A 121,896-nucleotide genomic window follows, 5' to 3' on the forward strand; every position below is an offset into this window, starting at 1 on the left:
GTGCAGTGTATGCATATATATGAGCCTGTATGAGTAAGTTACGGCATCGGACCCCAACCCCCGGGCCTCGGACCGGTACCGGTCCGTGAGTCGTTTGGTACCGGGCCGCGAGAGTTGAGGCTCAGGTGTGAAACGTATGGTTTTCAGGATTTTTATCAGTTTTCAGCGTTATTTTGTTATTGTTTTTATCGTTAACTCGGTTTCCTGGGTCTTTTCACATGTGTTATGAATAAATCTTCTTTTTTTCGGTACCGGTAGTAGTTTTATTTTGTTGTATTTATCCGCGACACCTTAAAGGCCGGTCCGTGAAAATATTGTCGGGCATAAACCGGTCCGTGGCGCAAAAAAGGTTGGAGACCGCTGAGTTACGGTAGCTCTGAGAGGCCAAACGGACTGCAACTTAAGAAAACATCAGCAATAAGAAAAACGCTGCAAAAGCACACAAAACTGAAATAGGAAAAACAAAAACTGAAATAAAAAAGAAAAGAAAAGAGAAATAGGGAAAACAAAAACGGAAATAGGAAAAACGGAAACAGAAATAGGAAAAAAAATGATTTCCAAAAGCACAAGGGAAGTGTTTCTGGGGAGACAATAACCCAACGGACCAGTTGCAGGAACCAAAATATGCTAGGTAAGTGTGTTTTAATCTCATGGTTCATATAATACTGATGACGAATTTTTAGGCTAATAGTTAGGCTAACACACTTACCTCTCATCTTTTCTTTCCTCACAAAACCGATAGATCCTCCACTTCTTTCAAGTGTCTCCCAGCGCAATTCTTAGCATATTTTGGTTCCTGCAACTGGTCCGTCAGGTTATTGTCTCCCCAGAAACACTTCCCTTGTGCATTTTGAAATCTGTTTTTTCCTATTTCTGTTTTCGTTTTTCCTACTTCTGTAGTGTTTTTGGGTGCTTTTGCAGCGTTTTTCTTATTACTGGTTTTTTCTTAAGTTGAAGTCCATTAGGCATCTCAGGGCCACAGTAGTATGTCTAAATTTATGTAAAAGTCTAAAATTACCATGAAATTCATGCCCATGATGAGTGTATTTAAATCTGACCACAATTGCATGTGTGCATTTCCGATAGCAGTTACTTATCAGTGTGTCAGGGAAATAATTCAGTTTAGAGGACAAACACGGGGACAGAAGGCGATATGAAGAAAATAAGGAGAGAAAAAGACACCACCATTTCTCTTCTTTCTGTACAAACATTCATTCTTTGGTTAGCATGGATATGCACGGGCCATCTGTGCATCTCTACACATGTTACAGCTAACACAGCTAAAAAACCCACCAGCCTGTCTTTGTGCATGCTCGTATTACAAATTGTTGGCACAGACATGTCATCAAGACTGGCTCACAAAAAGATGAAAAAGATTTACTTTACAGTACCGCGCTACAGTTTTTGTTTTTATTTTGAGGCTGTGCATCTGTAGCTACATTTGTGTTGTCAGTGTTTGAGAGTGACAAGCTCTTTGCTAATGAGAGTGAATTTCAATTTGTGGTGCACAGCGGAACAGAATGAAATAAGGGCTCTGTGCGTGCGAACAGGTAAACACAGTTAGCTCCCTTAGCCAATGAATAATGCCTTATTACGGTCTGTAACCATAGTAACATTTAGTACAGACAATACATGGCTTGTACCTCACCAAATAACCAGAGGTGTGTATTTGTCCACTACATTAGGTGACAAACTGATGCCAGTAAAAAGCTTGTGAGAGCAGTGGTCGGATTTTCATGTGGAACCGCAGAAAGCTGATAGAAAACGTGACACAGTTGTTGCACATTTGTCGTTACCGGCAACTTAAAGGTCTCTCCAGTCCAATCATTGCAGATACCAACCACATGCACAGTGTTTTTCAGCTGGATTTAGTTTAACGCTGATGTGTGAGAGCTGTATTAAGCTGTGGTGTGAATATGCTGCAGTCTATCATTATCCACTGTAAATGTGGAAAGAAACGGCACGGGTATGGATGACTAGAGTAGATATAAAGGCTTTTTTTTTTCAAAGGCAGACTATATTTTTGTTTTCTCCAAGTAACATTACCGCAAATCATGGTTGTTTTTTTCTCTTGCTCAAAGGTAATATTTCCTTTTAATAGGAAACAGAATACTTATCCAATTTGTGCCACTTTTTCATAATCCAAATCATGCTATTGTCACATAATCCAATTTTTGGAGTGGGAATGCAATATAGCCATTACTCGAGTCCAGAGCACACAATCTGCATTTTCAGTTTTATAAGAATATATTGCAACATGTGGGCTCTCTGCCACATGGGCTTTCTCTAATAGTTTCTCCATTTCTGTTTGTTTAGTCTTTGAGAGAGAGAGAGAAAATAAACATTAACCTTTAATAAAGGCAGGACAAGAAACCAGCATGGGATAAAAACATATTATTAAAAAAATGGGGAAGAGGTAGTCAACAGGCTTCAGCTCCCACAACGTCAAGGAAATCCCAAGAGGAAAAGACAAGGAAGGGAGCTAAGTCCAGGAAGGCCCGTAGGGAGGGCAAGAATACATTACTGTCAACGATGGCACAGTTCCCCACACTCACAGAGCTACAGATTAGTGTTTAGGGCAAAGGGACCGAAGAACACAACCAATTTTTACAAACTACAAAGACAAAGAGTCCTAAATGTTAATGAAGCTGTGAATGATGGGTTTTATAGCAGTATGCATATTTGAATGTAGTAATCCTTGTACTGTATGGACATTAATCACCTGGCATTTATTTCTGAAGCTTTTTACAAAGGTTTGCTTTTTATAGATGTACAGTAAACCATAGATTTGCGTACTTGAATCTGGAAAGGGCTGTTTTTTGTTCTGCAGTTGCTCCTAAACAATGAAACCCTTGCTTTTTTTCTCCTATGGCACTTTGGAGAAAATTTCTACTACAGAATATAGACAATTTCACAGAAACCACACCCTCAGTCCTCACCATTGCATGATTGCAAATTGTGCTGGAGGGGACATCATAAGTGAAATGCAAAGAAAAATAGCGGTGGTTGGCAAACAAAATAATCCCTAGCCAGTTGGCTCTTCCATTGATCCTGGTCTTCTATCATCCTTTGCCAAGAGCTTCAGCTGTCTTTGTGTTCACATTATAATAACATAACAACCTGCCATTTAACATGATTGACAAGAAGTCAGAATTTAAGCCTGTATAAGAGAAAATTACAGTCTCTTAGCAGCACTGTTTTATTCCTCATGTGTTAGACTGAAGTTGTTGTTACAGTATATTAGCTATATTAGAACTGTTTAGCATGCTTACCTCAATAGACATCACAGTAACAAATACACTCACTGGCCAGTTCACTAGTTACACCTTGCTAGCACCAGGTTGGAACCCCTTTGACTTCCAAACTGCTTTAATTCTTTGTGGCATAGATTCAACAAGGTGCTGGAAACATTCATCAGAGATTTTGGTCCATATTGACATGATACCAGCACACCGTTGCTGCAGAACATCCATAACGTGAATCTCGCATTTCACCACATCCCAAAAGTGCTTTGTGAATTGAGATCTGGTGACTGTGGAGGCCATTTGAGTACAGTGAACTCATTTTCATGCTCAGGAAGGCAGTTTGAGATGCTTTATGACAGGGCAAATTATCCCGATACCATCAGAAGATGGGTATGCTGTCGTAACAAAGGGGCTGAAATCGTGCCAAGAAAATATTCCCCACACCATTAGACCGGTTCAGCAGCCTAAACTGTTTGTATAAGGTACTTTATTAGGCACACCTGTTCCTATAATTATTAGCACACATATTTAATCAAGCAATCACTTGGCAACAACACGATGCATTTCAGCATTTAATGGTGGAACAGGAGATTCTCATCATGGATGTGCACCTGGAAATCTGCAGCGACTCTGTGACACTATCATGTCACACGGACCAAAATCTCTGAGGAATGTTTGTAGGACCGTGTTGAATCTGTGCCATGAAGAATTAAGACAGCTCTGAAAGCAAAAGGGGGTCCGACCCAATACTGGCAAGGTGTACTTGATAAAGTGTCTGGTGAGTCTATGTACTGTCTTTTGGCCTTTATATGTGAAGTGGATGCAGTCTGGAAGTCTGACCACAGCCATTTAGGTACCACATCGACTGTGTGGTTTTGGAGCTGCAGTTTTAGCTGTTGGGGTTCAAACCATTTTCCAGCAGGAACACATCACCGCTGTCTCTAAAGACTCACATTTATGTGCAGTTTAATAGCATTTTTCTAGGATAACTCTTTGGACTGCTACTATTTTGTTTAGCATCATATCAAAAGCAGCGGCCATCTGTTTACCTGCAGCACAAAGTTTTCCACACAACAGTAGAAAAAAACAGCTTGCTTTAAAAAAAAAAACCCCTGTGCATTTATTTTCTAACAGCTGCAGTTACAGCTAACCTGAGAGATGAATACATTGCATCTGTTCAGCAGTGAAACGTACTCTTTGTTTCAGCAGTTCAAAACCTTAAATGATAAGCCGCTGCGTAGAGCTGGGCGATAGAACGATAACGATATGTATCGCGATATAACTTTTACTCGATAGAGAAATTAAGCTATCGCGATAGACCTCGCCGCTCTTGTCCTCTTTAAAAAAAAAAAAAAAAAAAAAAAAGGTCAGCCGATCCAAATTCAGTAGCGCAGAGCCGAACCAATCACAGCCGCAGCGTCACGTCGCGTGACTTGTTACGTACAGCACAAGTGCCAAGCCACACGTGTGTTTGTTTGGGAAGCAGCCAGCGGGTAATGGAGCCAGCGCATAATGGAGGAAATGAGTGTGCCGACTAGAAAAATCAACCGAGCGTGACCGAAGAGAAAACAGATGAAGGTTCCAATGCCGGAGAGATTGTCGAACGGAAGAGCCATAGAAGTTCCGTAGTGTGAAGGTATTTCAAGTCTGACAAAAAACAGAGTAGCGTGCACTGTAAATTGTGCCGAAAGCAAGTCTGGAAATACAATAAACTGGTGCATGCGTCACACTGTGCGCCACGTTATTGTTTCGGTGAAATGAATTTCTACAATACTGTTACTGTTAATTCTACTCTCTGCAGTGTTTAAATGCTTACATATACACACAGTTACTGTCCGTCCACACATACGACTCGGTTCTGCTTCTATGCCCCAGCTTTGTTTACTTTTTCCCACCGAGGCTTCTAGACTTCTGATTGGCCAACATTTCTGCACGGTTAGGAATCTAGCGCCACCTGCTGCTTTGGCATGTTCATAGCAGCGTTTTCCTTCATTTCTGCCTTTATGTGTGGACGGGATTATTTTTTAAAACGAAAACGGAAAATCTCCGTTTTCAAAAACACCCGTGTACGTGTGGACGTAGCCTCAGTCTCTGACTGGAAGCGCTAATTCGTCATTCGGCTTTTGTCAGACTAAAGTAACTGTTACAACTGTTTGAAAAGCTCAGCTATACAACAAGGAGAGATTGAGAATTTCCTTTTAGTTCTCAGTTTATTTGATATTGACAAAAGTTAGTCAGTTTTGTCTGTTCTTCTGTAAAACAAACTAAGATTTATTTTTAGAATTAATACTTTATTTCTAAGTGGAATTGACAATTTAGTCTGTTTCATTTGTTCTATTTTGAAACTTAAACGCTTTAGCGGCTGCCTTTTGTGTAGTTTGCAATATTTGCCTTTATTTAGCTGAAAAAGTCTCATGTTCCTTAAGTACATCTACCCTGTTGAACTTATTATGGGAAATAAATATTTAAAAACAAGCTGCTGATTATTTCACATTTTACTTGTGAGCAACGGCACATTTAAATCTTACAAATATAGTTATTTGGCTTATATCGTGATAGATATCGTTATCGCCTGAAATGAAAAAAAAACATATCGTGATATGAAAAAAATCTCATATCGCCCAGCTCTACCGCTGCGGTAGGAAATATTAGTGGTGATTAATTACAGCTCTGATATGAAACTTATCAGTGAGATAAAATTACAAACAGTAATGTATTATTTGCATGCACTGTTTCTTTTTCACAAATATCAACTGCAATAATGAGAGATAATTATAGAATATGAATACATTAGCAAAATATGGCTCAGATTTCTTGAAAATCTTTAAGATATCATCGTACCTGTTGAAGCTCAACAGCACATAGTTAAATGTACTTATCAGTTCAGCTTCTGTGGATTAAAGTGCCCGGCTTCTAATCTTCAAGAATTCCTCTGAGCTGGTATTTAAGGTATAATGTGTATAATTTCATAGCAAACTAAAGGTATGAAAGAGACAAGCCTACTAAGGCACTCACATGTCCTTCTGCTGCTATTATTAACCCAGGAAAAAAATTTAATATAGAACTTAAAACGAATGAGATCAGTTTCTTGATGTTGCTCATTTCAAACATTAGCTAGATACGACAGTCCCTGCCCTCTCCAGGTTATTAAATTGCCCATTGAGGGCATCTATCTCCTTTGATAATTAGGAGCTGCCGGGAAGCTCTTCCTTTTATTTAACAATTACATGTCTATGAGACAGTCTAAGTGTAAAGATATATTTTCTCCCGCCTATGCTTCATTCTTTCTGGCCCAGTTTTGTGCTGCCATCTCTTCCTAGATCTAAAAAGCTCCAACGAGAGCGTGAAACTGTGAAGTTTGTGAGAAACTCTGAATCTGAACGTTTAAAGAAGCAGGGAGCTATAGGAGGAAGCGTTTAAGGAGGATGTAGGGGGATAATGTAAAAAAGTGTAGAAGAATTTTTTAAAAGGATAGAGAGAGGACTATAGAAATAGAGATAGGCCAAAATTCAGAGTGTGTCCATCGGAGACAGAAGGAGGTGAGGATTTGTTCGTTCAGCACAGTCAGGGTGCAGTGACTGTGAAACTTCTTAAACAAACACTGCATGAGAGTCAGAAGGGGTGGAGGGAGGGGGAGAAACTTAGAAATTTGTCCCCTTTCAAGGAGACAGAAAAAGGAAGAGAAGAAAGCGTAAAGGAAAAGAACAGAGCCTTTAAGGAGTTAGGCACGAGGGTAAAGAAAGCGAGGTAGATGGTGTGTGTCACCAAAAAAAGAGAGATAAAGAGGCAGATTATGAACCAGACCGTGGAATTGAACTCAGAGGTGGGGCGTTGTAAAAGATGGAAGCAATGAAGGTGAAATGCGGTTGGCAAAATAAAGGGAAAGATAGTGAGTGAGTGAGGAAAGCGAACTGATGGAAAGAGATGACTGCCAGAGGGGGGAAAAATGCCTCAGGGACCGTTTCAACCTTAACTCACATAACGCGGCTGTGACAGAAAACCCTTTACCTCCAATCCTGGTAATTTCCATTTTCAATTCAGCCAGTGTTGGCACAGTCTGTTATGTGAGGAGCCAGAGTCATGACTCTACAGGGATTATACAGCCTGTTTAAACCAACTGACATTTGCAAAAACAAATGGATATTTAACAGAAAGTGCTGGAGTTAAGATCTGAGCTTTTTATCCATCGGGTGTCCTGTCTTTTTTCCAGCACTGCGAGTGTACTTTTGCCAAAGGCAGAAAATAATTTTGTAGGAACAGGCATATAATTACTGTACACTACGCATGGGTGATTCAAAATACATCTCAAATGGCATTATGTTTGGAATTTCTTGTATGTTTGACTTTTATTATCGTCACTCTTTCTAGTTTTACAAATTGCATTTTTTATATTATTTTTGGCATTTTTGCCTTTTATTTAATTGGACAGTGAAGGTTTTCCTGACAGAAAAGGGGAAGGTCATGGAGCAAAGGGCTCTGCAGTGGAAAAGAACCCACGCTGCTGAGTCAGATGGTTGAGCAGATGAGTTAAACTGGCACCCTCTAAATTGTATTTCTGACTTGTTTAGGCATTTCTGGCATCTGATGTTTATCGTTTATTGATATGACCGATCAGAAATCAGTAATCTTGCAACATAGCTAATTAGTGACTACATGTGTGAAAAGGGGTAATCAGGGTCATGGTGGGGCTGGAGATGGACAAATGTGATATCCAAGTTCTTATCTGACCACAGTTAATAATAGTCCACTCAAGGATTAATATCAGGTCTTAGACTAGTGTTATACTTTATGTGTATCCTGAGTCTTAGACCAGGATTTTACATTCTTGTTTATTATTTATTGGCAGTTTGAATCTTAGTTTGCTTACTGTTCTTTAGTTTTTAGTTCCAGTTACTGTTTGTATGAACGGTTATTCTAACTGTCTAGTTCACGTGTGTTTGGTGTTATTATTTCCACTGAGGAGGTTATGTTCATAAACATAGGTTATGCTATGTTTTCATAGCATTTGCATGCATGTCACCATTCTGTCTGTTAACACAATAGCTCAAAAAGAGTGATGTCTTATTAGCAATCCATTAAAACTTAGCATAGATTCACCAAGGTCTTTAAGATCAACTTAATAATTCATTGGTCAAAAATTGACAGAAAGCCTTATAACTTGTATTGTATTGTCACAATATATAAAGTACTGCATAAGGATTTAAAATATCAAATATCATTTGACATCTGACCTGTCCTTCAAGGTCAATAGATTGATGCAAGGTCAAAGTGAAAATAATACCACATAGAGCTTTTTAAACTGACAACCAATTTTCAGACTGATTATTTTTAACATGACTGTGTTATGTGCATTAGAGTAACAGGTTATAACCATTTACATTCACAACAATTTGAATACATGAATACATCTTTGTAAATAAGAAAATATTATTTTTAGAAAACTGGATAAAATTTGTTTTCACTTGATATTAATTACTAGTCATTCATATTACTTTTACTAAACATGAAATGAATGTACTACACACATGTACTACATGCATGGTAAATAAAATTATGTCAAGTATCTTATTTAAATCTAAATGAGTTTAAAGGGGAAAATGGCTAAATTTGTATTTTAAACTTGCTTTTATGCAACTACGGAAATTCTGAAAGTATGAAAAAAAAAAAATCAAAATGAATATGTAAAAAATACAACATGAATCCCTTAAAAGTAAATACTGCCCAGAGGGTGAGGTGCCCTGGCGGAGATTTGCGTTCTCTGAGTGCTTCTTGTTGATTTTATAAAGTTCTCATCTCTGCATCTTCCTGTTCCAGTGATTACTTCTCACTTCCTTGTAGTATTTTGTTAAGTCATTTGTCTCCTGTGTCTTGCATTCATTTTGAGTTCTTGTGTGTCATTACCTTGATTAGTTTCAGCTGTGTCTCATTATCCTCCTGTTTCCACTTCCCTCATTACCTTGTGTATTTATAGCCCGAGTGTCGCTGCGTCTTCTGTTGTGTCATACTGGGTTTCTGCCCTGTAGTTCTTAATGTGGTCCCTGCATGTATCCCTGCATATTTCTTCTTATAATTTTGGTTGTTCTGAGCTTACTTTGGATTTTGGACTTTCTTTCACTGCTCTATTAAGGTGCACTGTTTTTCTGTCAAATTTGTCTAAGAAGTCTGCATTTGGGTCAGCGACTTTCACACACTTCCACCTTATGGCACCTGCAGTTTGTGTCAGTTTGTTCACACAGACACTACAATACAATGAATCATTTCCACATCCTCTGGACTTCAAGTGGACTTGAAAAAAGTGCAGTTGTCCATAACTGCCTATACACATCCCAAAGCTGCTGTAGTCTTTGCATTATTGACAAATTATTGACATAATGGGTGTGTACATATGAAATGTGAAAACGGATTAGATTTGTTACGGGTTGCCCCAATAACTGTTCTCTTACAGGTTATTTTAGAAGGTAAAGAAAATAATCATCCATAAAGAATATTTTATTTACATATGAGGTGAGTTGGTTTTTTTAAAAAATTTGCTTCTCGTCAGTTTCCTTGAACATATAAAATAAAGCACATGCAGCACATGCTCTGGTAAAGCTTCTCGTGAAGTTCAGTGATTTCCACCCGTGAGACTTAAATTTAATATCTGGCTTTTAGACTTTAGTTTATGTTTTGGCAAGGAAAAACATCTCTGACATTTGAATCCACTGAAGATAATAAATGATTTCTTCAAAATGTTGGACTGTTCCTTTAAAGTTCTGCAGATAAAGCCAAATAATAGTTTTTCTGCTTGTTGGGGGAAGAATTACTTTTTTTTTCTCGATAATAAAAAAAATTCAACAAATGTTTATTTTTTTGTTATTATAGCGAGGTTATGTCCTTTAACAAGGTATCATAAGAAAATGTGAACTTTCTGAATTGATGGATATTCTGCACAGGCCTAGTTTATCCACTGAGGAAGACCTCACATATAATTCTATGTATCCTCATTTCAACACTACACAAGTAAAGCTGACAGTGTTGTTATTGTTTTTGGGGAAGAGGTTTGCAACATCAGATTAGTTTGGAATGTTATTACTCTCATATATCATATTCTCATACACATTTCTATTTTGTACTACATCGTGATACCTTATGCGTTTCTCCAAACTCATCCAAAGCAAAAGTGTGTGTTTCATCTTTCTGGCTGTGTTTGTATATGTATGGCCTACCCATGTGTGCATGGGCACTGCTGCTCCAGCTGCCACCTTCTGTCTGTCGTCTCCGGACCAAAGGTCAGCAGCTCAACTGTCACATTTTGTCCGTCACAGGATCTGCTCTGTCCTACAACAATGGTGTGCAGTTCAAGCTCCGCTGACGACATTCGACCCTCCAGTGCGGGCTGCATGTGAGCCGGGACGAGAGTGACAGGGACGGGTTGAGAAATGGCAGTCGACACAGGGGTCATGGAGCCAAAGGGCCATGAAGACAGTCGCAGGGATGACGAAAACACAGCCAGGGTGATGGAGGATAACCAGAAGAAAGGACAACTTCACCAGGTAGCATGTGGGTCTCTCACATGCTCCCATGCTCCATCTTCCTATATTTCATTCTTCCACACCTGACTCGGCCTCCCTCTGCCCCCGCACCCTTTCTTTTCTGTTCTGCACTTTCTCTCTTCCTTTCTCTCCCTCTCCTTTGCTCGCTCTACTGCTCCGTTGGCTTCAGGCGATGCTGTCCGTTCCCCCCGCTCACTCTGTGATGGAGGGATGGTTTGTGGAGTGAAGGCGCGATGAAGCGATGGAGGCCTTCGGCACAAGGAAAAACTTCCTTCCACTTGCAGCTATTACGCTCCCTAAATATCAGTTTTAATAATTCTTAACTGGATGAAAGTAAGACTTGTAAGAACACAACAGCCACATTTATGTTAAAATAAAGGGCCAGCTAACATTTTCTCTCATACCTGTAGCCATGGAGTTTTAGCTGTGCAGATCAATCTGTTGAATTTTATTTTTAGCTGGCTGGAAACTCTTGACAAAGAATTGTCATGGTACAGACAATCCAGAGAAACAATTGTGGGTCGTAACGATGCCTTTCTTTATTAAAGAAGAAATTGTTCCCTGGCAACAAAGTGCTATATCCCCGTTCTTATATCCTTATTCTAATGGACAGTGGTTGTGGAAAGTACCGGGCTCCCTGCCGGGTGTGCATATTGAGCGTTGCACATACTACATTAGTATAAGAGTTGACTTTTCTAAAACTCAATGAGAATTTCTGCCTCAAGTTAAAAGAAAAAAAGTGCCTTTTGAGTTTTTTAATATCCCCTAATCCGTTCTTTAATTTGTTTCTTGACGTAACCAAAAAAGGATGGAGCATTTTTTTAGCTATAATTAGAGGATGGTGCATTTTAAAGCTGGATGTGGTTGAGAAACATTTAAATAACTGCCATGAGATTTTTACTGATTTTGCTTTAATGATGTTTCCTGTTTCCTAATTATGTTAATGAAAAATAATCTTAGACATAAAGCATTATGTCTGTCCCAAAGGTCTAGGCTATTGATTATAGCCGTCAACCTATAGTTATACGCGTTTTACAGCGTAAATAAATGTGCCAATAATGCATTAATATAAATACCTAAACGTACACATAGGAGGAAGGAAACACGCTGTGAAATTAGGCAACAGAGGGTAGCATAATAGACACATCCAAATTATTTAGGCATGATTTTAATTAACAGGTACCCATTCTGTTACAGGATACCGCGTGATCATTACCAAACAACAAAGATGGAAGTTTAGAAGATATGGTAATGAGTCCTGTGGCACCTAATAAACCTGCTCTAATTTACTTGCAAATTACCATAAACAACTACAGACAGTAGATTGGAACAGATGTTAAGAAAAAGGGTGTAACTAAACTATAAATGCCTCTCTTTTTTTTTACATTTGGGGTATCAACTGAATCACTACAAGGCAGATTTGTGTTTTTACACTGCATCAAAGAGTGCAGAAAAAAAGTTTGAATTGATTTTGTAGTTTGAAGACAGTCTTGTTTTTATTACAGTTTATCCCTCGTCATTATCTAGCTTCACATCTTGTTCCCTTATAACAATGCTTCTCAAACTTTTTGTCTGGCACCAAGCTCTTGTTTATTCGCCCCAATAAAACTGTTTTTGTTCAACTTTATTTCACCAGTATTGTTTTTCATGCCTCTCTTTGTACTGACACGTTATTAATACATAAAAATGATACTTTTCCATTATTGTGCTATATGTGTTACATGCCATAATTTAGCATTAAGTTTACTTTCTAGGAGACAGGATTGGGCTGCATATGGTCTGTTGGTTGGGTAGAAATTGGGTGGAAACAATCTTCAGAGATACAAGTTACAAGAACCTGGAAGAATATAACAGAATACATGCATGTCCAGGTAGTTAATGGGAAAAATGGGTATTTGCAATTTGGTTAAAATGACCCTTTAACAAAACTCATTATGCGCATTGAGCTGTGCCCTTAACGATCTCAATTATTGGAAGCATGTGCTCCAAGTGTGTGCTTATTGAGCTGACACAGACGCCTGCATAAATGTGTCCATATAATGCCATGTGTGAATTGACTCTGCTTGGGATTTGCATGCGTTGACTTCACATTTTTTCTTTAACTTTGCACTATCCTTCGTTATCTCCTTGCACACCTTAATGATCCAGTTATTCACGATTGGACCAATTAGTCTCAGTAACCTGGTCAATTTAGCCTCTCTGCCGTCTCTCACTGCTCTCCTGTTCGATGCCTTAGCACTGAATTGAATGGTACTGGAGGAAAGAGGCATGTTATATATTTGGCTTGCGCGGAGGTCAGTGGGGGTGGTGGCGGGAGGAAGGTGGAAGCTATCGGCAGTTCAATATCATAATGGTGCATTACGGCTCGGAAAGCTCCCAGAGCGCCTCTGCTAGTTGCGTGCGAGGTCAGAGAGAGTATCATTTAGCTGTGATAGAAGCATCTGTGCTTTGAGCGGCAGCCTCTCTCTAGTTTTCTCTCCCAAAGGCATTATCGTTTAATTGCAGGTGTAGCGGGTACACAGGGTTAGCAGGGGTTATCCTTAATGTGAGGCAGTGTGGCTCTAACCATGTATTGCAGCCACTCGTTTCTCCATTAGACTGAGGCAAGCATTGAGGGGAATCGATTTTCAGGCTTCATTTACATCCGTGCTTTAACAATTATCTGATCTTTAATGAAGATTTTATATCTGTATTTGGATCTGGTGTGACCCCTGTGTCTAGATGTGTGGTCCGTGGCCCCATGTGCCTTCCCCCTGACCCTGGCTCCATTTTCTCTCATTATATAGTGACATTTGTGCAGCAAGCATGACTTCAATCTAGCATAATTAGCCCCTACGTATAATTAAAGCAGCTCTTGTTGCCCTTCTCTATCTGATTGTTTTGCTGCGTTATGCTGTTATTAACTTTGCAGAGGAAAAACTCTACGGCTTCTGCTTTTCTGCTGATTTTCTCCTCGGGAAGACACTCACTTAATACTTTAATGTATATGTTTTGCAACTCTATATTATAGCTCTGTGGCAATTTTCTCTCTTTTTTTGGGCTTGTGAACATGAAAAGACACATTATTCTTGTCTGAATGAATGAAATGGAATAAAATTATAGATCTCAGATTTTAACAATAAAACAGTGCTATTACATCTTGTGCAACCCGCTGGTTTATTTGTCACATCATCTTTCACTCTTCCCTGCTTTAGGTGTGCATAAATGACTCCTTCATCAAAGTATACGCTAGCAAAATGAGCAGTTAATTGAGATACAGCATGTTTGTCTGGGACTAAATATACTAACATCATATCGATCCCAAGGCCTTGTTTATGTCACATTTGACTGAGCACAATCAATTCTGTCTTGGGACTTTGATTGATCACCAATATGCTGTCATAGGTATTGACTGGGGCTATGGTTAGAATAATGCCACTATCCTAAATGGAGTGAATGAAGACGAACATGCTGAGCTGGCCCGATTTGGTTTTGGTCTGTCCCTTCTCCTTAAAGATTCTCAGTATGTTTCTCCCTGCTCTCTGTTTCGATTATTGTCAATGTTTTTCCATTTCTGTGTGAACATTTCTTTCCTTCCTTCCTAGGCTCTCTGCAATAAGCTTCCCCTTTTTCTCCACGTCCCTCTTGGCTTTGGCCCCCTCCAATTTGCACACAAACACATACTTTCTCCTCTACATCTCTGCTCATTATCCCACCTTCCCCAACTTCTTGACTTGTCATTTTTTTTCAAAGCCTCTCCCAGATCTCCTCTGTGCATCTGTGTATTGTCTCTCTCTTCATAGCAGTGCCCCTGTACAGCCAGACTCTTCACTCCATCCATCTCTGTCTGACTCCTGCCTCTCCCCACTCCTCTCATCCATCTCTCCTGCTCCCTTATTCATGTCCTCTGAGCTTTTGCTCCTCTCCACTTTGTTGCGTGTCATGGCAACCAAGTTTCTCCTTGACCCTTTACACCAGAGGAACACGCACATATTACTGTGAAATGTCAATACGTGAGGAAATCGGTTTTCCTGTGATGTCCATGTTACATTGTTCTACCTACCAAAATTTGTGATGTTGGCCACTGATGTTTAGCAACAAGGCGATGATGCCTGGTTTGCACTGTCATCCATCCCGGAGGTGTTGTTTGTGGTTAAGGTGGGATCTCGGTGCAGGCCGTGGGAAAGCATTTTCTTATGAGTGTCTCTTTGTGCTTGAAAAATATATTTCTTATTAAAATTGAATGAGATATTGTGTAAAATATGTACCTTGAATATACTGAAGGGTCATTCTGGTTTATTTCCTCTAAATGTGGCCATTACAGTCTTATGGTCACTTTTATTTAAGACATTCAGCCTGCAGTGGTGCAAACAACAGCAACAGTTTTACAAAAAAATTAAGTAAAACACCAAAAGTAGCTGACAGAAGCAAACATTATACCTAACTGCATTAGAGAGTGACATCAGGGGCAACTCACACTCTCGGTTTGTGTTCACGAGCTAATAGCAAACAAGTGCCGATCCTAATTGCCAAAATGAAATGGTAAGAAATACAATGCTGCTTGATAACAAAGCCTCCAGCTGTGGCTAATTGACAAAAACACTGCTGTGAGATGTGACACTCGTTTCATTTATTTATCCACTTATTCTTTTTAAACATTTGAAACTTTGATTCAGCCTTGACTTTAATATTATTAAGGCACACATTGCACTCCTTCACGTACATCCACAAGCCATTACACTTTGAAATCTCAGGCATTTGGTCTAGTTGGCCTCTGGCTCATCTTTAATTGTTGGTTAATGCCAGTTCAGGTAAATAGACCATCCATTCCATCCAAAAGCCAAATGCAATTCCCCTTAAAAACAGATAACTAAATGGTGTTTCCATCACTTTCAGCCCAAGGCAAGTATTTAAAATTAGTAATTTAAAAATCCAGGAGGCTCTTGTTGCTTGCTATGCAGTCTTTTGTACAAGTCCTCATTTCTTCGCAACTATGGAAAGAGGTAAAAGGTGAAAAGTTAGCACGGATGAAACACAGGAACAACTTTTAAGATATACTGTCAGTCCATAAGCATATGGACAATAACGCAATTACAATGGAAGTCAAATTAAACAAACAAGTAGGTCTCAGTGGCGTCTCACAAAAGTATTGCATTAACTGAATTATAGCCATTTTTACACATAGCCCCTGTTCCCAGATGCGCAAAAGTAATTGGACAATTGACTGATAAGCAGTTTCATGGCCATGTGAGGCCTTTTCTCTTATTATGGACATGTATGACAGTGTGCCACATGTGTGCAAATGGATAATGATCCAAAGCATACTGAAAAAGAGTTTCTCAAGGAAAGAAATGGCTTCAGTGGCTAAGTTACTCATCTGATCTCAACCCAAAAGGCCTAGAAGCTCAATCTCAAAGATATAAACACAGCATTTGGTTACACCCATGAATTAGATCAACCATTAAATCCTTAAAATTATATGTGACATCTTAACTCATCTAAATTCTACTGGTATGTTGTACAGAGTCAACATTGCAAAGAATTTTATCATTGTCCAAATATATATGGACCTAACTGTATGACAGGTGAAAAACAAAAACTGCAGTTTTCCTTCCATATTTATCTTTAATCCAGCTAAACAGACCATGCTGGTAAAAGCATAACTTCTGTAGATGAGAAGTATAAGTAGAAATAAAATATCAACCTTTATTTAATATAACATATTCCTGAATGTAAGATAGCACAAAAGCTCTGTAAGTATGTTTATTATGTTTATTTTTTAACATACAGGTAACATGACAAAACTTGAAGTTGTGATAAAAATTCAGGTTTTTATGTACATTGTCATAAATTACACTTTTTGTGTGTAGTAATTACACTACATGGTCATGGTGCTACTGATGCAAAAAGCCAAATGCAAAAATGTCTTCCCTCCTATATACGTATTCCACGATCAGCTGTGAGTGGTATTACTGCACAGTGAAAGTGTTTAGGAACCACAGCCACTCAGCCTTGTAAAATTAAAGAGTAAGGTCGCCGAGTGCAAATGCGTAACAGTCACCATCACACTGCAGAGCTCCAAACCATCTGGCATTAAAATCAACACAAAAACTATGCACTGTGAGCTTCGTGGCTTGGTTTTCCATAGCCAGGCAGCTCCTATAAGCCAAATGTGTGGAATGCTGCACCACTATATTTGAACCACTACATCATAACTGAGCAGTTATATAACCTAAAACTAACCTCCAAAAGTATTTCAAGAACTGCTCTGAGACTGTCTTGTCTCTTAGGGCTTGCATCAGACTATCGGTTCTACTGTACCAGTTACTGTTCATTAAGCAACAGCAGATAGGAACTAAAAAGAGAAGATCACTACATGCTTGCCTGATATACTGAAAGTAACTGGTTACTTTACTGAAGCCTGGCCTATGGAGACTAAAAGCAGGGGGGGAAATAATCCTCCAACCAGCAGTTTGTTTAATATAAAACATAAAAATGTTGCAGTTTTTATATTATCATTTCAACACATTACTAATAAGATAACTGTTTAAAACTTTATACAGAATGGGTCATTCCAACTTACCTATCAGCACAAGGTGTACTTTGGGGTGTACATTTAAACACACCTCTATATTGGACACTGAGAGGTAATGATCACACTTTAAACAACATTTAACCCCACTGACGGCATTAAAAATGTAAAATTTTAACTGCATTTGAATGTAATTTTTCGGGCATCCTCTGAAAATGCGATAAGTCAGGAGTGACAGACCCATCTCTCTATTACTTTGTATCTGTGTGACACCGGCAGCTGTGACAAATTTTCTTTCATCAAAGTACTCAACATGAGTAAAGTAAACTTACATAAGTTGTAGTGAATACAGTAAATAAGGTTACATATCTACCAGACGAAAGTCCAGTCGTTTCTCCCGCTTCTCTTCTCCTCCCTCTTGTGCCTGTCTCATCTGTGCTTCTTGCTTTTTCCTGCTTCCCTCCCTCTCCACAAAGCAAGGCCAATTAGAGAACATCCCATGCTCCTTCTTGGCTCAACCAAGACACTCTCCAGGGCCGCTAATTAAACACAACCCTTCCCCCTTTCTGTCTCTTTCTTCCTCTCTTTCTTCCTCTCTCTCTGCACTGTCACCTCTCTCCATCTGCCTCGCCTCCTCCCGCTCCCGTTCTCCCACCCTGCCTTCCTCCTCCACTCACAGCAACCTCTTTCCATCAATTCACTGGTGCTTCTCTCTTTTCACAACTCTCCCCCGGCCCTTCATCCCTCACCCTCTTTGCCTATTTGTCACGGTGGAGGTTTGATATTCACATTGGGACAGTCTTCAGAGTCAATCTGTACAAAGCACTGGACTTGTTATTCTCTTCTGCTAGTGTTAACCATGCACCCTGTGACCTCATGTACACTTTAGGAGAATGTCCAGATCTGACAGTGCTGCTCCTTTTTAACAATGTTCCTCCAGAACTACTGTTGCCCGCTGTCCACAGCTGAGCCCACTGACACTGACAACCAACCCTGTTAATGGGCCAGTCATAGTTACTGGATGTTCTCCTATTTTCTCCCTCAGTTTCCATTTTTCTTTTTCACCCCTGCTCGTCAGGGAACTTCACGGGGAATATATGCGGCTTTTTAGAACCATTCACCTGGCTTGGCAAAGCGTTTGTTGTCTCTGCACATAAATGTTGGCATACAAAAAAGGAGGACATCTGTTGTTGCCATATTTTCACATAATGAGTTTCATCCAAGAAACTCAATTAGTCAAAGATATGATCCAGTCGTGGTGTTTATTCCCTTTAAGCACATATATTTGTTCTTTTTTTGGCAGCAATGCACACTCATGTAACAACCAGGGAGCTAGTTAGTGCTCCTTTTTTTCTTTCCTTTTTTTCCCCCTCATATCCACACAACTTTGAAGAAAACTTCAGACACCACAAATGGTTTCTTGCATCATTTTCTTACCCTCTATCACAGGAAACAACACCCAGTTGAGCACTATTTCTATGTTAAAAACTCTCTTGACATCCTCAATAAAAGGAAAAAATATATCACAAGCAAATCTTTCATTTCCAAGGCAAAATAGGAGCAACGAGAGATCCCTGCCAACTGCTAAAGGAACAGCTGTAGAGGATTTTTCTGACTCATGTGCTGTAAACTAGTTTCTTGTTTTTGGACTGTTCTGAGTAATTACTTGTGATTTTTAGGAATCCCCCAAAAAAAAAGAAATCTGAATGCACTATTATTCGCACTAATCCGCACTTTGTTTACCCGTAGCTTCCATAAGCAGAAACTGGCTGCCAGTATGGGTGTAAAGACTTCAAGAATAAAAGATAGATCTGCATATGCAGAATGATTATTATTTTAGTAACAGCTGCAAAATAAAGCAAATGTTTATAGAGATGTAGCTTGTCCCACATTCTTTGTGAAATACTTGGTGATCCTAACATTGACTACAGTACCATGCAAAAGGCTTGTGTCCCCACTCATTTCTTTATTTTTTGGGGATGAAAATGGAAAATAAGTACAGCAATTTATTGAAACAAGCAAACTTCTGCAATCTGGTAGAAGGTTCCGCATCTTCCGGGCAAGGACAGAGAGACTCAAGAGGAGCTTCTATCCCCAAGCCATCCATGCCCTAAACACATACACCCGCCCGCTCACATCATCTATAATTGACTGAGTCAGGACTCTCTTCCAGACACTAAACCAAGGAACAATGTACATTTCAATTCCTTTAATTTTAAATATGTTTATATTGTCTATCCTGTAAAATAGTCAGATGTCTATTCATATTAATGTACAGAATTCACCTGCTTGCTGCTACTACTGCACATTCACCCAGTGTATATACTATATATATAATGTTCTTCCTCTACACCCCCCCCCAATTTCTTTGCACATGTCGAGGAGCGTGTCGGGCTACATTTCACTGTGTGTTATACTTGTATAACTATGCATGTGACAAATAAAGAAACTTGAACTTGAACTTGAACATGCAGTATATGAGACAGAAACTTTACAATTATAACAAGCTTAAGAGTCAGTATTTAGTATTACCACATTTATTCTTCAACACACCCTGAACTCTCTTAGGAAGCTTTCTTGTAATTTCCTTAAGTAGACTGCAGGAAAATTTCTTGAAGGACATTCAAAGCTATTCTTTGGATGTTCTCTGTCAAGATGATCCCACACTGCTTCAACAATGTTGTGGTTTGCACTCTGGGGAGGCCAGTGCATTACTGATAGTGTTCCAGTGTCTGTTTTTCTATCCATGTACAGTATGCTTCTACTGCATTTGCAGCATGTTTGGGATTGTTGTCTTCTTTGCTAACTACTAATGACTGTGGAAACCTGCTAATGACCAAACAAGCACGAATACATTTTTAGTGCAGTAATTTGTACTCTTTGTGAAAAATTTCATGCTAGCAGCTGCCAGCAGCCTCCAGTAATCACTCCCTAACCAGTCACAGAATACACAGTTTCTCCTGGGAATGGGTGTTTAGCGAAGGTGACTGATCTCTAAGTTTGCATCAATGTGATTTTAGCAGTCAGTTTCAGAGTGGCTGCCAGTAACTTCAAGCAACTACTTCCAGTTGGTCGACAAATACACATTTTTCTGGTTTTGGGGGTTGGTAAACCAGTTTCCAGGCCTAAACAGCACAGGTGTTGTGTACTTTTTAAAACATATGAAATTCAACACTGTGTTTATTTTATACATTATGGCCACCTTTAGTGACCAACGGGATGATAAAGCAGGGTTTGCTTGAGGGCTAGCATACCTTGTTAATGAAAACTCTCTATATGAGCGCAGTGTCCTTCGATTTTACAGTGAGATCCACAGTTTAGCATCTTGTTTCAAAAGCGCTAAGACAGCCATGGATGAAATAATCAGCTCGAGGCTGCACAAACCAGTGAATGAGGTCATGGTGGCCCGGTCCATCTTTTCTACTCAGTGAGCGGAAATCACCAAAGTCACTGTGATTCATCTTCTGGGAGTGCCTTAAAATTTCACAGCAATCAATCCAAAAGGTTGCCAAGAAAAATGACTAAAAGCCAAAAATGTCAACCTACAGAAGCAGCAGAGGAGTTAAAGGATCACCATGTGAGTAGCATTTAACTCAGTAGTGGATAGGCATATGTATGTTGTTGTTTTTTAGTGTACCAAAAGTGATTACAAAGTTAGCAAAATTTTTAGGTATTTTTTTCAAGTATAGACACTGCAGTTCAAATCTTTTATTAACTGCTGCATCATTAGTTATAAACTGTGCTGCAGGTGACGTTCAATAGATAGACACATCCCAGAGGGCTGTGAGAGTAGGAAATGAGAGAGATTGCTCTGGGTCTCACGTTGTCAACAATTGATTGATAAGAGGTTTTGTTTTCATGACGCCAACCAGATCACCCAACTCTCTCTCCCTCATCCAATCCCCAGCCTCTGAAGCAAAACTAATCCTAACCAAACTCCCAGGATTCCTCCCATCTCCCATCCCACTCCTCTTTCTCTCACTCACCCATGTTCTGTCATTCCTGAAGTGGCACTAATCCTCCCCTCTTCTCTCCTTTTCATCTCCTCCTTCCTCCCCTTCGTGTTTTTATGATCTGTCGTTACCGGACCAAAACTAATCTTCACCCCTCCTCCTCTTCCAGCATCCCAGTCCTCTTTGCTCCCACCGCCCTGCCCTCCCTCCTTCCCACTCTGGCTCCCACTTCTTCCCTCTGACACCCAGCTGTTATTTACCTCAGACCATAACTGTATTTACCTCTCAGCCTACTCCCTCCCCACCGCAGTACATCTCTTCTACTCTCTACAGGTAAAGTCATATTGACAGCAAAGCCTTTGGAAAAAGGCTCAGGTGAAAGCTGCCGCCACGCATGTGATGCTCCTCCTCAAAGCATCTTACACAAATAGACTTCATCTGACACTTTGTATCCAAAAGCTGCACTAGGAGGAAGAAGATGTACTGTGTGATTGTGTTCTCCCACCTTTCAAAGAGGAGACAGTGGCAGTGCACAAGGAATAAAAGCAGAGCCGAAGAATTTCCCCATACTTACCTGCAGCCCAGCAAGATTCAGACATCCTCAGACGTCTCATTCATATACTGAGATACACCCGTGAGTCCTCACAAAAATACTTGTGCATTTGCACTGATAAATGCCCTGCAATTTTTTTTTTCGCTGCATCTCAAAGTCCAAATAAGGAAAGTGGATGTGGAGAGAGCATGAGGCTGTCAGCTCATTCTTCACAGCTTTGCTACAAATGTGAATATCTGCTGTAGCCGCATAATTACAGAGTTATCAGAGCCTTTCTCAGGTCCTCTGCTACCGACAGCATATGAAAAGACCCCAATTAAGCAATTATCTTTAAAGGTAGAGCGTAATACAGTCATTTGAGCGCCAAAGAAGCATTGAGAAGGAGACCACAGTGGCTGACAGCTAATTCAGAAAGTGGGGCTAAAAGCATTAAGGCTCAGATAAAAATGGAGAGGGCTTGTCATCATGTAACGCTCTGAAAAATTGCAATAGCGGCGCGCAAATGTCAGACTCTTTTCAGAAAAGATTACAGTTTTTACATGCATGCCTTGGACACTTATATTACTTTATCATACATGTCCATTCTTTCCAGTGGCTTTCACATTACTATAGCACTTACTCATGGAGTGCAATTCACTTTTATAAGGCAATCAAGTGTGGACTGTTTTTGTTTTGTTTGTTTTTTAACTAATTGCTAAATTCTCAATAAAATGTCATTTTCTGTTTCATGCCACAATTTAGTGGCTTAATGCTGCTGCCATTTTTACAATCAGTTTCTCACGCTTTCACTCCGTCTTTTTCACTCTCGCTGATGTGAGAAGACCTCCTCCCTAAACTGGCTTCTCGCTGTAATGATTCACACAAATCAGCAAAGCACTTACGAAATTCCACGTCTTTTTGAAGCAAATTAGGGCATTTTCTTTGCACCCATTTGCCACTTTTGCTCTTTTTATTTATTTATCTTTTTAATTTTGTAACTTTTTCATTGTGCACATCCTTTGTATATCTCCTCTCCGTGCTTGATCACTGGAACGTAGTTGTCCAGAGCTTTCTGTATGTCTCTGCGGTTGTATTAATCTCGATTGTCTGTGTTATACTGTTTGTCAATGTGTCTGCACTACTGGGGCAAAGCGAAGTGATAGACGACTCAACTACCTTCTTGCCTCTTGAGCTTACACTTTATGGGGAAGGAACTGACAACTGCAGTTCTAGCGTTTTATAACTTTTGGGTGTAGTGCCACATTAAATTCGAACTGTATAGGGGAGGCTGAAGATATGTATATTTGCCTTCGGACAAAGTGAAAGAGCTGCGCTGAACATCTTTTCCCTTCAACAACAGTACTTTGGTTCATTCTGACAACAATCAACACTGTGATAACCAGACATATTGTGATGCATTATTCATTTTTGTCTGTCTGATTACCCGCCACCATTTGACAACCATCACACTCAAATGTGTTTGGATTACAAGCAGTGAGCAGTGCAAAGGGGAAAAATGGCTCATATATTGCCTATCTATCATGCAAAGAGGGTATTTTGCAGCAGCAAGTAGGGTTGCCAACTCCCTGAAAAATAAATAAGGGACACCTCGTGGCCAGGGCCGGGCAACCCAGTTGTCTTCACCCTTCCCAGTGTGGTGAATTTTCTAGCTCTTTTTTTGTGTGTGAAATTATTTTTTTTAACCATTTGACTTGAAGTTGATTTAAGTAGATGCATATTCTATTCTTTGTGATATGAACACATGTGAAACAAATGATCATTTAGCCATTTATTTTTAGCTCAAAATGACAACATTAACACAGTAAAACAGGTCTCTTTCTTAAACAGAAGCCTGTCATGCTTAACTTTTGAGAATAAAAGTAAATCTTTCTTTAAAAGAACTCTGTCCTGCTTAACTTAAAATAATAGAAAACAATAGAAAGAAAAATATTCTTGTAACAGTGCACATTTAGTGCATTTAGTACAATTGGCTTCAGTTGAGGTATTATTTCAGCTTTTCTAATGCTAATCAGCTGCTCCTGTTTGTAAACCCGCTTGTTCCCATGATTACGCATCATAACTCATCATCATTATTCATCTATGTATTACTTTTATGTATTAGTCATCAATTTGTTGTAATCATCTATCCTTGCAGTTGTTTATTACACAAAATAAATTATATTATCACACTTCTGGCCACATAGCGCTGATATTCACTGCACATGCCCATATTAACTTTTTCCAGCCAGGTGTTTTCCTTTTCCCATTCTTCCCTTTCTCTGAGGGGAACAAACATTGCTGCTCTAATGCTGGGCTCACACTGTGCGATTTTTGGCCCATTTTGAGACGATTTTTGAGTCGTGCGACGGTTTTGGCGATCGGCCCGATTTTGGCCTTCATCGTGCGTCGTGTAGTATACGTGGGGTAACGAGAAGTGATTAACACCTCACGACCAGCTCCCGATCATCAATCGCTCGTGAGGGTGTCACCACAGCCGCTCACACTGCTCACGCGCAAACACGTAAACGTTGGTGAAAAAGACGGAGCAGCACGGCTGTGCAGCGTGTGATCTGGACACAAGCGATGGAGGCACAACTTGTAGAACTTTGAAAAGCTCATCCGAGCCTTTTCGATGTGGCCTCACAAAATTATCACGACCACAACAACCGTGAAAATAGTTGGATTTACATTGCTGCTCATTCACAGCTGCCTGATCATGTTTTTCATTAGCAATTTAGCAAAGTTGATGGTGGTGGTGTGTCTGTGTGAGTGAGAGACAGAGAGCGAGCGACAGATTGTCTGTTATAACCTTCATGTTATGGAGGCACAGTGTGAGCTCTCAGGTCGCATCAGAGCATCGGGCGGTATAGTGTGAGACCCTGCATCGTGACCTACCAACTTCTAACCCTGCGAGTCAATCGTGCAGTTTGAGCAGGAGCTGAATAACGTGACTGAAAAAATCGCACAGTGTCTGCCCAGCTTTAGGTGTACTGTCGTCCGAGACTTGCACCGCAGTGTCGGCGTTTGTTTCCCTGCTGGCCATGCTTCTTGTTGTGGTCATCTGTTGTCTTCCGGTATTTTCTCCGCAAGCGACCTTTCCTCGACCAATGAGATGAGCGGTAATCTGAATTGTCATACTCGAATTGTCATAAGTGTGCTGTCAGCTCATTGGTCACAAAGCAGGAGAGGGGCTGGGAATTATGTTTTCAAACAAAGCGTTAATTCCATTAAAAGTTATAGGCCACTTTTGATTCTCACTGTATTACGGGACAAAGTGCGTCCCTTATTAGCTCAATACGGGACGTGTGCTTTTGTTTCGAAATACGGGACGATTCCGTATTTTAAGGGACGGTTGGCAACCCTAGCAGCAAGGGAAAAGAAGTAAACATCCGCTGACTCACCATGGGTATAGTTCATAAACACTAAGCCCCAGCTTGACACAATGTCTACCCTGAGGGAGGATAAGTAGCCTCACGAGTGGTCAATAAGTCAGACAGTACCCCACCATCCACAAAGATAAATCCACTGTTGCAAAGGCAATTCATAATATTTGAGTTGTGTGGAGGGTCATTTAACCATTTCCATTGATTACTGTCATTTTGGAAGTGGTTACTGTCAAGGGGCCTGAATGGAGCGACTACTTAAGACTCGACATGCTGATCAATAGTGCAGTCTCTAGGTCCAGACAGCATCTCACACCTCAAGGCCATGTGGAAGTCCTCTCCAGCTCTCCTCCAGCTAGATCAATATGCCATGCATACTCGCATGCACTCCATTTGCTCCAAACCACACATCAACAGGTGCAGATTAATATGCCTCATTTATATGAGTGAGTCCCTGATTCACCTCAGATTGAGCTGCCTTGTTCTACATAAAGAGCGCAGTCAGACGATTCGACCGCCACTTGCCAGTGCAAGAAATATACTAATGTTTAAAACACCCCTAAAGGATCTGCCAAGGTTAGAAATCAAGATAAAGCGCTCAGCCTATCCTAAAATTGATTTATAACTCACCTCTTACAAAGAGCTCTTGAAAATACACGAGCCAGTGCCACATTGTTTAAGGCTGATTTCATTTTGAGCTTTTTCCCTTTCAACAGAGTCTCAAGACATAATCTGAAAATATTCTTGGATAATACCGCCACTGAATGATGGTGAGGAAAGAATGACACCTTGAAATGCTGGGTTATGTGTTTACTGTACAGCACTTTAAGGACAGGCAGCTTGACCCCTGCCGCTCATATCGACTGACATTACTGATTTTTCTGCTATACAACTTAGTGTGACGCTTGCTATTCCAACAGGTCGGCTTACAAAAGAACTCTTCCTGCCAATCTCATTATTCTTTTCAAAAGGCCAATTCATAGTATTGCTGTTACACAAACATGTCTAATGAGCAGTCTGCAAGGTTAGATCAATACAGCTAACCAGAAAAGTGCCCGGAACCAAACATCTTAAAATCAGTATCACTAGGTGATGGACTCATTTCTCAGGCCAGATCAATGGCTGACCAGAAGACTCCATTAGAGGACCTTTTAACAGCAGCAGTGATTGGTGGAGGCTTTAACATTTTACAGCAATTTCCAGTAGTTGGATTCTTTTTTGAAGAAGAAGAAGAAGAAGCATTCAATAGAAACAATTAAGCCACATTTAAACCCCTATACGAACTAATTCCAGAATTTAGGCCAAGTTTGGCACCCTCAACAGCAAAGATAGTATGAAACTGAACAGCCATGCAGTTCTGGGTAAAGGCTGTCAGTGATTATAACATTTATACTTATATGCACTACCATCAGAAAAGTATATTATTGGTCACAAAAGCAGTCATGAGGTGCCATAAAGAGTTGCCTTCGGCAACAAGGAGAACAAAGAGCACTGCAAACAAAGGCTCCAACAGAGCCATCATTTCAACATTGTAGAATCAGTCTGAGGTTACACAAAGAGACAGAAGATACAGAGTCCACGGACAAAGTGTTATCTTCCAACCAAATCCCTTGAAAATATGTTTACCTTGGAAAATGTGCTATATTTTAAAGAATAACAGTAGTCACAGGAAAATATTTATCTTATTCAAGTTTTCATTCTGCTTCAATGACATGAAAAGAGGAGGAACTTAACAGAACTCCAACTCCTTTGTCCCAATCAGCCCAACAGCAAATTATTCTTTATACTGATCCACATCTGCCAGCCCAGGAGGACTGCAGCTGGTTAACATTACTGTTTTCATTCTGTCATGAGGACGAGCCACTTGTTGCAGATAGAGGAACACTTCTCCCGTGCAGTGTTTGGCAAATATGAAATATGTCTTTTATGAAAAACGCACCTGAGATTTTTGGATTAATGCTGAGATATTTTATCTGTGAGGCACCATAAGATGACTGCTCTTTGCTTCTGTTATATTTGAGATACAGGAAGACAAGTGTCGAATCAGTCTGTCACACCAAACAATAAATAAAAATAGGTTAAAACTAAGAATGCATTTTAAAAATGACAGAAAAGATATCTAAATTTGATTTTGGGAAGGATGGCACAGATTTGCCAATGTTCTGCCTGCCAAAGTTTGGATTTTATGCTCAGGTTTCTTTCCTCAATTGAAAGACATGCATGTTGGTAATTGGTTGTTCTGATTTGGCCTGAGAATGAGTGGCAGGAGTCCATCCAGGGTGTGCTTTGTGATATATTTGAGCTAACTTCAACTGCTGTAATAGGATCCATACAAAAAGCCTGTTAATTAGTTTGCACAGGGTTAAAACTGAACCTATTTATCAAGTCATCAAGTTTCTCTGACCCGTGCTTTACGGCATATGACAAAAAACTCTGACATTTGATTCATCTTCAATAGATTAGTGACCGAATATATTCCGTGCACCATACGAGATACTGTTGTCATATTTGTTTGCATTTTTCTTGAGCAGTGCAGAATAAGGTATCCAGATTTGACAATTACTGAACAATGTTAAATATCATAATGCAACCCTTAAGCTGTCGCCTTGACTGACGTTCCCTTTATTTTAATTTTCATTTAAAAAGAAAAAAAAACATGGCATATGAAAAACTCACAGTAGGGTTTTTTAGATGCTCTTTTCATACCGAAACGAGTTATTTTTTCATTTCTTTTTGTCTTCTAAAATGTGCTCAGCTTTGTGCCTTTGGCTCTGGACAAATCCCACCAGGATCTTTAATTTAATATACACTACAGCACTCATTTCGACAGAATTGCCCTTCTAGCCTCAAGGTCTCATGTTGTGTGTCTTAGGGCTGGGAGATCATTTTTATATTTTCACTTTCCTTGACAGAATCAGTCTGAGAAAAATCGGTAAATCATATTAGCTGAATTATACATTTTGTGAAATGTATTATTAAAAGATTAATTTATCACAGACAGTTTGTTTTTTCACAGAATATTAACCTTAGAATGACTTCCAATCAAGTGGCTTTTTTGTATACTTTGATAGATTAGTCTTATAAATTATTCCATGCTTCATTTTTAGAATATGATTTTCTGGACAGTCTAATGGAGCAATTTTGGGCTCTTTGTTCCATCAGCAATCTTTCAAACACTAGCGCTCTCATCTCTCGCACTCTGTATCAAACTTGGCTTCTTTCAGGAGGTGTCCCACTGTGCTGACGACACCCAGACATAAATATCCCTTCTCGCCAGAGCACTTTTCATCTCTCTGTTTGACCTTCTTTCTCTGCTCTCCTAATGTCTTTCTTTCTCTGATTCCTCCCTTTTTGAATTTCTTTCCCATTCACGTCTCTCTTCCACCTGCTCCTGTGAAGACTTACCTTTTTGCCCAGTTTGGCTTTGTCTCTTTGTGTCTCAACTTCTTTTTTTCTTTTTTTTGCAGTTTTCAAAATTTTCCTCCTCTGGTTCTCTTTTCATGTCTTTAACTGAGCACATCTACACACCTCGCTGTCCTCCATTACACCTTCTTAATTCTTTTCAGTTGAATTTTCTGGTTAAACTTACTGACACTTTCGAGGTCTTTCGGAAATCGTCTTTTTTTTAATTGAGGTAAGAAGTGATTTAATAATAAAGATATAGAAGAATCAAACAAAAGCAAACTCAGATTCTGTCCCTGAGTTTTTTATCCACTGGGTTTTTTGGTGTTCGAGGTTTTTTCTATCATTATTTTTGGTTCTCTCTGGATTTTGGTTCAACATTCTGTATTGTTGGAATACAGATTTATGGTTTCTTTTCTGATGCGTTGTAGAAGTTACTGTTATTTCATGCCTTCACATCTGAGCTTCAGTTTCATTCAGTTAATCCCATTTTGTGTTCTTATTGTGTCCCCCCAGCTTTGTCTTCATGTCTGTCTTTTGTCTCTCTGTGTTGAGTTTGGATGTTTGCATCTTTGCCTAAGTGGTTATTTCCTGTTTTATTTTGATGATTTTCTGTCACTCGTGCATCTTATTTAATTCTACGTCCTTGTCTCGTCTTCATGTGATTCGTTTCAGCTGTTCTCCCAACTGTTTCCTTTCCCTGGTTACCTGGTGTGTCTTTATTGTCTGAGTCTCCCCCTATCCTTTTTCATGTCCTCCCTCGTGGTTGTGTGTCTTCATCTTCAGTGTTTCCTAGTTTTCAGTTTCCCTCTTCCTGCCCTGCTACTGTGTTGGACTTTTATATTCTGTTTAAACTACAGCATTAAAGTTAATTTTGAGTTACCACCTCATGTCCCTCGTCTCAGTCTAAATCCTGCCTGCCACGCCACACATCTGTTTTATGAAATATTTGCTGTCATGTTGCATAAACATTTCGATTTGGTGTCCTAATCTAGTATGTACGATGGTGTAACAGTTCTAATCAATCACTGCTATCACAATCCAAAGTGAAATACCATTTTTACTGCTTTACTTGTTTAATTAACCAAGCCTTTACAGAATTAACACAAGATTAATGATTGAGTGAATATAAGCTCTATCTGTAAAGAGTAACTTAGCACCAGACTGACAAGTAGCACCTTCACTACAGTAGGTGGATGTTTGAACTCTGAGCACGTTTTGAATCCTTGAAATGGGTGTTTCCATTTTACCATCTTTATTGCAAAAAATCAGATGTGACGAGGAAGTGGAAGTCTGACTGGGACTTGTGATTGACTAGTTGTTAGCTAATGAGCATCCACTTTAGCTAATAACTAATCAATCACAGAAGAGACTAGTCAGTCACTGATGGACATAGTTGGATGCAGAAAGGACTGCAATTACCCCTGAAAAAAATTTGTACAGCAGATGTTCCTGACTGGCCAGCACTTCTGAAACACACACACACACACACACACACACACACACACACACACACACACACACACACACACACACACACACACACACGTCTGGTTTGCTATCCTCATGGGGACATCCCATTGACATAATGCTTTCCCTAGCCACTTACCCTAACCCTAACAATCAAAAATAACCTAATCCTGACCTTTACCCTAAACCTAACCATAACCCAATTGTAACCCTGACACGAAAACCACATTTTGAGTGAGAAAAGGGGACCTGGATTTTGGTCCAGTATAGTAAATTTCAGATTTTGGTCCCCACCCAGATAGTAAGAACCTGTACGCACGCACGCACGCACGCACGCACGCACGCACGCGCACGCACCACAAGAGAAACTTATCTCAAATCACATTGTGCACCGTTTCAAGGAAACATGTTGTTCGACCCAGAAAAAGCAGAAAAACAATATTGTGCACCGTTTTCAGATTGAACATGCCCCAGGTGAGCTGTTGCACCTATAAACACACCCAACAGTGATGTCACAGGGTCATGGAGCCCAACTGTGCATCGTTCAAGAGGACGAGGCATTAAACGTCAGGAGGTCAGCAAAAATGTTTTCAGACAGTTTTTCTGCAGAGAGGAATTTTTAGCAGAGCCAAAAGAAAATCACCACTATTGAAATAATAGTTGAGGCTTACCACTAAGGAATAATATTGGTCAACAAAACAGCAGAAATAACAAGAAAATTCATCAAGTGCTGTCAAACAGGAAACTGACCAACGGCCAACTGTACATGGAACAATGGAACAATACTTATTATGCTGTCACCCAAGGCCCAAATCTGAGCCATGGAAAAAAATGGGTATGAGGTTAGAATTTAACTAAAAATTGCTCTGTTTAAAATGCTGGATCAGCGCAGCACTGATACACAACACTGAGATAACTTTGCTTTGTAGAAATAGGTTGTTTCAGCCCTATGTTTATATTACTGTTGGGGTTACTAGACCAAAGTAAAATATAATTATCTTTACATTGAGTTATAGAAGTTTTGAAAGTAAGATATTCACCTGAGGCTTCCTGTGTTTTGTTCATTTTCTACATTTAGACTGAAAGGGAAAGATGCAAAAGGGAAAATGCAATTTATCATCGGGCAATGGCAATTTTTGTACAAATGGGAAACGTGTCAGACATGCTTAATTTTCTTGTAACTAATGGTACAGACACGGTCAGTTCAGCAGTTGTTAGTTTAAAAAAAAAAAGATTTTCTGAGAAGATCCATGGGCGATCGTGGCTCAAGAGTTGGCAGTTCGTCTTTTAATCGGAAGGCTGCCGGTTCGAGCCCCGGTTCGGACAGTCTCGGTCGTTGTGTCCTTCGGCAAGACACTTCACACGTTGCCTACTGGTGGTGGTCAGAGGGCCCGGTGGCGCCAGCGTCCGGCAGCCTCGCCTCTGTCAGTGCGCCCCAGGGCAGCTGTGGCTACAATGTAGCATCACCAGTGTGTGTGAATGGCTGAATGTAGTGTAAAGCGCTTTGGAGTCCTTAGGGACTAAGTAAAGTGCTATACAAATACAGGCCATTTACCAAGATTCAGGTTGGGTGGGGGCCTCTGTCTGGAGTTTCTAACTTCACTGTTGACTTCGGAAATTTAGGTTAAAAAAGAGAAAGTTTACATTAATCAACAAAAACTTTGTTTGATAAATGCGGGAGAGTCTGGGCCGTGAGCTTCCACAACTTTTTCTGTAATTTTACACATTTATCATGTAGAAAAACTGAGGGGTGCTGTTGAAATGTGTGTAGTTAAACACCTTCACACAAGTGGATTTTCACTTTAAGTGGGCTGTATGTAGCCCTCTATGCAAAATGAGTTTGACATCTCTGGTCTACACGCTGGTGGTGGCAGAGGTGAAGCAGGTGGAGACTTAGACAAGGACCTCTATTTGTGATGGAGAGGAGGTGGGTGGCATGATTGAAAGTCTGAAAAGCAGAATGACTGAAAGGCAGTGAGATTTTAAGCACACAAGACAGAAGCTGATTAGCTCATAGAAGGTGGATAAGGTGGCGACTGGGTCAGAGTGATGACAAGTTTGACAGCGTGAGAACCAGAAGTGATGTAAAGAATAGATTAGCAGCTCAAACACCCAGGAATGCAACCAGATGTGTCAATACAGGTCCTTCCTACAGTTTGGTATTAACAAATAATCTTGACATAAAATGTAGCTGCCATGATGTCAGCCATTGCTTTCTGAAGTCCCGTCTTAAAGCCTTTAAATGAGCGTTTCCATTTTTACCATCCTGGTTTCAAAAAAATCAGGCAGAACAAAAGCGGTTCTGCCTGGGATTAGTCGTTAGCTAATAAGCGTGCACTTTCATACCACAGATAACACTGTTTTACATAATAGACTTCATTTTGTATTCAATCTGTTCCAAAACGAGTGACTAGATCAAAAACTCATCAGTAGAGGTCAATACAGAAAACAGTTTTCTCATTGACTTCCATAGGATCAAAGTCTTTACTAATGGTGAATAGTTGTCCTTCTCTACCTCTGCGATGTAGTAACAACCACCTCTCACCTAATGTCAGGTGAAATTGGTTTCAGCCATCCCACGATCCAAGCTAGATTACATGAAATCTAAAACTGCTTTAGTAATCATTTCTAAATTAATTTCAAGGAAAAAAATACTGAGTGCCAGTTTTTGAATTTGAATTAGAACATATGCAGCATCTTTGGGTTTTAGGATGGCTAGTCAGGGAAACAGAAAAATCTGAACACAAGTGTTTGTTTGACATTTTCTAAACCAAATAATTCATGAATTATATGTGAGGAGAATCTGAAGCTTACTCAATAATGAAAATTATCGATGTTTGAAGCTCTAATTTCAGCTTCCATTTACTCCGTGTTTCCTTCCTGGACTTGAAGTCAGGGTGAAATAATCTCCTCCTCTAAAAATGACCACAGTTATATTAGTAATAATATTATAAGGCGCTGACTGGTCGAGTTTCAGTGAAAAGGTCGTCGGCCTCATAAGCTGGTTCACCATTTTATTTTGAGAGTACAGTGTAGGTTACCATTTACCTTTAAGATTCCACAGGAACCAATTTTCAGCATGATTCATAGATATCTGGCCCAGAGTCAAGGTTTTTTTTCCTCCTTAAGGCGCCAAACGTCTTATTCTGCCCACTACACGTCTCTGAATCTCAGCAGGAGGCACAGATTGCTGGCCATCATATCCTAGTTATTACCTGTAAAACATTTCACAGAAACTGCGAGACATTTTGCTGTAATTCAAGAAACATTTTCTTTCCTCCATTACCTCTGACTTCCAAAGTTGTGTAGTTTCTACCCACAGTGTGCGATTGTTGCCATGAGCTGCTTTCACCCACTGTTAGTCTGCATGCGTCGGGGACCTGCACACTAACACGTTTGCTTTTAACCACAGAGACACTACAAGCCTACAGTTCAGAGATGGTTTTAAAAATGTGATTCATGCAAACATAAGATTTAGATTAATTCTAATATAACACTGAGTCAGACATTTGTGTTTATTTTCTGTGTTCATTGCAGAATATATGCAAGATACCTGCTGAATTAATGTAAATGAGCCCCTCTGCTTTATACCTGTGTTGCACTGCCCCCCACAGTCCAAAGTGTGCAACTATGATTTTGTGGATGGTTGCAGAAACATTTTGACACGATGCTGTATTTGATGAGAGGGTTCTTTTTCATTTCTTTCTCTGTGAATGAGTCCATCACTTTGTGACTAAAACCATTCAGCTTAAGGCATCTGGTGCGGATGGTAAACACCTGTTATTCACATTTCTTTGTTCTCAGAAATGACCGATTTTTGACTGCCAAAACCAGGGGTGTCAATATTTTATCATGTGCAGCTCAATTTGCCCTTAAATGGACCACACCAGTGAATCAGAGTGTTTCCTAATAACCTACAGTATTGTGCAATAAGTAAAACCCCTCGTTTTACTTCCAATGAGCCAGACTTTGGTGAAAACGCAACTTTCTTTCGGATAAGCGGAGGAAAAAAGGATAAGAGGCAGGCCTACAAAACAATCTACAGGAGATGACTAGTGTCTGAAAGCCATGTCTTTAAGAAATTAGGGAAAATGTTTGGCTGAACTATGCCAAATTACACAAGAAATGAACTGAGAATAAGTAAAAGCAGCTCTCAGGAAGTGATAAATTCAAAAATCCAAATTTTGGTTCAAATGATTCTCAATATGTGCAGAGGTCAGAGAGGTACAACAGTGTCTATAGCCATCTTTAGAACACGATGGAGGTTCGGTCATGGTTTAGTGCTCCATTTCAGCCAGCAGTGTCCATGATCTTGTTAAAATTGACAAAAACATTATGCACAGAGAAAAATGATCATTTGTATCAGCACGTGCAATGCTATCTGGAGTTTCATTTTTCAGCATGACAATGGTTCCGAGCCAGTGCAGTAAATGCACACCTGGATAGAAAAACACACACTGGAACACTATCAGTCATAGACTGGCCTCCCAGAGTGTGGGATAACCATGACAGAGAGCAGAAAAAAGGCAGCCAATATCCAAGGAAGAGCTTTAATTGTCCTCTGAGAAGCCTGTAGAAGTATTCCTGAAGATTACTTACTGTAGTTCCATTTATGTTTCAATAAATCTCGTGTCTCACGTTCCCTGGCAAAATACAAAGAAATGAAGTGTGACGCAAGACGTTTCACTGTACTATATTAAAAAACATTAAAAACAACTGTCAAGTGTTTCCCACAATAATCACCTGGACATTGTCTTGTAATTAAAACCCGAAAAGTTCGATTAATTCTCACACACACACACACACAAATTGTTGTTATGGACCAACAATTTCTATGGTAAATATGAAAAAGTGTCATTTAATAGAATACTAGTGGTAAATACCTGTCATTGGCTCGGTCTGTGATTTACTTATATTTTCATACATCCATATTTTCATATAGGATGCCAGATGTCTTCGTCAGTGAGAAATCTGTAAAACTGAACATTGTTGCATTGTAGGAAACTCAACCGAACGCTTATGTTAAGAGGGAAAATTCATTTTTAACCTGCTCTGATTTCCTCCATGAAACTGAGGCGTTCTCACCTTTCATCTTAGCGACCTCTTTCAACTTCACGCAACATCCCTCCTGAAGTTTTCACAACAGCTCTGTTTTTTCAAACCTGGAAATTTTAAAGCTGGAGGGATTTGATTTTAGATGCACAGTGATTCTAATTGTGTACAGTTAGTAGAGCTAAAGTTATTAGGCAAACAAAAATTTACTTTTTTTTTAAGTCAGCAATGCAGTAAGCTAGAATTTCTCCAGTTTCTTGATAGCATCATTGTAGCATTATTCTTTGAAAGTCTGTTTATAGTTTCTCAGAATCTTACACTTTAGAGATCAAATGATCAAAAAATAATAATCAGAATAAGGGAGAGAAAAAGTACTAGTTAGGCTATTTGACAAATGGACCTATTAAAATTCTGCTGTCAAGTATCAAACTCAGTATTTTGCTGTTGCCATCTGCTTGTTTGAAACAAAGACATGACAAATGAGGGGCAGAGAAACTGAAGGATACTCCACTGTCATGAGCTGGTGACTTTTTAGTCACGTAGCAGAGTATACCATTCTTTCAATTTCAAATGTGTTCCAATTGAAAGACAAAGTCAGACATCCGGACTTCCCAAATTTGAGCTGGAACGTCCCTTCAAGTCGACTTCCTACTCGTAAAGTCAGCGAAGCCACACCAACCACGTCTTTCCTATCCAAGAGGGGAGGAGTGTATAAAAAATAAAATTAAAAAAAAATAGTAAAACTGTAGAACATGTAATCTGTGCCTCCACCATCATGTATTTGTGACTCACTAAACCATACAAAGAGTAGCAAGTAGGCTCTATCTTGTAACATTTTCCTCACTGCTACTACTGACATCCAACTTCTGAACACAGCACAATTTTCCTTTTTGACCCTAACAGGTGCTATAATATATAAAATGAACACCATGTTGTATTAAATAAGACTTTAAATTACCGATTTACGCCACAAACATTTCAGGAAAGCACTTACTGAGGTCACAGATCAATAAAACAAAAGGGACATCACCTCATTAATTTCATTACATTCTCACTTTTTTTTTTTTTTTAAACGCTGAAGGCCATTGGGAAGAACGCAGGTTTAAGCCTCTCTTCAGATCTTGAAGCTACAACATTCTTGCTCTAGTGAAGCAAGTCTTACACCACTCACCCTATCAAGGCTTTTTTGTCTCTAAACTCAAGCAGCTAAAGTTGGTTCATAAATAACTCGCAAAACAAGTCCTCTGAATTATTCAGCCTCATTTCTGGTTTTGATCCCTGTGGTTAAAACCCCCAGTACAACAATAATCCATTAACCTTTTACACAGAGCATAACTGCTAAATGTGTGGCAAACATTGTGCCCGTCTCTCCCTTTATGTAAGTACACCATCGTAACAACATGCACGTTCAGGAAAACACTCCCAGAGAAAGCAACTCTTAGATGAGACACATGCTGCACATTAAGCAGCAGGAACTGGTGGTGGTTTGTAAGCAACTAATAAGAAAAATGAGAGTCTAGTCACAGTGTCAGACAACAGATGCAGTATGACTGCCACTGGAAGAACACCAACTGTGCACCATAATGCCACAAGTCAGCTGTCTGGCACACAAGTCTATTTTGTGAGATCACACTTTAATCTAGCGGGGTTTGCCACACTACAGTACGACAGGTAAGGCAAGCTTCTTTTATATTAAAAAAAAGTGTACATTTGCCAATTTGAAAGCAGCTATAATTCGCACTTAATTGAGCAGCACAATAAGTCAGTCTTGGGTCCAAGGCTTTTTTTTTTTTGGGGGGGGGGGGGGGGGGGGAGACGACTAACTATACAAACTGAAAAGATGCAATTTTAAAAAAATAAATAAAAAATTGCATACTGACTGCTACTAACTATAGATGAGACCAAATATTGGCAAGGTAATATGCATCGTGAATAGAAAATTTTAATGCTACAGGCATCAGTGTGTTATCGGATTATTTTAGCCCACACAGCAGAACCATGTCAATTTATCAGGATTATAGAGGCTAGCCTGGTTCAGAATGGGCCTCTGGGGGATAACTTCCACAACATTAAGTGTGATTGATCAGCCTTCAGTTGATGTGTAGGTGGATGTCAGCTGGAAGTCACCGACATTATATACATATTTGGAGAAGATGGAGTTGCTGTTTCTTTGCAATCATTTTGTATGGGTTATTTGCCTTTTGGGGAAACATCAAAACTCCCTATGCAGTAAAAACCTTATCAAACGCATCACTCATTCAGTGCTTCAACCAATGCAATAAGTTGTTCATGGAGATGTTTTTTTCAGGATCTGATGGAGTTCAAGTATTAAGGTTTGCATACTATGGTGCAAAAGTCAGTTAATTGGTAGGTTTCCAGTTATGAGCTCCAAAAATCTTGTTGCTTCTTCCTGTAGCAATTGTGAATTTCAAGATAAGCCATCGAGTGCTTCATACAGATTTGTTTCCTCACATAAACTGACACCAAAATAGATTTATTAAATTCAACTCTGCTCGAGCTGAAAATGTCACAAAACTCCATGTTGTAAAGATTTCCCCCCACCAACCTCATTCAGGTTCATGCTGCATTTGAGATCAGTAAACCAGCCACTTTGCCACTATCAAAACACAAGTCCACATTAAGATTTAAAAGATTACATTTATTTCAGAAAGGGCAAAACATTTCATAAATACTGAGCAGCTCATTGGTATAGACCCAGACATTAAGCCAGAACTAATATACATGCTTGAGAAAACTGGATCAAGACTAGAATCTATCCAACTCAAATGCAGGCTTTCCCTCATCTGCATATGGCAAAATGTCATTAAATGCCAGTCTACAGTGTCATTTTAACCAAGCAGCAACATGAGACTTTGAAACCTTGATTTGTGGCTTCAAAGTCCAACTCAATTTAGGATCCAACTATTCTGCTAGAGCTCAACCCAGAAAGCACTTATAACTCAAATGGTTGATCAAGTTTCACTCCCCACATCTTACAGCAATTGTTCTAAAAAGCTGGAAAAATCCAAGCATGTTCACAAGATGGACAGGTTAAGTCAAAAAGGACAGTTTAAGCTGAATTGAAGGTTTCTGGCAAACGTCGTGTTGCTCTTAACACATGCAGAAGTCTTTTCCCCCAAATAGGTGGGTCATAGTTTTTTCCTTCAACACAATCCATTCCATAATCACTGTTCATAAATGCAGCAGTCCTTCTCCAGGTCCAGCATAATCAGCCGACATGGCAATCAGAGCATGGTGATGAGTTGATATGCGACATGGTAGACTGATGTCCCTGAAGGACCCAGAGAATCTCCTTTATGATTTTGGGTTGGGCAGAGGGCGTCGGAACAGCAAGATGTGTGGCTCTGGAGGAGGAACACCAAGAAAGTTTCATTATCTTGTGCAAAGTAGCAATTTAAGTCTTGGGGGGGGGGGGCAAGCACATCTCTTGTAACTCTTAATTAAAAATAGGGCGTGCCAGCCGTTTGTTTGTTTGTTTTTTTAATTTGGGCCACAAAATCCAGTAGCAATGACATCTAGTCTGCATCACCTCAACTGCAGAAACCTAAGTTTTAAATTACTTTGTTTATTTAAATGTTAAATTATTCTCTTCTGTAAAATTAAATTCCTTGTTTTAGACTACTGATTGGTCACCTACGCCACCTGGTCATTCTCAGAGCTTTAGTTAAAGGTAACGTCACAGAGTGAGAAAAACAATAGTGGTCAAAGTGATCAGCTGCAGTTTTAGTCTAATTGTGAGTTGGCCTTTGCTGCAAAATGATCACCATGAACTATTACAACTTGTCTCAAGTTTCAGTTCAATATGATCAACAAGCTACACCACCATACACCCACCAGCAAGCACAAATTACCAAACCAATATTTAAAATCATGACGCTGTCAGTTATTACCTGGTTGGTGAATCATGTAATGCACCCATCCTTGACTCTGTTGGACACCAAGGTTTCTCCACTCGGTCTCCGACATAAGATGGGTTTTGGGAACACGCTTGGCAAGCTCTTTGGGTAGCATTACATGCCTGCGGGGGGAAAAAAGGTAGTATTACATTCTCAACGCAGTTGCGTTGGGCATTAAAAAATACTCATGATGTGTCGTGTAATGAGCTGAAGCCATCTTCTTCAAAGAGTCATCTTAATAAACCTTAATGTAACTGCATGTCGTAAAAGCATGCCTTACGTACCTGTACTCGTATTTGTCGTCGTCATATTTGTCAGAGTAGTAGATCTGTTTGTGAGACATGGTGGTACCCTGTGGGAAATGTGTTTTAAACATTAACGGTCACAATTAGAGAAAAAGGAAAGAAGCTAAAAGAAGGCTACATGAGTGTAGCTATGCTATATCCGTTCAAGCTAGGTCGACGAGACTTTAAAACATGTGTGCGTATTTATCGTCTTAAAATCAAAGTATGTGTTGTTGTCAATGCCCAATACGAATAGTTAAGTTTAAGAACTTACCTTTTGTTTTGTTTTTTCTAATTAACTTTCCCAGAGATTTTTAAAAAGCCAACTATTCCAGTTATTTCGCATCCGACAGCGACGATTTGTTTGCTCTCTCTTTGTTTCCCTCTCGAATGTCTGCGAGCCCGCTTTTCACCGTTCAAATAGACCTCGCCTCGTCCTATTGGTCAATACGACCGAAAAACTCGTCTGCTATTGGTTACTTCTATCTGTCGCAGGACATTAACGTAACTTCTTTGATTTCCTAATTCGTCATCAGGGTGGAAAAATCTGGGGAAAAAACAAAAAACAAAAAAACAAACATTCCATTTCAGTCCAAAGTTCGACCACAATTCTGTCCTGACATGCTTTGGTGTGATTACATAACCAGTCCCAGACTGAGCTTATAATCGTTTTTAGCGGTGATATCGTGAGAAAGTTTTAAGCCTATTATAGTTTTTGACACTGTTTTATTCAATTGAGAGAAAGGTGACGTCAACAAGGTTTCTTCTTATTTTAGCTCTAAATTTTTAACATTTCAAACGGTTTTACTTCAGTTCGTTTCCATGCATTTTCTCATTGTATCTTAGTTTTTATTTTATAAGAGTTTATATTATACAAGTTTCCGTATTTTTTTTTATTAGTAGTAGTAGTAGTAGTAGCAGTAGTAGTAGTTTATTTTTTTATATAATTAAACAGATAACACTGTGAGCATGTGGAAGAGAGCCTGGAGAGGTGGAGGTCTGCAGGTAGTAAAGATGGATGACTTTTACATACTTTGGGATCAACCGTCCAAAACAATAGACTTTGCACAATAGAGCTGAAGAACGTGTAGGTGGAGAAGATTGATATGTGAAGAAAGAATAGCATCGAGAATGACGGTTAGAGAGGGAAGGATGAGATGGTTTGGAGATATTCAGAGGAGGGATAGTGGATATATTGGGCAAAGTTACTGAATATGGAGCTGCCAGAAAGAGGAAGACCTCAGAGATTATTCATGTAGTTTTAGTTAACCAGCCTATAATTTATAGTCTAATGTTATCATTTCCGCACCTATGGACATTTTCAACACCCTACATGTGTATCTAGAATCTCTTAATTTTTTACTTCTAAATAAATTCTAAACTGACCTTTGCCCTGAAATCTCACCCAGTCTCACCAAGTTTTTCTAGCTCACTTTAGCTTGGCCTGCAGTACTTCTGTGAGGATTCTTGGGCTTAAGTCCCTCCTACTTAGGGGCTTAAAACTTTCCTTTTTAATCAAGCTCACATCAGGGACAGATCATGTGACCCTGAGCCACCCCTTATTTATGCTGGCTGCCCATTATACTAAGCAATCCTCTGCTTTTCTCTCTTTCACTCTCCAGTTATTAATATATGCCACCATCACGTTATTGTCTTTGTACCCTCTCTTTCCCGTAGTTTGTCCATTGTCCTCTCTGTGTTTTTCTCCTGAGCTGAATGTTCTCTTATCCCCCAAGCCTGCAGAGTATTTATTGTTATATTGTTTGCAGTGGCTTTGTGCTCTTCTTTTCTCACTCCACTGTCAGATGGCCACCCTCCCTGAGCTTTGTTCTGTGCAAGATTTCTTCCTGTTAGTAATGAAGGTTTCTCTCCCAATGCACTGTCCTCATTTGCTTGCACAAATGAATGTTTTTTTGTCTTTAATATTGTAAGGCGAGGTTGTTATATTACAATGTAAGAGTCCTGGGATTACTTTTGTTGCTAATGTGCATTACAGTATGCACAATATAAATAAAATCTAAGAGATCCATCTTTATGCAAAAGTGTTTCCCTATTTCCTGACTTTTCCCTCTTATTTGTCACACTTACATGTTTAAATTGTAATATTAGACAAAGATAACATGAGCAAATAAAAAATGCAGCATTTAAATGATGACTTCAGATATTAAGGGGAAAAAACTATCCAAACCTAGCCCTATGTGAAAGAAAGAATTGCTCCCTAAACCTAATAACGGGTTATTAATGCAATTCCTTTATCACACAGGGCCAGGTAGGTTTGGATAACTTTTCGCCTTAATATTTGAAATCACCCCTTAAAAACAGCATTTTGTATTTACTAGTGTTATTTTTCTCTGATATATATATATTTTTGATGATCTGAAACAAGTAGGTGTGACAAAAAAAAGAAGGAAGGAGGGCAAATACCTTTTTACACCACTGTATGTGTACATTTACCTCTGGGGATAGACCACCAGAGTAAACATACTACACACACACACACACACACATATATATATATATATATATATATATTTACACGCTACCATTTCTCCCCAACAATCAGTTATGTAGTTATGTGATTGTTGTTGTTTGATTTAGGAGTACAGAGGTGTAAGAAGGAAAGTGCTTATCCAGAGAAAACACTTAAATTACTAATTTTAGAGGAGAAGGGGTCAGATGATGAAATGAATGCCCACATTGGAGCAATAGTGGGAAAGGGGTTGTCCACTCTGGCAAGTCCCGTACAAATATAGTTCAGCAGACGTGTCAGTGAGCGACTGGTGGCTCCTGTATATGTGTGTGTATCTTGTGGGATCACACATGAACTTGTATTATTATAAACCAAGGAGAAAGAGCCGGGACCATCACCTGCCACTTTCACCTGCGTGCGTCAATCAAGCTGGGATGCACGTCGCTTTCCTGACGCGACACTTTTATCCGATTGGTCCAGCCATGATTCGGGGGCGGGTGCTCCCGCGGCTTTGGTGAAATCCCATTGGATGTGAGACACGTTGGTCGACGTGACGCTACTTGGAATTCCCGAAGTTCCCAAGTTCAGAGGAGAGGAGCTGTGCTCGTGCTAAACAAAACAAAAGCAAAGCCCTTTGAAGTGGAAAACGCCGAGCGACTCAAGTGTGAGCACGCGGGGTAAATAAACGTCTTGTTCGCGTTTGCGGTGATGGAGCCGAGCTCGTGTCGGGGGCAGCCTGCTTAACAGCTGGGCCTGAGTGAGAACGCGGAAGAGTGGGAGTGGGAAATTCAGCCAACCATCCTTTGTTTACCATCATGAGTGAACCTTGAATTTGGTTGCTACAACAACCACAGCCGCCCAGCATTTACCTCTTATAAGAGCAAATCAGAACCTTAGCGCGCGCTAGCGTTGCCGATAAGTGAGTATTGACCTTTATTTGCATGCTTGGATCAATGAAGTACCCGTACAGTTTGGGGGGGGGGGCTTGACCATTTTTGGGCATTTAACTGCTGCACAGATTGACTGGATGAATGGATTTGAATGAATGGCTGGCTGGAAATAGCAGTAGCGATGAATGCAGTCAGGAGATTCTTGTTTTCTGCACTGACTGAAGCCTTTGTTTCACTGCGCAGCGGTGTATTATGGATGCCTCCGTTACATAACTTGAATCAGCGACAATCTGCTCTTTATCCCGTTTCCGTTTGCAAGGTTTTAACTGTGCCACAACTGCGCGATTCTGGCCTCTTTTACCGTAGTTTAAAAAAAAAATTGCATGCGGATGCTGCATAAAATCACACACGGCTCATCGAGTTTTATGCATATTTTTTAATGTTCTCAACTGCGCCTTATGCACCTGAACACGTTGTAGTCGGGTTATTGCATGTTGATAATGAGGCTCACATGTGTGCATTAGGCGTGCTCGCTGAAGACACGTTGTTTTTGTCGTCATATGCAGGATTTTTAAAGCTCAATCTGTCCCGTGTGCTGTGCCAAGTTAAGCCTGACGGGGGCGATGTCTGACAGCAGCAACAGCACAGGCAGCACAGGCTCCTCCACCAACAGCTGGACCCTCCTCTCCCCGGAGGTAAGACGAGATGAGCATAGCTAAGGAAAGTCTGGGTATCATTTGGAGCACCATGATTATTATCCTGCTCCATGAATACTGGTTCATTTATAATTTGTCTTGTCCTAACCTGCAGCCCAGAGCTGCTTAAAGTGGGAAACATCCTGGTGAATGTTTGCAGAGCGCCAAATTGTGCCTCATCAGGCAGATAATGTGGACAGTTCAGATGAAAATAGGATTTATTTCACTTTGGCCTTTTGTCTATGCTTTATTTATACTATTCTAGCAGTTCTCATACTTTATCCAGTAATGTACCCCTCTGGAATAGCTTTCTATGCCACTTGGCTATCTGACCAGCACAAGGTATTTATAGCAAGCAAATATCCCAGTATACACTGTGCCAACTAAGATAATATTGTAGTCACACTGAACTGAGTCTTTCTGGTATGTTGCACCTCAGATTTAGTGACACACATGTGCTTGCACTTCGCTGTGAACCGTTGTCATTCTCAGTGGCAGAGAGGCAACTGCAGTCAGTCGGTGTGATATCCAGCATCAGGGTTTTTGAGTCATGAAAGAAAAGCTGCAGTGGTTTCAATCACAAATTTCTGTTAATCATTAAATATCAAAAACGGGCTTCCCACTCACAGTGACCACACTGAGGTTTAACAGCAGGTAAGAGGTGGCAAAACAGAAGTACTGAATGTAAAATGTATTTTTTTTTATTGAAGTCATTACTGTTTAATTGTTTCTAGAACTATATATAACTGGCTTTTAATTCAGCTTTTATATCAACAACTTGTATCCCATACAGTACTCAACTTCACAGTTGTTTTTTTGTGTGTGTATTAGCTCAGTATGCAAGCATGACTTGGCCTGTAGTAAGGCTGCTGTGGTTTTAGGAAAACCTTGTGTTAAGATAAGATAAGATAAGATAAGATAACCTTTATTAGTCCCACACGTGGGAAATTTGTTTTGTCACAGCAGGAAGTGGACAGTGCAAAAGTTATGACGCAAAAATTAGAATACAATAAGAATAAATACAGTACACAGCTGTACAGAATAGAATAAAATAATATACTATTTACAGTAGAATAAAATAGAATAAAAATATACAATAAGATAAAAATAGAATACGAATGCTATATACAACTGAGTAAAAATACAACGATGCCAGAAAGGATTATTGCACTTAGTATTATTGCATATGTATGGATGTGTGTGCTTGATCAGTTAAAGTCTTTATTATGGAGTCTGACAGCAGTGGGGAGGAAAGACCTGCGAAATCTCTCCGTCCCACACCGTGGGTGCCGCAGTCTCCCACTGAAGGAGCTGCTCAGTGCTGTCACAGTCTGCTGCATGGGGTGGGAGACGTTGTCCAACAGGGATGACAGCTTAGCCGCCATTCTCCTGTCACTCACCACCTCCACTGGGTCCAGAGGGCATCCTAGAACAGAGCTGGCCCTTCGGATCACCCTGTTCAGTCTCTTCCTGTCCCCAGCAGAGATGCTGCCGCCCCAGCAGACCACACCATAAAAGATAGCAGAAGCCACCACAGAGTCATAGAAGGTCTTCAGGAGTGGGCCCTCCACCCCAAACGACCTGAGTCTCCGCAGCAGGTACAGCCTGCTCTGCCCTTTCCTGTAGAGGGCGTCTGAGTTATGAGTCCAGTCCAGTCTGTTGTTCAGATGAACACCAAGGTACCTGTAGCTGTCCACAGCCTCAATGTCCATACCCTGGATGTTCAGTGGTTGCAGTGGAGAATGCTTGTGCCTGCGGAAGTCTACCACCAGTTCCTTGGTTTTACTGGCGTTGATCTGGAGGTAGTTCAGCTGGCACCAGTCCACAAAGTCTTGAGTCAGTCCTCTGTACTCCTTGTCGTCCCCATCAGTGATGAGGCCGACTATTGCAGAGTCATCAGAGAACTTCTGCAGGAAGCACTGGGTGGAATTGTGGGAGAAGTCTGCAGTGTAGATGGTGAAGAGGAACGGAGCCAGAACCGTTCCCTGTGGGGCCCCCGTACTGCAGACGACCCTGTCCGACACACAGCCCTGAGTCCTCACATACTGTGGTCGGTCGGTGAGGTAGTCCAGGATCCAGGTAGTGAGGTGATGGTCCACTCCAGAGTTCACCAGCTTGTCCTTCAGAACCGAGGGAAGAATAGTGTTGAAGGCACTGGAGAAATCAAAGAACATGATTCTCACAGTGCTTCCAGCGGTCTCCAGGTGAGCGAGGGAACGATGTAGGAGGTGAATGACGGCATCATCCACGCCAATGCCAGGCTGGTAGGCAAACTGAAGTGGGTCCAGTGATGAGCTTGTTAGGCGCCGAAGCTGAGCCAGGACCAACCGCTCCAGGGTCTTCATCAGGTGGGATGTCAGAGCCACCGGCCTGTAGCTGTTGAGGTCCTTGGGGCGTGAAGTCTTTGGCACTGGTACAACACAGGAGGTTTTCCAGAGCTGTGGGACTCTTCCCAACCTCAGGCTCAGGTTGAAGAGGTGCTCCATCACCCCACACAGTTGGTCCGCGCAGGACCTGACGACCCTCGAGCTGATGCCATCTGGGCCCGCTGCCTTCTTGCCATTAATCCTCCTCAGTTCCCTCCTAACCTGGGTGGTTGAGAGAGACAGGCTGGAGCCTTGTGTTGAGTGTGTATTGGATGCTGTTGTTGGGGGTGGGGGGGAGTGAGCAGGGTGAATAGAGGAGGTGTGAAGTGTCTGAGGTGTCAGAGGTGGAACAGCAGCAGTGGGGGTGGGTGAGTCTGCAGCCGATGTTGTAGACTGTCTCATGGTTGAATCAAATCTGTTGAAGAAATGATTCAGTTCATTTGCCCACCTCACATCCCTCCCAGGCAGAGAGTTCTGCTGTTTGTGGCCTGAGATGGTTCTGAGGCCTCTCCAGACTTCACCAACGTTGTTTTGCTGAAGCTGGTTCTCCATCTTCTGCCTGTAGCTGTCCTTCCCATTCCTTATCAGTCCCTTACGCTGAGTTACGTGTTACGCTGAGAGGTGTTACTAATATTTTACCCAGCCTCGTTTGTTAGGATAGAAAAACCAATGACAGCTGCATGGATATTATTTTGTCAGTTTGGGTTGGAGAATGTGTAAAAGCTCATCAGACAGTAGTTTGACTGTGATTTGTAGCTTTTGTTATCAAATATTTCAAGATCATTACAGGAAAATCTGACTCCATAATTAATTGGTAAGCAGTGCCAGTTGTAATCATTGGTGAGTGTGAATGCTACTCTAAATGTCAAGGTTATGGCTACAGGTGTAAATTTTTACCAGCTGGTTCTCATTAGGTCTTCTCACTCAACAGGAAGCTGCCATTGAGAATGTCGGGCCCGTGGATGATGGCACAGAGAGCCTGGGGGATGTCCCCAGTCTCTCAGAGGAGGTGGCAGGTACTGACAAGTCAACATATCTGCCTGGTGTCTAAAGCTTTGACCTTTTCTTGGGTTCTACATCTTTGTTTTTGCATTGTGTCGGTGTTATTTCAGGAGCTGCTGTGGAGTTCAAACCCGTTGGTATCCCCATAGAAACTGTACTATCTGAAGAAGGCCACCAGGTTAGTAACTACGCAGGAGTTCATTAAGAAGACAAAAATTCAATCACATCATATTTAGACTTACCAACTGTGCCAAATGTATTGCTGCTTGACAGATCATAGCTGAGAGCCAGAATATCATCTTCTTTTCTGAGTTTCATAGCTGCTCAGAAGGTGCAGCTCCACCTACTTTACCACAGTGTGTAACCTCAGGGTATTTTTGCACATCAGGATAGATTTAAGGGGGGGGGGACACATCTGCAAAAATATTTTAAGTAGGAGCGCTTCCTGGATTCAAGTTGTTTGTGTGAGGAGGTCTTTGGAAGTGATCTATGATTTAAAACCCCAAGCTCTCTATAAATAAATATCATGCCTTTCTTCTCATAACATGGTCACATTTCACCTAACAGGTTTCAAGCTTAAACCTTAGGAATTTTTCAAATCTTTTTATCTGTATCTTATCTTCTGATCCACCGTTTAAGAGAAATAGAGCTTCGTCTCATAAAGCTTTATGCAAGATCTCTGAATTATATTTAAAAAAAAGCTTAAGCTATGCCTCACTATTTCCAAATAGAGCTTTTCATTATGTTAGCCTCTAATTTCAACTCTTACTTTGCAATTTTGTCTGCGTTCCCATTGCCCTCCACGCTAACATGAGCATAAGTCCAGCAGGACTTTACACTCATGCCTACTCCATGTATTCTGACTATTTTTGTAAGTATTTCCTTCAAATATTTACCTCTGATTGTTTCTTTTGACTTTAAACTACCAAGGACTGCTGGTACACAGTCTCAATAACTCATAAATCAGGTCTTCTGATATAGCAGGTCTACAACTGTAGCACCTGTTTCTGCTGTAAGTACAGTTAGTCTGTCTGTAGTCTTTTTCATATGACTGCACCTAATTCATACACATACACTGCCACCCGAAATCCAGTAGTAACTACTGGCGTTACCGGTAATATCCTTTCACTACAAATCTGATTAGCACAACAAATTGAAGGAACAGATGGTTATAATAATTCCTGTTTACACCGTAAAAATAAAAATAAACATCCAGTGTTATTCATATTTCTACCAGTGAATTTTCTCTTTCACTTCAGTCTATAGTGGGCACCAAAATATCCATGGGCAAATATAAGTCCACACACAGAATTTGGCCCATACTCTATATAAACAACAGCTTAACTCCTCAACCTTTCTGTTGCTTTGAATGCTCTCAACAATCACACAGCATCTACCCAATATGCAGCTGACAGCTTTGATAGACTTACATGTAAATGAACGTTCATCAACTTGCACCAGCAGCACATTAGTAGGAGTTTAATGTATTAAGAAGGCCCGAAGACGTCTAGAAGTGATTACTTTGTACAGTATGACATTAAAACTTAAGCTGCATTATCTAACCTTCTCTTCCTGGTAAAGAACACATAGCATGACTTCATCACTCATATTTTAAAACCACAGTCATATGACCACCTTTCTATCTTAAATGTTTACCCCCTTAAAAGCCTGTAAGGAGTAACCCTTGAAGCTCTTTTCTGAACTTTACAGATGCCTGAAAAATGAATAAATAAAAATTTAACATTTTGATTTTAAAACCTGTAAATAGAATACGAGTAATGATTCATCTCTCTTCATCAACATAAAACTATTGCTCACTATTTCTACCAACATTTATACAATTTAATGTATCATTCTGTTAAACATAATAGGACTAATAGCACAACCTTGGGGAGTACAGTTTGTAATCTCAAAATTCTCACAGAAAAATGACCTTTAATAATGACTTTGCATCCCTGCCTGCATCAAGACACTGAAAGGAGAAAACATAACAGTAGACATTGTGTTGTCTTTAAGTAAACTTAAAAAAAAGTTACAACTGCTTCAGTCTTACTGTCATGCTCATTCAATATCAATTAAAGGGTTATTAAAATTGTCAAAGTAATCCTGGGCAGCATCACTTAATGAAAGAGAAATACTGTAAACGATACTGTTTGCAGGGAAATAACCTCAATAACATGTAAAAGTCGCTGCACTTTATCAAAAAATAAAAGAGAAAATAACAGCCAGCAAGTTATATTAGTGATCATTGTTATGCAATAAGAAGTTTAATAAATTGTACACAGAGAATTACTTTCTCGATTCTTGCACGTGAGTGTTACTCGTTAACACTTTGAGCAACAAATGAAGTCCTCGTAGTCAGGGTGTTTTTTCATTCATTCATGACATTTCTAAACAAACATCTCATTAGTAGACGTGTTTAAAATATCTTGTGCAGGAACAGTCAACACTGAAGTATTTAACAGTTTAACCACCACTCTGTTATTTGAAGGTTAATTAAAATGTCAGTTACACTTTTGTCCTTGTCATCAGGTGTGTCAAGAGACCTCTCCAGAGTCCAGTGAGGGTCCTGTCCCTTCTAGTCCATCCCGTATGAGCCCTCTCCCACCCAGCCTTCTTGACCCACCAGATCCGTATTTGGAGAGTCAGCCTCCAGTTATCCATGACATTGTAACCAGTTCTCCCAGTGACAATGAGCACCTAGGTGCCATGCCATTTGTCACCAACATTGACATGGGGGCTCCACTGGATATTCCAACTGTTGAAGTCCCCCCATTCGAGTCCGAGGAGTCCTGCTCTGCACCTCTGATTATTGAGATCCCCATCTCTGCAGAGCATGAGCTCCAGAAGCCTGTTGATGTTGGACTGATTCCTGCGAGTCCTCCTGGGGAGAGTCAAGTCTTCAGTGCTGGACCCGAGGTTAACATCCCCACCGAGACCCTTACAGCCACGGATCCCCTGTCTCATGTTGAAGCTGATATCAGCTTTGTTCCAGACAGCACAGAGTCACAAAGCCCAGTCCCCGAGAGCCTGGTGACAGAACATCCTACTGATGAAAGTCCTGCACCAGAGACTGTTGGTTCAGTTGAGGCAGATGAGGAGGCGGCTGTTAAAAATGAGCCTGCAAAGCCATCGGAGCCAGTGAGACAAGATGAGAGAGACGATGAAGAAGGTATTTGATTATCCTACATAAGCATTTCAGTAAATGTAAAGGCACTCGCACAGTATTCCCAAATCCAGCCAGGCACACACGGCTGTGTATTCTACTTTTCTTTGATTTTTTTTTTTTTTTTTCTCAGTAGAAATAGATTCTTTCAAAATAATCTTCACATGAGATTATTAGTGATGGCAAAAACAGTGTTATTGGAAATCCACAGTAAAGCCATGGTATGCAAATAGCTTCAAGCACGCAACCTCATTTTAAGAATTAAATCAAAGAGTGTGGAAGATCCTGCTATGATGTATTCTTTGAGTCCTGCAAAATTTATTTTCTAAAACTTAAATTTAAAATCTTCTTTTAGATGAGAGTTGAGATATCTTTTTTTCAACAAGCAGGACAAAAGATTAATAAAATTAGAGATGTAACAGAAAAAAAGAAAACTAGCGCAATAAGAAAATGTAATTAAACAACACAAGTTTCTCATTTCTGGGGAACCGGTCTTCTTATCCACTGTGGGAAATGTACACCAGAGGCTGAAGTCAGGGCAAAAATTTGTTGTTGGAGTCTTGTGAACGTCTGTCTCCTCTTTCTGTGTGCAGTGAGAAATATACATTACTGTGCAAAAGTCTTCATTTCTTTATATTCTACTAGAAAAATAAGAAATAAGTGCAGTGATTTTCAAAATATGCACTAACATTAAATGAAAATACAACATGCTAACGAGGCTAAAGGTCAGTATATGGTATGACCACCATCTTCACCATAGCCTCTCTTTGGCAAGCGTTCTTCTTTAAGTGGTCTTCAGGAATAGTATCTCCGCAAGGACATTCAAAGCTCTTCTTTGGATGTAGGCTGCCTTTTGTTCTGTTCTCCCACACTGCTTCATTAATGGTGAGGTCCGGGCTCTGGGGAGGCCAATCCATGGCTGATAGTGTTTCACTGTGTTTTTCTATCCAGGTATGCGTTTACTTCACTGGTAGCGTGTTTGAGATAATTGTCATGATTAAAATTAAGTTGTTTCAAATTAGACATTTTCCAGATGAATACTGCAGGTGAATTAAAATCTTTACTGTGTTCAGAATTTCATCCGATTTTACAAGATTACCAACACTACTGGCCAAAATGAGGCCCCATCACAAAGCCTCCACCATGTTTTACAGCCATCTGTAAAATATGGTGGCTTTCTGTCTCTCTTCCATAGCATGTCTTTTATCCTGTCTTCCTTCTCTCACCCAACCGGTCGCGGCAGATGGCCCCGCCCCTCCCTGAGCCTGGTTCTGTCAAAGTTTCTTCCTGTTAAAAGGGAGCTTTTCCTTCCCACTGTCGCCAAAGTGCTTGCTCATAGGGGGTCATATGACTGTTGGGTTTTTCTCTGTATGTATTATTGTAGAGTCTCAAGGCAACTGTAGTTGTGAGTTGGCGCTGTATAAATAAAATTAAATTGACTTGAATAGACACTCACTGTTGCACCTCTCTCCTAACCTCCTCTGTACATATTGGTGACAATTTGAAATAGAAATGTGGATTCATCACTACAAAAGAACTGTTGCCAGTGATTTTTCAGTCCAGGTCTTGTGTAATTTGGCATAATTCTGGCTTTTCTCTTTTTTCTTCATTAAGAATGGTTTCTTGACAGCCATCCTTCCGCTAAGACTACTTCTGTTGAGACTTTAGTGAACAGTAGATGGATCAACTGAGGTCCTGTGTCAGGGCTTTATCTGTTTCTTCCTCTACTGTAGATACTTTTTTTTTCTTCATTTGTCCTCCCCTCATCCACTTTTAGTTTCTTTTAAGGATACACTGCACACTATGCTTATAAGTTTTCAGCTAATAGCTCTTTAGGAATTGTCTTGTTAGTGCAAAATTTTCTGTATTATGTCTATTAAATCAGGACTTTTGCACAGTTCAGTATGTGAACCTCCCTTTCTTTGTTGTCAGTTAATCTTAAACCCAAACAACTGTAAAATGTCTTTTAATAATGGATGTCTTAAAGCTTGATTTTGACACAGTAACCCTTTTTTATTCTCAATCCCAAGATAAGATGACATTTTAAGTCAACGTTGTACCTGTGTGTAACAATATTACAGCTGATCTTATTTGTAAAGTGACATACAGCGAGCATCCTGCCTTTAAATATTTGCATCTGGGTCCCAGGCTCTGAGGCTCTTAGCAGGTTTTCCAAGCTGCCTCTGCAGCTTTTGAGGAAAGTAAGTGGTGCTTTATAATAGGAACAAGTTGATAAAAGCAGAAAAATGAGAGAATTTGTTAACATGTTTCTTATCTATGTCTCGCTAGCAGCTGGAAAGCGATTTATCAGTATGACAGGAGAGCCCACACCCCGCTGAGAAAATGATGAAACCCCCATGCATGAAATTACTGTTGTTGTAATTTAGTGAGAAAATGTCATCCATTCTGAGAACCAGCAGTCGCTTTTTTTGTCAGACACTTTTCACATGCTGTTTACACGCTGTTGTGTTTTGCAGCTCATTTGCTCACTTAGAGTCTGGTATTCTGCGTGAGGAAGTCGCCAGCACATAATTATTCACTTCTGACAAAAATGCCACAGATGTTGAGATGATTTGTTGAATACATGTGGTTTAGGTTTAGGCACATTATCATCATCTGTCACAAAAATACAACAGAAAACGTGACAGATCTTTGCTGTCTTGCCATTTCTTTCTCATGCTTAGAATTTCTTCTTATTTCCTTCTTACATTTTTCCTTTCTTAGAGCCTTCCATTAGGTATGACTCGGGTGACGCTGGCAGCTTTGATGATGGGCTGCGGCGGAGAAATGTGCCCACCTTTGAGGCACAGAGACCAAGAACATCAGACGAGGAGGATGAGGAAGAGGAAGTAGAATTCAAGCTGGCTGAGAAGAAGGAGGAAAAGCCATGGTTCTCCTTGAACAAATGCATTGTGGGTGCTCTGGTCTTGCTATTTCTAGGTTCCCTCTTTCTCTCAGGTCAGTTCCTCTCATAACTAAGGTAGCTAGCTTGGTTCTGCTTTTATTGTTTGATTTAGTGCAGTATTGTGGCTACAATTTGTATGCTGCACATTAACAGTAAGAGTGAATGCTTTAATACCATAAATTATAATATTTATAGAACTGTGCAAAAATCTTGAGCCACACTGTATCTTTAAACTTTGCTTTAAAGTGCTTTTGAGCAATAGTTCTCAGGTTTTCCTGACTATTTTCAGAGTCCTCTGGCCTATGAATCATTCAAGCATAAACGGACGAACCAGTGTTTTGTCTGCACACAACCGAAAAGAAAACAACGGTTTTTATGAGCAGCCTGATGCAAAAAGCAGATAATTTTTTTCCCATTTCTTTACATGAATCTTCAAAAAACAACTTTCAGACTTTTTGGAATTGTACAAGCTCTGTTTTTGTCTCATATGCAGTGTTTTGGTATATGTTTGTGTCCCATCAAAACATAAAGAAAAGAGGGGTTGGCTCAAGACTTTAGCACAGCACTGTATGTTAAAATGTCAGAAAATAAACTGTGATCTTCCTACGCAGCATCAGAGTTTGGCAGTGTTAGGCAGCATTAAGAGTTTAGAGTAAATATTGCCATAAATTTCCATCATTTCACAGTTTCTGTTTGACAATGACAGTATTTACAAGTTACATAAGCACCTTTATTTGCTGTTGTCAGCAATAGTTAGATGTCTGCTTTCAGATCTTGTTGACTAAGCTCTACTATGTCAACAGGCTTCCACAGTGACCTGGATAATGGTAGGTCCAGAGCTAAAGATAAGGCAGCAGTGTAAGCTTCTGCGCTCACTGGCTAATGCTCAATAGCTTGCCCAAGCACTTATCTGGGCTGACAGTTGATGCTGCAGCAGCAGAAAAAGGCAAATAACATGCATTCTGAATTTTAACGCTCCTTATAATATTTTTGAAGGACTCACTGAATGTTTTCTGGGGTTTAAATTAAATGGGAAGGTGTCTAATGCAGTCACACTGTGTTGAAGGCAAAATTTATTAATGAAATGGAAAAGAAAAACAGTTGGTGTGGCGTGCAGTGAGTGGCCTGAGCTCATAAAGTTCACTTGAGCATCTTGAAAGGCAGCATGGCAGTTGTGTGTCAGTGAAAGTGCCTGTGGAAGGACTCGTTCTAAAACGTTGTTTTCCTGTCTGACAGGTGACTTTGATGCCTCCGATCTGAGTGACGCAGAACAAAGCCAGGTCTGTTTCCACAGATTCCTACTTCACATGATCATGTGATATGAAAATTTTAAAAACAAACATAAAGAAATAGACATTTTAAAAAAATATGTGTTCTATTCATGTGCCAATGATTTTAAATCCAGGACGGGCTTAGCAGTGATCCACAGGATATGAAAGAGCTATTGGATAAACTGACACAGGAAAACCAACAAATCATTCAGCTAGAGGCACAACTTCAGGTCAGTATGGAGTCACACTGATGCTAATTATTTAGTTTTAATTGGTTTTATGATGTTTCAATGAATGTTTTTAATTGTTAAACAACTTGCGCAGCACCTTAATTTACCTACAGCTTTGTCCACGTTATAAACTGTCACTATTTGACCATATTTTTCAGTCTAAGAAAGAAGAACTTGACTCAGCACTGAAGGCGTTAGCAGCAAGTGGCGATAAAAAGGGTGAAGCAGATCTGGAAAAAGAAAATGCAAAGCTGAAGGAGGAGCTGTCATCTCTGCCAGAGCTGAAGAAAGAGCTCGAGACTCTCAGAGCCAGAGTGACTGAACTCAGCCAGCTCGCAGGTATAATGTGGCGACTACATCGCCCTTTAAGTTTATACTTATTGAACGTATCCTGCATGCATAGAGACACGCTGGTAACGACCAAGGTCATTTTAAGTTTGATATATTAAATCCTTCACAGCTGATCAGGAAATACTTCCAGCTGCATCTAGTTCGGCCCCACAGCCTGAAGACAAAGATGGTCAAAGTAACCAGAAAACACCTGGACCAGAGAGGGGGAGGGACGCAAAGCAGGGAGGAAGGCTGAAGGAAGAACTCCATCGGCAGAAGGTTCTTTTGGAGGAGAGCAAGAAAAGGCTGGACGCAATGAAAAAAGATGGAGGCAAGAGAAAACAGGTCAGGGATCACTTGGAGGAGATCCAAAGGAAACTCTCCAAAGAAGTTGAGATGTGGGGGAAGAAGAAGCCCCAGGAGTCCAAATGGAAAGGGAACAAAGGCAAACACAATGAGCGGGACCACTACAAGAAAGAGGAGAGGGGAGGAGAGAAAGGGTGGAAGCACAACAACGAGGGAGAATGGAGGGATAAAGAAGAGAAGAAGCAGAGAAAGGTGGAAAAAGAGTGGAAAGATAAGGAGGGCGAATGGAGGCACAAAGACGAGAGGGGGGGACGAGGAAAAAAAGAGTGGAAAGACAAGAAGGAGGAAGACTGGAGGCATAAAGATGAGAGGGAGCAAAGAGGAGAAAAACAGTGGAAAGACAGCAAAGAGGAAGGGTGGAGAGACAAAGAGGAGAAGAATGAGAAAGACTGGAAGCCTCAAAAGCAAAACTCTCATAAAGAGGCTTGGAGGAAACACCAGGACGAGTGGGAGAGCAAGAAGGGTGAGAGGAGAATGGACAGAGAGGAGAGGAGGAAGGAGAAACCGTGGCACAGCCGGTCTGCTAAAAACCACCAGCACCAACATCACCATCAGCAGCCCCGCCATCCTCATCAGCACCACAACAACGATTTCTGGAGAGACCAGGAGCAAAAGCTCCAACGCAATGTCCGTCCCCAGCTGGGCTGTACTTCCGTGGAGGACTGTGCCAGCAAGGAGGGGCTCTATCCAGTGGAGCTGTCAGAGTTTGAGGAACTTCTGGAGGGCTACCTGAGCAAGCTTGAAAGGTCATCATCAGAGAGCAAGGATAGGTTCAGGAGGCTGACCGCAGACTACTTTGAGGACGGCGTGTTCATCCACGACAGGATTCGTTTCAGCGACTTTGCTGAGGACGTGGCAGACATTTTGGAAGACATGGTGGATGTTTTAGAGGGCGACGGGAAGAAGGACGACGACTCCCTGGAGGAGGAGATGGAGGAGTTTGAGCGAGAAGCCCTGTGGAAGTTTGCTGCCACGGCTTAAAAAAACGGCTGCAGAGAGGAAACCAGTGGTGGTTTTATAGGACATTTCTTGCCTTCGGAGCTGTAATAGTAGTAGCTTCTGGCACAGAGTGGTTGTGCCTCTCATAAACATGTCTCTCTGAGTCTGTAATTATAAGCTAGACTTGTATTTGTCATCTTGGACTTAGTCGTTGTTACCTACCTCTGTCGAGTCATGCCTCCTAAAGCAAAGTCCTTCAGTAATGTGTCGTGTGAATTTCCTCTGCTGTTTAGTGATTTACACACGTGTAGTGCATGTTACAGTTCATTATAATGTCAGTTTAAATTGATCACACAGATCACAGAAGATGGTATTTGCAAATAACCATCAGCACAACTTATATACCGTTATATAAGTTGTGAATAGAAAAAAAAAGGGGGGGGGGGGGGGGGGGGGGGTTATTTATGTCATTTTATCTTGTATGGGAGCCTGACTAATCTCTACTCCAAGCAGGTTAAAAAAATACTAGAATGTTTTTGCAGATAGCATTTATCCCTGCTCGGGTGTGACTGTCCAATCCCAGAGGATGAGATCGCGGTCCTTTCAGTGATAACAATCAGATCAGGTCGGACCAGTTTTCTGTCAGCAGCGCTTTATTTGGCCAAACACACACAGAGGACTGCCTGAGAGGGCCTGATTTCTAGATTTGAAGAACTTTTCCATCCTCTTGGCCGACGGCAGACGTGTGGAACAACCAGGAACCAGTTTGTGCTGCTCAAGAAAAAAAAAAGCAATAGCCATAGTTAAGTTGAACATTGCTAAATCACTTTAGCACTTTTCTCAAACATATGAGAACCGTCTTTTTTTAAATTTTCTTTTTCCAATTAGATTTATTTTAAATAGGCATTTTTTTTTGGGGGGGGGGGTTAGGACAGTTTGTTTGGTTTGTTTGTTTGGTAGTGTATCCATGGAGGCTGCTAACACCGCTACTCTTACTCAGTATCCCACAATCTGACCCATATGGAAAAGATATATATAAATCTTATAAAGTTTGTATCTGTCTTGTGTGAAACTTGTATGAAAAGCATACAAGAGTGAAAACAGATATAAGATCCCTTGAAAAATTATATAATGAAACTTGTATGTTTTGGATACTTACTAAAACAATATATGAAAGTAATGAGAAAGTGGCCACTTTCATGAGTAAATTATGTAAGTTTTTACTATTTCTTTTCCATATGGGGAGTACAATTAGAGAGGTTAGTGAGCTGAAATAGTTTCATTTACTTAATCTGTTAATTTGCCAAAATGAAATTGGCAACAAAACAAACATATATATATATATATATATATATATACACACACACACATATTTTTTTCCTTTTTTCTCACGCATAGATTTGAAGTGGCATGCGTGACAGTGACCTAGACATAGCTTTGTGGTTTTTAGGTGATATAAATAAGCACGAAAAAAAAAACATGTTATTTTTAATTTTATTTTAGTGTAGGTAGGTGAACCAGCACAAAGCAAAGTCCAAAATATATTTCAGAATTACTTTAAAATTGTGAAAAAATAGTTGTTTTATTTGTGTTTTGATTGTAGTGAAATTTGACTTTTCCCTCTATTTGTGGATGTGAAGTTGAACAGATTGTGATTGTTTTCTCTCAGCAGTGATTTCATGTTTATTTATTGTCTCACTACAGTGCATCTCTTTTTCTTATTTTTAATGAGAAGAACCACAGATTTTATCCCGGGCTGTATGCTTTGAATGTGAAAATGGTGACATTTTCATTAATTTAGCTTGCCAGCTCCTGCTTATGTGCCTTTTATTATATTACAAATCCTTTTGATTAGACGAAAGGTAGTTGATTTTATCAGCTTCTGCAAAGATTAGTAAGAAAAGCAAGTTTACGCGACTTGTAAATTTACTGCTGTTTGAATGAATGTCGTAGAGTTTACACATAAAAGATTGAGCTGATGTTAAGTTTTGGAGAAGTATGTTTTGTCTTTTTGAAGGTGTCCAGACCAAAGGATTCAGACGAACGCTAATCACAATGGATGAATCTTTTAATGAAGCAGAGTTTAATGAATATTTGAGGACTATTTTTGTGTTTGTGGGACAACAGTAAAGCTCTGTGCTTACCGATAATGTAGGACCTGACTCAAACATGCATGTAATTGATCACTGGACAATTTCTAGTTATTCCCCCAATCAACAGTTATGTCCTCATTTTCAAGATCAATATTAAGTTCAATAAATCTTTCACCCTTGATACGTAAACAATGTCTTTATTTAATCATTTCTATTGTTTCAAAATATTCACACGTTTTTCTTTTTATACGATACTCCTGTACATATTCCACAAGCAACTGTAAATGGCATTACTGCAAGGTGGAGGTGTTTAGGAGCATGTGGCCCTAGTGGTTTACACTTCTTCACCTAACAAGTCAAAGGTCCCCAGTTCAACCCTGAGAGGAGAAGCAAATCCCTTGGGTGTCAGGAAGGGCATCTGATATACCAAATGAAGTATGTGTCGTAAATAAGGGACATATTTACGGACATGAACTTTGCTTATTGGAAGTGTTTAGGTACAACAGTAACTCATCCACAAAGTGGCACTCTGCATAAAGTTACAACATCCTCTGGCGTTAGCATGAGCACAAAAACTGTGTGGCAGCAGTTTCACTGCATGGGTTTCCATGGGTGAACAGCTCCTGTTGGTGGCACAGTGCTTATGTCTATACGGTGTACAACTATTGCTGCCTATATCCCTAGTATTTGTCACAGTGATAAGTATCAGTATCAGTGTGACCTGTGAGCATTTTTGAAATTGTACCGAAAAACGTAACGCCAGATACGCAGCTTACTGGAAGTCTTTAGATGCCGTGTGTGCACGATATCTGACTCATTCTGAGTGTGAAGTGAAAGTGTTGGCACGACAGGCATCTATCATCACAGCTGTGATTGCAAACTGAAACATTTACACCCAGAAAAAATACTCAACAGCTACACGTTCACAGGCACGAACGCACTTTGCTCACGCTGATACGACAGTCGCAGACCTGACACGCACAGTGAAAGCTTACCATTCTTTAAATTCTACATACCAGTCATTATAGAAATGTTTCAGTACATTTGTGCTTCCTTCCGAGTTGGGTCCTCTTTACATGTCCATGGTGGAGACGTGATCTCATTTAAATGAAAAGGATGACTGGAAGGGTCATTAAAGCGCAGACCGATTTTCAGCTATAAAACATTGAGACAATCCTGAGGAAGTGAAAGACAAGTAAAATGCTGAGGGGGAAAAAGATAAAATGTCTAAAGTTTAAATGCTGTTTTAATCTTTTTTCAGAAGTTTAATCAGCTTAGTGCAGTTGGAAAGGCTCGCACATGACACTGTGTGTTTGTACCATATTATTTGAGTCATGTTTTGTATAAACTAATTACTGCTTAGGTATGCATGATTCGGTCACTTGATAAGAATGGCCTGATGCTACCACTAAATGCCTTGCTCTGCAAACTGAAATGGGTTTTGTGCTATCGTTAGTACAGTTTTGCCCTTTGTAGGGCAGAATGGCTGTTCTCTCTGTGTGTGTGTGTGTGTGTGTGTGTGTGTGTGTGTGTGTGTGTGTGTGTATGTGTGTGTGTGTGTGTGTGTGTGTGCTTTGTTTTGACATCTGTCTCCAGAGAAGTGGAATCAGGCAGATAAGGGCAGGCTGGGGGAGAAGTGGGAACGGTTTAATGTTTTCCGCTGATGTTTGCATCAGTCGTGAAGATGAAGCGTATATATTTGGAGAGGTGATGGTCACAGTCAAGGGACAAGGTTCTCGGTACTTATTGCGACACACCGCACTGCAGACACAGAAAGTAAGACGGATGCTTTTTTCTTTCCTACTGCATTTCTTTTTTTAAGCTCTTGTGTGAGAAATACATTCACTCTACTTGTTTATTTCGCAGGTCATCATGGAAGCTGCTATCTCAACCCTTGTCACCCAGTTCAAGACATATGCTGGGAAAGACGGATCCTCCAGCACCCTGAGTAAGGATGAGTTCCAACACCTGGTGGCTTCTCAGCTGCCCAACTATGTCAAGGTGCGACTCTTAAGTTGTTCTTCCTCTTTTCCTTGTTATTTGTGTCCCTGAGCAGCCTACACACAGATATTAAAGAAACTGTAACTGTGGCATTGATCTGTTTGGCAAATGCACATTTTTTTCTACTCTGAGCATTCACCCAAACATACATGCACCTTTCTATACTTAAGCACCTTGTATGACATTCACACATGCACACACATTCACACTGCACGCATTGAGGTTAACATATTACCGAAGGATACTTCGACATGCAAGCTGGAGTAACCAGAGATTGAACCATCAACGCTCCGATTGGTAGACGACCCGCGCTACCTCCTGAACCACCACAACCACCCCAGCGTTTGGAGCCGTGTCGCTCTTTGTTGTTCCACTGGTAGGGCTGTATCTCCACTGTTATTTAAGTAGCAAATCAGTTTTTGGCACCAGACATTTTTAAAGATGCTGAGCACTGTGGACAAATATTAAGATTACGCCCTTGGCAGCCAATCAGAAAAATCCTCCCTCATCATGTTGTATCACGTGTACTCTATACAACACGATACACACTTTGCATGTAAAAATTCAACACTTGTGTGTGTAACATATATTACTATAATTTTGCTATCAAATTCTAATACTGTGCATTTTAATTCTACATGCAACGTGTGACTGTACATCATGTGACATAATTCTTTTTTTTTTTAACTTCACTTAATGTGTTTCTCTGATTCTGATTCTGATAATAACATTTTATACAAAATCACCATCTGCATCATAAGGTAATGTCTGATTTTGTATTTACAGTGGAATTGAAAAATTGTCAATACATTTATTTGATTATAACAAAATTATTAATTGATCAAACCGTGGTCAGCTGATTCTTGTAAGGAGTGTAATCTTGTAATTTGGGATTGTATCGGTGTGAAAGTGGAATGAAATTAATTATAAACTGTACAATATCAAGAAAAACACTTCTGCTGCATGTATAATGTAGTAATTTAATGTGTTTTATAGCCCAATGGCCATAGTAACTTACAGGGCTTGAGCTCTTTTCATAGCTGTTTTCCCCATGATCAAGAAACGTTGTGAGTGTGCCTACAAATGCTTTTCGGGTGTTTTTGTTACTTCATTCAACCATTAGGTGGCAGGACAGTGTTTCAAAGTAGATGATACTGCATCTGAGATCATTATATTGTATTGATCCTGAACTGTTCTTTGTGATCACCCTCTGCAGAATGCCAGTGATCCCGCTGTCATCGACCAGCTCATGGGCTCACTGGATGAAAACAACGACGGGGAGCTGACTTTCTCCGAGTTCTGGCAGCTGATCGGAAAACTGGCGAGCAAGCAGGGAGGCTTCAGTCAGTAGAGCTCGTCGCTTTCTGTCAATCGAGACTGAAAGTGAGCTGATTGTGCAACGCCAATCGTCTCAGTTTATGCTTTTGAGTTCAAGACCGTTTGAATTCTTTTGTCACCCTGCTGGTGCCACTCTTCAGTTAACCATTTGTTGAATACAGAAAACTATGAATTAAAGGCTTGATTGTCTTAAACCACCAACAACAACCAGCACTGCCTCCTGTCATTCATTCACTATATTATATGATGTCCAGCCACCCACATTGTATTACAACCCTGATTTAGGGGGCTGTAATCCAGTATGCATTACCACTATTACAACTACACCATCCAGACAATATCTTGTTGCATAGTGCTTTATAATACCTGTACAAAGCTGCTTGTCCAAGCATTAAGCAGGGATGATGTAAAAGCATAGCTTAGCCTTTGCTGTCCATCAGTGTGGCCTCAGTAGTCTGCAAAATCATTCTATTATATTTTGCTTGTGCAGTTTAATTGCAATGTGCCTCTTCAGCTGGCAGTTCTTAGTGTTACGGTCACTTTGTATTAATTCCAATGTCTAGACAGAGTTATGTGTGTTGGCGAGCTCCCCAGCTGTTTTATAGCCTATAGGCCTGTTTTAATTTTGCCAGAGAGACACAAGGAGGTTATGCTAACTGATTTGGAGAACAATGATCTTTAACTGATTAATAAATGTGACCTTTGTATCCAAGTTACACAGATTGAGGTGCCAGTGTGGGAGGAATGATGCAATGAGTCATCAACTCCAAAGTGATAGACAAAATGAAGTTGGAACACACAAATGAATTGTCTGTATGACCAACTCCCTTTGGTTTGAAGTCCAGAGCGTTACCAGATAGCATTAATGTGAAGGCTTCTTTAGAACTTATCAGCACAGAGCGGGGGATATTTAGTAAGAGATAATCTGTGGCATAAATTCAAAATTTCAAAGTCTCAAAAGCTCTTTCGGGGATCTGGAAAGACTGCTTTACCTCTTCTACCATATTTGCCACCCACATTAGCTTTCCTGCAGTATGTTCAGTAGAGTCCTTCGCCTCACCCTCACATTTCCAAAGTGTCAGCAGGAAAAAGAGACAGGCCATTATTTTCAGCCTAATATAAGTTTTATCCTATTCTGTTAGTTTAAAAGAGTTAAAAAGTATTTATTTATTTATTACATTTTTATTTCCGTCAAAGAAAGTGGGTGCGTAAAATTGTGCCAATTTGTGTGTTATTCATTGTTTCAATGTTTACTTGCTATCTGGGAGACGTACAGATGTGTGTCTGTTTTACTTAAGACACATCCTCCCGCAAAATTTTGCAAGATTCTGGGGTATCGCTATGCTTTTTCTTTACTTTTAGTGAGTGAAATACTTTGGGAAACGCCTGAGCTGTGTGCAGATGAAGTAATCCCACCCGCCCTGTCTCCTCGTCCCAGCAGATGAAGCCGCTCCAAGCCACAAGCCTGCCTAGTTGGCGTGAAACTGAACAAATCACACATGACGTGAAACAGCTGGCTCGAGAGCCAAAGATAATTCCAATAAAAACCGAGTATAAGTGTTTTGATACACTTTCACTCCCTTTTCACGAAAGTTGGGGTCGCGCTCTTGCACATTCCCAATTCTCCGCTCTCTCTCTTCCAGGTACACGCCCTCTGACTTGTGAAGGGGGAAAAGTTTTAAGGACAGAAAAAAAAAACCTAAATCACGGAAGAGATTCTGCAGTCCTACTAGTTTGGCAAGTTCTCTGGGCGCAAAGCAGCGTAGAAAGGTGGAGAAGAGGGCAGAAACTCAAATTTGCGCACATTTGTATACTTCTCTTGTCCCGCAGGCTGTAAACGGTGAGTTAAAAGGGTACTTTTTGGCTTATTTTAGTGATCTCCTCCGTGTATGCAGCTTATTTGCTCATCGGGTTTTTTTTGCCACGTTTCGATAAACTCTCGCAAGAGCCATCCCATGAAATTTGGCCGCTGTCTGACTGCGGGACGGTTTCAATGACTCGACTCTACCGAAGTTTTGAGTTCACGTTGCACTTCCATAAAAAAAAAAGTAAATCATTATAGTTAGTGGCTGTTTTGCTTTCATGTGCGTTTACATTTTAGCTTTTACAAACTGTGTGGGGTTGAAGCATGAGCTCCTTTTCTTGGAAAATATATTTGATATGATTAAGGCAGATGCCGACCATTTTGCCAAATGCCAAATGGTACAAAAAATTAAAGTAACTCTGAGTGACAGTATTGGGCTTTAACGTGACACATCAACCAGGCATCCGGGTCGCGCGTAAAAATGCATTTTTGAGCGATTTTTGGTGCCGGTTTTTACACCTTTGCGCACAATATGCTTTTAATCGAGAGGCCCGTGAAGGCGGCAGTTTGTCTTGCTGAGTGGAGTTTTGTATAGCTGTGTCTGTCACTTGTGACAATTTTATTTGTTTTGGCTTAAACATTTAAAACTAGTCTACTTGTGGTATTTGGGTTGAGTCCTGGAAAAAAGCGTCATGCTTGTGGACGATGTGGATTCAACATTGTCTGAGTTTTCTGTATTTGCAAACTTGGAAGAAAGACAATGACTGCGCGCTGTATTTTACAGCCACAACCTAACTTGTTCCTCTCTCAATATTTAATGCCACACTAGCGGTAGTATTGTCATTACTCTGCGCACCTACCGTATCACATTCGCCCGTTTGGAAACGCAATACTCAATCCTCTCTGGGCTCTGGAGGGAAATGGGAAACCTCTGGTTGTAGGCCTGCATATTTAATTATTTGCGCAGTAGTTTTGGGGCCTTTAAGGCAAATAGCGGGGATTAATGTGCCTTCTCTCCCGAGTCCAACAAGGTGAAGCTCTGACGTGGGATATTTGTTTAAAATCGTGCGCGCTTTTAGAAGCTATTCAAGCAATACTGACTTACGGCAGGTCGTAGGTGAACAATGAATGTGAGAAATGAAAGAAATGTCAGGCTGTAAATAGAAGAAATGTATTTTGAGTAGGACGCAGTTAAGGCTCTTGTGCATTCAGGCTGTGGAGGGTGTGTCACCAGCGGAGGAAGAAGTCCCCTAAAGTTCCTAAAAGGCCCGAGTTTGTTTGTTTTAGCATAACAAGAAATTAACAGTCGATTTCTTCATCCATAGCTGGGCAGTTTAAAACTGGTGAAACTAACTTTCCTTGAAAATACTTACGCACACACACACACACGCTTGTTTGTAACTTTATTAGGCCACTATTGTTCAGTGACAGCTGTTTTGACGATCAGAGATGTGCTCACTCGCCTGCATGCAAACGTGTGGTTATATTGTGCGCTCTGTTGTGGCACAACAAGGTCAGACAGATACAGAGCAGTAGGTCAGCTGCAAGTGTTAGATTTAAAACACTCTATGGTGTCAAAGCCTGCTGCTAATTAACATATGCTGAAACTAACACTAGCACCATAAACTTCAGGTGGGTGTTGTAAAGTGCACAGACTTTAGTAACTAATGATGTTAATTTTCTGCATGACAGCTTCCTTGTTGAAACAAAGAACAGTTTGTTTCTGTTTTGTACTTTGCGCTGCTACATTTGAATTCTGAAGTTGACATGCAATATGTTTGCCTTAAACATATCTTCTCTCTGCGTTGGGGCAGACTAACTCGGAACTGGCCTGTAAATTCCTGTCTTAAGTGATTTCAACAGGCAGCGATGAATGGAATTTCTGCGAACATGTGTCACCTATTGGCATGTTAAACTTGGGGAAATGCCTGTAGACTATATGAACGAGTTTGTAAAGATCTAAGGTCCTGATAGTCTCTCTGTCAGACTCCAAACATCTGCAAAGGTTTTAATGTATAGGAATTGGCTGCTGATGTGTAATGAAAGAGTGATAATCCACAGCAGGCCTAATTGTCCCATTTGGTAGCGTGAAAGGGGATAACAGAGTGAAAACAAGAAAGAGACAGTAGCAGGTAAGAGAGAGGCAAGTACAGCTGGCAAGGTAGCAAAAGCAAGACAGAATGAGGGAGAGGGGGAGCGGGAGAGAAGCGCAAACAGGGACTAGGTAATCCCTTAGGTAATCTGAAGCCCAGTCCCCTCGGTAGCTTCAGTAGATCAGATGACCTATCAAAGATCAGAACTTCCATTGTGTGTTACAGCTTGTCTCTCAATCAGACTCCCTCTCACCCTCTCCACTTATCTCACGTCACCATCCCTCCCTTATTGGAACTCAAGGCTCAACACCTGAAACAAAAGGACGCGCATGGAAATGAGGAGATCCTCTGTTTCATTTTCCACTGCATGTGCCTGTTACTGCAACACACTTGAACCACACTGTCTCCATGCAACTTCCCTCAAACAGCACGCAACAGTGATTATAACCATCTAAGTATCTATCTATCTATGATCATTGTTTTTATCTCTCCCTTTTTTAGAGAGAGAGAAGTCATGGAGAGTGCCATTCAGACCATGGTGAAGGTCTTCCTGAAGTCGTCCAAAGGAAGGGAGAGTCTAGGGAAGAAAGAATTCCAAAACCTTGTCTCATCCCAGCTGGGAAACATCCTCACGGTTAGGAAATCTTTGTTGAAATCTCAGAATTGTTGCTTATATTTGGATTATGTAATCATCTTCCACAAAAGCAGACAATGGTGTTGTGTTAGCCCTGGCCAGCCTTAACCTGTCCAGATTTTTGAAATGTTAACTGTGAACAAATGTTGCTGTAATATACAGCCAGTACATGGGAAAAGTGATCCGGTATGATGAAATGACACGGATCAACATTATAATGTAAACGGAGCTACTGATAGAGGGCCATTTACTAATCATGTACGGTGATATGACCAGTAAGAGGTGAGGTAGAGTTACTAATCATCATGATTGTATGTGCCTACTATTCAGGACACAGACAGCAAAGAAGCGATAGACAACATGGGTAAGGGGCTGGATAGCGACCAAGATGGCAAGGTTGGCTTTGAGGAGTTCATGAAGCTAGTCGGCTATGTGGCCTGCTCGCTGAGTGAGCAACGTTCGCTCGCCAAAGAGGAACCTGCACAGAATTCTGCATCTGCACAAGTGGCACAAAGCGTCCCCAACAAGGACGCTCAGAAGCCCAACGCGAACGAGGAAGCGAAGCCCGAGGCGAACGAAGAGGCAAAGCCAGCAGCAAGTGCTGAAGTGAAGGTAGAAGCAAATGCAGACGCAAAGGCAGAAGTAAAGGTAGAAGCAAAGGCAGAGGGGCAGACGCAGCCGGAGGCAGCAAAGGAAGCAGCTGTGTCTGCCACAGCTGCAAAAGCAGGAGAAGTGGCTGTAAAAGCGGAGGAAAACGTGGAGGAAACGGTAAAGGTGGGGGAAACTGCAGACAAGCTCCCCGCTGCTGTGAAGGAAGATGTGGAAAAGAAGACAGAGGAGGCGACCTCATAGGGGACAATTCATCCTTCACAACAAAAAAAGAAAAGAAATCACACTACACACATTCAAAACACTACACAAAGCACAGCCTTATCAATGTTAAAACAAATCGAAAAGCCACTAATGATTTTTTTTTTTATGTTTCAAACACAGAACTTTGAAATAAAGCAATATTGGGAAAAGTTAAAACACTACAAGACCAGCTCTAAAAAAATAACAAGATATTCCTTTTTATAAGATAATAACTGTCAGTTTATTGCTTTGTACTACTAGTTACCACTATGTTCTTATGTACAGCATGTGCATCCCACTATATAGCACATTTACCTCATTATGATAATATACTATGATAGCATGCAGACGTACGCTATCCCGTGCATGCCGTGTCCCTGTGAAAACCTTGCTGCACACGTGACCAACGCACCACTGCCAACAAGACCTTTAGCTTAAACCCAAACCTGTGCTTCCTGCACAGTTGTGCCATGCAGTCCTTTGGGTCCTTGATAAAACAGAAGTAAATTACATCTTAAAGGAATAGTTTGACATTTTAGGAAATATGCTTTTGAGATTAATAGCCAAAAATTCCTATACATTAGATAGCTTTGATTTGGCTAAAAATAACAACACGAAACATCTGCCAGCATCCCTAAAGATAAGAAATAACATTTTACAACAACTTTTTTGTTTAATAAGTTGTTCGCACCTTTTTAGAACAAAATACATTGATCATATCTGTTATTTAGTGCTAAAAGAGGGTAGCTGTTTTCCTCTTTAACTATAATTGATTTTCCATACAGACCCTAGGGTGCTTTTTTCCCTCTCTTCCAACTCTTTAAAGTGTATTTCTGAATGTGTCAAAGTGTTCCTGCATTAGGTGCATGAAAATCTGACAGTACATTTTTACTAACATTCTCGTGCTATATTTCTGATTGAGCATGACAATAAACAGAAGTGTTTTGCTGATGCTTTGCATTACTTCAGCTTGTCTTAACTGTGGTATTGGCCTCCTTTAAACCTCCTTCTTCTTTCTCTTTCAAGTCTGCTTCACGGGCTCACTGTGCTGCAAAAGTTAACTTCATCTGGTGTCTGCAGCGTATTCTCGTCACTTTTAGTCTGCCATAAATTAGGAACTGGAAGATCAGGTGTGACCTTTGGCTAAATAATTAAGGTTCAGGGTTGGAATCCACACCAAAGGGCCATTAAGTGGCCAAAGGGGAGCCCAGATGAGCCTCATATGAGTGGGCTGGTCACTAGAGGGGCAGGTCAGAAAAGACGCTCTTGTAACCTAAGTTGAAGAGAAGAACATGATAACTAAAAGCCAAGAAGTCAAGCAGCCTTAACAGGTGTCACTTTTTAAAAATTAGTGCCTGTATTATGTGTATTTGAGACAGCAAGTCCTGCCTATTTAACCCTTAGGTGTTGGGCGGTTCATTATCAGGAGTGATCACTGGCAGCACAGGACAGAGGAGGAGTGACTTGACCTCTGTTTTGGAGGCTTTCCTTATAGTTGTTCATCGTCGTGGGTGGGGTTTTTTTTTTTGTTTCTTTGTTTTGTTTTGTTTTGGGGTTGTTGTTTTTTTGCTGGTTTAGGCACCGTTTGTTCATCCCTGTGTGTTTGTCTGTCAGTCACACTCTCATTCTGTTTAAAGACCCCGTTTGACCTGCAACTGGATCCTTGGGCATTAGGCATTGGGAAACTACTGGATTAGGCATTTGATGGGTAACACACCCTGGGACACAAACAATTACATGAAAGTAATCCCGGGCTCCAGTGAACCTGCCTATCAGACGAGGTGGTAGTGTCAAAGGTATCATTGTCAGAGGTTGTGCCTTTTTTTTTTTAAGCAAAAAAAAAAAAGAAGAAGAAAAAAAGAATACTGAGCCATCAATGTGTGAGCTTCTGCAAAAGGCTAATAATGAGATGTTGCATGCTTTTGGAAACATATTACCATTTTATTACCATTATTGTGGCCATTATTTAAGTTCTACATGGCCTCTTTATAATTAACTATTAAGCCTATACATAACTCTTATCTGGACCACTATGGAGATAAACTTGAAAGTGTACTTCTTTGTCACATTATATGCAATTTGTTAATTACAATTTAATGATTTGCAAATTGTTTCATCATCAATAATGCACCCATGAAAACAAAAAGGTTTGTGTTGCAGGCCTGCTGTGTTGCAGGTCTGTGAGACCAGCTGCAAAGTGCTTCAGGCACACACATTTTGGGCAGCGGACCAAATGTGTACCTTATGTACTGTTAGAGCACCTGGCACCGCAAACCGCTCAACAGCAACACGGGCAAGATGAATAAGCCTTGAGTCATGTGACCGCCATGGCTCACTGCGACACTCCCATTGTAAATAACCTCATTTACACACTCTGCTCAGACTTTATACTCACAGTATGCTACGTTTCCCGCCGCAGTTATTATTAACACACTTACTGAACAATCGGGGCTTTTTACACTACGTTATGATTTCTTTTAATAAAATACGTATAATTTTTATACTGCAAATACATTCTGGTACTTCCTATGACTAATAGAACCATGATCTCTTAAATTGCTGTAGTCAGCTTCCTGTTTAACTTGCACTAACAGCAGATGCCGTGTTTTTGAAGTGAGCATACCTGGGTTGCACATCATCTAACAAAGGTAATATTTGAATCTCTGCGATGATGACCTATGAGAGCTGCAGCCTCTTTCAGAGAGCTTAAACTGTTTGCAATGGCAGTGTTATTATTCTGTCCCTTAGTGCAAACCCCACCCAGCTTTAACTCATGTAGATTAAAAACATGCTGGAACTGAGCACAGCAGATTTGCAGTGGGGATTGTTTGCCGTCGTGTTTTCATTGCGACACAATGAATCTCTTTCATTCTGAGATACAGAAGATGAAGATAATAGCATGCGTTAAGAATCTCCAAAGTGATACACGTACGAGTGTACGAACGTGTGAGTCATAATGTTTGTGATTACGGGGCCGTTCCCAGGGAACTGTGCAGGCTTTTATCACTGTGCATTAATGCAGTCCTGCCAAGTACAGCAGTTGGACTTATTCAGGTCCACTGACCTGTACAGTAAACTTTATTATGCTGATTTTTTAACTTCATATGTAACGCTGTATCGTTTTGGATAATTTTATGTAAAGTGTAATGGCTAACATTGAATAAACTGTGACAATAACAAGTTTTTGTAGATTGTTCAATTAAAAATCCTGGTGTTGGTGTTAAGGTTTTTACAAATCAGGATGTAAAATACCTGAAAGTCAGTGACGTAGAAGCTCATCTGACTGATGATGCACCACAACTTACAGGTTAACATAATCTGTGAAGTAAAGAAAGTAAATACATCACTGCATGGGTGTTTTGCACAAGTGTGGCCATGAGATTGAGCACAATTTGGATGAAGATCCATAAAGTACAAGAAGCTGAAATTCTGTTGAATAGTTAAAGGGTAACATGAGCTAAAAATCTATCTATCCATTTTCTGTCATTTAATGGTAGTGGTCAGTAAAAGTATTCTGATACAACCTCAGATGAAAAGCAGCACATGACAGATTACACAGTTTCATCATTTATTCAAAAGAAATTAAGCCAAAATGCAGAATCAGTGAGAAAAACTAAATACACCCTTACTGCTTCCAAAGAAATTAAGAAGGAAAGTGTTGGCAGAGTGCCATGAAGGAAAGACATGAGCAATGATCTTAAAGAAGCATTTGTTGCTGCCCTTCAATCTCAGAAGGCGGTACTTTGCCATTTCCAAACAGGTTTTTGTCCATCATTCTACTGTGAGAAAGATAGGTGGAAAGACAGTTGTCAATTGTTCCAGGAATGGGCAGCCCAGCAAATTCACCCAAAGGACAGACCATGCAACGCTTAGAGACTCTGCAAAACACCCAAGAGCTGCACTGGAGACTCTACAGGTTTCAGTTAGCATGTTAAATGTTAGAAATTAGAAAAGACTAAAAAAAAGCGTGGTGTTTTGGAAGAGGTTCCAAGAAAAAACTTTTAAAATGAACATTGCAGCAGAGCTTAGATTTGCAAAATTGCATCTGAACAAATCCCAAGGCTTCCGAAACAGCCTTGGACAGACGAGACCAAAATGGAGATGTTTAGCCATGAAGCACACCTCATATCAACTCTCCTGCACGGTGGTGGAGGGGTGATGATTTAAGCTTGTTTGGCAGGTGCAGGACCTGGGCAACTTGCAGTCATTAATTTCACCATGAACATGAACACTAGAGTGAAATGTGAGGCCATCTGTCTGACGGCAAAAGCTTAACCCAAACTGGGTCATTCAACAAGCACAGCAGCAAATCTACAACAGAATGGCTGAAAAGAAAAGAATGAAGATTCTGCAATGGACAGATCAAAGTCCCAACCTCAAACTGATTGAAATGTTGTGGCAGGACCTTAAAAGAGCCGTGTGTAAATGAGTGCTGGCAAACCTCAATGAACTGAAGCAACGCTGACAAGAAGAAAAATTCCTCTGATAAAGTTATAAAGAAAACGAGTGCTTCAAGTTATTGCTGCTAAAGGCAGGTTATATAAGCTAATGAATCATAGGGTGTACTTAATTTTTTACACACTGCCTCTGCATTTTGATTTAGTCTTAAATATATTACAGTGTAATATATCACACGCTGTTCATCTGAGGCTGTTTTTACATAAATTCCCTTTCATGACTGTATGCATATGTGATGAAGAAAGGAGGGGAGCTGAACACCTGCGCAGAGAGAGATAGATGTAAAGGAAACTGAAGTAGTATACGTAAGTGGGTGAAGGAGTTGGGGGTTGGGTGGGGGGGGGGGTTTAAGGAGGAGGAGGGAGAGGTACAGGTGATATTTAAGCCACTGGCAAACTCTCTCCCCATCCATCTCCGCCTTGGCTCTGTCCCCTGCACCTCTTCAAAGACAAAGGAGGCCCTCCATCAGTACTCAGGTAAGACGGATAGCTTGGATTTTGGACTTTCTCCTCTGTATCCGATGAAAGTTTCTTTGTAAAGTGTTTTAGCAGCTGCACAGCCGAAGTAAATACTCAAATGCCGTTAGTGCAGAACGGATAGTGGGCACTCAGCAGCAGACTTGGAAAACAAACTGCGTGAGTCAGTTGGTGATTTTTTTTGTCTGGACAAAGCACTGCTGGCTTTCCACTGATGTGCAAGCTTTGAGAGGAGCATGACAGGAAATTTGCACATCAGTGAAATATGGAAACAAGCGAAGCCAGTAGGGATTTGTGGCAGAGCAGCAGAGCACTGGTAGGAAAGATAATATACTGAACATACTGGACATACCAAATCTTTTAGTCTCAGCATGTCTTGTTCCATTAAGCTGATTATCTTCTTTTTTTTAAACTCAAGATATTTAACGCCATGCATCACTCGATACGGATATTGCTTCATCGTTAAGATAACTTCATACATATGCATTATTACTATACTCACTGTGTCACTGATAGCATTTCCATCTCCATGGCTTCCTTTTGTATTGTGCCAGTCAGTGAGACAGTGACCCCTATAGATTTTCCAGTGAGTCAGCTTTGGTGTCCACTGGCCTCATCTTTTGTCTGTGCTGCCTGCAGCTCTGACCTCTCTGGTACAATGCTCTGCAGCATGACGAGAGGCAATAACCGGTGACTGACATTAACATCCCTGTCTCCTTATGTCAGAGATGATAATTAATAAATCATGCACAGGGGAGCATGGCAGACTGATTGTGCCCTTTGGTGTTACGTGTGGTAAGGATTAGCATCAGCACAGCTCTGCACACTGTTTTCCAGTTAATAGGTCCCTGAACTTTAAACTTTGGGCCAAAAGCTGAATGCATCTTGGCAAGAGTGGAATTGAAGTCCCTCATCTGTATGCACTAGTTAGTATATATGCTGGCAACTCAGGTTACTTGCCCCCTTAGTTTCTAAATGTCGTTACCAGGCAAGTGTTATGTTTCACTTGTGGTTTCCATTTGAATGATAAGACTTGTTACAGGATCAGCAAATAGAGAGATGTGGTTTACATCGAAACCATTCATTGCTGATGCAGTGGAGTTAATTGGTACATGCATTACCAATTCAGCTTACAACACCGATAACCCAAGGATCAAAGAACAATGAAGCGTGTGCTTTTTTTGTTGTTGTTGTTGTTGTTTTTGGGGTTTGTGTTTTTGGAAAACCCTTCACACTCATGCTTCATTGACAGTGACTTATCTGTGTCTGTGTGTGCACAGTCTCTCCACGAGTCCAGCACAAGAAGCTCCACGATGCCGGACACAATGTGTGTAAGATTGTTCAAAAAAAAAGCTTTCCCAAAGCTGTCCTGCATCTTTTCATCCACATCTCTGAAACGTAAAACCTACTAAGGTTGCACACACACACATACAGTGACCTTAGTAGACTCTGCAATGCATGCAGAGCATTATTAAACCCAATGCTTAGAAATAGGGAAAAACCTCTCTGCTTTGCTTTGCTTCCTTCTATCTATCCATCCATCAACTATCACTCTTATGGAGGTGGCTTCACCCTTGACTGCTATGTGACCGCACATGCAGCTAGGGCTGGAGCGGGCATTATGTGGCAGAGTCTGACCTCTTTACTTGAATCCCCCTTCCAGCATGTCCAAGGAGCCCAGTTCCAACCTGGAGAGTGCCATGCAGATGCTCATAAAGACCTTCCACAAGTATTCGGGGAAGGAAGGCGACAAGTACACTCTGAGCCGGGGCGAACTGAAGGAGCTGCTACTAGAGGAGCTGGGGAGTTATTTAGGGGTAATTATGTGGTTTGCACACTAACACACTAATACAGTTTACAAATATGCATGATGCAAGTAAAGATATTGGCTCATCTCCTCAGACGCACAAGAACAAACAAGCCTGTGCAGTTATATATGCCCACAGATGCACGTGCATGACACCTAACACATTCTTAAGCCTGTCTCTCTCTCTGTTCCACACTGACAGAGCTCCAAAGATAATGAAGCAGTTGAGAAGGTGATGAACGACTTGGACGCCAACAACGACGGGGAGGTGGACTTCACCGAGTTCATCATTCTGATGGGCGCCCTCACAGTCGCCTGCAACGACTTCTTCCTGGAGTTCAAAACAGACGACAAACCCAAAGACGGCGAGTCAGCGCAGAAGAAAGATTGAAACACTGCAAAAGAAGGAGGGCGGGGGGGGCGAGAAAAGTGAGATGGAGAGGGCGTAAAAGAACTGTAAATCAGCAGAGGAGATAGAGGACAGAAGTGCAATGGCTTCTCTTTTTTTTAAATCTTATGCAATATGTAAACACTACAGCTACACACGAGGGAAGAGGTCCAGCGCTTTAGTTTATGGTTTCACAGAACACAGAGCATTCAGGAGGAGTAGTGTTTTTCCTTCTGCAACTGTTTCTCATACCACAGCTTATCCGGAGCTAGTTGCACTGTTCTCAGAGCAGTGGCTAGTTTTATATACACGACAGGGTTAATTTCAGCTTCTTCTAACTCAGATTCAGCAGTCACTTAGGTTTAGTAAGGCACGGGAAAGACAGGAAGTTTGGGGATGTTTGAGAATGTCTTGCACGTGAATAACTTGACAACATATATTTAGTCACAGAATAAGTTACAGATTATACCAGATTGTACTCAGTCTTGAAAATATTTATGATTTGTCCCCTCTCTTTTGCTTTTGTAATCTTTTCAAAATATTAAACGTGGCATTTAACCAAATATTAAGCGTGGTGTTTGCAGTGTCACGTACTTGAAAATATAAGCGGACTCTTACAATGCAGAAGTACAAATCTATAATTTGTCACACACGTGTGGCAGCTGGAAGTCGAGTTGAATATCAGCAAACTGTGAGGCTGTGGTTGAGTGTAAGCACTGACATTTTGTGAGTACTGCTTGTCTGTGTGTGTGTGTTTATGCATGTCTGTGTGTATCTGTATATTGGGGATTCCCACAGAGTAAACTGCTCTGGCTCACACATCCTGCCAACAATATCCTGCAAGTCTTGTTCCACTAGATATAAGCTGACCCAGATGTTTGACTTGGAAGTGCAAAGAAAACTTCTTCAAAAGAGGAAGACAGAGGGAGGAGAGAAAGAAAAAGAGCGAGTGTGAGGCAAAATAATGAGTGCTTTTGTGCATATGCCTGTGTGTGTGTGTGTGTGTGTGTGTGTGTGTGTGTGTGTGTGTGTGTGTGTGTGTGTGTGTGTGTGTGTGTGTGTGTGTGTGTGTGTAAATGAAAAGAGGGACAGCAAAGCCAGAGAATGGATCCAATTTATGAAATACATCAGTCAAGTATGTAAGTTGGAAAGTGGTGGTATAATCGCAGAGGAATGCTCAAGCTGCTGTGACTGTGAGCACACTAACTGTCCCTCTCTCACGCACGCACACATAGATCAGTAAATCAACACGTCCTCTTCCACCTCATTGGCTTTTGTAGCTGCTCGTCACTTTTAAAATATGGCTGGAGAGGGAACACAAAGCAGATGAATTACATTAGATCCTCTCCTTTCAAACCACTGAGGGATTTCACTTGGAGGTGTAATTGTGCTTGGACACTGATGAGCTTAACTACCTGCTCTTCTTACCTTCAGCAATATTAAGAAACTGATTCCAGGTCAGCAGTGCGTCAGCGGGCGTGGCTTAAGCGATCCGCTTTCATTCCTCTGCCCTCTGTGTTTTCCAGAGGTGTCCTCTGGTTGGTCGGTTTGAATATTTGAGCTCGAGGTGCGCAGCCCGCAGACAGGTAATGATTTCAAAACAACGCGTGTAAATGTTAACCCTGTTTTGGCCCGAGGCAAAGCAAACGACCTTTTATGGCTGTTAACGGTCTTGTTTACTGCTTTTCTTGTTTCATTCCAGAGCAATGATTAGTTTCAACGACTTGCAGTGAGGAAAGTAAATAAGAGAAAAGTACAACACACACACGGATCTAGCAGTCAAGGGGGAAAAAAAAATATACAGATCATAACAGTGGACCTAATTCTGCAGAATAAAATTTGTAATTCTAGTAATATTTTCCCTCTATGCTGCACATTTCAAGGCTTGGCTTCCCAGCTGTCTAACTGTCTTAGACTAGAAACTGTTTTTAGTGAAGATCTTCACTGAATTCTTCCTTTTTTGCTTTGAGCAATTGGGTTATTCAGTGTCAGGGAAACTGCCTGTAAATGTTTATAGTCACTTCAAATAAAAAAACTCTAAAACTCCTTCAGCTAGGAAGGGTAGAAAGATAAAGATGTTGAGGGTGAGAGCAACAAGATGCAGGAAAGCCACAATTCACATGTGAAAAACAGGCAAAATCCTGAAATGGAATTTAGTTTGATTTGTTTGTCACCTGAATCTAGTGAAGCAAACTGGTTTGTCAGCTCTGCTTGCCTTTCTGTACAAGTCTGAGATACCAAGTCAAGTCAATCTGCAACACACATGGAGGGCACACGCCATATATTTTACTTGGGTAAAAGTGCCAAAGGTTTAGCTGCTTTGGTGTTAATAAAATTAACACCAAGTGTGCTGGAGTGGCAACAACGACACAACCTTCAAAACAGGCCGCTGACATTTTTTTCCATGCTCGTCTTTTCCGACTGTTTTTCACTTTTTTGCATTTGACTAGGGTCAGAGTCATGAAGTGAAAATCCAAGTCCCCCAACATGGAACATCAATAAGTGCTATTTCCAGAAGGTTTGCTGCATCTCCCACCAAAGTCTCAAGAGGAGGAAGGAGATTCCAGGAGATAGGCAGTTACACTAGGAGAGCTGGACAGGGTTGTAGAAGGTCCTTAATCCATCACCAAGACCGGTATCTGGTCCTTTCTGCAAAGAAGAACAGGATGAGCTACAAAATGACTTCCAACAGGCCACTGGTGTGAATGTCTCTGCTCAAACACTCAGAAACAGACTTTGCCTCAGGCCCGATGTCCTCTAGTGGAGCTGATCGGAATTTGCCATTGAATACCAGAATTGGTGCTTCAACCACTGGCACCCTGTACTTTTCACTGGTGAGAGCAGGTTCGCTATGAGCACATGTGACAGACAGGAAAGGGTCTGCCTATAAGATTGTTCAGCATGACCAGTTTGGTGGTAGGTCAGTGATGGTCTGGGGAGGCATATTCATGGAAAGACACACAGACCTGCCATTAGGTATCAGGATGAAACCCTTGAACACACCGTCAGATACTACACTGGTGCAGTGGGTCCTGGGTTCCTCCTGGTGTACAACAATGCCTCATGTGGGAGAGCATGCAGGCAGTTCTTAAAGGATAAAGGAATTGATACCATTAACTGCCCGCCACATTCACCTAACCTAAATCCACTAGAACAGCTCTGGGACGTTGTGTCTCGGTCCATTCAATTCCACCAGGTTGCACCTCAGACTGTCCAGGAACTTCCCCAGGAAACCATCTGTTCTGTCACTGGTAGCATGCATCATTGTCAGCCATTCATAAAAGCAATAAAATTTCAGCAAAATGTACTAGCCTGCATCATTTTTAATTTGATTTTCCTGGTGTCTTTGAATTCAGGCCTCTGTACGTTGATAATTATCATTTCCATCAAACGACAGGGCATCCTTTCACTCCTAACCCATTATTGAGTCCATGTCACTATAGATATCCAGCATTTTTTTCCTACTGGGATTTGTCTTTTTAAAGTTTTTCTTTAATTTTTTGAGCAGTGTACTACTAAAGTGTAAAAGTCTTAGGAGAAAAGCATGCATCACATAAAAAGTACTTTTCCTAACTCTGCAATTCTGTCTTATATGTATATTGAGAGCAGTCCTGGGTTTGTCCGGTGAATTGTAGGCTTGTAGCTGAGGTTTATCAGCTCTGAATCAGGGTGAGACAGACATGCTGCATGAGTTATGCTTCAGAGCAGTTACTTAATTCTCAGTCAAATGACCTTTTCAACCACACGGGGATGAACAACAGTGCGGAGACATCCTGCAAACAGTGTCTAAGAGCACGCCTGACCTCGTGAGGTGAGCTGATTTAAACTTAAAGACAACAGTCTCTGCATGGCAGGTGCATCCTGTGTGAGGAGAGGAGACGAGCATTACAAAGCCAGGCCATGTCACTGGCACAGAGCCTGAAGCATCTGATAAGGACCTGCAGGAACACTTCGGTTACCAACAGAGCAGGTCAAGCGACACCCAGATGTCAAGCCACCCTGTCCATCAGGCAGTGAATCCTGAAGCGATCATGTCAGGCTGTCATGCAAGCCTGAGAGGGGCTCAACGATTGCATGACAGCCCTGACGGCACTGATGTGAGAGCAAACTAAAATTAGTCATTCGAGTATACAGTAGCATAGGTGGCTCCAGGTCTATATCATTTGACGATTCATTCTTTTCCAGGTGTATCTCCCTCCCTCTTGGGTAGAATTTGAGAAGGCCTGCTTTCCTCCGCTTCATGAAATCCATCTTGATAGAAGACCGCAGGGAGACCTTATGGGTGCAGCACATTGCCAGAAAGAAGTCAGCAAGCAAGTGGATTACATTGATAAAGAGCAGGCTTTGTTAGTGAAAAGGGCATTACCTCAACTTCTGAAGTGCTTTTTGTTTCTTTTAATTGAACTTCAGGAATTTTTTATGCTTTTGCATGACCATTTAAATTACAATTCTTACTCATAAAAATTCTGAAATAATCTTTAAAAGTGTAATACAAACCACCAACTTGACCACGCACACACAAAGAGCACTTTAGAGTTAAAGCTAAGAAGATCAAGATGGAGACTGATGTGACTAAGTTGAGGTACAAAGTTTAAAAACACTGTACTAAATCTTATCAGAAAGATTAAAAAAATAATATTGCTCACAGGGATCATTTTTCTGCAGATTGACATCTTTTACTTTTGTTTCTTTCAGTATGTTTTGTTGATAAAGCCTCTATTTCTATACTCTTGCATTTATTTCAGAATTTGAAATATCGGTATTTTATTTAATTAAGTAATCTCTGTGTGGTTTTTGCGAACATTAAAAAAAAAAATTTGTAGCCAAGCAGGTTAAAAAAAAAGTGCTACGTAAGTCACCCGACACCTATGAACTGCTTAAACAGGTAACGGCAAACAAATATCCATGACGTGACAGCACGCATGAGAAGGCTGAAAGTCATCTCCATATTAGGACTAATGAAACCCAACTTGTGGCTCTCCTTAATGAGCTTAAGTACAAACTCTTGGCATCACACACAGGCGAACGGTGACGGTGTCCTCCGTGAGAGTCAAGGAGACAACCTCAAATAACACAGACAGGGTGAAGAAGGTAAAGGAGAGGGGCGAATGATACGTAAGAAAAGTAGGGAATGAGAGAGTGATGGTGTCAATTGCTCCTGTTTTTTCCCCCTTCACATTAAGTGTCCTTGACATGGCTGTAATGATACTACTCTACCTCTTTGTCTGTTTTTAGCACTGCATTTATCTTAGATCTACACACGGCACATGCCGGGTGTTCATTGTAGGCACATCAGCCATTTGTTCTTAACATGATACTCACCTGAACTCCCCACTGGACTTTTGCCCTTAACCTGGAATATTATTCTGTCTCCTCATTAGCAGCACAGAGTACTAAACCTCCAGGTAAATTATCAAACTGCTAAAACCACAATCAATCTCTCACATTTAAAGATTCATTGTGCTCAAAAATGCCCTCATTCAGTCACTCGGCTCCTGTAGGATGTTGGGACACTTTGATCTCTCTCCGTCTTTCATCACTGACACAAATACCCTCACATTCTGCTGTTTATGTTGCTGATTTATTGGGATCAGAGACAGGCTCACAGGGGATATCCAGCATTGAGATTCAGGACCTTTTATTATGATCTGCTCTACAGTGTTCACACAATAGGTTTTCATATATCAAAAGAGACTAATAATAAAAAAAAAAGAATGAAATCTATAGCAGGTGTGTCTCCTCAGATTACTACTGTTTGAAATGTACTCTCATAACATCTTTGAAGAGACATGTTAATGGCAGACCTCCAAAAAATGTATAATAAAGCCAAATGTAACCTTTGGAAGGATTTTCTTGTCAGCTGACAGCTTAGCAGGAGACTGTGCTGTAGATCAAAGTGGTCCAAGAATGAATTCCAGCATTTAAGAGTAAAGACACAATGCCAAATATTTTAGATTTAGAACGCAAGAAGAAACACACATTAAGACTTCAGTGAATATAATATAGTCACCAGTTTGCACTTCTGCCGTTTAGCACCAGAGGGCATTACACCTGAGGGATAGCAGCATTAGAAACAAGGGAACGTTAAACAGAGACGAGACTGGCATTTCTTTCATGCACTTTTACTGTAGGAGCCCTGTAATTTATTTAAAATTACTATGTAACTATATTTAACTACAAATACTTAAAAGGTAGGCACACTAAAATAGGGAGTAACAAGTCAGGTTTTTATAGGAAACTAAGATATATAAAAATACTATAAGTAAATTAAAATACTGTGTAAGTGTAATTTCATGGTAATTTTACAGAAAAACAAAACAATATTTCCCCCATCTTTTTTGGGAGGTCATAATATGGAGTGGAATAACCTTGGCGTTTTACATCTTTATCTTTCTTTTTCTTTTCTTTGTTTGCATCTTTTTTGAATATTCCTTATGTTGACGTGTATTGTGGATGTTCCATTATTTAAATGTCCTGTTATTTTACCAATAAAAATGTGATAAAGACTCTTCTTGCTTACAATCTTACAAGAAAACATGAATGGCACAACTTGCAGATATTTGTGACCTAATTGTGGAGCCAAGCAGTGGCGGATCTACAAAGTTTTACATAGGGGGGCAAAGGAGGGGCGAGAGGTTGAGGCAGGGTGGCACATACCTCTTCTGAAGTAGTGAAAATCCCATATATGTTAATGGAGTCAACAACATATAAACAAAAACACTTTAAAACAATTTATTGTATCATTATCTCTTCTAAGAAAACAAAGACAATTTTAGGTGGGTAATTTTAGACAATTAGTTTTTACAAGTATTTTAAAGACATAAAAGGAGGGCAAGGCTCTACAGCTTGGGGGCAGTTGCCCCACCCCCTGTATATCCGCCCCTGAAGCCAAGTCTAACCTATTTTTTTGTTTGTTTTTTTCACAATCACTGTTCAACAGTAATTTTCAAAAGAAGTGTACAGAAAATGGGAGGGTCTTCATTGTGTATAACACCTTAAAATCACGTAAGGGTTAGGTTACAGTATTATTGTTTATTTCCTGTTAAAACCTGACTTGTTTCCCACATATTCTAGTGTACCTAACTTTAAGAATTTGTAGATATGTATAATTACATTGTAACTTCTAATAAAATACATTGAAATTCTGTTCATTTATTGGGTAATTACGCCATCAGTCGTGGGTCATATTAAAAAATTTTATCTAAAGTTTTCTTACCACAAATCACAGTAATATGCAGAACTCCTTTACACGTGCTCCCCCAAAAGTCTCATTAAGCTGGGCCCAGACATTAAAATTCAGCCTCAGCTCTAACTATTGTAAAGCTTTCGTGTCTTCAAGCACATTGCACCAGGGTGAATCACCAACTCTTCACAGTGCAGATAATACAGCAGAAACAACACCCTCATTCACAGTAACACAGTGGAAATCTTTGAGGCACCGTGGTTACAGATAACCAACAAGCATACAATCATAAATTAGAAATGCATTAAGATGATACACATAAAATAGATGGGCTTTGTTCATATGTTTGTAAGTGGAATTAAATGCTTATGTGCATGGGTTTTTGTGTGTGGAGAATTCTTTTTGTTGGGAATTTGGTACAATGTCCCAGCAGCTCCACTAGAGGGCGAAAGAGAGCCAACTGAAATGTTAGGTCTCCATCGCAAAAGTACTTTCTGCTTCATAGACAGTGTCACATTGTAGCTTTTGGCATAAACATAGTGAGTGATTAAAACATCTTGTGTGTTTACAAACTTCAAGTGACTTTTTATCAGTAAAAGTGCCCCATCGTCCCTGCTGAGCTTGCTTGCATGCAAAACACCAGCATGGATGTTTTGCATGAGCTGCACAACAAAGTGAAATAAAGGAAGCAGCCAATTGTACATTTTAGATATGGAGACAGTCGCAGTCAATTTGGTGATGAAATAAAGATAATAAAAAAGACCACATAAGGCAGGGTGAGTTTGCTGTATGGATGATAGTTCCCTGAAATCAGAGCTGATGTTTTGATTGCTTTTTGGAACCATTTCTTCTCCCTTACAAACATCCAGGGTGTGTTTGTTTTGCATAGTCAAGCTAAGTTATGTTTGAGTCAGTGGATGCGAGGCACTGGGTGCAGCAGGGTCATGTGCTCTGCTCCGTTGAAAGGCAGACGCTGAGTGGAGTAGTGGTGCACCACCTCTGGGATGCTGGGGAACACGCAGCTGCTCTGATCCAGGGTGTAGCCATTTTCTTTCGTTTGGGCAACAATTATATGAACGCATCCCTGACTGGTCCTGACTCACACACACACACACACACACACAGGAGAGGAAAAGAAAAACAAGATTTGACTGCGCAGCCGAACATCCAAAACTGATAACAGATGGACAAAACCAGCAGTAGTCTGTCTCTCTTCCCTGTTCAGCTTTGCACTTTAAGTGGGAATCTTAGTTTCAAATTAGTTACTGAAATATAAAATATGAATAAAAATATGTGTATCCTGTATATGAAGTGTAACTTGGATATATTTACTTATAAATCAGCTTCATCTGCTGATCATCTGCCTCCATTGCACCCTATCCCTATGCTCTTTTGTCAACATTCTCTACGTCCTCCTTCACTACATCCATGAATCCTCTGATGTGCTTCTCTTTTCCTCCTCCCTGGTAGCTCTATATTCAACATGAAGCCATTCTGCTCACATATAAAGATATAATTTTAAGCAAAAACGTAGAACAGTCTTAACAAGCTTAATTAAATTATATACTTCAAGCTCTTTAGCTTAGGATCTTACTTATTTTAATCTTGTGATACATCAATGATTCATGTGAATTAGGTAAGCAACATTTCAGCTCTCCACACAGTGTCAATGCACTTTCAGACTGCACTCACTTGAGGGCGATGGAGTACTTGCTGTTGTCCGACTCGCTGTTCCGGACCAGGAAGCTGGCCTCTTTGCAGGAGTGCAGCTGAAACTCCGCCTCCTGCCGAGTCACACAGCCATGGTACCAGCTGAGACAGAGGGTGGGAGCGAGGGAGATGTCATTTCATCTGCAACTGATTATGTGTAGGTCCTCATTTTATGCAACTCCTTGGAAATGAGCATTACTCTTACATAACACAAAAATTTATTAGTGCTCAGGAGTGAGATTTATAGCCAGAATAAGAAACAGATGCACACTGTGACCATGAAATTCCTGGAGAAACTGTTTTATGTGTCTATGAGGAACATTCCCCACTGTGAGGTACAACTCCGATTCTGCCTCACTTCATTTGTCAAGATTCACATTAATAAAATGAAACATTTACTATCCTGGTGCAACGAGTACATAAGAACCTCCTCACCTCTGTTTTTCCAGTGGCAGGGAGGGGTCCACGGAGCAGGCCTCGGTTTCAGAGCTGCTGCTGGAGGTAGAAGATGGCAGCAGGGCTGGCAGAGAGGATCTCAGAATCTTTTGGGTCCAGCTTTTCTGCCTCCGATGCTGATGCTGATGCTGGGCTGGTGGATGTTGGGGCTGTCTAGTAAGTGTAGGGTGAGGCGTCTCATCTTTGGTGGTGCGATCAGAGCTGTCAAACTGTGCTAGGGGAAGACGAGCACCACGAGAAGATAAGAATTTATGTAAAGAAACAGCTGACTGCAGTTTGAACTGGGTGCAGAAGCCTCCCGTCAATATAAAATAATAACACAGACTTTGATGCTGCTACATGATGCTTTTCAGTATGCAGTTGGTCTATGCAGTAATAAAATATAAATGTGAGGCTAGTGCTGGCTGGTTCACATTTATCTAGTTGGGTTGTAGAAACACTGTTTCTATAAAGAAACTGGTTGAAAAGTGGAGCAAAGTCGACTCAGGAGTGCACAGATGCACAAATGTATGTTATTTTGGGGGGGGGGGTCTTGCTGTTGGCTTTTATTGCATGGCTATAGTATGAGAAGACATGAATAAATTCTACTGTACCTGATAGGGTTTTAACAATATGCTCCTTCTTCCACTCCCAGGGTAGCTCATACTCAGTGGAGGGACGAGTGTCCAGCTCTGGCCGCGTGATTGCCGTCTTCTCGCTGTCGCCACCTTCCTCGTACGGGATGTCATAGATCTGTACGGGGGCAGGATGAGCTTCATCTGCTGTTGCCTCACTCCCCTCCATCACCGCACACACCTTTAGCAGGTCTTTAGATCCTCGACGTCTGATCTCTAGAAAGCAAGAGATTAAAATATAATCAGACATAAGCACCTGGACCTGGAGAGGAAGGCTGCAGTGATGCATCACCTCCAGTAGCTGAATAAGGAAGATGGCATCAGTGAATGGCAACAGCTGTGGGCTGGAGACTGAAAAAACACTGGAGCAGTTAGCATCAAATCTCTGGACCAAAAACTACAATAAAAGGAGTCACTGCTGCCATAGTGACCATGACGTCCACAAAAACTCATCAAGAAGGGCATAGAGATTCATTCTTAATCATTTGTTATTACAACTACTAATCTGTAAATATCCTTAATCCATAAATCAATGCTAATAAGTTGCATTTGAATAGATTTTGGTCCATAACATGACTTATGATATGTTCCAGTGATTTGAATGGATTATTCAGGTTCAGAGACATGCACTGGACAGCTGCACTTTACATCAAGTTTACAATGCTGCCTTTTAATGTATTGTGTATATCTATTTATTGTGTGTGTGTGTGTGTGTGTGTGTGTGTGTGTGTGTGTGTGTGTGTGTGTGTGTGTGTGTGTGTGTGTGTGTGTGTGTGTGTGTGTGTTTTAAGCAGAGAACTACCACACAGAGATTTATTATGTGCAATAAAGAATAATTAAATCTTTGAATCGTGATATCGTCTTATTTTGTTATGTCAGTGTTAACAAGTGAAAATCTGAAGTAATTTCAATTGAGTTTTTTATTCATATGTGCCAATTCACAACAACAAACACGTTAAGGCAGCTTAAGCCATTTTCAAAAGAGTAGAAAAAGGTTATTATTGCAAAGAGTCCTGCTGCGTTTTAGAGCAAGGTTGAAAGTTATTACACTTTCATAAAATAAAACAGCGACCTTCAGGGGAAAAAACAGAAGCCGTTACATTTCACGTTAAAGAGGGCAATGCATTTAATGACTGAGACAAGTGTTTACCACTATTAATTTAGCCGGCTACATAAATCAGGGGCCATGAGAGAAGGGTGTTTACCATTTTTGCTAATCATGCTCAAATTGAGTTTAAAGCAACATCACGACTAGATGTAAAATAACTGTAAAATCTATGTAATATATTTTGTTCTAGTCACTGAGATCAGCTGCCAACTAAAGATTAATTAGGATGCTGTATACTGAGTCACAGTATTGTGCACTGCTTACTTCCTCAGTATGATTTGAGACTCTTAAACTGACTCATTCACATCATCACATCCTCAGTAGACTTCTCTGATGAAGTGTGGAAGTCGCACAGCCACTCACCAGACTAGAAGCTACTACAGCAATAAAACATTTTCTCATTCACAGCGGGCTATTGTGAGTAACTCTTTCAGTTTAAACAATGGACTGATGGAAGGAAAGGTCAGGGGAGCATGTGATTGGACGACTGGTCACCAGTCCTCCTTGACGCTGGGAAGTTTTGATTAATGGTCCGACAGCTCCATATGGGGGTTTAAACAAAACTGTGTCATAAATGCGGGGGGAGCGCACTGAGGGCAAACTTCCTTTTTAATGAATAGTACCAGGAAACAGAGGCAGGAAAGAGGAAGCAGGAACAGGAAACTACACCCATTGTCCAGATGGGGTACAGAGAGAGCGCTACGGGAGTGAGTTCATGTTCTCACTGCGCTGCCTGGAGAGACTCAAAATGGGAATGCTGTCAGTCACAGGAGGACCCTGTGGGAGTAAAGACCAGAGCATCCTGATCAAAGTCTTACCGGTTATCATTTGCTGTGCATCGTACGGCTCCATGTAGCCATCGTTCTCACCAACCCTCTCTGCCTCCCTTTGCTCTCTGGTTTTCTGAGCATCAAAAGGATCCGCATAGTCCTCAAGGATAATGACCTGGTTAAAAACACAGTGAAATCATTCTTTTTTCATGTGTAATTAGATTCTTTAAACACAAAATAAGGTTTTCAGAATAAAGTTTGACAAGGGTCAAGGAAAAACTGTAGGAAAGCCCAAGCAGTAATCTTATATAGACAAAGAAAATGCAGATGTTGTCAGCTGATGATCACAATTAAAACATTTAAGGGATGCAGGTCTATTTATAATAATCAATAATCAAGAAAGTTGGACAGGCTGAATGAACAGGACACACCAACCTGAGCAGAGGTAACAACATAATAAATTGTCTTATAGCAGGTGCTAAATATAATGTCATCCATCATCTCTAGCATGAAATACAGCTCAAACTAACAATGCTTTCATTAAAACTTGGCCTTGAAGCCATTTTCATACTTTTTTTGTCTATAAAATGTCAAAAATAGTGAAAAATAACCTTTACACTGTATCCTGTCAGAGCCTCTTTTTTTCTTTTGGGAGAACAAAAGTTTGATAGTACTCCTTTTTAATAAGAACAGATGTCAACATAAAATATTTAATACAAAGAAAAAAGTTACAACAGATCCTAAAATTTGAAGATAAGCAGAAAAAACTAAGCATTTTCCAGATGTTTTTTCTTGTGATAAAATTTAGTCTCAGCTTCCCTGAAGACACTGGGAACGAGGTATTAAATTAACTTCAGTAAACAGCGAGACAGGCTTCAGTTAGAAGAATATTTAATGTCTTGTTTTACACATTTACTGAAGTCTATTGTCTCTGCATATTTACTTAACCTCAATTATTCTGCTGCATCAATCACACGCGAGTGTCCTGTCACCTTATCAGTGACACAGAATTTCTTGTTTATTTTACAAGCCATGAGAGACAATGGCAGGCTGTAAAAACTGCCTCCCTAAAATCACTTCCAGCTGCCTTTGGAGTTTGAATAAAGGTGAAAAAACTCAGCCTGACAAGTGTAAATGAGCAAACCGACAGCTGTTAATGGGTTTAGATCAGAAGGATTCAGCAGGACAAAGTAGTGCAGATGACAGCACAAGTATACAGACATATGAAGCCTTGATCAAGTTTTATACTCTTCCTCCCTGTGAAAAAAGGCATCATTTTTTTTTCATTAAATGGGAGAACAAAAGTTTAGATGTGCAAGACTAGAACTACAAGAACTTGACTGATCAAACCCAGCAGCAACTGCAAATGTCTTTTTTTTCTTATCATCTTTTCCCTCACTTTTCTGTGATTCTGTGGGGTTTTTTTAAACTGAGCTGGAGGGCACTTGGGTTAACGCCTGAGTGTCAAGTAACCTCTGCTTTTTATAACATGATAGCCATTACTGGAGGGAGGGGATGAATGTAGTAAGAGAGAGGGATGAGGTAGAGGGAGGAGCTGAATAAAAGGACATCACTGAGCCATATCGCATGCACGAGAGGGAGGTGAAGGCCTCACATCTGACCACAGCTTTGTTTTCAAGGTGGGGAAGATGGGCGCATGGGCGAGGGGTGGAGAGGAAGAGAAAGAGAGAGAGGCGGAAAGAGAGGAGGAGGAGGAGAGGACACAATGGGAAGCAGAGACAAAGGGGGATGGGAGAAAACAAAACAATAATATCAATTTTCAGAGCCGACTCAAATCTGTTGGCCGACTTTGTTGCCAACAGATTTGATGACTTTCAGTGTAGAGTTTGCTTACGAGGTGCAAACAGATGGTTTAGATCCACTGCTGCTACATCTGTGTCAGTTAAAGTTATTCCACAACTGCTTGAAAAGTTTGTATAACTCAGAATATAATAAGATTTTATTATACTAGTATAATTAGGCTGAATAAAGTACAGAAACAAACAAACACCGCAAGCAGATGTTATTTTTTCAGATTATTGTGGATCACTGGTGTAATGTATCAGTTAAGTTGGAACTAATTCTTATAATTTATTGTTTAATATAATAAAAATAAATGCTCTTAAGGCCCATTAGAGGTCTGTGTGCAATCTTAATCTGAAAAGCAACGAAATGAATTAATGACATAATGAAATACTATACTCTGGATACAATTATTAAGTATTTAATAGCTTTTAGTGGCCTATTTAATTTTCCATCTAAATGAACCAACAGCTGCTGCACCCTGAAAATATAATGGGGGGGGGGGGCTCTTTTAATTAGCTAGTCTTCACTCTTTTCCAATTATTTTCAAACTACACAACAACACGATTTAAATCAGATGGGGTTTTTTAAAGATCCATATCCCAGAAGCAATATTTATCTGATAGGGCAGCTTACAGGGAGGGTTAAACCTTCTAAATCTGAAAGGGGAACTTACGGTTTCTGTTTTGCACTGGGCTGCTTTCTCCGCCTCAGGTGCCACTGCGCTGGTGATGGTACCGCTGTTGAAGCTGGGACTCTTGTCCTGCTTGTCCACTCTGATCAGCCGACTGATGTATGCGTTGGCAGACGGAGAGCTCTTAATGGATCTGGGCTGCTCATCAAACACCGGCTCTGCTTTGGAGTTCTTGCGACTTTTCCCAGACAGGAGGTTGTCCCACACTTTCCCATCTTTCGGAGAGCTCACGCCGTTTCTACTCAACTCTATAGCCGAGTTTTTTCGGTTTCTTCCGGACAGGAGAGACCCGACTCCTCCACCTACTCCTCCTCCTCCGCCTGTGCTATCCGCGGAGGAGTTTTTGCGATGGCCCGTTTTGGAGGCCGGCGCTTTGGTACCGATGCTCGCCATCAGACCTGCTTTATTGGCTCTCGGCTGCGTGCCTGATTCGGAGACTGAGCGGATCCTGTCGGTACCATTCTTCAGGTTCATGGGGAACTCTTTGAACCACTTTGCCATTGTAACTCGGATGGAAACCTCCAAACCTCTCTGCCTGTTCCGGCACTTTGTATCTCCATACACCAGGGCCCGAGAGACGCACCTTTAGAAATCACAGCCTTTCTAACAAAAGACTTCCGCTGCTTTATTCTAGGATACAGTCTGTGTCGACTGGATCTCCTCACCTCAGTTTAAAGCATGTCACAAAAGCGTGTAAGCGAATAGATCTCTTCTTAAATCTTCAATTTCGAATAAAAAAAAGTTTCTCCTGCCTGTTTGGCAGGCAGTAACAAATACCTCAATTTTATCCCATCTGTGATCTCTTAAAACTGTTCCCTTTTCTACTCTGAGGAAAAGTTTATTCCCTTTGAATGAAGAGATGTCTCTGGAGAGGGATGATCCGAAAGAATGTCAGGGTTTTCTTGATTCTGATTTGTGGTCCCATTCCCAGGGTGGCTTTTCTGAGTTTAAAAACTGTCCACTGTTTCACTGACCCTCCTGGATGTGCCTGGAGTGTGGAAAGGAGGGGGTATCTGAGGTCTAGAAGGGGGAGCCAGGACATGGTAGGCGGTGATAAGCCTTTAATTGTAGACAGCGTGGAAGAATATCCATTTTAGGAATTTAGAGAGTCATGTGTCCAGGTAGCCGAACAAGGAGACTGACACTTCAATTATTCTTTATAGATCTTATTTTAAAGGCCTCTATTTTAATATGGAAATGAAGCAACAGAAGCATAAATGCTTCATAAAATTGTGTTTTTATTATAGATTCTACATTTCACAGTGCAGAGTGACACTTCCATTTATACATTTTCTTTTCATGACGAATTTTCATAAAACTGACAGATGCAGTTGAATATTATATTTAGGTCATTATTAACATTTAATCTTAATAAAAAAATAAGAATTATATACATAAACATTGACAAACAAGAACTGAATTCAACCATGTGATTTTTTAACTGTTTTTCATTATTATTTACACAAAGTAAACACCGCAGGGTTAATTCCTCATCCTAAGTACTCCACAAAACGATCCCTGTGACAGATATATATTTTTTATTTTAAATATTTGAGCTGGCCCTTGCTTTTTTTTAACCTAGTTAAGGTTACAGTTATTGTGCAGATGTGACCTCAGGTAAATCGTAAAATATTATTCGTATAACTTCTGTGGCAAATAAACTGGATTTGTGTTGGTTTTCTATGCGGTTCCCCACTTAGTAGGTCCTGTACAGAACTGTATAATGGCTTTTGTGTTCAAAGTATCCGTATTTTTTATACAATATTGGTGAATGATCATCAATATGCCACTTAATAACGTACTTAATTAACAACTTCTACTTAAGATGTGCATCACTACTTTAACTGTACAGGGTATCGTTGAAAAATGGTCCGTTCTAGGCCGCTTCACCTACGTCAATCAAAGGTGTGTACATATTCTATAGATTCAAATAATAAGGATATCGAGGATAATAGTGATAATTCTTCTGATACAACATCTTAAACTCTCATGTGTTATGCAATACAAGTGGTCTTTTAAGAGAAATTCTTATATGTACGCTTTATAGTTTTTACGGATACCTTTCGACACCCCCATATTGGTTTTGAGATAGAACCTTCCACGGTGCGCGATACTCTCGCTTTATCCCTCTTTGTCCGGTTGCGATAGAAGGCCATGATAATTATGGCAAAATTTGCGTTTTTGAATGAATTATAGTTGAATGGTGAAACCGACAAGCATACACCGTGTGACGACTGGTTTGCTGGCAATGACACACCAGAGATTTTCAATTTAAAGGACAGCAGAGCGAGCAACGGAGAAAGGGTACAGTTTGCTTCCAAGACAGTCTGCAAGATGGCTATTAGTAGCATGCTAACGTTAGCTAGTAAGCTAATGTTAGCAAAGTAAACAACAGCTTTTTTTTTCAAAAACATAACCGATTTCTTTAAGTCATAAATGCTTTGATGAGTGAAATTGAGTGCATATGTTCACACTTGGATGTAGAAAGCTGAACCACGCTCTCGGATTTTTTGTCGCTACTAGCTAGCCACACTGAGTAACGTGGCTAGCTAGTTAGCCAAGGTAGTAACTAGCTTGCGTTAGCTAGCTGGTCATAGCTACACATCTGTAAGTGATCATTGAGAGAGAGGGAGGGGGTTGCTCTGTAACTTGCTGCTTGTACTGGCAGGCAGAGCCAGGTATCAAGCAACCAGTTTCACTCAGCTAGTAGAAACTGGCTTGCAAAAAAAACCGTGAACGTGCTCAGTCTTAAGTGACGGTGATTTGGTGACCAAAAACCCGGCGTGACAGACACCGTGGCCAAAGATTTGCAGCTGGAAAGGAGTTTGCAGACCTGGGCCAGCTTATCTAGTTACCACTAAGTGCCAGTTTATGTTGTGATGATATTAATGGTAGCGTTACTGACATGACCTGAAGGCAGAATCCACCTAGTCGCCCTATAGCTTTCAAGACGTCGTCATTTTTAACTTTTTTTTCTTGCATATGAACGGTGATTTGCCACTTCACCGACAGTCATATTAGCCAATGGCTGCCGACTCGGGGAGACTACAGGCGGGACAAGGAAAACGAAGCAGAGGTAGGAATTAATTTCACCCATCTCCAAATCAGATCGGAATCATCCATTACTGCGCTGCAATGGGCTGCACTGGTGCTGTTAGCAAATCCCTTCTCGCCTCCCCCATATGTAAACTTCACGACTGTCTCCGGTGGTGGCTGTTTCTCACAGAGTGGATCTGTGAACGGGGTTCATGTCTATCTTGCTATCAATGTACCTTCAATTCCGTTTCCTCGTTCTCATGTCTTCGTCTTTTCCTGTCTCCCTCATTGACCTTACCTCTTCTGCCTCTGTTTGCGGCCTCTCTCCCTCTTGCCTGGGTCATTTGGTCTGCCTGGGTCATTTGCGATTCAAGGCTTCATAACCTTGGTGATGATAACGCCTGGATGTTTAGCATCTTGTCCTCATGCCAGTCTATGTCCCATCATTGAATCCATCTCAACTGTTGGACTTGACAAAGAGGCCCTAGGTCTAAAGCTGCTCCAATCTGTCACTAAGGGGTATTGGCCAATCCAAATGTGATGCTGCTACAGTATGGTGGTGAACCAAAAGCATGAGACATGGATGCTGTGTTTGTTGTAACTTATGGTGTTTCCATCTTTCCACCCCTCCCTTTCATGTTTTTCTTTTTCAGCTTCACAGATGAAGAGCCCGGAGAAGAAAAAGGCAAGGAAATCCACGGCTCAGGTAAAAACTGTTAAAAGTTGATTCTGTTCATCTGGACGTAACTTTTTGAGTGGGAGAAACGTTTTGTCACTCGTTCAAGTGACAGGTTTCCCCAACCTAGACGGTTATTGGCGATCTGCAGTGTTGTGAAAAATTGTTTCCTGTGTTCCTGATTTTTTTATTTTATTTATTTTGCATATTTGCCATATGCAAATTTTTTTTAGATAATTAAACAAATTTTAATATTTGACAGATATAACCCAACTAAATTTAAAATGCTGTTTTTAAGAGATGATTTCTTTTCTTAGGAGAACAAAGCTAGCCGAAGTCTGCTGGAATTGTATTAAAAACAAACAAAGAAACAAAAACTAATTCTAAATCATTATTTAAATGTCATTAACCGCATATTTTGGAAAGTGGAGTTCAGTTTCTCTAGCAACACCCAAGCCTGATTACTGCCAAACCTGTTGAATCAAGAAATCACTCAAATATTGAGTGCCTGATTCTAAAATCAAGTAGGCCAAAAAAAAAGTCCATGATCTAAAGAAATAGCTGAGAAACAAAGTCTGTGACATCTATCAGCCTGTTCAAGTGAAACACGGTGACAGCCATTATCCACTAATGAAGAAAACTTTGAACGAGGGGACCCTTCCCAGAAGTGAGCAGCCTACCAAAATTACTTCAAGAACACATCGATGACTCATCCGGGACCTCAGTCACAAAAGAACCCAGAACACCATCTAAAGAACTACAGGTCTCACTTGTCTTAGTTAAGGTCAGAGTTCATGATTCAACAATAAGAAAGACACTGGGCAAAACAGTACCCATGGGAAAGGAGAAAACCACTGCAGACCACAAAGGCTTATCTCACATTTACCAAAAAACATCACCAAAGACTTTTGCGAAGGTATTCTGTGGTCTGATGAAAGAAACTGTTTTGGAAGGTTTGAGTCCTGTTACATCTGATGTAAAGCTAACACAGCATTTCATTAAAAAAAAAAACATTGTACCAGCAGGAAAACATGGTGGTAGTAGTGTGACGATCTGGGGTTGCTTTGCTGCTTGAGGACCTGGAGAAGCTGGCATAATTTAGGGAACCACAAAATACGAATGCCCTGAAACTCAAGCTCACTTTGGTTACGCAGCAGGAAAATGACCCAAAACACAGCAGCAAGTCCACCTCTTGCTGTTGTGCATGGTCAAAAACAGGTTTTGCAGTGGCCTAGTCAAAGTCTGTACTTGAATCTGAGTTATTTTAGCATGACCTTAAACAGGTTGTTTATGTTCAAAAACCTTGCCTTGTGTGTTACTGAATTAAAACAATTCTGCAAATAAGAGTGGGCCAAAATTCCTTCACATGTGATGTGAAAAACTCAATACCAGTTATCGCAAACACTTAATGGTGATAACTTAAAAAAACAAAATGCTCTTTTGTTTTTTTTTTGTTTTTTACAAAGATAACATGTTACAAAGATAACATGAGTTATCTTTGTATAATATTAAAACTTGTATGATTTAAAACATTTAAATGTGAAAAATATGCAAAAAATAAATCTGGAAGGGAACAAATACTTTTTCACAAAACTATATTTACATTGCTACAATAAAGAGAATGTTCTCAGTAAACAGGTTGACCTAAACATTTAATAGACTAAGAATTTAAATAATTGGTCTCATATAAGCAGCAAAAAAAGAAAGAATGCATTGTGTATTTTGTTCTCTGTTTCAGGCTGCGGGTTTCTCCCACCTCACTGAGTTTGCACCCCCTCCTACCCCCATGGTGGACCATCTGGTCGCCTCCAACCCGTTTGACGATGACTTTGCATCCCCATCCAGACCTGGTGGGGCAGGTGGACCAGGTGGTGCTCCATTTCTTCCCAGCCCAGGTGCCGGCGGAGGAGGTGGGTATGGAGGTGGAAGCAGAATGACTGGAGGTATGAACTTCATGGGAGGACCAGGAGGACCGGGCGGTGGCCAGCCTGGACGGAGGCCCCCATTCGGCCCTCCGTCTAATGCTGGACCCCACAACCAGCTAGGTTTTGGAATGCCTGGCTTTGGAGGTGGTGGGGGTGGAGGCGGTGGAGGTGGAGGCGGAGCGGGTGGCTTCCCTCCTGGTGGCCCCTCTCAGTTCAATATGCCACCCAGCTTTAGTCCACCTATGCATCCAGGGCCAGGATTCAATCCCATGTTGTCCCCAGGAGGTATGGGAGGACCTGGAGGAGGGGGGCCACCACACCCGCGATTTGGGATGCCTCCACAGCAGCACGGACAGGGTGGGCACCCATTTAACAGCCCTCCGTTACCTGGTGGTGGAGGCCCAAGGGGGCCCTTGCCTCCCATGGGAGGAGGTTTGGGTCCAGGGATGAACATGATGGGAGGCATGAGTGGTGGCCCGGGTGGCAATATGGTGGGAGGCTTGCCAGGAATGCCCCCTCAAGGACAGTTCCCGCCTTCACAGGATGGCCCTTACCCTGGCCCCAGCCCACCGGGGCCAGGCAACGAGGATGGAAAGAGCTTCGGTGGAGGTGGTGCACCACCTGGGCCTCAGCAGCAGCAACAACAACAGCAACAACAGCAGCAGCTTAACATGAATCCAAATGGCCCTCCTCCTAATAATACAACACCTGGGCCGCCTCCAAATTCTGGCCCACCTCAGCCTGGGGGTGGCTTCCCTGGCCACTCTGATGTCCAGCAGCCCAATGCCAGTACGCCTGTTCAGCCTCCGTCAGCACCACCACAGCCTAACCCCAACTCTTCTCCCACTGGTCCCTTGAATGGATCAGGTCAGCCCCAGCATCCAACACCAAGTCAGCTACAGCCCCCTAGCAATACAAACACCCCTAACTCTAACAACTCTACCCAGCAGCAGCAACAGTCAACCCCACCTAACTCTGCACCAGGCTCCACCCCTTACAACCAACAGAACAGCACTACTGGTACTGGGGGTCCCATGTCAAATACAGCCACCAATTCAGGTCAGAACAACATGACCAACAACAATGGCGGTAACACTCCCGGCAGCAACCCAAATCCCCCCTCTAATTCTACATCAACTCCAAACACCCAGTCTCCCCTGCCTTCTGGCCCTGCTGCCCCCTCAACCGGGCCCGGCTCTGGCCCTGGAAAACTCGGCAGCTCTGGGATGATTTTCCCTTGCGGTCATTGCATGGCAGAAGTGCACGACGACCAAGACGCCATCCTTTGCGAGGCGTCGTGCCAGCGCTGGTTCCACCGCGACTGCACAGGCCTGACGGAACCAGCATATGGGCTGCTGACTCGAGAGAGCGCTGCTGTTTGGGCTTGTGACTTCTGCATCAAGACCAAGGACATCCAGGCAGTGTTTGTGCGCCAAGGATTAGGCCAGCTGGTGGCAGCCAATGAGAGCTGAGGAGTAGAAAAGAGAGAGCAGCACTGATTTGGGGCGCCTACAGACAAATAGAGAGACTGATCTAACTGAATGACCTGTGTGTGTCTTGTCAGCTACTTGCCCAGCTTTCTCTTGACTATCCCTTTACTTGTTCACTACACAGAGAAACGCGCTCATCGACTTTCATGCTTATATATAGCACTTTGAGTGACTCTCGGCAAATTATTTTTTTCTCCTCTGCCCCACCTCCCCACCCCCTTCCTTCTTACAGGAGTCAAAACATGATGAATGTTAAAACTACACAGTCCTTCAGATCTCTAGCCTGCCAACCAGCAAAGCACTGACACCAACACACTACCTCACACAGTTTGTGACTGACTGGCACGGAAGCTCCCACTCTGACTGTGATTTACTCGATACACTCATGTGTCATATTGGTGATGACTTAAACAGACACACTTTAGGTGGGGAAGGCGAAGTTAAAATATTCCCACAACTGTGTACGGTGAGGCTAAATGAATAGAGGATACGTTATTTGACTCTCATCTTACTAAAACGCTTGAGTCTAGTACTGCCCTATCACATGTTAGCCTTTTTTCTTCTTCTTTTGTTTTACTGCAAGAAAGTGAATGAAAAAGGAGAAAAACATCACTATATTGCAGTGTAAAAACCTCAGCATCATGTGTATTGTGAAATCTTAAGTGTCAGCTGGGGTACGAATTTTTTTTAACAGTTCCTGCGCATCCACACACACACACTCTTTGGCTCTTACTTCTTGTATCATTTTATACCCAGTGCTGAATAATCCAAAGGAGACTCGGACGGAGATTTCATCCGCACTTCACAGAGGATCATGCTGTCGAAATAGTTGTAAATATTAGGACAAAACATTTGTCTGGATCTTCCATCAGCTGTGAACATGTCGCAGACTCTGCCAATGATCAAAATAATGAGTTGAAGTCGTGCGTCTCGGTGATATGACGTTTTGTTTTTATACAGTGCGTTTGAGTCGGCTGTTTTATTTTTATCTCTGCAGTACATCATAAATTGTGAAATCAGTGCTTTTGGGTGGTGTTGGCATAGCAAGTAGTGACATCATGTCATATCAGATGTGCATAGTCCTTTTTCAAAAAAAAAAAAAAAAATGAAAAAAAAAATCAAGATGGGCGAGGGGGGTGCATGTGAGCCAATGCAGTAAGTGTCTGATTTGTTGATGTTTATATTCTGGTTTCTGAACTGCAGGAGACCTTAAAGTAGACCAAATAACAAAAGAACGAAGAAAAAAAATACCCATTTTTCACTTTTCTGGAGCAGTATAAGATGTTTCTCTTTCTTCTCGCTTTCCTTAATTTTCTTTAATCAATGTCCAAGTTGCCTTTCTTTTCTTGCTCTCAGCTGTTCCCTTTTATTTTGTACTGGTATTCGTGCTGTGCTCTTGTTCTGCTCTGGTGCCTCCTGGTGGAACCTGGAGGAACCAGAGAGTCCTATACCCGGTGGGGAACAGAAAGGTACTGAACTCTTGAAGTAAAGACAGATTTTTTTGTACTTGTCCATGTCTGTTTTTATTCCCATTTTTAACTTTTATCTGCTAATCATTCTATTAAAATGATTAGAAAACGCAACAATGTTGTTTGCTGTAAATGCCGAGTTAACGGTGCTTCTTTAATATTTGTGTGGCTTTATTAATGGTTTGTTCAGCTGGGATTATTACATTATTTTGTTAAGCCTTTATTAATGGATGAATAACTGATTCGTAATACTATTGTGACTCAAAAAACACTTAATGTCTAATTTACTAATTTGCAAGTATTCTGAAAAATAGCAATAATGAAATCAGATTCCTTAAAATATTTTTCTCCTTTTAATTAGTTCAAGTTAGAACCAATTACTACATTCATAAAAAGGGAAATGTTTAAAGCAAATTATCTTAATATTTGAAATAATTAGCTTTATACAGTTTTCATAGGACTGTGTAGTCCCCTGAAAAACTGTACTACATTTGGCAGCATTAATTAAATAACATCATTCTTTTCTTTTTCAGCCATTCTGTTGTAGATTTGCTGGTGTGCCCAGTTTAGGTTGAACACATTTGGCTGTAGAATATTTTGGTATACAGAAGGGTACTCTGTGGCTGCAAAGCAAGCCCAAAACATCACACCTCCAGCACTATGCTTGACAGTTGGTAGGAGGTAGTTGTGCTGATATGCTGTGAATTATGGCCAAACATCTACTTTAAACTCATCTGTCCAAAGGACATTGTTCCACAAGTCTTGCAGTCTGTTCCGATCCATCTTTGCAAACCTAAGTTGTGTTGCTTTTTGCCTTTCTTCTGGCATCCTTCCAAAAAAATTCATAGTTGTTCAGTCTTTTTTTTTTTTTTTTTAATTGTACTATTATGTCATTTAACATTCTAACCGAGGCCCTGGGGTTTTTATTGTCCTGGATTTCTTGGTCTGACCATGGGTTAAATTTGCTGGCACATCCGCTCGTGGGAAGACTGGCAGCTGTCCTGAATGTTTTGCACTTGTGAATAATCTTAGTGCAGAACAATGGACTTAAAATTGTATGGCGATGGCCTTATAACCCTGATGGGCAGAAACATTGGCTTCTCTAAGACCATTGTTGATGTCTCTACTCAGCATTATGCTAACACATCTGAACAGTGTTTATGTATTACATTTGCTGTTGATCAGTTAAGCACATTTGATTAGCGGCACCTGGCTGCTACTTAACCACTTCATGAAAGCAGCATACTTTTTACAGACCTGTACCTGCAGGAGTTCAGATGCAATAACATTTATTATAATATTAATGCACATTATGAAGGAGCTTTTAAAAATAAAATAGAACCAAAATTATTAACTAAAGCATTTGCTTCATACAGTTACCCTTGTTCTAAAACCAGTTTTTCTAACCAGGAACAATAAAATATATAGAAGCTACATTTCTTAATCATATCTCAGTTTTATATTTTCCCACTTTGACCATTTGTGTAGCTTTTACATGGTCGTCTAAAATGAACAATGTTAATTATCACAACTATTCAGCATTTTACTGTTCCATGTTGGCAGATACACATTTATTTTGAACCTGTTTAACATCCTGCATTCAGACCGTGTCATTCTCTCCAGATAACCCCTGGATACATTTTGCAAGTAGAGTTTAAGGATCTTTAAGAAAACAGACATCAAAGGATGGAGTTGCATCGTGTAAAAACTTTGATAGTGAGCTGTATTGGAGATGCTATATTAACATATAGAAATACCACCAACTCAAACGCCATTTTCAGCATGATTAAGAGATTATTTACCGTAAGACCTATGCATGGATGAAATGGGTCACACTCGATGTAGTGTATTAACCCCTGATGTGACTGAGCCCAAGCAGCAGGCTCCTCCCCCTCGGTCTTCCTCCCAACTAATGAAGGCGGCACTGAGGCGGGACGCTCACTATCGGATGTTCTGGCAACAGGTTGTACTGGTAGCAGGGGATAGTTACCCCCATGTTATCGGTTCACTGAGTAGCACCTTCTCATCCCACCAGCATTGTTCAGCGCTGCTGCTGCTGCTTCTTGAAGGACTGTCAAATGCAAGATCCGTAAGTGAGGAGGATCATTCAGCATAAGGCTCATTTTTACAGGTGCAGTAAAATAACCATCTATGTGTTTGTCGTTGTTTTTTCTTTTTTTTTTCTTTTTAAAAATTAAACCAAATGTGAATGAGATCTGTTTTGCTGATGAGGCATTTTACAACATTTGGGTTTGCGCAGATGGACACCTGTGGCTTTGTGATTGGATTTGGCAGCCGCCCTCTCGTGTTCGGCTTTTCCTGTTCTTGATAATGAGCTAAACAAAACAAAAAAAAAAACCCAAAACAAAGCCTTTTATTGTATGCTGTCAAGCGTTTTTGTTTGTTGGGTTTCTTTTAGGGGGGTTTTATGCTCTGTGTGCGCTCACAGCGCTGATGCGCGGGCTATAATCGGATCCTTCGGCACTGCGTAAAGAGGATATGAGAGATTATTATGGCAGGTAAAAGCTACAAATAGGCTGCGACGACGTCTCGCTGGGAGGCAGGTGCGTCGGTTGTTTATCTTGTTGCTCCGCTCGTGGTCCCAGTGGCTCGTGGAAAAGGGAGAGAGAGGGAGGGGAAAAAACACAAGACTGTGGTTTCGACGCGCACCGATACTGACTGACCGGAAAGGTGGGTGTGACGCAATTAATCCACGAGTACACAGGTGCTTGGGTTCTATTTAATGGTTAAACTTCAAAACGATTATTTGTCGTATGAGTCAAGGTTTGTGAATTAAGTGTGCCGTGGAAATACAAAGCAGCCTTTGTAGCGCTTGGAGTAGACGGACGTGGCGGAAAAGTGGGATAAGCCTCATGACAGCTCACTAAAGTTTACAAGCTGTTCTAAAATCGAGTGTTTACTTGATTTTTGTCTTAAAATAAATTGCCCCAGAAATAGTCCTGACCTCAAATTTATGCTCCAAGCTCATTTTGAGGTGTTTGCATAAACATGCGCCTTTAACGAGGGAATATTATTACCATGTTGTTGCTATTTTAGACCACAGAACTGCCCCTTTCTTCTCCCAACACACAGCCCCAAAACTAGTTCTTCTCCTGTAGATAGTTTGATGTTTTTTGGCATCAAATTATTATTTTTCTCTTAGTATAATCGTTTTAATTTGTGCGATTTTTACATAGGCTAGTTGTATAATGTAAATTATTTATTACAAGTTATGATCCACACAAAGCCATCCATGTGTGAATCGAGAAATACTGAGAAGATATTGCAAAACTATCAGAATAAAATCATTTTTATTTTTTTATTTTTTTTTTTGGTGTGGTGGGGCTGGAGTGTTTTTAGGATTTGAATATCTCAGGGATGTCAGCTTACATCATAGCCCAGACTGGAGAAACTCTCCGTATCTCTCTGTTTCCTCCATGATAAATGTGTAAAACAGCAGAAAAGGGTCTGGTAGCTCATTGCAGACTCTTCTGTATTTATAATAAATATTTTTTTTTGTCTATAATAGAAAGTTTCTATAGTAGATATTGGAAAACAGGAAGTGTCATTTAATTGTTTGTCTATTGTGCAACTATTTGGTGTTGCAATAATGGCAAAAAGGGAGGCCTTTATCATAGAAAAAGCTGTAAAATTAATGAAACTACAGTTAAAAGTTCAAAATCTATCCCCTTCTTCACATTCTCCAAAGCCCTCCACTGGGCTGGATTGGAGTTTCTGCTGGGCCAATCCTGGATTCCGAGCCTTATGTTTGACACCCCTGCTCTATAATATTATTTGGTGTACTTGGATATGTGTTTGGACTGCAGATGGTGGCTGAATCCGATACAAGCCGTCTTTTGTCTGATGAATTGCAAGAATAAAGAAAGAAGCTGGAATTTTAATGTGCAGAGATTTCAGATTTCAGCCACGTCACCAAACTGTTGTATCAAAACTCGTCTCCTTAACATACTTGTGAACAAAAGAAACTGTGGAATAAAAATGAAGCTGATTGGGGTGCAGGAACAGCACCGGAGGAAAATTAGAAGAGTCGGCCGAGTGAGGAGAAAGGGACCAGAGATGGCTGATTGGCCAGTTTGGTGGCATTCCTGTGTCTGTTGACACAGCCAATCCTTGTGCATGAGAGAAACAGAGAGAGTATGAGAGGAGGTGAACCAGTTGTCGCCAAACAGTTCTCAGCTACTGGCTGGTTAACAACAGCTGTACAACAACTGAGCCTTTGTGTGAAGCCGAAATAGCCAAGAGAACATAAATACACCTGAGAGATTTCAGTGTGAGGGCTGAGCGCCTGGGCAATAATACAATAGGCATCTTCCCTTTAAAAAAAAAAAAAAAACTAAGCACAGATTTTGCTCAGGCATAGGCCATTGTTTTGACACACAACATGGTCTGAAAAACTGGTTGCTTGATGTTTGATTTATCTCGCCCCATATTCCCCACTTTGTCTAACAGTTTTTCCGCATGTGTAGGCTTTATTGTTGATGCTGTCCTCAATTTCTTTTAATCTGTTCTTATTATACAAATGCAAACCACGCGCAATGCTGAAAGGGAACGTCCGGAATCCTGAGAATGGTTTTAAGGGAAGCCAGAGTCCCTTTGATCTGCTAATCTAACCTCACTGGCGGTCGAGGTCCTGCGTGTTACACTGTAGCCAGCAGTCAAGGACGGTTACATTTTAATCAAAACGAGAGGACAAATGAGATGATGGTGAGATAAAATTAACATTAGGAGCACCTAAATACATGCAGGAGAAGGCAGAGAAGGGTTTTAATATGATCACATGCAATTTCATCTTTTTCGCTTGCAATGAGAGTGAGAGGAGCGATGCTTATTCACTCGACTACAACCAGATGGGGAATGCACAGCAGGTGGATGTGTGTATGCACAACCTTGCATATTAAAGTAAACAGTCTATGCCTGAGTGGCTCTGCTCTGAAGTTTGGTGGCAGGAGAGGGGGAGCCCATTCCTCGCATAGCCCCTTGTGTTTTATGCTCCGCGGAGCCTGGACAAAGGGAGGAGTATTCACCTTCTCATGGCGTTCATCGCCGAGGTCATTTGAGCTCATCAGACTGTAAAAGGTGGACTTGGTTAGGCTGTGCTCTTAATATTATGGCTGACTGAGTCACTTAAATTTAGTCTTTAAACCCAAAGTCGAGCTGCAATTCCAACCATCCTGAGCGCTGCGATGGATCTCTTTGTCAAGTTTGTAATATACACATTATCTTTGGTTTGACATTGAAAATAAGTTTCTGCAGTCATTTAGTGTTGCACTTCTATAAATTAAAGGTTGTAGCCCTGCAGCAGGTGGTGGTGTACCCCCCTTTCGTGCTGTGACAGCTGCCATAGGCTCCAGCCCAACCACAACTCTGAATTAGAGAAGTGGAAGAAGGATGAATAGACTCATATAAAGCTGAAAGACTCTCAAAAACAGCTTCTGTTAAAGCATGCACTTTCTCATATTGAATCAAATATCATCCTTTTGTTTGACCCTCCCTGATATTCCTCTCAAATACGAAGAGGGTGGCAGAATTTTTAACTTCCGAACCAGGATTCATTTCTCCTTCTAGAAAGTTTCTTCAGATGTGCAGAACCATTACAATAACTCGCAGACAGACGTTCATAGAGACTTAATGGTTAAAACTGGTGGATTAGATCTTTAACTTGATATTAAAACTTGTGTTTTAAATAAATTGTAGTGCTAACTGACAGAGTGGGGTTGAGTAGGTCCTTGTTCCACCTTTTTTTCTAAGTTTTAAATTAAAATAAGTCATTAAGATGCTGCATTGCACTCATAATCTGAATTGGAATCAACTGAATGACCCTCTTTTTCTATCTTGTTTGTTTTGTTAACATTTGTACAGAGTGTGACTGTATAAATAAGAGGCTATAAACCTCCAGGTGTCTCATACAGAATGCCTCCTGCAGTTTTTTTCCTTCTCACAATAGACACACCCTCTGGAAAAAAGTAGGCCTCGACCTGTACAAAGAGGTGCTGAGTGCCCCAGTGGCATATTTGGCATGGCACGAATACAATACAGTTCTTGCTGAGAAGGAATTCAACTTGTAGAGCAGCAAGAGAAGATGATAGTTTCATCAAGATATACGCGCAATGTGATATTTTTGCCCAGTCATAATGACTCCACCTGGGAAGAAGCAGGCAGTGTACACATCACCAAGAAAACAGACAATGAGAATTTAATCTTCTGGTGTGTGAGAAAGATTTTAAAAATGGCGTCAGCAGTTAGTCTTCCGTGTTCATGCAAAAATAAATGTCCTTGTTACTTGTTCCACTGAATCACCTGATTTGCATTCCTGCTTTTTTTACCCCTTGTTTGCTCAGGCTGCTTGCACCAAAAACCAGGAAGTGAGCATGAGTAGCCTGTCTGCTGACAGGAAGACGCCGGTGGATCATGGCGTTCAGATACGCTTCATCAAAGACCTCCATGACACAGGCGGCGTTTATCCTGATAAATCCAGGGGAAACAACAGTGCGGTGACTCCTTCCAACAAATATGGTGTGGCAGTGAGGGTTCAGGGTATCTCTGGGCAGCCTTACGTGGTCCTGAAGGATGGAGAGAAAGGCGACTCATACGGAGTTCAGTTAAAAACCCCCACCTCCAGCTCGGGGACACCGTCACCGTACAACAGCCTTCCAAAAATTAATAAAGTTCCGAAAGAATTTTTAAATCCCTACACACCTGCTGATAACTCATCACAGTCCCCTGTTTCCCCAGCAGAGGATGAGGATGGGGAAATTTTTGGGAGCCCTCTCAAAAGACCTCCAGGGGATGGTCAAGCAGGGACACAGGGCGAGGAGGAGAATGGGATGGGCAGAGAAAAACAGGTAGAGAAGCCGAAAGCTGAACACCTACTCAAAGCGACACCTAGTGAAACAGAGAAAAACACAGACTGGACAAGTAAAGGAACATATAACGAAGCAGGACTTAAACCTGTCAAATTTAACCCCGTGGGACCAAGAGGGGTAAACCAAACTGGCTCTGGTTTCACCGGCTCTTTGGGGAGGTACAGTGATAAGAAACCAAATCCAAATTCTTTGTCACAGTCATTCCCCGAACCTCCAGCATCAACTGACGAGGAGCCTGTCCCTGTAATCGACACCAACTCCCTGGCTCCCATCAACAAGCTCATCAGTAAGTTCAACAGTGGAACACCGGGTAGCGCCCAACAGACCAGGGGGCGCTCTGGAGCGAGGCAGCGGCTCGGATTTGAAGAGCGGAAAAGGTCCACGAGTCTTGACGCTCGAAAAGTTGTTGAGCCAGAAGTTTCCCTCCCCTCTCCAACACCGAATCCCTACGCTTCACCCCAGTTTACCTCCTCCAGCATTGAGATCAAGATCCAGGCTACTCCAGCAAGTAGCAGCCTCGGAAAGAGCCCTCGATCTGTTGCCAAGGTGACAGCCTTCGAGGCTCCCAAGTCAAATTTCAAGATACCAGAGAAGTTTAATGCCAAGAGCACACCTCCAACTATAGCAAAAAAGCCTGTAAGTAATAATGATGCAGAGCCTGAGCTCTTAGCAAGAATTGAGCTGTTTGTTTTGGGTTTATTTTCTCATCTTAACTGATTCTCTCTTTGAAGGAGACACTTCCTAGAAGTCAAAGTGCAGAGATCATGGGTGGGGGAGATACTCCAATCAAGCAAACTAGCTTCAACATCCTGAAAAACAGGTAATTAAAACTACATGATACATTTAAAAAATGCTCTACTTCTATTGCTTATGTGGCTTGTTTTAACAGATCGTTCATTTAACTGTGTCATATTGTATTAAAAAATAAGGTGTAGCTCTCTAAATTAGCGAAAGGCCACAGGTAAACTTTTTTCATTCTCTGTGTCTGATGTTTCCTTTGTAGCATCGGTGACAGTGAAGGATTCCTTAAACCAAAAGTCAGCCCCATTGCTGAAACAACCGGCAGCTTAAAGGTATGACACAGCCTGGGTTATCTAACCACAGAGAGTATAAACTATATGGACTATGGACATGGCCACAGGTGTATAAAATCATGCATCTATCCATGCAGTTTGCCTTTACAAACATTTGTGAAAGAACGGGTCATTCTAAACACTCAGTGAATAATGGTGTGCTGCTGTTATAGGATATCACCACTGCACCATTGCAACAACTCAGTTTGTGAAATCTCTTCCCTCCTGGATATTCCACGATCAGCTGTGGGTGGCGTTACTAAATGAGGCTCATTGTCATAGGCGATTTGTTTTGACCGCTCTCTTGTGTTCATGCTAGCTAAAGTGATTTAGCTTCATGGCCTTTGTGGGATTTTAAAATTGTAAAAAGAAAAAGAGATTTTGCAAAGTCCATCAGTTAGGTTTGCAGTGGTGAGGGGGAGGTCAGGCGGGAGTCTCTCTGGACTGTGATCTTCACAGTCGACACTGTGATGTGTAGAGAAAGTATAAAGGAGGTGGAGGTATGCGCTGGAGAGAAGAGGAATGAAAGTCAAGTCAGGATAGATGGGTGTGAATCAGATGGAGATAGATGGAAAGGAGAAGATGCAAAAAGCAGAGGCAGTAAAGGTGGATGAGTTTCAACACCTTGATCAACCATGCAAACGTACAGCACAGAAGAGAGGTGATGAGGAGAGTGCAGGCAGGGTGGAGTGTGGAGATGAGTGTCAGGGGTAATTTGTGATGGAAGGATGGCTGCAAGAGCAGCAGATAAAGATGCTAAGAATTTTACTTTGAGTGATCCATATATATGAGATTATAAATGAGTGTATCAGCGAGACAGATGGTTTGGACATGTGATGCTGAATATTTTGGGGAAAAGATGCTGAAGATGGAGCTGCCAGGCAGGAGGAAAAGGGGACATCAAATAGAAGATTCATGGATGTAGTGAAGATGAACATGCAGAGGGTTGGTGTGACAGAATAGGATGGTAGGGTTAGCATAAGATGATCCACTCCTAAAGGAGTGACTCCTAAAGGGAGCAGTCAGAAGAAGAAGAAGTAGGCCTTTCCTTTTATTCTAGTAATTTTTAACAGTAATCATGATAACATGAGTCAGAAAAGCAGTTACATGCTGGAGACACCCATGAACGCATTGTTTACACTCAGTAAAATACGACACATCTTTCTACCATCCATAGTGTTTTCATATTCATATTTCATGAACACGATGAAGTGAAACTCAAGAAATCCAACCACGTCAACAACCCTTGAATGCTTGGATAATGTTTTTATGTTTACATCGAGGTGCCAGCAGTATTTTGTGGTTTTGTTTTGGGGATGTCTAACCTACATCTCAGAAAAAGTCAATTATCTTAATCCTGAAAGTATAAAAAGACATTATTCACATATATAATTAAAGGGAATTTATTTAGCTTTTAGTGTAGCATGCAGCATGTTGGTTAGACAAATTGTCATCTCTGGGACGGGAGCTGTTTCTCCCTTCATCTTGCAGTGAAGCTAGCAGATGGTTGGCAGCCTGAAGTTTCGGTTTCATTCATCTTGTCTCCTCGATCCTCTTTTGGCAGGCCAAAAAACTTGAAAAGGAGCAGGCTGACTATTCCTCTCCCCGTCTTGGTGCCATGTTTGCTGCTTTGCGCTTCTTGTTACGCCTTATTGAAACAGATTGTTCCACACTTATGAGAACACACACGCTTCCTCCTTTAAATTAGCATCTTTTTGAATAAATCTGCATACAGAAATGATTCCTTTGTGGCCTTACCTTCTCATATTACATGCCCTTGATTATGTATGATCCCTTGTTATGTACTTCTTATTGTGCTTGTGACCATGGCTGCCTGTGAATTATTTTGCCCATCTTGTCTCTTGGCAACGATGCACCTGCAGAGGAAAGCTCAGTGTGGTGAGAGCGCAGTCATTGAGAGGCATCAATAATTGAGTTGGAGTGGAACCCTGCACCAGCTCGGGGTTGGCTCGCTGGATGGGACAGAGCCTCCTCTGAGGGGTCTCGTTGTAAAAACATATCCTTTTATTGTGACGTTAACCACACTGTCCACTTTAGTATATTGCTGTGGCTTTAGTGGCTTATTCTTCTTAGCAGAAGTCATCTCAGGCTCTTCAGCAGCTACTGAAAAATCCACAAACGGCATCAAGCCGTAGGATGAAAGAGTCTCCTTTTTTTTTTTTTTTTTCAAGGCTATTTATTCTCCAGCTCTGCCTTTAAAGCAAAGTGCTGCTTTTGTCTGTATCAAACCTCAACATAAGATCAGAGCAGGGATACATGATTGTGTTTCCAGAGGGAGATATTTTTGATGCAACCAGTGTCCAGATTAAAACTGACTAATAATTAGCCTTAATAATTAGAAGTTTGTATTTTGAGCTGTATTGACTTTGTGACACTTCACTGTCAGCACCCTCGTGTCTGTGGCTTTCTCAAAGCGCTTGCGCTGTGTTTTGAGTGTTTTACTGTGGTGTTACCAGTTAATTCTTGTTAAAGGGAAACTTGTTGAGACTATACACTGACACCCTTTCGTCTGTGTTGGCTTACTCGAGTCTAACATTGCTAATGTATGCTTGCTTGTTTGCGTACAGTGTGAAAACTGTTGTCTGTTTGTTGACTCACAAAGGTCACATTCACATGTTGTGACCTGCTAAACCGATGAGTGAAGATTAGATTTTATTTACATTTCTAGAGAATTTTACTTCATACTGACAGACCACGTTCAATGAAAAAGGTGAAACTACTTGTCTTCGAGGTAACTAAGTTAACAAAGCCCCTGCTACAGATTGCAATGGTAACCCGCAGTGAGGTTTAGCTTTTTGGTCTGATCACTCAAGCCGGCTAGCTTTGTCCACATGTCTTTTGTAGTGTAAACATTCATGTGCCCTGATGCTTTGCCATCACGGACGTAACAGGAAGATACACTCAGCAGCCACTTCATTATTAACACCTGTTCAGCCAGTCACATGTCAGCAACTCTGTGCATTTAGGCATGCAGACATGTTCAAGACGACCTGCTGAAATTCAAGCTGAGGATAAGAATGACTAAGAAAGGTGGTTTAAGTGACTTTGAGCTTGGCGAGGTTGCTGTTTGGCGTATTTCAGAAACTGCTGATCTGCTGGGATTTCCCCACACATGTCTCGGGTTTACAGAGAAAGAAAGAAAATATCCAGTGAGCTGCAGTTCTCTGTGTGAAAATATCTTGTTGATGCCACAGGTCATAGGAGAATGGACAGCCTGTTTCAAGCACATATCAGTGCAACAGTAACTCAAATAACCATTTGTTGCAACTAAGGTATGCACAGAAGATCATCTCTGAATACACCAAACATGAAGATGTGCTACTGCAGCAGAATACCACACCAGGTGCCACTCCTGTTAGACAGGAGCAGAAAACTGAGGCAACAATTCACCAAAACTGGACAACAATAGAGAAAAGAATGTTGCCTGATCTTATTTCTGCTGGTAAGGTCAGAGTTTGGCATAAGCCAGCTCGTGCTGAGTGTGTAATGGTGTGGAAAATTTTGTTGGCAGACTTTGAGGCCCTTAGTGCCTGCTGAGCATAATTTAAACACCACAGTGTAATGAGTATTGTTGTTGACCATGTCCATGCCTTCATGACCACACTGCGCCATCTTTTGATGGTTGCTTCCAGCACGTCACATCTCAAACTGTTTTCTTGAATATCACAGTGAGTGCACTGTACTCAAATGGCCTCCACAGTCACCAGATCTCAATCGAATACAGCACATTTGTGATGGAACGGGAGACTCATATCATGGAAGTGAAGCAAGAAAATCTGCAGCAACTGTGTGATGTTATCACGTCAATATGGACCAAAGTGTCTGAGGAATGTTTCCGGCACCTTGTTGAATCAGCGCCATGAAGAATTAAGGCAGCAAAAATAAAAACATACAGTGAGTGCACTGTACTCAATGCAGGATGTGTTTATCCATTTCGTCATCTGCCCTTTTTTTGAATCACAAATTCATTTTTCCTCCAAATGTCGACAGCTCGAATAGCCCGAACCTCCCAAACTTGCTCTTAAACACTTTCTTTCCTTTGCTGATGTTGAAATTACGAATGAATCGTTTCAACCCACAACATTAAAATAAATACAGGTCATTACATAAGAAAAAGCTGTGTAAGTACCAGCTGTAATTCTTAAAGGTTTAAAATCTGACAAGAGAAAAATCTTTTTCTTCTACGTTGATACTTCCTGTGTTTTAGAGTCCAGAAGAATGATCTGGTCATTTAGGCAAGAAATGTATCAAGTGTGAGAAGAAAGTCTTTCTTTCTTTTACTATTATTTAACCAAATATGAACCGTTCGCTCTTTCGACCTTTCTACAATCACAGGACTACAACCTCTCAGAGGCTGAATGCCAGCTGTGAATACTGATGTGCAGTTGCATTTGAACGTTTTCAGGGACGTGAGCATTAGGACAACATCTGGCTTTCAATAATTTCTTTAAAAAAATAAAGTATTTTTTGCAAATTTGTCACACTTACATGTTTCAGATCATTAGACACATAATATTATACAAAGATAAACCAAGTAAAAACAAAATATGTTTATATAAATGTTGATTTCACTTACTTAAGGAGAAGAGTTATCCAAGCCTACCTGGCCCTGTGTGATGTAATTGTAACTGTAATAATTTTGGCCCACTACTCTTGTTTTAATTCGGCCACACTGGAGGTTTTCGAGCATGAACATCCAGCAGTTCTTTAGATGTTGTTGTGGGTTCTTGTGTGGCCTCCTGTATAAGTCATCAATACACTTTTGTAATAATTGTAATAGGCCAGCTGCTCCTGTGAAGGTTCAGCGCTGTGCTTTTTCTCTCTTTCCTCCATTTGTAGATAACGGCTCTCACCGTGGTTCACTGGAGTCACAAAGCTTTAAAAATGGCTTTGTGAGCCTTTCCAAACTGATAGATGTCACTGACTTTGTTTCTCAGCTGTTTCTTTAGATCGTGGATTTGTTGCTTTTTCGGATCTTGTAAACTACTTGATTTTGTCAGGCAGGGTCTCTTTAAGTGATTCCTTGATTCAACGGGTCTGGTAGTAATCAGACCTGGGTGTGAAATGTGAAACTGAACTCAGTTTTCCCCAAAAATTTATTAATTCATGATTTAACAAGTGGGGCAATTACTTTTTTTTTAAACGGGGCATCATTCAAAATCTCCATTTTGCTTTTACTCAGGTTAGCTTAACATAAATATTAAGATTTATCTACCACATCTTTAGGAACAAAAACAAGAAATTGGTAGATAAGTTTTATTCTATTTAGTGTTCTGAACTAAATGCAGGGTTAACATTATACATACCTCCAACACTGCTAAACTTTTGAACTGTGGACCCAGCAAGAAAGGCTCTTTTTTTTTTTTTTAAGTTGTTAATACACATCATTATACAGCTGATGCAATTCATACAGAGTGCTCAGAAGAGGTTACACTTATTCCCTTATTATTTTATCCTCTTTTAATTATCTTTTTGTGAGGATAGAGAGCAATGTCCCAGAACGGGATTATCTACAGTCTGTCCTGCGGGGGACGAGAAGAAAGTGAAAACAAAATATATCTTCATAATCAATGATAAGTAACAGAAATGTGAAAGAGTCCCCCGAGGAGCAGAACCGTCCGTGATCCTCGCTTTGTCTCTTTCTTCTCTGTGTGTGCGTCCTTGTAATGAGTGTGTAGGAGGATAAGAGGAGTTTCATGGGCAGGCAGGCTGCGCTTATTCCCCCTTTTTCACTGAGGAGGAGGCCTTTCCGAACGGCAGAGCGGTGTGGGCGAAGAGCGAGCTTTTTGCTGCTTCTCCGGCTCTTTTTCCCCCTGCAGCCTGTCAGAACGAGCTGCTTCTGTGGGGAGAGCGTCTGTGTTGACGATATCTGAGCGCACTGGCAGGGCTTGTTCTCCCAAAGATTTTCTGACTGTCAGAAACTAGGGCAAAGAATCCAAGCCAGAGGTTTTCTTTCAAAGGTTAAGATAATACAGAGTGCATAATGCATTGCGAGGCCGAAAGTGGCACTAGCTCCAGCCTTCCTCTTTGTGTTTGTCCCTTTGCTGTTTTCTCCTCGTCTTACCTTTAGTCTCTTCTTCTCCTTGTGTGTGTTTCATTTTCTGCAGAAGGAAGGATCTGATGGAAGCCTCAAAACAGGAAATCTTGAGGAACTTCAGGAGCAAATCAAACGCCTCAAAAAAGAACTGCAGCAAGCCCAGGAAGAGTAAGTGTGTGTGGTTTTAAAACAAAGCTCCAACTTTTTGCTTCTGTGCTGTTTTGGAGCATATTCTCACTGTTGCAGTACTGACTGCGTGTGTGTGTGTTTCAGACTGGCCGAGGAGCGTATCGCCAGAGAAATCGCAGAATCACGTCTGCACATGCTGGAAGATCAACTAGCTGAGCTTCAGGAAGAACTGAGGAGGGTTTCCGAAAACTCATCTCATTCAGACTCGATGCAGACGGTCAGGACGCTGCACAGTTACGCATGCACAAACAAACTCACCATTGCACCCACCTGAATGTGCCTTTTTTTTTTCCTCTCTGCAGGATGTGGCCGCTCTGCAGGCCCAGCTGGCTGAGGCCAACATGCTGCGCCAGCGTCTAGAAGATACGCTACGCCAGCGAGAGCGGGAGTTGACGGCCCTGAAGGGGGCACTAAAGGAGGAGGTGGAGTGCCACGACAAAGAGATGGAGAGTCTGAGGGAGCAGTACAGCCAGGATATGGAGGACCTGAGAAAAACCATGGAGCAGTTCACACAGGTGGATGCCTCTGTTGTTTATACGCAGATACGACGTCACAAAATATAGAAGCTGGAGCTCTGATTTTTCCAAACTGATCTCCTGAAGTGCACTCCTCACAAAAAAATACACATTACACCATTTTCTTTTCCAACAAATCTTAAAATGAAATTCCTTTAGAAGATTACTCTACAGATGTCAGACTTGTTTTAGTTGCGAAAACAATTAACACTGAAACTAGAGATGAAAGCAATTAAAACTCTGCAGCTGAGAGTCATCAGGGGGCTGTCTTTAAAAAATAAATCATAAATTTGTCAGGAAATACTGGAGCTGTTTGATGTGAGGTCTGTGATCTCTGCATGATTATCAGCGTCCTTAGAAATACGTCTAAATTAAGACTTTTCCATCACCAGCTGTATGATTTTTGGCTGAATTTCTTGAGTGTAGTCTGACCTGACAAGCTCTGGAAGAGAGATTTTATTTTGGTCAGTTAAAAACTAGAAACATCACTAGAAACAAAGAGTTAATGACACACTTGTAAGTGCCAATTTAAGAACAATAGGTTAACTATTAACTGTTTAAGCATTCCTCTTTTATCACAAAGTCAACCTTCTTCACAAAGATAGATGCTTCAGGCAATAAACTCTGACTGTGATGGAAACAAAAAAAAAATGTGCACTCGCTTTATCAATGAGCAAAATCAGCACATTTCCATCTGTACTTTCATAGTGAAAAATGTGAAACAGTGTCCTTTTTTATTTCTATTTCATTTCTACTTTGATCTTCCTTGTGATGCTGCTTCAGTGTCACACCAAGAGACTACAGATTACAAGATAATTTGCCTCTTCCTCCCTTGAGCCCTCTGTGCCAGGTCCAGGCAATATCTGTTATGAAAATGGAGCAAGTGCCTTTATGGGGGGGGGGAAGGGACGTGCCCCACTACTGGGGCTGCCTACAGTGGATCTAACATTTGTTGTCTTTGATTATCTGAAGGTTCAAGCTTGGCAGGCTGTCATTGAGAGTTTTTAGAGGACGATTAATAAAATCACTTTTCTTTAGTTAATGTATGACTAAAAATAGGCAGTTTGCTAATAACAACTAAGAGATTTACTGATTTACATAATTCTCCCGCTCGTTTCGGATCCATACGACGAGGGTTAGCATTTGGGCCATGTTGACAAAGAAGGAAATAAACTCTCTGGTTACAGGAAAACCTGCAATGCAGCAATCACAGTGAAAGTTTCTCTGTTTCCGATCACTGAGTGGATTTTTTTTTTCTTGTGACATCACAGTCATACGCAATTTCTTGGTACAATTGTCTTGGGAGAACAATCAGGTTATGCCTGTCAGGTAGTTTGTGTCCTGCATGAATTATTAAGGTGATGTTAACTTGTGCTTTGATGTTTTATCTGCCCCTCATTCACCCAGGCTTTATCTTGCCATTCGGTTTAATGCAGTCAGTGTTCAAACCAGGAGTCAGGGTATTACAAGGTCAGACTGAGCTTGGTGTGCAGAGTTAGAGAAAGAGAATTTTACTGCTTGTGATTGCAGAGTGAAACTTTTCTAGCTGAATTTTTGGTAAAGTTTCTGTTTCCACCAGCCGACTGTTTCTGGGGTGCTGTGGGGTGTGGTGAAGAGGAAATCTGAAGAATATATGTATATACAGAAATAGATCATTATGCAGATTTAGGGGAAAGTAGCAGCAGTGTCAGAATAAAAAAGTGTAACAGACAGCCGGAGAGCAGGAAGTAAGCAGACAAAGCTGGCAGTTGCTTTTGATGAGGAGGATTAAAGCGGTTGAATCGCTGTTTACACTGACTGCACAGTACCGACCGTACAGCACCCTGTCATGTTTACCTGATATATTATGGTGATATTTCTTATGTAGTATTCTTCAGACGTGGGATGCTTGTTGTTGAAGGTGCGAGCTGAAAGATCTGTTGTTTTCTTTTTGAGTTTTTTTCTAATCCTGCGGGCTGAACATTTGTCAGAAAAAATTTTTTAAAAGAAAATGTGATAGATTTGAGTGCGTTAGTTCCTTTTGAATCACTTGCTTTAACGTGTCACGATAATGAGGAGGAAATGAATGTGAGGACCAAAAGCATTTTAAACGCTCACTTTCACATCTCTAAAATGAAACTCTGTGTGCGTTTCCGTGCGCCTCAGTCTCAGGAGCAGATCGAAGAGGAGAGGGAGAGGGTGAACGCCTCCGTGTTGACACTAGAGCAAGAGCTGGAGAGCTGGAGAGATCAGGGAGAGCAGTGGAAGACGGAGCTGGAGGCCACCACGCAGGAGCTGCAAACGACCAAAGAGGAGTTAGTATCACAAGTCCTTCTTTGACATAAATGCATATATGATCGATCACCTCAGTGAACAGCAACAAAGACATATTTGTAAACCTATTAAAAAGCATGAATATGCATGCTGGTAGAACATGTTTCAGCTTTGGTCATGCATTAGAAACACTCTGTCACTGTCACATTTCATATTTCAAATGGGGAACTGGTTCAAATCATCTGCACTGCTCACTGAAAACTTTACAACATCCTGTGAAAAGAGCTCTCTATGCCTCAGTCTAATAATATTATATTTCTCCAGAGTTATTTTTAATGCCTGCCATGTTTCACTTGGCTTTTCATTTGGCAGGAACGAGGTGAACCCCAGCAGCCAAACGTGAGAGAGAAAATTAGTCTTGCTATGTTTGGTTTGAGTAGTGTAGATTTAGCCTGGTTTCAATGAAAACTTGAGATCCACTCCCTGAAATTCACCTGTAAGGCTCCCATCAGAGTGGATTCTGTATCTGATGATGTCTGATTCGATCATTAGATCAGTGAACCCAACTTTACTAAACAACTTTCCCCTGCTCATCCTCACTATCCTCATAATTTTTCTGTTTGCTGATGAAATTCTTCTTCCTTTAAATAAATAAATAAGCAAATGATGAATTGCAGTTTCGTGTGCAATCTTAGAATCTGAGAGTTTTGTGGTTGTGGTGATTTCATAGTAACTTTTACTCCCTTGTGCTTTGTTTGTTGCTTGCGGTTGCTGTTTTTGTGCAGCGTTTTACCCGAGCTGTGTGCATATGTGTATTTCATTTATTTATTTTTTTAATGGCCTTGCTGTTTATAAAGTGACTCTCTTTCTTTTCATAGCTTGCAAAAATCTCATTTGGAAAAGGAAGACTTGGAGGGTGAGCTAAAGGATCTTCAGGATTCATTGCTTGCCAAGAAGAAACAAACGTCTGCGTCTGATGATAACCGTTCTTTAGCAGAGGTAATTCAGCAAAGATTATGCTCAGTGTGTGGGTGAAATGCAGGAGCTCATCTCCTTTGTTTTACAGTATGTTTTACTCCCTCTTTTTTTTTTCCCTTTAATGTGTCGCAGCAGCAGTGTGGATGTGGGCTTTTGCTCTTTTTCTTTAAATTTTCCTGCAGACAGACATGCTCACACTCATATGCCTCTTATTAATACATTATTATGCACCCTGGCACATTCCTCTCACTCACTCACTCACTCACACACATTATCCATCTCTGATTGCCCGTCCCTAGGAGCTTCGGTGTTGCCATAACGACCTGAAGAGGGCTCGCACCGATCTGGACAAACAAAGAGGTCAGCTGGACGAGAAAATCGAGGCACTTCAAGCTCTGAAGAAGGCGAGCGGAGAGAAAGAGGCCGCGCTTCAGTCCGAGATCAGCAAGTTGAAGGAGCAATTTCAGAAAGACAAGACTGAGCTGGAAAAGGCACTCGAGAAGGCAAAGGAGGTGAAGCATCATCTGAATTGTAGAAACGAACCAAGAGTCTTACAGCATAAAATTAAGGAATCCTGCACCATTTGATGTTTAAAAATAATGCAGATATGGAAGTTTCTCTTTAGATTTTAAAAAATAACAGGAAAAGTGTAGGCATAATGAGCATGTTCGACACAGAAAATAAAGCTTCAGTTTCTGTCTTCTCTCTGCTTTGATGCACTCCTGTCTACAGTCGTCAGCTGGTGCAGGAAGTACTGTGGTGGACCACGGCAACAACAACCTGGAGCTCCAAGAGACAAACAGTCGCCTGAGGGAAAGGCTGGCCCGCATGGTACTGCTCAAAAAGCGGCTACACTCCACAGCTGTACACACAAGCAAAATTATGTAAACACATATACTGCACAAGAACAAAAGAAGTGTCCTCCCACACAGACACTATATTCAACCAAGTGATGTGAAAAGAATTACACTAAAAAAAAAATCCCCTTTAAGCACATAAGGCTTAGAAATCCCTCTGGGATGAATTTGCTTAAGATGAGCATTGTGGATTGTGCTGTATGTTGACTGGAACAGCTGTGTATTCCAGCTGTTTAAAGAGCTGTAATCTGTGTGTGGAGCAGTCTTTCACAAATCTGTAGACAGAATCAATGCACAGCAGTTTATCAAATATGCAGACAAACTGGACTTTTTGTGCAGTCGTCACGTTAATGCTTCAAGTGCAGAACTTCGATTTTAATTCTGCTTTAAATATGAAAGCTTTTTATTATTTGTCATTCTCCTTGTTTTGTATGCCAACCAAATTTAATAACTTATTACAAGCCCAAATTATAAATTAAACACAAGGATTTATTCCTTTTTTTGGCCCAGTGCAAGTCTTGACTTGTAATACAGTTTGTTTGAGTAATAAAAAGACAATTTAGTCTATCTGCTGTGTTCATAGCTTGATATGCTCCCCAGACAAAGCTTCACTCCAGCATGCCTCGGAGCCCGGGGGACGAGGATGCCGTGGAAGCCCTGGAGGATGAGAACCGCTCCCTGAAGTCTCAGCTGGAGGAGGCCAAGAGAGGAGCCGCCCGCCTGAGCAAGGAGAGGGACGAGCTGGTCCGACGGTTGGAGGACCGAGACATGGAGAGGGAGGCGCTGAGGAGGGGCAAAAGCGACCTGGAGGAGCAGAAGAGGCAGCTGGATCGAGCGGTTGAAAAGCTTAACAAAGAGGTGTGAAAGAGTTATGGATGGTCAGATGGAGATGTCATTTTCTCGAGTCTTTCTTAATTCTGTCTCACTCTCAGGTGGAGCTGATGATGGGAGATTCTCGTCACTCGGTAACCAACCTGCAGATACAGTTTGATGAATACAGGGAACGCTCGAGGAAGGACCTGCTGGAGGCGCAGCGCAGCAGTAAGGACAGGCTGGCCGAGCTGCAGAGGGCTCAGACCAACCTGAAGACCCAGCAAGAAGAGGTGAGGAAAGATGGCTCTAGAAATGTACAGGGTGGTAGCTTCCACTGCTGCTTAGCTGACACAGTAGAGGTGGGCAGATCACTGCTATTGCTATCAGATAGATACTTTCTATCCTCTAAGTTCAGTATGTAGCAAATTATCTAGGAAATTATTGTTTGGAAATGAAAAAATACACCTCAGACATTCACTATAAAAAATGTCTCAACCTTTTCCTGTTGACTGTTACTATTTGATTTGAAGCCTACAGCACATTTAAACAACAGAAGTTGACCTAAAGTTCTTTACAGACACATTTACATTTCAAGTCTCCAAAGATTTCAGTTTCAAACGATGATTAAAAGCTGAAAGGTCTCTTTTGTTGCGTTAACTAATTATTGTGGAAAGTAAAAATCATAGTGATTTAAACCAATGATTCATCTGATAAATCACAACACACTGCTCTCTCCTACATGAGCTGCCTTAATTGGTTAAAAGTATTGGCATCTGTGTCGCTATCGGTTTTGGCAATAACCTGTATAACCCTGTATTTATTTGGTATTGGATTAATACCAAAATTTACAGTATGACACGGAGCTGTGACACATGTGTAAGCAAGTAACAATGAAAGAGCTGGATTCCATCGTCTCATTGGTGGATGTGAATCTTCCCTCCCTCCAAATGGTTGATATTTTTCACGTGTTTTCATCAAACAGGTCTTGTATACACATTTTAATCTATTTAAGCCTATTTGCCTCTCAGCATCCCTGCCTGACTGTCTGTCTGTTTCTGAGTGTGGACATTCAGTAATAGTAACACAGACACATTTTTGAGTCAGTTATCTGCTTCTATGTGAGGTTATACTGCAGTTCAAATTAAAACCATCACAGTTTCAAGTCTTTCAGCTACCACTCACACTTTAAAGCTGCCTTAAAACCCTGCCTTAGTGGATTTTTTCATCAAATATTGACTGTCTTCAGTTTTCTTAGCCAGCCTATTTATCTCCAACTTTATAGCAGCAAGTGAGTCCAGCAGTAGCAACAATCCCACTGCGGTTTCTCCAAGAACTGCATAGTCCAGTCTTAGTGTCTAATATGTTTTTGCTGAAGAGTCGCAGTTACTTATATGGGGCATAATATAGATCAAAGAATATGGAGGAAAAAATGTGGTGAGATACTGAAGCTGTTGAAACTTTAAATAGAAATTTATGGAAACATCACATTCGCAGAAGGTACATTTAAGTTTCTCACAGTGAAGAAGTGCGGATTCTAAAATGAGCAGCCATGCCCATTAAACTTTGAGGTAAGCCTGGAGGGAGTTATGAAGGCAAAAAAAAACAGAGAGAAAGGGGAAAGAAAAAATCCATGAAAATAGAAAATTTCATAAGTAATACTTTGTATCTTTTATCCAGGTTTCTCGTCTGAAGAAGGAGCTGCTGACGTGCAGTGAGGAGAGAGACAGCGCTCAGCTGGAGAGAGACCTGCTCAACAACCGCCTCAAACACTTGGAGAGCGAGTTCGAAGCAGAAAAGAGCACGCACACTGACCGTGCCCGGGAGGTCAGAGGTCTGGAGGTAAGGCTTCAAGGTCAAAGGTTATAACCCCGGAGTTATGGAGGGGATTAAGGGGTGGGTCAAAAAATGGAGATCAAGTGTTACAAGTGGTTTGGGAGTCATGCACGGGATGTCGAGGTGTCAAGTGGCTTTGAGAGAAATGTGAATATGCGTCACTACACATTTACTTACGTGTGTGTGTGTGTGTGTGTGTGTGTGTGTGTGTGTGTGTGTGTGTGTGTGTGTGTGTGTGTGTGTGTGTGTGTGTGTGTGTGTGTGTGTGTGTGTTCGTGTGTGTTCGTGTTCACAGGATAAAATTAAAATCCTGGAGATCGAGCTGGATGAGGAGAAGAGTAATGTGGAGCTTTTGAACGATCGCATTAGCAGAAGCCGAGATCAGGTGCGACATACATTTGAATACACATGCAAATAAGCAGGAGACATTTCACTGTAATATATATTTCATAACTTAACCTGCTCACTTTATCTACATATGATTATGGGGGGTTTTTTCTCAGGTTGACCAGCTTCGTTCAGAGCTCATGCAGGAGCGTTCAGCCAGACATGACCTGGAAATGGACAAGAGTGCACTGGAGAGACAGGTGCGCACGTATACAGATCTTTAAAATGGCTTCTTACAAAATATGTGGCTTGCTAGTTGTCACACTGTCACTCTGCTTGCAGATGAAGGAACTAAAGTCTCGTGTGGCAGACATGGAGGGACAGCCTCGACCCTTGGCTGGAATCACACTTCTAGAAACCAAAATTCAAGAGTTAGAGGAGAAACTACACAGTGAAGAAAGGTATGACTAAACAGGTCATTTTTGAGCACTATTAATGACGTTCACTATGCAATCACTAAAACACTTGAGGGGGAGAATAAATGTTTTTAACTGCCAATGCATACAGAATAAAAAAAATTTTATGTCAAAGAATGACGTGGTTCATTCTGAATTTCTACGTGCAGAGAGAAGGCCACTATCCAGGCTTCTCAGAGGCGGACGGAGAGAAAGCTGAAGGAGCTAAACGCCACATTAGACCAGGAGAGGAGCCAGTACGTTGAGCAGAGAGATCAGGTAAATATGAGGATTTGCATGCTCATTCGCTTTAGTGTTTGCTTTCTTTTTTGCTTTTTGCTCTGATACTCAAACGGGATATAACCATTTAAAGAAACAGATTCACATTTAATTGCTTCCTTACATCATCACTAATCTCATCTGCACACCTCCCGACCCAAACCCAACCTCACTCGGGTGCTAAAATGCTCCCTGACCTCTCTCATCCCGCCTATATGTTACCTCAGCCTTCATAGCTGTTGTCACTCCCTTACGAACCCACACATCCAGTGATGCTGATGCCTTTAACCCCCAGCCCTACTCCTTCCTTGCATCACCTCCTCTGTCCCCCTTTAACCCCCGTCCTCTCCCTCTCCATCCCCAGTTGACGCTGCGCGTGAAAGCCTTGAAGCGTCAAGTCGACGAGAGCGAGTTAGAGGTGGAGCGCTTGGAGGGAGTCCGCCGTAAAGTTCTCAGGGACTTGGAAGAGCAGCGGGAGCTGCAGGAAGCACTGCAGGCCAAAGTGACAACGCTGGAGAGTGAATTAAAGTAGGCCTTCTCCTTCGTCACTATGAAATAATGTGGATTTCTACATGACTCGTGTGTATAAATGCTCTTTGCACTAGGTGGCACTGTGTAGTAACCAGCTGAACAGTTAGTCAGTCTAAATGGATTTTCTGTTGCTTTCTTTCTCTCAGGCGGAAGTCGCAGCAGGCACATCGCTCGACTCTGTCCTCCTCTGCTTTAAGCTCTGAGGACGAGGACGGTTTCTATGACAGCAAAATCTCCTCTGAATGAGAGTCCTGAACAAGAGCGACCCACACACCTCCAACTGCTAAATGACAGTGACCACTAGCATGACAAGACCACAAAACTTTTTTACTCTTGAGCATAAACACATTTTCTTGTATGAGGTTCGACTTGTCCCAAAGTTATGTTTCCCTTGTGTCTTTTCAACTTTAAGCTTTAAACCTGCTGTGTTGCTGAGCTTTCCAACACTGTGCAGAAAGATTATCTGAAAATTTCATGTAGCCAGCACATTCTCAAAATGTCAACAAACCACTGAAGCTGCGTCTGAAACCAAATCCAGAACACAGCTTGTGTAACTGGAGTTTTGCCATCAGCGGGTCATTTGTCGGCTGTCAAACGACAGCGAGATGACAGCAACGCAAAAGGACGACATAACAAAACAAAAGGGAGCACGACAAGTCAGAACAGCATCAAACAACAGCATCAAACAGCAAGATGTTTGAATTGAAACGGCGTGACGTGGCCATAATTTTGGCACATAACGAGCCTCGTATGTGCACAGAAATGTATTCAAGTCCTCAGTTTTGTGAAGTCATTTGCGCCTCTCAGTTGGTTTTATTTTCAGTTCGGCGGTCCAGTCCAGAGGCGGGCGGCCGTGATCATTACACTGCATTTTTGAGCCTTCCGATGTGATTACGATCATGCCAGTGCTGCCACGTTTTATCATTCGCGATCTTTCGTTTCTCTTTTACATCGAGAAGAATTTACAGCTGCTGCAGATTTCTACTTACTCAAGAAACGTCTTTACTGTGTTTCTACAATAATTACTGTTTATTACAGCGCTAGTATCTGACATTGTGGTACCGTTTATGTTCCCATCGTACGGTAGATGTGTAGTTTCATATCACAAACCAAGAAACAAAAAGGCTTTGTTTGCTTCTGCATGTTAAGTTACTTCTTGTCAGTGTTTGAAGCTCTTAGTGTTTCTTTGTGTATCCAAAGTGATGTAATGTGTAATGTTTAGTTTTTTGTTTTACTTTGAATGTGACTATTACAGGCAACTTAATCTGAGCCTTCATTTTTACACTGGCTAGCCGAGCATACCTGAAGACAATCAAGTACACATACAGCACTTTGTAGCTTCAAAGATTAAACTTTTCCCCGTGATGCTTTTCTACTCCACCCATCGTATTTCTCATGCGGTTTCATGTGCATGTCTTCACTCAGATGCCTTAAAAACGAGACCCATATTTTTATTTTAATTGCTGCATGTGTTCTGTTTATAAGCTGCTGCTGTAATGATTTAAATAGTGTTTTATATGCTTGCCTTTGCTTGTGTCTTCCTCTATTCGTCCCCTGTTGGAAGAGAAGCAGATTTCCTACTCTTTTTTTTTTTTTGCACCAGGTTGTTCTAAATGTTGCTTTTAGTCTCCTAAAAATATTTTATTGGTGTTGTTTATAACACGTTAAACATGTTACGTTTGTGACAAATTTGTTTATACTGGGGTAATTCAGTAACAATGGTGTTAAAGTTGAGATGAGTTTATTAAGCTGACATATGGTACAAAACTTTGTAAGGTTCCCAACATTTTGTGTACAATAAAATAAAGAATATGAACCTTGCTGCTTTTATTTCATAATGTAAATCTTCTACACTCTACCTATGTTTCCATATTTTTACTGCAATGATTTCAAAAGCCTGTAAACTCTGCAGGTAAAATGTTAAAAGAAAAGATACCGGAGGCATTTTAAACATTTATTACAGACATTAGAAAGATGCAGAAAATACGTCGGAGAAACATGCTAGAAAGATTTGTATTCAAATTGTAATTTGGAACCATGTGTTTGAGAGTTAAAAGATATG

At 40.9% G+C, this 121,896-nt stretch overlaps 8 protein-coding genes across 21 annotated transcripts; 6 read left to right on the top strand and 2 right to left on the bottom strand.

The window, feature by feature from the left end:
• Positions 1–37,718: 37,718 nt before the first annotated feature.
• On the bottom strand, positions 37,719–39,712 carry cks1b (CDC28 protein kinase regulatory subunit 1B). Its single transcript, XM_004549067.4, has 4 exons — positions 39,556–39,712; positions 39,282–39,349; positions 38,992–39,119; positions 37,719–38,445 (listed from the first exon to the last, which is right to left on the bottom strand). Exons 2-4 carry the CDS (start codon positions 39,338–39,340, stop codon positions 38,396–38,398), a joined length of 237 nt encoding a protein of 78 aa, XP_004549124.1. The 5' UTR covers positions 39,341–39,349; positions 39,556–39,712; the 3' UTR covers positions 37,719–38,395.
• A 2,562-nt stretch (positions 39,713–42,274) lies between these two features.
• On the top strand, positions 42,275–56,356 carry pbxip1a (pre-B-cell leukemia homeobox interacting protein 1a). 4 transcript variants are annotated; one of them, XM_004549069.4, is made up of 11 exons: positions 42,275–42,670; positions 43,208–43,336; positions 46,634–46,718; positions 46,815–46,882; positions 49,237–49,876; positions 52,595–52,828; positions 53,579–53,602; positions 54,012–54,055; positions 54,181–54,276; positions 54,435–54,615; positions 54,737–56,356. In XM_004549069.4, the coding sequence occupies exons 2-11, from the start codon at positions 43,265–43,267 to the stop codon at positions 55,951–55,953; spliced, it is 2,661 nt and encodes an 886-aa protein (XP_004549126.3). In that variant the 5' UTR covers positions 42,275–42,670; positions 43,208–43,264; the 3' UTR covers positions 55,954–56,356. The 4 variants fall into 4 exon arrangements, with proteins under 4 accessions (XP_004549126.3, XP_004549125.3, XP_004549128.3 ...); XM_004549068.6 differs by having other exon boundaries at positions 42,277–42,428; XM_004549070.6 differs by having other exon boundaries at positions 42,288–42,415.
• Positions 56,357–59,639: 3,283 nt separating this feature from the next.
• On the top strand, positions 59,640–61,553 carry s100a11 (S100 calcium binding protein A11). Its single transcript, XM_004549072.4, has 3 exons — positions 59,640–59,780; positions 59,871–60,005; positions 61,222–61,553. The coding sequence occupies exons 1-3, from the start codon at positions 59,655–59,657 to the stop codon at positions 61,354–61,356; spliced, it is 396 nt and encodes a 131-aa protein (XP_004549129.3). The 5' UTR covers positions 59,640–59,654; the 3' UTR covers positions 61,357–61,553.
• A 1,410-nt stretch (positions 61,554–62,963) lies between these two features.
• s100u (S100 calcium binding protein U) lies at positions 62,964–69,906 on the top strand. Its single transcript, XM_004549073.3, has 3 exons — positions 62,964–63,183; positions 65,742–65,874; positions 66,205–69,906. The coding sequence occupies exons 2-3, from the start codon at positions 65,755–65,757 to the stop codon at positions 66,724–66,726; spliced, it is 642 nt and encodes a 213-aa protein (XP_004549130.2). The 5' UTR covers positions 62,964–63,183; positions 65,742–65,754; the 3' UTR covers positions 66,727–69,906.
• A 1,657-nt stretch (positions 69,907–71,563) lies between these two features.
• Positions 71,564–74,412, top strand: s100s (S100 calcium binding protein S). 5 transcript variants are annotated; one of them, XM_076879461.1, is made up of 4 exons: positions 71,564–71,660; positions 72,941–72,991; positions 73,324–73,477; positions 73,670–74,412. In XM_076879461.1, the coding sequence occupies exons 3-4, from the start codon at positions 73,325–73,327 to the stop codon at positions 73,856–73,858; spliced, it is 342 nt and encodes a 113-aa protein (XP_076735576.1). In that variant the 5' UTR covers positions 71,564–71,660; positions 72,941–72,991; position 73,324; the 3' UTR covers positions 73,859–74,412. The 5 variants fall into 5 exon arrangements, with proteins under 5 accessions (XP_076735576.1, XP_004549132.1, XP_004549133.1 ...); XM_004549075.2 differs by having other exon boundaries at positions 72,941–72,987; XM_004549076.2 differs by lacking the exon at positions 72,941–72,991.
• Positions 74,413–80,573: 6,161 nt separating this feature from the next.
• On the bottom strand, positions 80,574–89,172 carry LOC101474841 (SH2 domain-containing adapter protein E). The gene is made up of 6 exons (XM_004549077.4): positions 88,176–89,172; positions 85,745–85,871; positions 83,798–84,034; positions 83,184–83,418; positions 82,731–82,850; positions 80,574–82,132 (listed from the first exon to the last, which is right to left on the bottom strand). Exons 1-6 carry the CDS (start codon positions 88,692–88,694, stop codon positions 81,949–81,951), a joined length of 1,422 nt encoding a protein of 473 aa, XP_004549134.3. The 5' UTR covers positions 88,695–89,172; the 3' UTR covers positions 80,574–81,948.
• Positions 89,173–90,294: 1,122 nt separating this feature from the next.
• Positions 90,295–96,822, top strand: pygo2 (pygopus homolog 2 (Drosophila)). Of its 3 annotated transcripts, XM_004549079.4 has the most exons (4): positions 90,295–90,497; positions 91,206–91,269; positions 91,883–91,935; positions 93,644–96,822. In XM_004549079.4, exons 2-4 carry the CDS (start codon positions 91,218–91,220, stop codon positions 95,300–95,302), a joined length of 1,764 nt encoding a protein of 587 aa, XP_004549136.1. In that variant the 5' UTR covers positions 90,295–90,497; positions 91,206–91,217; the 3' UTR covers positions 95,303–96,822. The 3 variants fall into 3 exon arrangements, with proteins under 3 accessions (XP_004549136.1, XP_004549135.1, XP_004549137.1); XM_004549078.4 differs by having other exon boundaries at positions 90,295–91,269; XM_004549080.4 differs by lacking the exon at positions 91,206–91,269.
• A 1,900-nt stretch (positions 96,823–98,722) lies between these two features.
• cgnb (cingulin b) lies at positions 98,723–121,655 on the top strand. Of its 5 annotated transcripts, none has more exons than XM_004549081.3 (21): positions 98,724–98,878; positions 103,149–104,309; positions 104,405–104,493; positions 104,677–104,746; positions 110,875–110,972; positions 111,078–111,210; positions 111,296–111,508; positions 113,654–113,802; positions 114,134–114,160; positions 114,640–114,760; positions 115,039–115,251; positions 115,472–115,570; positions 116,197–116,454; positions 116,529–116,699; positions 118,087–118,248; positions 118,538–118,627; positions 118,746–118,829; positions 118,912–119,030; positions 119,195–119,303; positions 119,668–119,831; positions 119,981–121,655. In XM_004549081.3, exons 1-21 carry the CDS (start codon positions 98,738–98,740, stop codon positions 120,078–120,080), a joined length of 3,771 nt encoding a protein of 1,256 aa, XP_004549138.3. In that variant the 5' UTR covers positions 98,724–98,737; the 3' UTR covers positions 120,081–121,655. The 5 variants fall into 5 exon arrangements, with proteins under 5 accessions (XP_076735246.1, XP_004549138.3, XP_004549139.3 ...); XM_004549083.3 differs by having other exon boundaries at positions 98,742–98,920; XM_004549084.5 differs by lacking the exon at positions 98,724–98,878 and adding an exon at positions 99,351–99,480.
• Positions 121,656–121,896: the final 241 nt, after the last annotated feature.

This window comes from Maylandia zebra, linkage group LG22 (genome assembly GCF_041146795.1).
Source record: "Maylandia zebra isolate NMK-2024a linkage group LG22, Mzebra_GT3a, whole genome shotgun sequence".
NCBI classification, from domain to species: domain Eukaryota; kingdom Metazoa; phylum Chordata; class Actinopteri; order Cichliformes; family Cichlidae; genus Maylandia; species Maylandia zebra.

Coding starts and splice junctions, on each gene's coding strand:
- cgnb (XM_004549081.3), top strand. CDS start 98,738: ATGTTCTGGCAACAGGTTGTACTGGTAGCAGGGGATAGTTACCCCCAT. Junction 116,700..118,086: donor TGAAGACCCAGCAAGAAGAG/GTGAGGAAAGAT, acceptor TCTTTTATCCAG/GTTTCTCGTCTGAAGAAGGA. Junction 119,304..119,667: donor ACGTTGAGCAGAGAGATCAG/GTAAATATGAGG, acceptor CTCCATCCCCAG/TTGACGCTGCGCGTGAAAGC.
- cks1b (XM_004549067.4), bottom strand. CDS start 39,340: ATGTCTCACAAACAGATCTACTACTCTGACAAATATGACGACGACAAA. Junction 39,120..39,281: donor GACGACAAATACGAGTACAG/GTACGTAAGGCA, acceptor TTCCCCCCGCAG/GCATGTAATGCTACCCAAAG. Junction 38,446..38,991: donor TTACATGATTCACCAACCAG/GTAATAACTGAC, acceptor TTCCTCCTCCAG/AGCCACACATCTTGCTGTTC.
- pygo2 (XM_004549078.4), top strand. CDS start 91,218: ATGGCTGCCGACTCGGGGAGACTACAGGCGGGACAAGGAAAACGAAGC. Junction 91,270..91,882: donor ACAAGGAAAACGAAGCAGAG/GTAGGAATTAAT, acceptor TTTCTTTTTCAG/CTTCACAGATGAAGAGCCCG. Junction 91,936..93,643: donor CAAGGAAATCCACGGCTCAG/GTAAAAACTGTT, acceptor TCTCTGTTTCAG/GCTGCGGGTTTCTCCCACCT.
- pbxip1a (XM_004549069.4), top strand. CDS start 43,265: ATGTCTGACAGCAGCAACAGCACAGGCAGCACAGGCTCCTCCACCAAC. Junction 46,719..46,814: donor TCTCTCAGAGGAGGTGGCAG/GTACTGACAAGT, acceptor GTGTTATTTCAG/GAGCTGCTGTGGAGTTCAAA. Junction 54,616..54,736: donor TGAACTCAGCCAGCTCGCAG/GTATAATGTGGC, acceptor AATCCTTCACAG/CTGATCAGGAAATACTTCCA.
- s100a11 (XM_004549072.4), top strand. CDS start 59,655: ATGTTTTCCGCTGATGTTTGCATCAGTCGTGAAGATGAAGCGTATATA. Junction 59,781..59,870: donor CCGCACTGCAGACACAGAAA/GTAAGACGGATG, acceptor TTTATTTCGCAG/GTCATCATGGAAGCTGCTAT. Junction 60,006..61,221: donor AGCTGCCCAACTATGTCAAG/GTGCGACTCTTA, acceptor CACCCTCTGCAG/AATGCCAGTGATCCCGCTGT.
- s100s (XM_076879459.1), top strand. CDS start 72,824: ATGAAGCGTGTGCTTTTTTTGTTGTTGTTGTTGTTGTTTTTGGGGTTT. Junction 72,988..73,323: donor TCCACGATGCCGGACACAAT/GTGTGTAAGATT, acceptor TCCCCCTTCCAG/CATGTCCAAGGAGCCCAGTT. Junction 73,478..73,669: donor AGCTGGGGAGTTATTTAGGG/GTAATTATGTGG, acceptor CCACACTGACAG/AGCTCCAAAGATAATGAAGC.
- LOC101474841 (XM_004549077.4), bottom strand. CDS start 88,694: ATGGCAAAGTGGTTCAAAGAGTTCCCCATGAACCTGAAGAATGGTACC. Junction 85,872..88,175: donor CCCAGTGCAAAACAGAAACC/GTAAGTTCCCCT, acceptor GTTTTTAACCAG/GTCATTATCCTTGAGGACTA. Junction 83,419..83,797: donor TATTGTTAAAACCCTATCAG/GTACAGTAGAAT, acceptor GTCTTCCCCTAG/CACAGTTTGACAGCTCTGAT.
- s100u (XM_004549073.3), top strand. CDS start 65,755: ATGGAGAGTGCCATTCAGACCATGGTGAAGGTCTTCCTGAAGTCGTCC. Junction 65,875..66,204: donor AGCTGGGAAACATCCTCACG/GTTAGGAAATCT, acceptor CCTACTATTCAG/GACACAGACAGCAAAGAAGC.